Here is a 144,179-nt window from a genome sequence, read left to right as displayed (position 1 = left end):
CCAGCGGCTTCAGTTGGGCCTGTTGGTTGTCAGCCAGGAGCTGCAACTGAGCTTTACCGTCCTGCAAGTAAGCCCTGGAGGAGGACACAGGAGAACATGAGGACACCAGAAGAGATTTGCACATCGCTTTGCAGCATTTTTCTATGGGTTCAATCCACCTTCACTCGGCTTTACTTAAGTGGGCCATGGGAATACATGTTTAATATGGCAGACCGATTGATTTAAAAGAGTGTGTATTCAAGAATAGTGTAGGTATGTGAAAACCGGAGGCATCTGCTTTTTAGAACATGGTACAAGCAAGGCTGTAGCACATATTGGGAACAAGTCTTCCCAAGGTTCTCAAAATGGGACAAAATAATTTGGAAGTTCAATTCCATGATAACACCAATGAATACATTCATCTTAATAGACAGGTGTGCAATAAAAGATGTTTCACCCAATACTAGTGGACTGACTTTCTGTTGAATGTCAAGAAGCAGCTTTTTCCAGCTTAGCAATACATGAGCCAGAACTGTGTGATAGGTCGAGTGCACGGGCCAGGTTGGAGGACACTGTCTGAATTGTGAGTCATGTTGTGGGCTCCTTTTCATGGTGCTTCAGTGGAGGACCTGTGTAACACTGAAACATACTCCAGTTATCAAACTTTCACAAGGTTCTACCGCCTGAATCTTGCACACCGGCTGTGCTCTACGCTGGGCACTTAAGTACTGCAGGTGGCTTGCCCTCGGGCTCTGTGAGGCATGGATGGGAATGGGCTTAAATCAGGTGTCCGGACTTCGCAACAGCTCTGGTATAGCCTTCACATTCAGTTTGGAAAAAAGGATTCTGAAATCAGATTAGATCATATAATCCAGCCTTGCTTTTGATCTGGATCCAACCTTCAGTATGTTTTGTTCAAAACATTGATCCCAAAAAATCTGGATTATCCTGCTCCAAGCAGAAGGGTGGATTCAGGAACAAAATGTTAAAATTGGGCAAATTATATATTTGCATCATGTAGTATATATTCATTTGTTTATATTTTGCACTTGATTTAACGGTTACAGTGATGAAGTAGACATTAGGCTACCTATTAAGCCTTTCAGTACAGTATTAAAAAAAAAAATTGTCCCCATAAAATCCAAACCGCAGTTAATATCAAACACATTTGTCATTCACTGTATATTAATTACAATGACACAGAGATCAACCAGTCAAAAGTAGTTATTTGTTGTGGGTCAGATAAGGGGTTTAAAAGAAATTGAAAATGGAAGGGGATGTTTGGGTTGTGCAGTTTGTCTCCTCAAATAAAAGCACTTAAAAGTGACCACACACACTGGCTTTTCCACCTGTTCTTTACATAGCTAGTAGCCTACAGTGGGATATGTAGTCCCATTTAGGGCATTGGTAATGTTGAGTAGGGTGGATCTAGCTCAGTATAATCCAATCCAAAGTTGCTTTGAAAAACCAGCACAAAAGATGGAATACCTGATCCTGGATAGCAAAACATGATGTTTCCAAATCCAGATCATTCGGATCCAAGTGAAGCTTTTTGAACAACCGGACCCTGGCGATCAGATCATGCATTAACTCAGTCAGGCATAGGGCAACTTGGCCTGAATTGAAAATGAAGCCACCTAAGAATGGATCCTTTCGGAGACTGTGATGAAGAGTGTCCAATTCCAAAAGGTCAAAAATACATGGCTGCCAGAGCAAGATACAGGATTAATGCTACAGCTACCATACCATGCATACAGCTGAGGAACTAGGTTTGCATGGAGAGTGCTTTCCATGCCACAGAACCATAGGCAAGAAGTAAAGTCAAGGGAATTGGGGTCTTAGGATAAACCATTTCTAGACCAAAGACCATTGCTGTGCACTTGGCTTCATGGCATCAGCTAAGATGGAAGGAGTAGAGTACAATTGAAGGCAGAGGAGCATGAACAAAACAGATGGCCAGTCCATTTTCCTAGAGCTTTATTAACATGTGGAACACTGATCACAAAGCATCTGGAAGCCAGAGAAGCACATCTCCCAAAACCAGGTCAACTCAAAGTAGCATCAGCCTATACAAGCAGCCAACATTCACTCAAATGACAGGGCTTCAGAGAAGCTGCACCTCTGGACGTCACCATTTCTGCAGATAATCCACAGGGCTCCACGATCATACGACACATGGCTGCTTAGTCCAGCTACCCTTAGATGTTCCCACCCACTGCCAAAGGGGTTACAGGCACTGACACCAATCCTGAAAGGCAAGAGGGAGAAGTCAGGAGCCAGAGCATGGAGGCTTCTAGACATGGTCCAAACAAGCCCCTGGACAGGATCCTGCTCTTGTCCAGTCACTTCATACAGAGGCTGCAGTCAAGCATTTCACAACACATTCCACTTCCCAGTCCAGTTCGGCAAGCCATTCAAACCCATCCATTAGCAGCATAGCCGACTCACCTTTTGTATACCCAGCCATGTTTGTTCACTCCATGCACTTCACCATCCACACTCACTTCCACCATGGACAGGGAGCCTGGAATGCGGTACCACTTCTCAGGGCCATGACAGGAATTCCCACTGACACCCAGCTTGACGTGGATTTCATCTAGCTGGTTCACTCCCCAGCACCCAACAGGCCCACAGGAGTAGTACTTGAGCTTGCCTGGGACTGCCATCCAGGACACACTGCCAGTACCATCATAGCTCAGTGCAGGCCTGTGGTTCAGACAGAAGATACTGTGGGAGGCATTGCAGCCCACCACAAACTTGTCCCCACCAGCATCAATCTGGATCAGGTTGCCTGCTAGAGGAATGAAAGAGGGTCTACATCAAGAATGTGACCTGATGGACAGCTGGTGCAGGTCAAGATTTTTAGCAAGGGATTCAGAAGATCACATCCAGGTCTTACCTGGATTCACCTGGACCCAGCCGCTTCTAAACCACTTGAAGACCAGGCCATCAACACCCACCCTCCAGAGCCCAGCAGGCCCTACACTGACATGTTTACCAGATGCCTCTAGCTCAACCCAATGGCCATCACGGAACTCCACGACTTTGCCCTCTTTCAAGATGCCACACACTCTGCCAGCACCAGCATCAATCTGCTTCAGGACACCAGGGACAGCCTCACACTGCAGGGCTTCAGCTACCCACACTGAAGGGAGAAGGATGCATTAGAGAATTATGCATTCACCATATCCAAGGGCATCTCAAGTGCAATACATGTAATCCAGAACTAATAGAATTTATACTGAAAACACACTTGCCTATGCCAGACAACACCAACAAACCCACACAGACAATCCATCCTCTCATGATTACAGCTAGTCTCAGAGAATTTATATACTAGAACTGTTCACACACAGGCATTTAAATACCCAGGCCACCCCTAGACACACCTGTCTAATCGCTGGTTAATTGATTCATTGAGCTGCACAGCTTCAAAGAAATTAGGGACCTGATTAGTGATAATCTTCTCAATGAATTCAACCATTGGCCAGGGTAGATGACATGGCAAGTGGCACCACTGCTCTGACAATTAAATGATTAACATAATTAATGAGAAGCTGCTTGTGTTTTTCCACAGATGGCTATTACTTCAATCAAGACTTATTAGCTCTTATATTCCAGCTGAGTTCTAACTGTTTGATTGCTGCCCCTGTCGAATACGTCCAATAAGTCACTATCTATCCATATAGAAAAGTATGGGTATCATCAGTGAGAGCTTTTAGTTTTTCTTTGTTTTTACAACTATGAGCCATAACCTTAAAAACCTAATGGCGTTCTTGATCTTGAATTGAATTGTGCTTTTCTTTGTCCTATTTTTTTCCATTCAATAAGTCATGACTTTCTGTAATGTTTAAATTGAGTGATTCCATGATACATTTGCCACTCTTAACTGGAATTAACTGGCAATTTTGTTTCAGTGAAATGTTGTTCAATCTATTTCAATACAAAGAACCTGGCACATTAATTGGATGAATTACATACATTAAGAGAATATGACATATATATATATATATAAACAAAGGTAACAAGAAAGAAACTCATTCCTATCATGCCTATAATTCAAATATCTAAAGAGAAAATATAGATTTTGCTTTGAAAGGTGGGACAGATCTTGCAATAGCAATAAAACTGAATGTTTGAGGTTCTGTGTTCTGTTCTGTCAGCATTAAGTGAAACTAGCCTATAATTAACAATACTGAGAACTGTATATATACGTTTGGAAGTTAAGGAGAATTTACATTTTGCTAATCAGTCTGAGTGTGTATATAATATAATACAAATACAAAACTTACTAGGATATACTAAATGGCAATTATCTGTCTACAGGAATATATCAACACTGTACAATTATTCATAATGTGTATTTATATAAATGTATTAATACATTTGCTTAAGGAAAATATTATTCCAGGCTGTATTTTTCAAGTGATGCGTTATAATGAACTTATTTTCCAGTTCAGTGTTTACAAGCACATTTTTGTAATATTACCAATATATATTTCCTGTCAATATATGTGCACTTCCTGTCAAGACAACAGTGAAAATGTGAAAATGTCCAGTCTAGAGGCCAATACTCTCATTGCCAGTTAAAGTTTCAAATCAGACATCCCCAACCCCAGTGCTTTCAATCTTTCTTCTAGGAAACTCATACCCAGATGTACTGATCAACAAAAAAGATTAATCCTTGGACATGCTTTTATCAGTCCTGATTGCACTACAAATGCTTGAATCATCATATTGGTCTATAATGTAGATTTCTGCCTTTCAAACAAAAGCCCTCAGCTTGAGATTCAGGTTTGTTTCTCATAGCCCAGTCATAGGTGACACAGCACTGACTGGGACCCACTTACATCTTCTTTCAATCCTTGGATTACACTGGCTGTATTCACATGCAAGTTTCATTCTAGAGTTATTATGTTGTACATACAGTCAAAACAATGCAAAACAAAACAAGAAATAGTACTGTAGAAAACAATCAAATGTAACAATAATGGTTTAGATGCTCCCAGGTGGTGACAGGGCAATCAAGTGTGGTTTGTGCTACGAGAGAAACAAGGGTTTAACTAACATGAGGCAGGTCTGTGGTGAGTATGCTGATATCAATCCAGCATTAATATGATTCACAGCTGCTGGCATTAAGGGAACGCAATCCGTGCACAACCAACACTCACAGCTAAGCACCTAAGCAGCCTCTTGGCATCAAGCAGATATGACAACCCTTGTTGTTGTCCAGAAGAATTAAGTGGTATGGAACTGTGAAGACACTAATCATCAAAATCAAAACATCAGCTCTTAGAAGCTAAACGCCTAATTAATACAGGGATTCCAGGCATCGATGGCAATGCTGTTTATGTGTAGAAACAGTGGAGGACCAGTAGGGGGCGCTGCTCTATTAGGATTCCCCAGAGCATGGTGACTGAAACAGAGGTGACAACAGATCTCCTATGAGTTAGCACTCCATGTCCCATATGATCCTGTGATCCCATGTGATTGCTGCTTGGTATGATCTGAGAGGTAGTATGGGTTGTGATAAAATAAGTGCTAATAATGATATGCCCAAGGCCAAAACCAGATAAAACCAACAAATAATAAACAGCAGAAGCCATCTGATCAACAATTTGAGGAAACATATTTCTGTACCTTACCCAAACATCACAACAATCACTAGGTTAGTGCCTAGCTTATTTTAATTAAAGTTAAAGACACAGCATCATCCATAAAGTTGCTCATCTCATTGATCAGATGATTGCTTTACTTACTTAGGGCTCTTCCTATGTTTCAGACCATATACTGTATTAGCACATACTAGTCTTGAAGACAATTATGCACTCAATAATAACGCCTAATCTTCAGTTGCTGAAAGCCTTGCAAATATTGTAATTTTGAGTAGTTAAAACAGAAGACAAAGTAGACTTTGGGGACCAGTGTTTGCTAACCTGATCGAATACAAAAATCTGTAGCTTTCAACCCTATGCAAGGTTTTGGTTCCAACTGAGCTCTTCCTTGTATGAACACCAATGATTGTCTAATTGTACCCTTGCCAGTTGTTTGTCAGCTCTTTAACATTGCTTAGGTCAGTAGCTGACAACTGGGGCTGGAATACAAATGGAAGGCACCGGTTCTCCATGACCAGGGTTGGCAACCACTGAACTAGATAGCTGAAAAAAGTGAGATGTCCAGTTAGAAAGAAAATCAGGATTTCCTCCAGTATTCGAATGTGACACTTCCCTGCCATAGAGTGGTGGTGCCCAGCAATACCAGCTCTCAATATACTAATAATCATAATAATGATAAATAACCACATGGAGATCAGATGGCAGCTTTTAAGCATTTTTATTGGGCAGGTAAAGGGGAAGCAGGAGGTTTAAATTTAAAGCAAGCATACAGTCCCAGAATTCAAGCGCCATGGCTTTGATGAAGCTCTCCGGAGCATGTTGGCATTCTTTACTGGGGGGGAGCCAGAGCCTTGGCCTGGTCCAGGATCTTCTGCCAGAAGTCAACGAGCTGGGCCTGCAGGTTGTCTGTCACGGGCTTCACCTGGGCCTGCAGGTTGTCAGCCATGGGTTTGAGCTGCTCCTCCAGGTTGTCCACGAGGGGCTTTAGTTGGGCCTGGAGGTTGTCAGCCAGGGGCTGCAGCTGAGCTTTACCGTCTTGCAAGTAAGCCCTGGAGGAGGACACAGGAGAACATGAGGACACCAGAAGAGATTTGCACATCGCTTTGCAGCTTTTTTCTATGGGTTCAATCCACCTTCACTCAGCTTTACTAAAGTGGGCCATGGGAATACATGTTTAATATGGCAGACAGATTGATTCATAAGAGAGTGTATTCAAAAATAGTGAAGGAATGTTAAAACCGGAGGCATCTGCTTTTTAGACCAAGGTACAAGTGAAGCAAAACCATGTTAAAAAGTGTAAAGTTCCTATGGCTCATTTATCAGGGTAAAATTCCATAAAGGTGGGAACATTGAAGATTTGAGTGGTGTCGTAACTTTGTCCACTGAACAGGATTGACTGTCATAGTCAATAAGAGACATATGACACACAGACAATTAGTCGAGTTACCCTTCAGTACTATAGCTAATGTCACCATGTTACACACTTCCATTGTGATCAAACTAACCAATGAGATATTCTCAAAACAATGTGGAATGCACACGTCACCTCTACTTGTACATGGACTATTTAGTGCTTCTTCTTTCATATTATTTAGGGCCCTGCGCTTTCCAACTATTATATTTGGAAGGCTGTAACACATATTGGGAGCAAGTCTTCCCAAGGTTCTCGAAACTGGACAAGATAATGAATGCCTATTTGGAATGTCAATTCCATGATAACACCAATGAATACATTAATCTTAATAGACAGGTGTGCAATAAAAGATGTTTCACACAACCCTAGCAGACTGAGTATCTGTTGAATGTCAAGAAGCAGCTGTGTTATTGGTCAAGCACACGGGCCAGGTTTGGAGTACACTGTCTGAATTATGAGTCAATTGTAGGCTTTTACTAGTTAAGCCCCTCAAATTTGTTTGAAATAACCAATGTTTGAAATAACATCTGGACTTTGATAGATGGATGTCTTTTCTGGTTTGTTGCCAGGATAAGAATAACTTACTGAGCCTTGTCCGCCAGTTCCTGAGCCTTCACTTTGTCCACAATATCCTGGGTGGTGCTGGAAATCAGGGCAGACAGATCCTGGAAGTACTTGGTCAGAGTTTCCAGGTCTGTCTTGGCGGGCTCATCCCTCAGGTAGGAGGCATCACTGCCTAGAAGAGAGCAAACAACATCCGACTAAAACCAAAGTAGAGTCAAAGTGGGTCCATCCTGTGGGTCAGCCCAGGTCCTGGAGGGTATGGTACAAGGTATTCTGGTCTGTGTATCTGCTAAACCAGTTCAAGCAATGCTTCCATGATATAAGGTTGGAAGAGCCCTACAAAACCACAGGCGACCTGCAGATACAGGCTTTTTCAAATTGGTCTCTATGCTGAAAGAAAATTTATTTTGAGGCATTGTTACGACTGAAGAAACCCTTATCAAAGATAAATAAATTTGTGGAATTGTGATTTTTGATTCCATTTAGTCTATCATACTTTCCATAGACCCTTCCAAAATAAATTGTGTTTGCTTGTGTCTGGTTAGGGAAATAATAATATCAACAGTCTACATTTTCTCAAAGACCTGAAATAGCACTACACCCTGTGGAAAATATCAATATCATATGCTGTGAACTGGGAGGGGCTAAGGTTGTTTTACCATGTGTCAGAGCCAATACGACAACAAAGGCGGCGAACAGGGAGAACTTCATGGCTGAGGATTGGGTGGAGTACCTGTCCATGAAACAGAACAACTTTATTACAATGTGTCTGTGGCACGGGGAAGCTGTGAAAGCATTTGTTAAAAAGGGGACCCAATGTCCTGATGGGTCTTGGTTATTCGATTTTTATTCTAGACTGCCAATTAATTCACTGAATCTTAAAATGAAATAATTTGCCTATTCAGAAGTTTTAAATGATAAACAGTTTAAACAATCTGGAACAAACTCCACAGCGATGTGGTAGAAGCTGAAAGTTTGGGAACATTTAAAACTGGATAGGATCCTTGGATCACTTAGATATTAACGGACACCAAACGAGCACGATGGGTCGAATGGCCTCCTCTCGTTTGTAAACTTTCTTATGTTCTTATGTTCTTAAGATTTCAAGTTGAACATAAGAAGGTATAAAGCACTTGAATTATCCAGTTTTTATAAGCTATACCATTATAATATTTAAGCACAATTCAATTTCAAATTATTAATAAAATGTAGGTCTAAATGAAGTATGTGAGCAAAAAAATAAACAGAGAAGGACTGTGGGTCCTCAGGACTAGTGTTGAAAATCACTGATCTAGCTTGGCTATTAAACCAGTGATAGCCTTAGATATAAATTATTCCAGAATATAATATAAAAGGTTCATCCTGCTTTGTTATGCTAGCACAAGTGTCATACAAAAAGATACCATCGTTCAGTAAGTTAGATCACTATGATAAATAGTTTACATTTTGTATGTGGTAAACCACAAAAGACCACAGACTGAATGAAATGCACAACGGAATACAGTATTTTTTATATATATATATATATATATATGCATGTAAATGACAACATTTATTATTTAGAGCTTGAAAACATCTATATCTGAAAGTACTTATGACCAGCAATATACCTATAGAAAGTCAGATGGATTTTAATCATTAGTTGGCTTGTGATTAGCTTTTCTGTGGCTGTTCTCAATGCATTGGAAAGACATAGGAAAGACATAGGAAAGCCATCAATGGAAATATACAATAGTTTGCCAATTGTGACTGCATTTCCAGGAATATGATTTGAAATACAAAATACACAATACATCCAAACTACTTGAAGAATTCAGGTAGTATACTGGATTGGATGAGTCTCCATAATAACAATTATTTATTTCATTGCAACATATACACTTAATCTAGGCATCTATCTTCAAGTTAGCACTTTCTCCTAACAGTCCAACTCTCATGAATGGTTATAAAATGTGGCACCATTAATGTTGCATGTTGTATGTTGCATGCATTTCCTGTTATACCATTTTAAATTGGACAGTCCCTATTCAAACTAATGGCTTGAAAAGAGCTTTTGCCAATCAAAAGAACTGAAACAAGACCCACATACTGTTTAAATTGTATCTATAGATGCTTATATATTTATATACCCCCATCTATCAAAACTGATAGCTACACTAATTAATATGAAAACAGTGCAGCAAGTTTGAAGAAGTCCCTTACCTTTACTGCTTAAGTGTTCAGGCTTGGTGGTATCGTACCAACTCCTGTGGCCAAGGGTTTTTATAGCAATCTGGAGGAAAAGGGGCTGACACTGATAGGCTGCCCACAATGGGGCTTCCCAGCCTGTCAGGATTGGCTAGCGTGAGCAAAACATTGTTGGCTGGCCCTTGACCTCTTTCTGCCACAGCTATGATATTTTCAAAGTCCAAAGAGTTGTCGTGGGCAACTGCTGACAGAACAAATAATATTCATGTTTATTTGTGAGAGAGATTAAGAAGCTCCAGTATTTCAGTTCTGACTTTTAGATCCAGGCCAAGAAATCCACCTAAACCTATATATGGGGGGGATTCTCTTGTGTTTGTTAGAATACATCCAATATTTTCACAAAGGGTTGGAAACATATTGAAAAACATTTAGATAATACAATTACTATATTCTGATGAACAGTTAAATAAATGACTTACACAAGCATATGTGTATATATAAAATACTGCTTACATTCTGTGAAATCCAATTTTACATACATATGAAAACAGTCTAATATCATCAAATAGATATTCATATATTTAAAAAATTACAAAATCCCAAATGCACTTCAGATCAGGTATGTGGAATACCTGGGGGAAACAGCACAACATAGAGACAAAGGCCTAAAACTAAATACTACAATTCTTTTACATCTAGAATTGTGTTTTAACAGGCCTTTAAAGTCTTACTTAATAATACATATATAGAGAAGAAGTTGGCAAGGCTAACTCTGTGATAGTAAATGTGATTTATTTCACCAAAGCCCTGAATTTCTCTCACACAAGTGGACCCACACTGAAAAACCTAGAGTGACAGATTCACTGAGTGTTATTGTATGAGTAGATGTGTAAACGCAGTGATACTTCTCTTCTCTTGAAATTACAAAATGCACATTATTTTATTATTATTTATTTTAATTATTAGTATTACTACATTAATCAGTTATTCTAATTATTATTATCAGAAGAAATAGAGCCCTTTTCAAAGCACCTCCAAAGTCTTTTACACAACTGTAACTGTGGTTTGTATGTAGATATGCTCACTCTGGACTCAGAATTCAGTATTAAACAAGCTGGCACTCCACATCCCAGCTTCTTCTCAGAGAGGGTAAAAGGTTGTACACATCATTATTTTCCAAAATTGCCCTGGTGGTGATTGCAGACTGACCTTTCATCTACTGTATAAAGCTGTAGATATTCTCCAGTGACTAATCTTCTGGCATCCGTTGCTATCATCTCTCATTGCTTCACAGGACAAAGCAGCCAGATTGCAGCTAGACTGCAGACCCCCCCACACACACACACACATACACACATACAGAGACAAAAGATAACATTCAACTGTGTGAGCATATTAAGAAGCTAACTGGTTAGGTGTCATTATATTGAGCTTATGACCTTCGCTCACATGCTTACTGATGTCACTGCATTTGCAAAAGCAGTGATTAAACATTACTGCTCCTGCATACAATCAGAACACAGAATCTGCATCACAATAAAAAGGGCCATTCAAAAAATGATGTGAAACAAAACAAAGTATGAACAAATGAATTATGTTAACCTGTGAGTTAACAAAACAAACAAACATTGATTTACCACAAAGGTCGGAGCTTTCTTCTATGTATAAAGCACTTTTAACTATTGCTGTTTGTTGGCCTAACAAAGCACAACATATGTGTAAAGGATGGTTTCATTAAATAACTCAGAGTTCATTTAGAGAACAAATACACAAATTATTAAAAAAATAAAAATAGTACATTCCCTGGCTAGGAGTCACTTTTAGTCCCCTGTGTTGCAATGATTCAGCTTATACTTGGTGGCATTAATATTTCTTTTATTGATCTTGGCCTGTTTGTTCCTGTTTTCAAGGAATTGAATGTGAACGCGAGTAACAAGAAACAAACAAATAGAAAGGTACATCGTGTACCGAATCTGGCAGCCACTTAATAATCAAAACTAAACAAAAACAAACAATCAGAGATCAAATGGCAAAAACACTAACAGGACCAGTGATACATCTCTGTGCTGCTGGTGATTTGGATAGAACTGGTCATATTGAACAGACAATGACTGTGTCAAGCACAGTGTAGTACAATTTAAGCACTGTAAGAACCCATTATGTACACTAAAGTTTACTGATACTGTGCTTATTTTTCATGAGGGAACAAGTTATGTTATTGCCAGTGTGCTTTTCAAAGGGCAAAAGTAATTTTTAAAACCTCAATTCAGGTCACTAACAAAACAGTTAAATAATACATATCCATACATATGTATACATATCTTTTCAAAATCATCCATCAATCCACTCGTTTTCAACAACCACTTCAATCAATACAGGGTCACAGCTGTTCCCTGATAGCTTTATTTACAATGGTAGACTATGGTTTATTCATAGAAGTAAAGCACAGGAGACTATAGGAGACCCCTTTAAATGGTAGAATCATATTAAAAACCACCTTAAATGCATTGACCAAATACACTGGAATAAGGGAGCGCTTTTACCACTGTCTTTTGAGGGGGTTTGCTGGATCATGTAAGAATTGTTTTCAGTGACATCAGCTGATTTCTTGCATTATCAGCCCGGATGACCATCCTCCTCTGCTCTTATTATAAGACAATCATTATTGACGTGGAAAGCTAACCTTTCACCGGGCTGAGGTGTTAAAAAACAAGGGACTTTATTTAACCAACATTCTCCAGTTATCTCAGCCCTGATAAAGAGGCTTAGGCAACCCTAATCTCCCAGATAACGTCTTTCACTGCAAAACAGGTAAGCAGAATATAAAGTAATAAGAAACAACCCCCTTATGAAAAAGATGTGTGGTACAGAACTTTGTAAGTTTACTTACTTGGGGTGCTTGAAGGTGGATATGGCTGGTTTCAGTTTGAAATAGTATTGCGTTTCGTTTGCAAAGGACTGAAACTAAAAAATCAATTCGATACAACATGAAAGCCAAACCCAGGAATTGTTAAATGAATGCTATATGAACCAAAACAATTGAAATTGTCAATCAGCCACACAACCGAAGAATAAATCATGACACTCTCTCTACCATCATAACTTTTCACCAGCATGTGAATACATTTTAGATATAAGGCCTATAAGTAGATTTTAGCTAATGTACTTAGCTACACATAAAATAAAGTGTTCCTAACCATGCTTTCATAGAGAGGTCATTAGGACACTTAAAAGAAGGTCCCATTCTTGAGATGGGATTTTGTCATTCAAAGTCTTTCCGAGTGACATGAGTTTGTTTTAGTTGCATATCATTTTCCCAGAGTATATTACTGAAGCAGTGTTAGTATTCAGAAAAAGAGAACAGAGCCTTTTAAAGTTGTGCCTTATTCTAATATACACTCACCTAAAGGATTATTAGGAACACCATACTAATACTGTGTTTGACCCCCTTTTGCCTTCAGAACTGCCTTAATTCTACGTGGCATTGATTCAACAAGGTGCTGAAAGCATTCTTTAGAAATGTTGGCCCATATTGATAGGATAGCATTTTGCAGTTGATGGAGATTTGTGGGATGCACATCCAGGGCACGAAGCTCCCGTTCCACCACATCCCAAAGATGCTCTATTGGGTTGAGATCTGGTGACTGTGGGGGCCAGTTTAGTACAGTGAACTCATTGTCATGTTCAAGAAACCAATTTGAAATGATTCGACCTTTGTGACATGGTGCATTATCCTGCTGGAAGTAGTCATCAGAGGATGGGTACATGGTGGTCATAAAGGGATGGACATGGTCAGAAACAATGCTCAGGTAGGCCGTGGCATTTAAACGATGCTCAATTGGCACTAAGGGGCCTAAAGTGTGCCAAGAAAACATCCCCCACACCATTACACCACCACCACCAGCCTGCACAGTGGTAACAAGGCATGATGGATCCATGTTCTCATTCTGTTTAGGCCAAATTCTGACTCTACCATCTGAATATCTCAACAGAAATTGAGACTCATCAGACCAGGCAACATTTTTCCAGTCTTCAACTGTCCAATTTTGGTGAGCTTGTGCAAATTGTAGCCTCTTTTTCCTATTTGTAGTGGAGATGAGTGGTACCTGGTGGGGTCTTCTGCTGTTGTAGCCCATCCGCCTCAAGGTTGTACGTGTTGTGGCTTCACAAATGCTTTGCTGCATACCTCGGTTGTAACGAGTGGTTATTTCAGTCAAAGTTGCTCTTCTATCAGCTTGAATCAGTCGGCCCATTCTCCTCTGACCTCTAGCATCAACAAGGCATTTTCGCCCACAGGACTGCCGCATACTGGATGTTTTTCCCTCTTCACACCATTCTTTGTAAACCCTAGAAATGGTTGTGCGTGAAAATCCCAGTAACTGAGCAGATTGTGAAATACTCAGACCGGCCCATCTGGCACCAACAACCATGCCACGCTCAAAATTGCTTAAATCACCTTTCTTTCCCATTCAGACATTCAGTTTGGAGTTCAGGAGATTGTGTTGACCAGGACCACACCCCTAAATGCATTGAAGCAACTGCCATGTGATTGGTTGTTTAGATAATTGCATTAATGAGAAATTGAACAGGTGTTCCTAATAATCCTTTCGGTGAGTGTATATATATATATATACAATTCACACACAATACAATAATAGCAAGAAAGTGTGAAAATGTCATTATTATTAATAAGACAAATTCCACATACAATTAATTATCAATCCATTATTCCATTAAAATTAATTCGAAGATAATTGTAGTACAGCCCTTATTAGTAATTGGTTGCTCATTAAATCAGTTGGAAATTACATAAAACGTATTATTATACATACATTTTCATATAAAAAGACAAAAATTAAAGTTCCAATGGTTCTAATGTCTGTAATGTCCAATATCCAACATGACTCTCTCCTCAGTAGCAAATTGACCAGATTTCTTCCCATTTCAGGTATACTAATCTTCTCCATATATATATATATATATATATATTGCATTGTTCATTTAACTATTGCTACACTGATACTCGTATTACTATAAGGCAGCATATCAATATAATCCTGCCATCTAAACCCATAAAAGAGGGGCACATTAACCTAAATCACCGTAAACTGAAAGTAAAAAACTGAGATCCGTCCTTGCAGTTATTAAATGTAGGCCTGTATGTTTAGGTTTTCTGTGTTTTAAAACATCACCTGCTCTTCACACTTAAAACATGAAGACAATAAGGTCTAATAGGCTTCTGCAGGCTCATAAAGGTCTCATTAAAAGGCTTTAATGAGCGGTTATAATACAACAGGGATATCAACGTGATGTATATGCTCTATACTCAGGTCTCAGATGGACTTGCTCTCTCCTCTCACTGCCCCTCAGTGGTGGAATAAGCTCTGATTAGGCCAATTATTAGTTCAGGAATTAAGGAATTGAAATACCCTACACTATGCACTATACAGTCGAGCACATCTTATAGTTAACCAAACTTCTAGATATGTTGAAGAAATGTCTATGTCTAAGTAAATGAACTGAAGCCTATTTGTTGTTGGTAACTTGAAGAATATCATGACTCTAGGCCCAGTGTGATATCGGACTTTAAATATTATGTAAGCCACTTCATTTTTGGAAATCAATTAATTGATTTCTGTCTAAAGCACCAACTGTATCCCTCATTTCTTGGCAAACGCCCTTATCCAGGGCGCTGTCGGTATGAGTTCATCAGGTTCAGTTATCCGGCTTCACAAACGATTTACTCGCTTTAAACGATAAGGGTAGAGGAAGATTATATTCTCGACGTTGATCTTGAATGTTTAATTAAAAAGTGGAAAATGAAGCACGAAGAAAAGAGCTGTGAGGACTTCCAGATGAAGTGTGCTATAAAATGGCTTGCTATAAAATGACTTGCTATAAAATGAAATGATACAGGTGGTGGACTGGAGTCACTTTTAAAGACTTTATTCAAAGTATTGTTGACGACAGGTACACAACGCTTTTTTCTTTCACCGTGTCTCTCTCCTTTCACATTTACAAGTAGAATTACTTAACCAATCTATCCTCTACAGAAATGTAGAAGTACAACCGTACTGATATAAAACCGCAAATCTGTTTTATACAGACACCGTTTAAATTACTACTATATAATTATCATTGTTAAATGTATAATGCATATTATTACAACTAACATATATTTGTTTGTTTTCTTGGTAGATGAGTATGGTAATGAGCGACTTCCAGACAGTAGGCTACAGTTTTAGTCCGTGTACATTTCTTTGAAACGTGGGTAAAAATAAGTACATTCAAATACTGTTCTTAAACCTGATTAACGACAGATCACTGGAAATATAACTATGATAACTTTGTCTTTGCTGTTTTAACGGAAGTCCTATGACTATTTTTGTTTTGTTTTTAAATGGGTGTTTTACTGTTATAATACATGACAAATTGAAATATGTATATGAATACTCTGCATGAATTGCAGAGTTTGTAATTGTGCAAACTTAAATTGCATCCTTTTCTCCATGTTGTATTATTATTATTATTATTATTTGTGTATCTTTGACTCCTAAACAGGAAAGAGGTACGTGTTGTAGAAGTATGGATTATGTAATCAATGCAGCTGCTCCGCAAAAATCCATATGAAAGTTTACCATAGCATAGTGGAGCCCAACCCTGCTGGTTTTTGTTCCAGCCGAGCTCTCAATTACTTATTGTAAAATTCTGCTTAGATTTGACTTTTTAAATTGTTTACTAAAGGAGTTGGTTCTTTATTAAGTTATCTATACACGTCTATACGTGAATTAAAACCCCTACTGTTTAAAATCATTAAAAGGCTCTGATTTAGGAAATTACTTCAATTAAGGGTTAAATTAAGAAATTGAGAGCTCAGTTGGAAAAAAAAAAACAAAAAACAGAAGGGTAGGGGCTCCTCCAGGACCAGAGTTGGGGAACCACTGCCATAGTACATACTATGGTAAACCTATACAATATAGTATGGAACATACTCTGGTACATGTTTTGGTACCATACAGTACCATGATTCAGCCACAGCCTCTTCAGATATAATCAAATGAAAGATCAAAGAATGAGGTCATAGAAATGTCTTAATGTCCTGTAGGCTACAATGATGCCATACAATGTTACTGAAGTGGACATGTGTTGTGATATTATGGTACTCAAATGGTACCTTAAATGTGTCCAATTAATCCAGTAAAACCATAGCATACAGGAACTTGTGCCCATTGTTGTGTTCTCCTAACTAACGATAAACTGTGTGTGTCTTGTGGATTGATGGCGGTTTAGAACATAAAGTTTACAAATGAGAGGAGGCCATTCGTCCCATCTTGCTCGTTTGGTGTTCATTAATAAATGAGTGATCCAAGGAACCTGTCCAGTCTGACCACATTTTCAGCTCCAACCACATCGCTGGGGAGTTTGTTCAGATTGTGACAACTCTCTGTGTGAAGAAGTGTCTCCTGTTTTCTGTCTTGAATGCCTTGAAGCCCAATTTCCATTTGTGTCCCCAGGTGCATGCGTCCCTGCTGATCTGGAAAAGCTCCTCTGGTTTGATGTGGTCAATGTCTTTCATGATTTTGAAGACTTGAATCAAGTCCCCACGTAGTCTCCTCTGTTCCAGGGTGAAAAGGTTCAGTTCCCTCAGTCTCTCTTGGTTTAACACCCAACTCCTCGATAAAACTTGATAGTGAAAAGTTGCACATTGTAAATTATTATCTTAAAATTGTATTGTTGAAACTCATCTTTTGCTGCTGAACTGAAGTGCATCAGTCCAGTGGTAAAAGCCCCTTCCTCTTCCTCCTCCTCCTCCTCCTCCTGTGTCTCAGTCCCTGGCCACTCTTGGGGTTGCAGAGATTGCATGATCCAAATGCCGCTTCACCTCCAAGCTCAGAAACCACAAATGGGTGACTCCTATAGGCAGAGAAAAACTGAAAGCAGATTCTCCTGTTATTTTATTAAGCCACGGCAAACCAAAAAAACTGGCTTTTAGACAAGCTGTGAAATCCAGAAATAAAGCTGCCCAACATGCACAAGCGTGGCTAAACACTTTTCAGTCACCAATGACAAGTTACTGATGGTGATGGCAAAGGCAGATTCACTGTCAGGGACCAGGATAATTGGGGGTGGCTTCCCTGCTGGTGGTCCTTCCCCAGTGCGGGTCACTTGACTAAGTTCCTTATATAGAGTTGAACATGTATTAAACGCTTCATACATGCATCTATATGATATCTAATGGAATTATATTAACTTTTGAACCGATACGTAAAGGAATTCCTCAGGACTCGATACTTATTTTTCTCTATATGTTAATTGTTTTGGCTCAGATATAGATAATAATACTAGTATATATTTATATGCTGATACAATCTTATATGTGTCGGAAAAAAAATTATCATACAAATAACTTGTAGTGCTTTATACAGAATGTAGTAACATTATACAGAAGAAATTACTGCTCAAATAATCTAAATCAAATACAATGTTTACTTTGCATAACAGAAAGGTTGACAATATATGTTGGAACATTGTTACTTTACTGAGAGTCACTTCAGAGGGTTCAATATTATAAGTATTTAGGGATGTGGATTGATGAGCATCTCAATTTTAATCATCATATTGACTACTCAACTTTCATCTTTCCAATTTTAGATTACAGTGATGACATTTATCAAACTGCTGGTAAAACATCTTTGTATACATTAGATGTTCTGTACAATCCATGTAGTAGGTTTGTTTTATAGTGCCCTTTGACGCATCATTACCAACTGTATATCAAGCTGGGGTGCTTTTCTTTACCTCATCGTAGAATACAATACATTGGTATTGTTTTGTATTTAAGGTTATCAATGGATTGGTCCCTGCATATTTGTATGCTTTGGTGGTAAAGAATAGCAACAAGTATAGTTTATGCTCTAGTGATACTGATAGCCTGGTTGTCCCGAGGTTGCGTACATACAAGGGAGAACTGTCTTTTGCATATCAGCTATCAAGGTTGTATTTTCCAACACTCTGAATAGAGAATTTGATGGACTATCCTTTTTTGACAAAAAGTAAGAGAAACCATTGTCAGTGGTACAAAACTCCACGTTGTCACACTAGGGTCAGCAAAATATACCAAGATTATTAATAACAAAGCTGAAGTACAACATTGTAGAGACAAATATACAAGTTACAATTCTGACTATCTGGAGAGGCGGCAACCATTTCCCAAGATGTGTTTCTGCCCTGGGAGATTTTGTATGTTTGTTTCTCTTCTGCTTGCATACATGTTCACATGCTTTGTACTTAATGTATTCATTGTGTACATCATACGTTGTCTCTATATAGCCTAGTGCTCTGTGAAGGGTTCTAGCTTAAACTAACAGTTACGTTTTCATAAAAATTTACATATATACAGTGGGGGAAAAAAGTATTTGATCCCCTGCTGATTTTGTACGTTTGCCCACTGACAAAGAAATGATCAGTCTATAATTTTAATGGTATGTGTATTTTAACAGTGAGAGACAGAATAACAACAAAAAAATCCAGAAAAACCCATTTCAAAAAAGTTATCAATTGATTTGCATGTTAATGAGGGAAATAAGTGCTCCTAATCTCAGCTCATTACCTGTATAAAAGACACCTGGGAGCCAGAAATCTTGCTGATTGATAGGGGATCAAATACTTATTTCCCTCATTAACACGCAAATCAATTTATAACTTTTTGAAATGCGTTTTTCTGGATTTTTTTGTTGTTATTCTGTCTCTCACTGTTAAAATACACCTACCATTAAAATTATAGACTGATCATTTCTGCCCCAATAATGACCTCTCTTTCAAAGTCACTTAGATCCTTTCCTCTTGACATCTTGATCCAAAATCGAGGTCAACTGGGCATGCTCAGCATTTTTATACATGCCACAGAGCATGATAGGATGTTAATTGCTTAATTTTATCATGCAGTACATCTGGGTTCGTTATGTTCCTCCACTCATTTATTCAGGTTTTTCCGTTAATTTGTCACCCGTCTGTATATATATATACACTCACCTAAAGGATTATTAGGAACACCTGTTCAATTTCTCATTAATGCAATTATCTAACCAACCAATCACATGGCAGTTGCTTCAATGCATTTAGGGGTGTGGTCCTGGTCAAGACAATCTCCTGAACTCCAAACTGAATGTCTGAATGGGAAAGAAAGGTGATTTAAGCAATTTTGAGCGTGGCATGGTTGTTGGTGCCAGACGGGCCGGTCTGAGTATTTCACAATCTGCTCAGTTACTGGGATTTTCACGCACAACCATTTCTAGGGTTTACAAAGAATGGTGTGAAAAGGGAAAAACATCCAGTATGCAGCAGTCCTGTGGGCGAAAATGCCTTGTTGATGCTAGAGGTCAGAGGAGAATGGGCCGACTGATTCAAGCTGATAGAAGAGCAACTTTGACTGAAATAACCACTCGTTACAACCGAGGTATGCAGCAAAGCATTTGTGAAGCCACAACACGTACAACCTTGAGGCGGATGGGCTACAACAGCAGAAGACCCCACCGGGTACCACTCATCTCCACTACAAATAGGAAAAAGAGGCTACAATTTGCACAAGCTCACCAAAATTGGACAGTTGAAGACTGGAAAAATGTTGCCTGGTCTGATGAGTCTCGATTTCTGTTGAGACATTCAGATGGTAGAGTCAGAATTTGGCGTAAACAGAATGAGAACATGGATCCATCATGCCTTGTTACCACTGTGCAGGCTGGTGGTGGTGGTGTAATGGTGTGGGGGATGTTTTCTTGGCACACTTTAGGCCCCTTAGTGCCAATTGGGTATCGTTTAAATGCCACGGCCTACCTGAGCATTGTTTCTGACCATGTCCATCCCTTTATGACCACCATGTACCCATCCTCTGATGGCTACTTCCAGCAGGATAATGCACCATGTCACAAAGGTCGAATCATTTCAAATTGGTTTCTTGAACATGACAATGAGTTCACTGTACTAAACTGGCCCCCACAGTCACCAGATCTCAACCCAATAGAGCATCTTTGGGATGTGGTGGAACGGGAGCTTCGTGCCCTGGATGTGCATCCCACTAATCTCCATCAACTGCAAGATGCTATCCTATCAATATGGGCCAACATTTCTAAAGAATGCTTTCAGCACCTTGTTGAATCAATGCCACGTAGAATTAAGGCAGTTCTGAAGGCGAAAGGGGGTCAAACACAGTATTAGTATGGTGTTCCTAATAATCCTTTAGGTGAGTGTATATATATACACACACACACTATATAAGTCGGAGCAGGCTGCCCCCCCGTGGCGGCTCTGTGTCTCGGCACTGCTGCTGTTTTCACAGGGCTGCTGTCAGCGGGTAGGACTCTGCACCTGTGCACTGGGAGCTGGTATCTGCAGGTACCCGTGGAACAAGGAGAAGGTCAGCTCTTCGGGGTTCACACCTTCAGGCAGCTCCAATCAGCAGTCTGAATTCCTGCCGTGTCTTACAGTACAAGCCTTTCCCACTGTGCAGGGAGGTGGTTAGGGTGTGAAGCATCTACATTTCTCGTTAGGAAAACGCAGTGGTGCAACGTTAATGAACCCACTACGTTCATTGCTAATTATTCAACTTTGAAAAATAGGTTGGTTGGACGTGCCATGTTTCCCTGCGGTTTTTCCACTGAAAGGCACGTCGGACCGGGCTAAATACACTCGGACCTGGTAGAGAAAGTGCCTCTCGTCGTGAATCAGCAGAGACGTCAGTGCCTGCTGATCGTTTAAGCCAATACTTTAATTGCTAAATATTCAACATTGATAAATAAATAACCTGCGAATACACTGGGAGAATAAGAGGCCATTTCAGCCTCGTTGAGCTCAGTTGTAGTCTTAATTTCCAGGCCAGTGGCTACATTTCCTTTAAACCTAGTGCTGTTTCTTCTAAATGCACTCCATTCCATTTCCACTCCTCTTTTGATTGATGGCAGGAAACAAATAGGCCTACATGATTTTGACCTGTGGTCTTGTTTAGAGTTTAGTCATTGGAAAAACGTGTATGTATATGAAAAAAGGATGAGATGCAACTGACCGCATCCGTAGACCCAACCAGAGAGACGGGTCTTTGAGTTAAAACGGAGACAGCATCAAATTTGAATCTCGTCTCTGACCTCGCACTTCTCGATAATTTAGGGTTATTGACAAACACTTTTAGATTAGCACATGTAGAATAATCCATGAGATCTGCGGTGGGTAGGCTAAATTATGTTTTACGGATTTATCAATGGAGTATTGATCATGTGTAAACTGATTGGTTATATTCTTGTGTTTTGGTTAATGTATGCTGTCTAACTTTCATCATAATCTGTTTTTAATGTTGTTATGGGTAATTAACTAATTGTATTTTAAGCTTATGAACAATAGTAGGTCCTCCTTATGTGGCAGCGACGCTATTGACACAATCACAGTTCTATTTTCCTCTGCCACATGTATACATGTTATTACCCATAACAACATTAAAATAAACCACATTATGATGAAAGTTGACACTCACACGTCCCCGACCACTTTTTTTTTTGCAATACAATGTAAAGACAAACAACTGACTAGATCAACGACAAAAACAACAACCAACAGCTTACAAACACACCAACTGACCTATTTTGAGGCGGAAGCCACTACAGGCGCTAACCACTGTATCTGTCTGCAGCCTTTTGACTGCAACTATAATCTACAAACAAGGTGTTGGAAGTAAAACCGAAGTATTCATGTATATATACACATCAATATATCTTTTCAGGATATCTTCTCACTGCCACGTTTGATTGAAGTTCTCATCTGTAAATACAAACAAGGACATTATGACATTGTTTAAAACCAACATGCAGTCTACACTGATCATGAATACTTCGAATTTACTTCCAACACCTTGTTTGTAGATTAGGCTGCAGACAGATACAGTGGTTAGCGCCTGTAGTGGCTTCCGCCTCAAAATAGGTCAGTTGGTGTGTTTGTAAGCTGTTGGTTGTTGTTTTTGTCGTTGATCTAGTCAGTTGTTTGTCTTTACATTGTATTGCAAAAGCTTTTTTTCCCATTGAAACACAAAAATATAGAGGCGAAACGAATCAGCCAACATAAAATAAAATGTGTGTGCATTAAATTATAATTGTGTCATTTTAAAAAATGTGTTCTTTCGGGTGGATCTTTAAATTTAAAAGCGGCCCGTTAACTAAATCAGAAAGAGTTGCACATGAGCTGTGCCGAACGGAAAAATACAAACCAATCCATATTTCCATATGTTTTATATCATGTTTTAATCAGGGCGGCTTAAACACATTTCCAAACCATTTAAAAATGCTGTAAATACAATCCGTGCAAAGTACAATAAGCTTATATATTAGAAATTAACTAACAAGTGCAAATGTATGTGAGTGAAGCATTGCATGAGTGGGCAGGTGTATTGTTTTGGAACATGGTTGAGGTTTTTTAGTGTGAATAGCTGCGCTTATGGGACGGAGTTTTCCATCGTGTGGTCTGTAGATTAAACGTCTTTTTAATTATAAACTAAGCACTCTTAGTTTTCAAAAACTACCTGATAACACCCGCCTACGCGTTTTGTATGCTGCTGTCTGTCTTGATGTGGAATGTGTGTCTTCTGATAGTCTTAATTCATAGACTCCCTCCGTTATGAGTTTGTTTATCTGGGGACTGATTTTCAGTTTGATCAGTCAAGGTAAGTCTAATGTTCTGTTTTGCTCCAGGTCAGACTTTTGTGTGCCATACAAATCGAATTAAAAAAGTACCCCTATGTTTGAAGTGCTTATACTGTAATTCTTCTTTTAGTTTAAATTCAGAAGGGAATAAGATGGATAATGGCACTCCATATGTTATATTGTTTACTTCAGAGCTACGTTTCTTTGAAAATACACTGTAATAGATGTTTTAAGTATGTATTAGTTGAATACAAACAAGGATAGACGTAGTATTATTGTTGTTTTAATAATATACTTTTTATGTAAAGGCATAATGTTTTATATTTGTATATATTAATCTTTATATTTTACCTTGTGGATATCAAATTAAATAAGCATTATGAAAAGTTTTGATTCTGCCATTGTTTGACTATTTATTTATATAGTGATTTTCAAATTACCTGAACTCAGGATATAAATTTATTTGCCGGCATCTTATCTCTCCCCATTTGAACATCTTTATTGTGGTATATGTGTCAATGACGTGACGCATGCATTCTGGTGCCCCAAGCATATTACAAATATTAGATGTATTTATTTTTTATTAAAACTGCATAATATGGCTCAACACTCCTATTTTTACTCACTGATAGGAGTATTTTTCATGAGTATTTACCGTTTTAGGAGCCATTAATCTCCAATCATCCAAAATGTCATACCGGATAACTGTCCACACCTAAAATGAAAATTCAAAATTTTACAAAAAATCATAAAAAACAAACAAACAACAACAAAAAAAAAACCTAATATCTAAGTTGGGCATACTTGTATGAGTGTTTGCATTGATGTATGAAAATATTGCAAAGATTCTTAATTTCATTTTTACACGAAAAAAAACAAAAACTGTTTTATCAAATCAAATAGCCTATGCCTTGAGTGGAATTGTATTGCATCAAAGTGACTGCTCACTTATGATTATTTGCTGTTAATTTAAAAGTGATACATTTAGTGACTCACTCTCGGTTAAATACAGAATTAGTGTTTAAGTACATCTTTGTTGCGGAGACTATCTTTAGATATCATCTCATATGAAATCTCACAGTATGTCATTCCAAGTAACAATATCAGTCAGGTAGTACACAGATTATTCTTGTAATACATAAGTCAATGTCCTTGAGTTAAGGATACAACAATAATCATATAATTTTTACTAGACCGCATTTTCAGACATTTCCCCGCATTTTTCACTATTCAGCGTTATTATTATTATTATTATTATTATTATTATTATTATTATTATTATTATTATTATTATTTTATTTTTATTTCTTGGCAGACGCCCTTACCCATGGCGACTTACAACATAAGTTATGTTTTGAGTGACTAACTTGCGTCGGTGTCAATACAAAAGACGAAATGTTTGAGATATTATATATATATATATATATTTATTTTTTTTTTTTTTTTCCTGGCCTGAATATGTTTGTTGAGATCAAACTATCAATACTTACAACCAACTCTATGCTAACAAAAAACGAAAGTCAAATAATTAGCAAATCTATCATTGTTATCCGGTATGACATTGTTGATACTAGAAATCATATGATTTATAATAAAAAAAGTATAAATTATAAATTATTTTCAGAAATACATTTTTGACATAAATACATAACATTATAAAGAAGGTAGAGATTTACCATTTTAAAATCCTTATTCGTCACTGACCTATACACCATAATATCTAATTAATAAATACAATGGAACAACCAAATTCGTAATTAATAATTAGTATTTTAGATTCCCATCTATGAAATATGCTCAATACAATCTCATTTTAAAACTAGAGTTTTTCTCCAAGTATAGCATGTCTAACGTGTATAGTGGTTATATAATCGAGTGTATGGATCTTGACTTGATAGCAAATACATTATTAATATCATCATCATTAGTACCAGTAGTAGTAATAGTTTAAATTGATTTAATGTAATAGTATAAATTGATTTAAGATTTAAATAATTAAATATATTAAACACTTATTTTCTGTTGTAGCTGGAGGAGTATTGCCCTCTTTGAAAGCTGAGGTGTTCGGCATTATCAATCTAACTTGCCCTGTAGAATTCAGTTCTTACTCGGGTGTGACCTGGTTCAAAGTGGAGGCTCGCAGGACGGTCAGTCTCCTGCCGGTCTACTCTCCACGGTTATCGAGCACAGCCTGCACCCTGACCCTTAGGCATTTACTGCCCACAGACTCGGGGGTTTATTACTGTGCCCACGGCTCCAGACCGCTGCAGCTCAATGGCACCAGCCTGACGGTGAGGAGTAAGTGTGAACTGCAGGTATATTATTTTAAAAGATCTCTCTCAGGCTTTCAGCCTTATGAGCCTTATGTTCCAAGTACTTATCTGCCTATTTTTCAAAACATCACACATTTAATATGGCAACTATTAGAAATACAAATAATAATGGATTAGCAACTTTAAAGGATTAGCAAGCTTTAAAGACAGTAGTAATACATGTTGGAGAGTACAGAGCGTATTTTAAAATAGAGCCATTAAACATTACATTTCTTAGCAGACACCTTTATCCAGGGTGACTTACAATTGTTACAACATATCAGATTATGTTTACATACAATTCCCCATTCATACATCTGAGTTATTACGGAGTTTAAACTAGACTTATTTTTTTTGGATTAGGGTTCCGAAAATACACAATATTGTGTTTCAGCATGTTAACAAACAAAAATAAATCACATGTATTAAAGCACATTTAATAAAAACAATGTTTAGGCAGACTATTTAAGTAAAAATAATTATATTTTAGATATACATTTGTCCAATTCCTTTTGATAATGTGACTAATTCTTAAAAATATTTATTTTTTGTTAACATTATGAATTCAAAAGAAATTGAAAACCTACATATTAAAATGTTAAGTAGTGTAATTGAATTAGGAACTCTAAAATGTCAGAGAAAGAGCATTATAAAAATGTAAATTACCTGGGAATCAAATATATATGTAAAATAAAGAACAGAATTACATTTTGTGAATGATGTGCTAAAATCAAATATAATGCATCATGTATTTAACAAAACATTGATATTTAACCCTAATATTAAACTGGTTTACTGTAAATAACATTAAAGCATGTGCCATGTTTTAAAAATTCTATTTTGTTCTCTAAAGTATTATTCAATTTAATTGTTTTATGCATAATAATTAGACGTCTGGATCTCTTCCTAATAAATGCTTATGAAATATCACAGGCTTTTTAAACAAATTCTTGTGTTAATTTCATATAACCACAGGATTACTGATTTGAAGACTTAAATTGCAGCTGCACAGCTAGTGCTAACCAATTCTCTTATAAATTCATTTTTAAATTTTCAACAACATTTTGGGGAGGGGTTGGACCATAATCCCCCCACAGCTTATATTAATACATGGCTCGGACACATTTTTCCCAGCATGCACTGTTTCGCATCCCCCCACCCTGCCTAAACACCACCTTTGCAGAAAACTCTGTGGGGCTGTTATGATGCCTGGTCCTCATGGCCATCCCTCAGCCAAGTGACTTCAAGCCAAATACATTATTACACTCCATGCATCAAAATCATATTAGGGTTCGGACAAAGTTCCTGAATGTTGTAGTGCATAAATTTATAGTGCCAAAAAATTATTTGTAATATATATATATATTGTTTAGATATTCACACAGGACCAATGAAGGACACCATTCTCTATGGACTTGTGGCAGTGTTATTTGTGATGACAATGGCTCTGCTGTCAATTATTTTCCACTTGCAGAGAACAAAATCAGGTATGTCCCTTGGTGCTTAATAATTAATTTGTTAATTTGTAATACTTAACCAAACCCTGATGCTCCTCAGTGTATTAACAACAATGATTTCAAAATATATTTAAACTGAATGAAAAAGGATCTCCTACAAAAATATACACCTGTGCTTAAAATCTTAGGTAACCTACTGACTTTGAGCATTAACATTTGGTTTCCTTATAAATGGGACCAAGGCCATATGGAACAAACAGAAATGTGTGATCCTTGCTTGTTTTGTAAACAAAAATGTGCACCTTTTTATATTTAAAACATGGCATATATATTTTTCAGGGTTTCAGGAATGTTGATTGATTGAAGGGAGCTGAGAGAGGTGACTGATAAGGAAGGGTGATGGCAACATCTAGTGTGGGAAAGTGGAAGTGCTAGACTGGTGTAGAGTGCTGTGCTGTAGCTGTGACAGTATCCTTCGTTGTTGGAATATATATCAAGCATATTTTAGTCCATAGTCTGAAAAGATTTGGTGGTAATAAAATGTCATAAAAAATAAAATCTAAAGGGTCAATGGGATATTGTGTACCCAAGTGATCTCCAGGGAGACCATCGGTTGGGCCCAGGAAGCTACATCTAGGATGTAAGGCACAGAACAGAAACCGTGCCATACACAGGGCCGATGGCCACCAGGGGAGACTCAGACTCCACAATCAGGAACAGTCAGACAAGAGGCTACAGGCTACTGTAGCTCAGCTGAAATCAGCACTGGATTCCCAATCGAGGAAACCAGGCCCGCCACATCTAGTCTTTAGAATCAAACAAAAGTGTTTGGAGAAACCCAGCTCGCCACAGCAACATTTCAGTCAAAGAGGCCCCTTGAGACCAAACCATGCTTTGAGTAGAATGCATCACCAAGTGCTCAGGCACTACTTGGTCCTCAGGCTCATAGACCATAGAAATCACGTTCACAAACCAGTGGGACAGGCGTTGCCTAGACGAGGCCTGGCACAGCATCCTTACTCCATTGCCCACAAACAACTGATCTATGTGATGAACGCCTCATACAAGAAAAGGGAGGAAGATGGAAAGCCATCAACTCCACTGGCTGGTTAATATGGGAAGAGAAATAACCCTTTCAGTGTTTGGTCATAACAAGCCATCGCCAGTGAAGCAAATATAATATATAATAATATTAAAAGGGCCTGAAGGGGGGAAGTGACAAAATGTGCCAACCATCATGGATATCAATGAACTGGCACACCAAGCACAGCAATGCATCAAAAGGTGTTGCAGTGTATCGATGTTCACTAAGAGCACTGCTCACTGAGGCCCTCAGCCACAAGGAGCACCAGAGCACCAACTGAGTGTCCAAGTGCCCCGCAGGCACCGACAACACAGTGGTCGAGGTGCAGCAAGGTCTACCAGAATGCCCACGTGGAGCAGCACACTGGCACTGAGCCTGGAGATGTGTGGGAGTCAGATGATCAAGGCTAGCTCAAGCCATGCGTGGAGACAACAACATGGGCAAGGAAACAAATGTGAAGACCCCTTTGGAATGTTGAGGCCTACACTACCCCTGTGAGCAATATCTAGAGTTGCAGCCATAGCCATGGGCTAGAACTGGTGGAAGGCCAGGAGAGGAGCCCCCAGCCCAGCTTAGATATTACTTGAGACCAACAATTCATGAGGCCTGCAGAACGATTACTACAGTGGCTTCCTCAAGTCCTTTTTGCTGTAGAGAAAGCCCTGTAGATTAATTTATTAACATCATAATACAGATTGTATTGTATTGTATGTATCTAATAATAATATGAAGTCTCCAAATAAATATTCATGGACATGGAACCTCAAGCTGTGAACAAAGGGAAATATGCATAATAAAAACAATATTATTAATGCTTTCAGTTCAGTGAATAATTAGCTTATACTTACAGAATTACAACTGCTTCAGAAAATGTATTTTCTAAGCAGACTCTTTCTAAGGACTTTTGTATTTCACATGCTTGGTGAAGAGCAAAATATGCTTTTTATTAACTAAATCTGCTGGTGATGCAATAGTCCCCTTTGGGTGTTATTCTCACATTGAAAGATAACTGTCTTTATAAACTAACAACTAACAGCAAAATAGATCTGTTATCGTTCAAGTCGGAAGCACTGCCTAAGGGGAGGGGTTTCTGTGCACTGCCGTAGGAACCTGATCGAAACATCACTCTATCAAAGGTTCGTCTTCTTTTGCCACTTCGTCTGTGCATTAGACTTATTATTATTATTATTGATTTTATAATAATAATTATTATTATCCGGTTGGTTGGCTTCACGGCTGTGCTGTCACCACCATTCTGTGTCTATTTGTATTGTTTAGTTATTATTAGCTAACCCGAATCTGTTAGTCCGTCTGCGCTCCGGGGCTCCGGTGCGCTTTGGTTTCAGTTTCGGCCACAAATAGCCCACTGGCCGCCTGTCCTGAGCCTTGGTATGTCGTAAGAGATCTCGCACGCATGAGGTGCTCCTCTGCTGGCTTGCGCCCACACTACAGCCCGTGACTGCAGCTGTAGGAGATCTCGCTCTCTCGGTTCGCTGAGAACAAGCACTGCTAGCCCTCCCGGTCCGTGCGTGCAGGCCTCAGTTTTAGATCCCTACAGCTGGTGGTCTACTACCCTCGGCCCCTGCAGATCCCGGCCCCCGCGTCACCCGTTGTCCCCGGAAACCCCGGCACATACGGTGTGCTTAAGCCTACGGGCCTACGCGGCGCTTGTATCCAGCACCAGCTAACACAGCTGGTGGTATACACAATACGGCAACAGCAAGGTTGCACGTGGTTGGTGTCGCAGCGCCCTGTGTATATAAACATTGCCGGGTGGAGATGCACTTTCAGGGGCGGGCCCGCTAGGCGCTCCACTTGTTGCAGAGGCGTTTCAGTTGATGTGTGCCCCGGTGCAAACACTGATCGGCGCCTCTGCTGCACGTTTCACTGTACACGCACGTGTGTGCTCGGCTCAGCGATGAGCTCCTCTCGCCCCCACCACTGTGCCGCTTGCGGCCAGCACACCTAGCCCGCCTGGAGTGGGGAAGTCTTATGCTCCGTCTGTCTGGGCACCCACACGGGCCCTCCCACTGCTGCCTGACCTCCTCTCCAAATTATATCAGTTGGATACTCCCTACAATTTCAGGCACGTCCACCTCCCTTCCAGGGTGTAGTGTGGATGCGAGTGAGGGACCCGTTGCAGTGTGCGACGCTTTGCATCGAAATCGACGCTCTCCTTGTCAAGCGAGCAATCCACGAAGTGCCCCCACCGGGGCAGCACAAGGGATTTTATTCACTATACTTCCTTGTGCCCAAGAAAGATGACGGTTTCCGCCCTATCTTGGATCTGAGGCACTTGAACCCCCATCTCAAGGTGTTGCGATTCTAAATGCTCAACCTGCGCACCATGTCCCAGGCCATCAAGCCTGGCGACTGGTTCACCACGGTGGATCTGAAAGATGCGTACTTTCACAGGTTCAGGAACACACGAACCTGATTTGTGGCCGCCTCTCCGCATTGGGCCTTTGGGTCAATCAAGAGAAGAGCCGCCTAACACCAACTCAGCAGGCACAGTTCCTAGGACTGCGGCCACCGCTCTGATGTCCCCCGTGGTGTATATAGTTTGTTTGTACGTAATCTACTTGTCAGCACAATAGTTCTGTTCCACTCTGTACTATTCAGTTGAGTTGGATGCTCCTGTGCTGTGCGCAGGCGGCATGAACGTTCCTGCTGCCACGCAATATATATTGTTGTTCATTTGTACAACATTGTAGAGCTGGTGTGGCCTTGCTCCTAGCTGCACTAGTAGAGCAGCCGGCCTTGCTATTGTAAGCAGAGGACATAAGAGTTGACCTCTGTAGCCCCACTTTGTATATGCTGATTGCAGACAGTCCCCAGTAGAGCGTGACTACGGTCCTCGCCCCTGGACAGCCCAGTTTGGCCCTAAGGGGCCTCTGTGGCTCCTGTCTGGAGTTGTGTTTGCCGAGGGCCCTTGCGATGGTTTTGTTATACAGTAACCCCTCCCCCTTGGGCAGTGCTTCCGACTTGAAAGATAACGATAGGTTGCGTATGCAACCCCAGTTATCTGAAAAAGGAAGCACTGCCCAAGGGTTGCAAGGTCACACAGGAGTCCTGGCTCTCAGCAAAAGAGGACGAACCTGCGCTGACATCTATAGAACAGAAAGTGGGAAGGGACCTGTTCTGAGTGACGAGCGCAGGGGCCAATGGCAGCTTTGATAGAGTGACGTTTCGATCAGGTTCCTACAGCAGTGCGCAGAAACCCCTCCCCCTTGGGCATTGCTTATTTTTTCAGATAACCAGGGTTGCATACGCAATCTATCGTTCGTTAACATAGGCACAGACTTGATTCCTTTAATGTTTTTTTTCTGTTATCCCCACCGTCTTCAAAACTGTAATTAGCATTTTTTTTTACCTATAATTGTTTCTTAATTAAATTAGAGATTTGATGACCAATTAATCATTTATTAATCATTTCTGTGGAATCCCTTTAAATTGCAGTCAGGTGATATAGATTAACACATCCATGAGAGTCATTAAGCAGGCAGTCAGTGCACCATCACACAATTCTTTGAGTGAAAAGAAAAAATTGTTAAAAGCAAATCTTAGTAGTTAATATGTGATTCATTGTTGTTTTGTTTGTTTGTTTTCCACCCATATTTCTTAGCGAAAAAATCTAATTCTGACCTAAACTGTCCAAACAAGTACACTCCAGCTACTCAGGTAAAATATTATTTATTTATTTATTTATTTATTTAATTATTATACATTTTTTTTAATTGTTGTTGTTATTGTTGTTGCTGTTGTCTACCTTGTTGACATTGGTGATTACACAGTACCTGTTGTATTAAGAGAATGTTTTGTTGACAATTAAATTCTTTAATTTCAATGTGGGTTTCTTCTATATTAGGGACGTGTTACAGAGGATGTCGTGTACTCAAGTTTGAATTTCAGTTAACAGAGATAACTGGAGCACTTAGAGTGAATGGACTCCTGATAACTGCCTCTGGAAATTGCAACCTTATTCTGTATTTACATGGAATGTTCCTTCAGATTTTTCACTTTAACATGATGAACATTTTCTGTGTTGATCAGTGGCAAAAACTCCTGACTAAATCCATTCTGATTTCATGTTGTAACATAATGAAATGTGGAAAGTCCAAGTCGGGTGAATACTTTTGAGAGCCACTGTATGAATTATTATTAAGCACTATACACTGGGTCATGTTGACTAGTGTTTTAGCTGGGGAGAAGTTAGGTACATCCTCACCTAATGAAAGAGCCAGTGTGTTTGTATCAAGGCGGTGTACATATTATATTTTATGTTTTTAAGGTCTGCAGCAGTTTTGATTTATTTTATTTTGTTTAGAGAAGCAGCACTTATTGTTTTTTAATATTGCAGCTCTTTTTTGGCCACTCATTTATTTTTATATTAATTAAATACGTCATAACTGACGTACTCTTGACATACTCAAGACACATCTTTTCAGACAGTACTTGTAATATTAGTCGTTTTAATCCCCATTAGATAGCACATCATAGCATTTTATCATGCTTCTTGCCTTACTGATTGATTTCCTCCTTGCTCCTTTTCCCGTAACCCTTGACTGTGACCCTACATCTTGACGGCACTTAGCTTTACTTTCCAGGATGTATGTCCGCACTTACTGTACTTAACTGTATAAATTGGAAGTCGTAAAATGTATTATATCTTAAATGGCTTTGTTTAATGTAAATTTGAATTTGTAATGTTTGATGCCTTGTACTTAACTGTATTTTTTGCACTTTGTATTGCACATATGTTGTAAGTCGCCCTGGATAAGGGTGTCTGCCAAGAAATAAATAAATAAATAAATAAATAAATAAAATAATAATAATAATAATAATAATAATAATAATAATAATAATAATAATAATAATAATAATAACTGTTAGCTACCATTAATACACATCTTATAAATACCTTGTACATGACTTTTATTAGATAACTTGAATCAATCAGAATTAGGAAATTGCTTGCAATATAATACATTTACATTATTATTATTGAGTTGCTCTTCTGTTTGTCCTTACAGATCGCAGTAATCACGGTCAATGAATGTGTGCTTTCAACCACAATTTCCAACCCTATTTACTGATGTCTTTCCCATAGACCTAAATGCAGATGTAACTTTAGTCACTGTTCCTACAGTGCTTTTTAAAAGTATTCACAGCGCTTTTATTTCCACATTTTGTTATGTTACAGCCTTATTCCAAAATGGATTAAATTCATTATTTTTCTCAAAATTCTACAAACAATACACCATAATGACGACGTGAAAGAAGTTTGTTTGAAATCTTTGCAAATTTATTGAAAACTAAAAAACTAAAAAAGCACATGTACATAAATATTCACAGCCTTTGCCATGACACTCAAAATTGAGCTCAGGTGCATCCTGTTTCCACTGATCATCCTAGAGATGTTTCTACAATTTGATTGGAGTCCACCTGTGGTAAATTCAGTTGATTGGACATGATTTGGAAAGGCACACACCTGTCTATATAAGGTCCCACAGTTAACAGTGCATGTCAGAGCACAAACTAATCCATGAAGTCCAAGGAATTGTCTGTAGACCTCCGAGACAAGATTGTATCGAGGCACAGCTCTGGGGAAGGGTACAGAAAATTTCTGTAGCATTGAAGGTCCCAATGAGCACAGTGGCGTCCATCATCCGTAAATGGAAGAAGTTTGGAACCACCAGGACTCTTCCTAGAGCTGGCCTCCCAGCCAAACTGAGCGATCGGGGGAGAAGGGCTTTAGTCAGAGAGGTGACCAAGAACCCGATGGTCACTCTGACAGAGCTCCAGCGTGTCTCTGTGGAGAGAGGAGAACCTTCCAGAAGAACAACCATCTCTGCAGCACTCCACCGATCAGACCTGTATGGTAGAGTGGCCAGACGGAAGCTACTCCTCAGTGAAAGGCAAATGACAGCCTGCCTGGAGTTTGCCAAAAGGCACCTGAAGGACTCTCAGACCATAAGAAACAAAATTCTCTGGTCTGATGAAACAAAGATTGAACTCTTTGGCTTGAATGGCAAGCGTCATGTTTCGAGGAAACCAGGCACCACTCATCACCTGGCCAATACCATCCCTACAGTGAAGCATGGTGGTGGCAGCATCATGCTGTGGGGATGTTTTTCAGCGGCAGGAACTGGGAGACTAGTCAGGATCGAGGGAAAGATGAATGCAACAATGTACAGAGACATCCTTGATGAAAACCTGCTCCAGAGCGCTCTGGACCTCAGACTGGGGCGAAGGTTTATCTTCCAACAGGACACACAGCCAAGATAACAAAGGAGTGGCTACAGGACAACTCTGTGAATGTCCTTGAGTGGCCCAGCCAGACTTGAACCCGATTGAACATCTCTGGAGAGATCTGAAAATGGCTGTGCACCGACGCTCCCCATCCAACTTGATGGAGCTTGAGAGGTCCTGCAAAGAAGAATGGGAGAAACTGCCCAAAAATAGTTGTGCCAAGCTTGTAGCATCATACTCAAAAAGACTTGAGGCTGTAATTGGTGCCAAACGTGCTTCAACAAAGTATTGAGCAAAGACTGAAATTTGCAAAGATTTCAAACAAACTTCTTTCACGTTGTCATTATGGGGTATTGTTTGTAGAATTTTGAGGAAAATAATTAATTTAATCCATTTTGGAATAAGGCTGTAACATAACAAAATGTGGAAGAAAAGTGAAGCGCTGTGAATACTTTCCGAATGCACTGTATTGAAACACTAGCCAGTTGAGCAGTCTTTATGACTGAAGCTCCAGCCATTCGTGCCCCAATAATGACCCCTCTTTGAAAGTCACTTAGATCATTTCCTCTTGCCATCTTGATCCAAAATCGAGGTCAACTGGGCCTGCTCCGCATTTTTATACATGCCACAGTTTGTAACAGAATATGTATGGGTTAAGCAATGTTGGGTGCCAGGTGAGCATATTAATCCCACCAAATGAAATAAAAGACCATACAAAACCAGTTACGTAGGACCCCTGTAGCAAAACTATGTTTCTACCTACAGAACCTCCATGGAAAACTTTACACCCACCTTATTTGTTATTCACTAGCTGAGATAGGACAATACATATAATTCTGTTATATCCACAATGCACTCTCCATACACTGAGAACTATAAGAAATCACAGTCAACCACGCTCATGCAGTTATGTAGTATATTAGAGAATTATGTGTATGACGAATCATATACACCGATCAGCCATAACATTATGACCACTGACAGGTGAAGTGAATAACACTGATAATCTCATTATCATGGCACCTGTCAGTGGGTGGGATATATTAGGCAGCAAGTGAACATTTTGTCCTCAAAGTTGATGTGTTAGAAGCAGGAAAAATGGGCAAGCGTAAGGATCTGAGCGACTTTGACAAGGGCCAAATTGTGATGGCTAGACTCGAATCCTGGAGGAAATACTGATTTTCTTTCTTTCTCACTTTTTTTCAGCTTGGAGAACCGGTGCCTGTTTTTATTCCAGCCCCAGGTGACAGCTACTGACGTGAGCAATCTACAGGTGTAAAAGAGCTGATAAACAACTGGCAAAGGTACAAACCATCTCCAAAACTGCAGCTCTTGTGGGGTGTTCCTGGTCTGCAGTGGTCAGTACCTATCAAAAGTGGCCCAAGGAACCGGCGACAGGGTCATGGGTGGCCAAGGCTCATTGATGCACGTGAGGAGCGAAGGCTGGCCCGTGTGGTCCGATCCAACAGACGAGCTACTGTAGCTCAAATTGCCGATCCATGGAGGCCCTACCTCGCACTTACAGGACTGAAAGGATCTGCTGCTAACGTCTTGGTGCCAGATACCACAGCACACCTTCAGAGGTCTAGTGGAGTCCATGCCTTGATGGGTCAGGGCTGTTTTGGCGGCAAAAGGGGGACCTACACAATATTAGGCAGGTGGTCATAATGTTATGGCTGATCGGTGTATATTCGTATTTACAAACACAACCGCACAATACGTTGTCAAAGAAGCCAGTGTTCATGTACCTGCATGCGGTTACGATTTGGCCACAGCAAAGTAATTCACTAATTATTTTCATATTTTCTTCTGTACAAAATGTTTGAACTATACGACCAAGTTTTGTAAAGTATCACAAGACAACATTATTGATATACTTGTACACATAACAAAACCTCATGCAGCTTGCACTTTTTTTCTGTACAGAATGTTTCTAGAGAAATTCTTTGGCTTTTTACAATATGTTTTATTTGTTCCTAGTCATTATTGCCTGCACATATCTTGAAAATACTAAAATCAGTATGTTTTGTGAAATCATTAGTCTGTTGTAAAGAATTAAATCAGTGATGGCTGCAATATATGATAAACAAAACCAACTTCTTTGCAATCCATGCAAAACACATATTTCACTGGATATTTCCAGGTCTAAAATACATTATTCATTGTGTCTACACTTTCATTCACAGTAGGACTGATTGATCTTATCATATCAATAAGTTGACGGCAATGTCTTGGCTGATGCATACAAATAAATAAACACTATGCTCTAAAATTGAAATACTGTTGTTTTCTATGTAGTCAATGTGATGGCTTCTGGCAGTTCGAGGTCAGTTGGATTATAAATCTTTTATTTTTGCAATCTTGCCTTTCAAACACTGTCAGAGTATTTTATAACACGTTTAAAATGTATATTGCCTTTGTGGATACACTAATCACCAAACTACTGTGCATCTTGTGTCCAAAGAGAGAAGAGAGAGACAGACAGAGGGAGTTGCAGCAGGGAGCCCGAAAATGGACAAAGACACTGTTCACATCTTCGTTGAAACAAACATTGGGCCACTTATGGAAATTAATTTGCTCAAGTGTTAATTTGAAAACATGAAGTGTGGGAGCTGAAACATAAGATAAAGGATAAACAGGGATTTATCCAGGTAAGGAGCAGGGCTGCCTGTCTCTGCTGTGATGTGCTTGGGGGACAGTGGGGGGGCAAGGCTGTGCACAGGGGTCTCCGCTCATCTCTCTTGTGTTTCCATTTTGCAGGTAGTATTCGTCATTTTTTCTGTGGTGAAGAGTTAATGAATGAAAGCACATTATGTTCCTGTGGAATTGTAAATAACAGTACATTAAATATTGTGCTGAGCTTGTGTGGAGGAGGAGGAGTACAACAAGAGGAAGAGGATGAGGATGAGGATGAAGATGAAGGCCCAAAGAGAACTGTTTCAATGGAGTGGTTAGATTCACTTTAGAAAGGAAAGGAAAGAAATCATTATTTTCTGGGACATCCTCCCCTCCATGTCCTCCCCCCTCCTGGACACTGCGATCCTCTCTGAGTCTAATATGTACTGACACACTCCCCTCTAACACACTGTCTGAAGCACACTGACAACTCCCCTCTGACTATAGTACCGTCTAATGCACACTGAAGAGAGAAAAAAATATTTTCTTTAATTCAAACTGGACTCTGTATTAAATATTGGCTCTCACAGCATTTGGTTTGCCTGCTAAAAACATGTCATCAGGAGTTGGATAGCTCGTAGAAATTTGGTCTGGCTACAAAAAAAAATATTCAGGAGGCAGATGGCTCCTAGACGTTGTGGCCAATCATATTGGTTGTGATAGATTAGGCCCTCCCAAGTCCCACCAGGTACACTGTGTGCCCTCCCTCCCAACCAATACACCCATTAAAACTACATGTATATATGTGTATGTATTATTCCCATTTCTTTAAGAGTGGCTTCATCGCTGTAGGAGTGATGGTGTGCTCGTCTCTTGCATGCTTTGTATAAAATATCCGGAGCTGAGAATCAACCAGAGTCCTAAGTCTCTGTGGATAACGGAGAATAACCACCTTCCATAGTTAGAGGCTAGAATGTGAAGAGACTGAGATTTAATTAAATGCCATGTGTGTATTAGGATCAAAAGAACTGCAACAATGGTTTTTGAGACCAGGGTAAAGGTATTGTCAGGTACTGGACATTTTGGGACATGTGTGTATGGGACTGTCTAGTTTGGGTATTGACTGATCATGACATTTTGACATAGTTTTGAATGCGTGGTTCTGGGTGTGGGAAAGATTTCACGGTGTAATACAAATATACCTAAGTTTGAAACGGAGGTAGAATTTGTTTTATATTCAGACATTCAACAGACATTCATCAATAGCCATTTAAATCCGTACAAATCAATAACTAATTCAGTGATTCACAGAAACATCAGACTAGATTTGATTTATTCTAAAAGGGTCTGGCATACTTTTACAACCTTTGTTTTGAATCAAAATTCTACTTTTGATTGAATATAAATACATAGTCAATAATATTCAATTTAAGGCTGTCAGAATCGAATTCATGGAATGTCAAAGAAACATCAAACTAGATATGATTTATTGAATCGGAATTTTAGTTGTGATTTGATAGAGGGCGTGTAGTCGTCCCAGAGGGAGTATAGTCGAAGTTCTAAGGGATCTGCTGTATTCCATTCAGAAGGGGTCTGCATCTTCAGTCATATTGAATTATTTACAGGAAAAAGCCTATGGGCCGAAGGTGTCAGGCCTGATGAAGGACAAATGGCAGGGGGATGGATCAAGAGGACCAAGACAACCAAGAGGATCACCATGGATCCTGTGTAAAGTAGCAGGCATTGGAAGTAAGAGTGCTTTGAAAAATGATGATATTGATTGGGATCTGTTGGAGAAAGAAGTGGCCAGATATAGGCAGGTTTGGGATGATTGGGATTATGATACAAGGCAAGATAGTGATATCTGTGAAGGTAACAATGCAGATGCTGCCATAGAGAGCGGCAGAGCCAGAGAGGCTGGCAGAGGAGGGAGTAGCGGGGGTGCCAGGACCAGCTCCCACCAAAACCTTGGACCGACAACTCAATCACAGAAGACTAGAGAAACAGTCAAAGTGAATCAAGGCATGATAATACAAAAGGAAAAATAGTATGGAGCTAAAATGTTTAAAATGTAGTTCCACAATCCCACACGTTTAACACCGAGGTAATCAGCTTTGATATCAATAAACGGAGTCTGCATATTCTAAGCAAATGCTTCAACTGTTAAACTCTTCTGTCCTCATGTATCATTGGGATAAGGCATCCGCATTAGCATTGGTCTTCCCAGCTCTGTACTGTATTTCAAAACCAAAAGATTGTGGTGAAAGTCTCCAGCGACTAACCCTAGCATTCCTATCCTTCATTTGATCTAGCCATCCCAATGATTTATGGTCAGTTTGAATCATAAACTTACAGCCTAATAAATAGTACTGCAAACTCTCAACAGCCCATTTAATTGATAAACACTCTTTCACAGTGGATAAATAATTCCTTTCTCTAGGTAACAAATGATGGCTAATATAAGCAATCGGATGTTCAGGCCCTTCTTGTTCTTGGCTCAGGGCCGCACCAATGCCAATGTCTGATGCATCTGTTTGGACAGTAAAGGGAGAGAAAAATCTGGACTGGCTGAAATTAGCTCGGAACAACACAGATTTAAACACGAGGTGCGTGTGGAGATTTTCTTCACTTCAGTTTCTGGCTTCATTGCTTATAAACTCACATGTAATGCATTTGCAACTTTGTATCTGTGACTTTACTTTTGTACTAGAAAAGCTATTCTACTAGAAAACATGTCCCTGAGCACCTTCCGGCGATTACTCAGGACACATCGGTTCAAACTGTACCTCTAAGACAGCAGTTTATTCTCCTGAGCGGGTCAGCACTGCTGTCATTAAGCACTTCATATAACTGTTTCTTCAAATGGCCTGCTTTTACATTGCTAGGATTCGTGTTTATTGTGATGTCCCCTAAGCTCCCTTCCTGAGCTCTTATCTATGACTTCAGCTCATCTTGTCTGCACTTGCTAGCTATTAGAACTAGGATTTATTTTATATTAACTGTATGTTGCATCAATGCACTTCTGTCATTTTGAAACTGTAATTGTATTATGGATGTTGGGGAATTTTGTACTGTATTATTGCACTTTTGTATTGCTCTTGCTTCCTGCAAGTCACCCTGGATGAGGGCGTCTGCCAATTCATAAGTAATAATAATAATGTTTTAATTGTAATTGTCATATTTACTTTACTCCCTGAAATTGCTCTCCTTTTTAAAATGAGGAATGTATTTTATTATCTTGCCCACTAGATGGAGCTAAACATTCATAATACTGTCATTCTGTATATGGAAGTGCAGTGGGGAAAATAATCATTAAATTCAGAATATACCCAGAGTGGTACCTGCTGTTACAGTGTCATTAAGGTGAAAGGTAGCACATGTTTGTAATTGATGAAAGCTAAGCTTCTTAAAATTATTACCACAAATTGGGCTACATGTGCACTATAATACATCACCTTTATGATTATAAATGTTTAGTTAGTGTGAAAGTACATATTTTTTCTTGACACCTAACAGAAACCACTATCCTAGCCTTGTGCCAGGGGGCATTATCCTGCTGAAGAAACCAACTAACAGATGGATACACTGCTGCCATTATACACAGCAAAACTGTTGTGTGGGAAACCCAGCAGCGTTGCAGCTCTTGACACACTCAAACTGGCACACCTGGTACCAATTACCATACCCTGTTCAGAGGCTCTTAAATCTGTTGTCTTCCCTATTTACCCTCTGCATGGCACACACACAATCCATGTCTCAGTTGTATCAAGGCTTAAAATCCTTTAACCAGTGTCCTCCCCTAATCTACCCTGACTGAAGTGGAATTAACAGGCTACATCAATAAGGGATCATACCTTTCACCTGGATTCACCCCAGTCTGTTTCATGGAAAGATCAGGTGTTCCTAATGTTTTATACACACAGTATGCATGCATTTTTTAATTTTGCTGTGGGGCATTACAGTACAACATTCAATAATTCATAGATATTCTAGATAAGGAGAATCCGCAAAATGATTAAAGGGTCCATATATATCGGGGCTCATTGTGTACATGAGCTCGTTAGGATGAAATAACCTCTCTGTGAAATCAGTAGAGTATATAAACCCAGGTCAGGAGACTGCTGTTTTGGCTTTAACCTCCACTGGGTGACGCTGTGTCATGTGGAGCACTCAGAGAAGGTTCACTACACAATCAATGCAGCTCACGGCACACCATTCAGATCTGCTGTCTTTCAGCTGATCTGGTGGAGTCTTACTGTCCATTTCTGTATATTGCAGAGTGGTGCACAGATTTGCCATGGGCTTCTAAGAGTCATTTCGAAACTCTGTGGCTATACCGCGTAGGTTTCTGACTATAAACCGGTGTTTGGGTTCAGAAACGCCAAGTTCTCAGTTTAGCAATTCTACTGGAGCCGGTAAATCTTAATAATCATTGTGAAGTGTCTCCCATTGCTACAGTTATTGGTCAATGAATCAAATACAGGCCCTTTTATTGTTATTATCTTTAATAACAGAATTTTAAAATGTTCACATTGGTTTACAATAAATCTGTAAATCCCGTCTCACAGGCCATTGCTCTTACATTCAGGGCAAGGCTTACAGTCCAGTCCCTCTATATCCTGGAAGCCGGCATCTACTATCCTCCTCGTGCAGGGGCCGCAGTAATAGTGACCGCAGCTCAGACTTCTCCGTCTTCTATTCAGCAGGCCACAGAGCATGCAGCCCTCGTCCTGGGGGGTGGGGTGGTGTCTGGGCACCGCCGGCTCTGCTGTCTGCTGCATGGGATAGGCTTTCCGGTCCACACTGCACTGGTTCTCTGTGACACTGAAAGGGGTCAAATGGTCAAAACCCTCAGCATAAAAGTGGAAACTCAATTTAAACATGAGGTGCGTGTGGAGATTTTCACATTTCTAGTCTGTACTTCAGTTTCTGGCTTCATGGCTAACACTCACCTAAAGGATTATTAGGAACACCATACTAATACTGTGTTTGACCCCCTTTCGCCTTCAGAACTGCCTTAATTCTACGTGGCATTGATTCAACAAGGTGCTGAAAGCATTCTTTAGAAATGTTGGCCCATATTGATAGGATAGCTTTGTGACATGGTGCATTATCCTGCTGGAAGTAGCCATCAGAGGATGGGTACATGGTGGTCATAAAGGGATGGACATGGTCAGAAACAATGCTCAGGTAGGCCGTGGCATTTAAACGATGCCCAATTGGCACTAAGGGGCCTAAAGTGTGCCAAGAAAACATCCCCCACACCATTACACCACCACCACCAGCCTGCACAGTGGTAACGAGGCATGATGGATCCATGTTCTCATTCTGTTTATGCCAAATTCTGACTCTACCATCTGAATGTCTGAACAGAAATCGAGACTCATCAGACCAGGCAACATTTTTCCAGTCTTCAACTGTCCAATTTTGGTGAGCTTGTGCAAATTGTAGCCTCTTTTTCCTATTTGTAGTGGAGATGAGTGGTACCCGGTGGGGTCTTCTGCTGTTGTAGCCCATCCGCCTCAAGGTTGTACGTGTTGTGGCTTCACAAATGCTTTGCTGCATACCTCGGTTGTAACGAGTGGTTATTTCAGTCAAAGTTGCATTAATGAGAAACTGAACAGGTGTTCCTAATAATCCTTTAGGTGAGTGTATAAGGTCATGTGTAGTGCATTTGCGACATCAAAAGTATTTATTTCACATGGTTAATCTTATGTGACTTCCAATTTAAAGCGAGTTTACTTGAAACTAGAAAACATGTCCCTGAGCACCTTCCGGTGATTACTTGGGACACATCTGTTCAGACTGCACCTGTAAGACAGCAGTTTATTCCCCCTGACAGCACTGCTGTCAATAAGCACTTCATATAACACTTCATGTCGCCTCTGCTCCCTTCCCCTGAGCTCTTATCTATGACTTGTCTGCACTTGCTAGCTATTAGAACTAGGATTTATTTTATATGAACTGTATGTTGCATCAGTGCACTTCTGTCATTTTTAAACTAATTGTATTATGGTTGTTGGGGAATTTTGTACTGTATTATTGCACTTTTGTATTGCTCTTGCTTCCTGTAAGTCACCCTGGATGAGGGCGTCTGCCAATACATGAATAATAATAATAAAGTTGTAATTGTTATTGTCATATTTACTTTACTGCCTGAAATTGCTTTCCTTTTTAATACGAGGAATGTATTTCATTGTCTTTCCCACTAGATGGAGCTACACATTCGTAATACTGTCATTCTGTATATGGAGGCGCAGAGCGGAAGATAAACAGTGCCTGCTGTTACAGTGTCGTTAAGGTGAAAGGCAGTACATGTTTGTATCTGATGAAAGCTAAGCTTCTAAAAATCCCCAGGAATGGGGATACATGTGTGCTAAAATCTGTTACCTTTAGTGTGTATACAAATAAGATCTTTAGTTAGTGTGAGGTTCTTTCTTTACATCTAAAACAGAAACAACAAAAGTATTACAATTTAATTATTCTGTAATAAACTAAGACTAAGTGTATTGTTCAGTGGCGTATGTTTGGTTTCAGAATTGGAGGGGATGTGTCCCCTACGCCTTTGGAGCCGGACATACATTATTGGGGGGACAATGTAACATTCTCTCAACTTTGCGTCCCCCCATCCACCCCTAAACCTACGCCTATGGTATCGCTAGTGATCTGACCTCTCTGTTGACACTGGCAGGTTGTACTCTGGGTGGGAACAGCAACTCAGACAGCACAGCCGCCTCCAGCACTGCAGCAGCCAGGCCTTTATTCTCATCCTCACTGAGCTGGGTACCACAAATTAAAGAAGCTGGGGAAACTCAAATGAAAAAAATGTATTGTATGTGTTAGTCTCACCAATACGTTTCATTATAAGTATAGGTTATATGACCTGGGAGATGACAAATATGACATTTTGTTACATGTGACCAATAGACTTGCGATGCTCATTCTAAGCAAAGTGCATCTCCGAAAGTGTTGACACTTTTTCTTTATTTCTCTCATCCTTTCATCGAGTATTTATTACCTGCACATCCAGTTATATATTAGTCACACAGAGCAGGAACCTTGCTCGTTCTATAAAATAAATGCGCGCTGTGCTAAAAACGGCCAACTACAGTCGTCACTTCCGCCACGCTGCGCGCAAAGGATCCCGGTATGCAGACTTCACGCGAGATCTTACTGGTCCTTAGCGCAAAGTGCGAAATGACGTCACTCATGGCAATGACTAGGAGCCTGTATGTCCGTTAGACAAACTGCCATTATGAATTAAATTAAAGAAAAACATGGACCTCCCCAGTCAAGAGCTAAAGACACCTTCTAAACTTATTTTTTTGGGTACATCTCCTTCGTCGACAGCAATTAATGCAGCTCCGAGTCCGACACAGTCTGCGGTCCCACACTCGAGACCGTCTATAGCGGCTGCATGTGGCGGTGAAGCGAGTCCCCGTAACTAGGCCGCCTTCTCCGACTCAGGGAGCACCGCTGGATTGTGCGATTCCGGGAAGGGCATTTAAAAAATCCTTATATCGCAGCTTTTCGTGTCTCCGGCGGATGAAGACCTACCAACGATCTTCCCGGTCTGGACGCGTCTGCTCGAGCATCTGGACAGTGTCTGCGTAACGTGTGCGTCATCAGTGACAGACATTCCGTGTTTTAATAACACCTGAAAAGGTAAGAACACGATTTCATTTTTTTAAATGCTTCAGTGTGTTGCTTACATATACTATATAAATCATATTGCGGCTCTGCTAGTGACAGTGTTGTTGCCTCAGTAAACGGACTAGGTGGCACTGTGGCCTGCTGCTACTGGTCGCGTCCGTCTGCGCAGATCTGCGCGGTTCCTCCAATAAGATCGATGGATTCTGCAGCTCTGCGCAGAAGTGCGTTACACGAACGCGAGCACTAATCTTGCTGCACTACCGATCTTTCTATTTCTATTTGTCGTATTATTATACTTTTTTTCTGATTCATTTTTTGCTAGACGATTTACAATGTTGTGTTTTAGATTTTGTGCATATACTCATTTTAGGGGCATCTTTTCTCGGCTGTGTGAAAAGTAATCGGGAATGCATTTGGGACGCTTGATTTCGGACATGATTTTGGTTTACAAGTGAAATAAAGCAAATTAAGTGCAGAAATACTATTGCATTTACGGCAGTATATTTTTTGTCGACAAATGGTGCCCGTATAATGTGCACAAATCTCACATACCCTGCGTTTGCATGGCCGCTAATAATCGCAATACTGCATATTCCCAATATATAGTTTATTCTTCCATATTAACGGCACATTTGGGATATCAAATATTGCAGCTCACGTTTGCAATGATACGTGTGCAGGATTCACATGCTTCTTTATTAGCATGAAAGGAATATTGATTTTCCATGTAAATACGAACATGAAGAATCCCAATCCAAGCAAACAGAGCATAAGGAATTCAAACCTTTTATATGCCAGATACTTAAAGATTTTAATTGTTTGGTTGCAGATTTGTGCACAGACCTAATTTAAAAATGTCCTTACTTTCTGCTATGTTCACTCAGTTTTGATTGAAAAGCACAAGATACAGTGCCACGGGCCTGGCTGAGGAGAAGTGATGTATTGTGATGAATCGCCACCTGGGGGGGATAGTTTTCCTCCCACACTGCTACTCACAATGCCACTAATCCCATCTGTCTGCACACTTTGAGAGATATTTGACTATGAGCTGAATGGTAGACTTTTTAAGGGGATGGTGATATAATCCCTCTTTTTGTTCTCCAGTGTAATTTCCAATCTCCTTTTCTGCTACAACACAGGAGTCATACTCAGCTCCTGCAGGGCCCGTCTTGACTTTTGGTTTTCATTCCAACCAATTTCATTGTTACATTATAATTATTTCATTACAAATCAGCATGCTTGCTTTATTGAAATATGTATTTATATTGAAGTGCAGTCGACTGATCATAATGTGATATTGACTCAAAATTTGATACCCACAGACAATGTTTGGAGCCTGGAGAGTAGGCCTATTATTACATGAATCCATTACATCATGTAATTAAAGCAATTGAGGAGCAGAGAGCTGCCATCATAACTTTCTAAAAGCTCATATTAAGGGAGACTTTCTTTTATTATACTATGTATTTGGGGGAAAAAAAATTGCTCACAATGATATTGCCTGTTTTTGAAAACTAGAGAAAAGACATCACACTTCTGGAAAAGCAATATGTTACAAGAAGGAAACTGATCCCTGCATTGAGAGAGAATTGGGGTTGCTGCAGATGCACACGTCACACAGCCTTGAGGCAGACCGTGAATTGTTGTCAGTTCTGACACCTACAACAACAAAATCACTAGTCTTCCACTAGGCCTTGGACCGATTGCCATCACCACCCACACACAGAAACAGCAGCACAATAATCTGCACTGACAAGGGGCTCCGTAGCAGCTGTAAGAGCTTTCATCTGGATTACACACTGCTGGGGGAAGATGGGTGGTTCTCCGGACATGAGCATGTCCCATAGCTTCTCCTTTTCCTGCAGCTTGGCATGGTAGATGGACTGTGGCAAATGTGGCCTTGCAGTGAAAAAACTGGGGGGATGGCACTGACTGTTGGGTCTGTTGTTTGTCTCGTCCCACCTGAAGCAGCAGAGACATTGTAGTGGTGGGGTGAGTTCAGTACTTGCAGATACCAAAGGGGTAAAGAATCGGAGATCCTAAAGAATAATAATAATAACGATAAGACCGCATGGTAGTGGAATGGTTTGCGCTGCAGCCTCACAGTTCCTGGAACTCTGGTTGGATTCCGGTCTTGGGTGTCTGCCATCTGTGTGGAGTTTGCATGTCTACCCCATGTCCGCTTTGGGTTTCCCCAGGAGCTCTGGTTTCCTACCACGTCCCACAGACACGCTGCTGAGGCTGCTCTCAGTGTGAGTGTGGTGAGCGTGCTTCCATGTCCGGGGTGTGCACTGCGTCGTGCCCTGTGTCTGCTGGGTCGGGGTCTTTCTCTCCGACCCAGTTCTGGATGAAGTGCTTATTGAAAATGGATGGATGGATAATACAACGTACACAAATACACACTGCTATAGACTGCAGCTACATCATGTCCTGATTAGCATTCCCATTCCTAAAGAAGGGAAAGTTAAGACAAGCTAATACATAACATAACCAAACTATGAAAATAACCTTTTTTTCCCCTCTTAATGCAACTGGAGTGTGCAGTGCCTATGTAGTTCATGTGGAAAATACAACTAGTAATCGCATTTGAGGTGAATAACATACAAATAACAAACAATGCAAGTGACAAGCACAATCCTATAAACAGAGATAAGTGATTAATCACTGAAAATAAACAACAGTTTCAAGTGCCATTGAAGACCAGAGTTGTCCGTGGATTTCATAGTTGTTGACAATAAGATTTTACTTTTACAATCTGGTTGATCGGAAGCAATCCATGTATTATAAGCAGAAAGCATCTTGTGACCATCAATTTTATAACTGCTGTCACTAAGCCTGTTTCTTTTCCTCAGTCCTGCCTTTATTTATTGATACATTTATTTTCAAATTAGCACAGACAGAGCCACACTCTCATAATGGGATTCAATTGTATTCCTTTTCTGATCAAATCACATTTCGTCTCTTCTTTACTTACAAAAAGCAATATGATTTAATCTTCCATATAAGCATACGCATTTAGCTATGTGAAATGCATACTTAATGAATGAAAATGGTCCCAATATGCTTTCTAAGCATTGATTTATACCAACAACAACAACAAAATACCTGCAGATTAATTGAAATAAAAGAGAAGCCAATTTCCTGTGTGTGACTTATTGCTTTTTAACCCACCTGTCACGGTCTCAGGGGTGGACTGCAGGGCAAGGGAGTAAGGACCCAGGTGCAGTATTTGTAGAGGCGGCGGCCAAGACACAAGGACTAATCAAGGACGTGGTCGAGGTCACAGTCTATGGTCAAGATCAAGGAGGTCGAGAGAGAGACAGGACTAGGACAGGGAGCAAGAGAGAGAGAGAAACTGGGAGCGAACAATAGAGAGGACTGGGAGCAAACAAGAGAGAGAGACAGAGACACAGGACAGAAAGAGCTCAGGCGAACACGAGGAACCAGGCGAACACGAGGAACCAGGCGAACACGAGGAACCAGGCGAACACGAGGAACCAGGCGAACACGAGGAACCAGGCGAACACGAGGAACCAGGCGAACACGAGGAACCAGGCGAACACGAGGAACCAGGCTTGGTGACGCAGATAGAACTGAAGACACTTCACCCTGAATGAGGGCAGTGAGGGGTTTATAAAGGGAAGCAGAAACTAGAAATGCAGGAGCAGGACCAATGAGAGCAGAGGAAAGGAACAGAAGTGCACAAGGGTGTGGAGGAATGTTAATTGAAAGATTGACAAAGGAAAGCAGTGAAGGGAGAAGGAAAAGGCAAGGGAACACTGGTGGCCTCTAGTGGGGATAGAAGGTAATGGCAAGGGAACCATGACACCACCATATTTTTTAGAAATCAAACAATATGTTAAAACATATATTTTGTAATTGAATGTAATCAGGGACATTTGTTTCTTGTATTGATGACTGTAGTTTGGCACGGGTCATAATTGTTTTGCTTGTTTGGAAATTATGAAAAAGAAAGAGCATTAACATATTCAGATTTGGGAAAAGGGATTTGGGAAAACTCATTTGTATTTTACTTGGCTCAATTTGGCTTCTTGTGTAAGTAAATTAAGATGATTGAAGACCAGCTCAGATTTAATTGGATCCGTGCCTTTACTTTGAGGTGGCTTACACTAGAGAAATGTTATCAATAACTAGATTTCTGTATTTTTTCCTGCTCTGTATATTTGTATGGGAGTGCGGTGGGGCAGCAAATTAGCTTGTTCGGCTTGGGGCTTTGCAAACCCTGATGATAGTGGATTGACAACGGGTCAAATACTGGGTTACTGCTTATGATTGACAGATGGGTTGAAAGTTTTAAGTCTGTAAGTTTATCCTATTTACATACCACAGCCAAAAACAAAAGAAACAGCCAAAAATCCTGCTCTTTTATAGGAGTTTCTAACAGAGCTCGAATGTAATTCTGCTTGTCAGTGACCTGAATAAAATGACTTCCACAAAACATAATCACACTATCCTGATTTTCTTTGGTTTCCTTACTCTTCAAATTTCAGGTTCTTCAAAACGGTTCACGATATGAACTGCAGACCCCACAAAAGATTTATGAGGAAGTGAACTAATGAAAAAGCTAACGAGAAGGAGACAAATATTGTATCAAAGCTAGTTTTTGGATAAATGCTGTATTGTGTTACTGTAGTCTAAAAATTATATCAATAGACGACACACATTTTGCTTACCGTTCTGTTCTTATACTGTTTCTTTCTGATAACTACAGCCAAAAACAGAACTAAAACTACAGTTTCTGCAAAAACCTTATAGTAAGCTATATCAATTTTGTGTAATTTTTTCCTCAACAGATTGATTTTTTTGTTGTTTTAAAAGAATCTCATCCAAGGTCATATCAATAATTTTGTACAGCTTCAAATTATACTATCTGATCCTAATGCAGCTCTTTGAGGGTTTCATTATGAATGTTTACCACAGTAAATTTGCTTAGTCATTAGACAATTTTCTCTTGGTTTTTCAAAGCATATACTTTGCTTTGCCCTGGCATCCCATGGTTTGTATCATGCTTTACTCTACTATAGCTTCCCATGATTTACCACAATTTTATTTTGCTTTCCTAGACTTTACTGAATATTATTTATGGTTCATTTTTACTAAGGATTCTTAGAAATGTTTTCAAGGCTAATAAATAAGTTGGGCGCAAAAAAAACACAAAGAAAAAAACCTTCAAATAAATTATCAGAGAAATATTGGAATAAGCACGAGCAGGGCCGGAATGTTCTGTATGCCAAGAATGCGTAGCTGAGCCCCAGCTGCTCGGCCCACCTCCGTCCTTTTGGCCTTCTGCGTTGCTACGCGACTGGCTGCATTCAAGATGGCCTCCCTGTGTTTTTGCTCTTTTTTCTCTCTTCAGTGGCAGCACACGGGGCTCATTATGGAGTCCCCCCCCCACACACCTTAAGTCTCAAGGCCTCTGTAATTTGACAGAGGAAGGATAAGGTCGGGGTGACCCTGTACCTCCAGGGTTTCGGTGAAAATGCGAAGAGGGCCTGAATTAACTACCTCATCCCCCTGCATCCCACAAATAATCATAATTATTGTTTTACTATTACAGTATTCAATTTTCTACAGCAGTTTTTCTCCTTGTTTTAGAATTCGGTTCAGGGCAGTTATTAAAGCTAGAAATACCGAATTTTAGGACATATGATATACAATTTAGATTTTCTTTTGTTGTTGTCTTTGTTGGTAAACCACAAGATGCTCTTACTATTGTAATATTTATATGTAGAGCATTGTAGGTTAGTGTTTGTGAAACTATATACGTGTACTTGAAAGTTTCTAAATACCTTATTTATTTATTTGTTATACATGTTTATAAGATAAACAGGAAATGGAAAAACAAAGACGAGAACCCAAAAACAATAAAATAATCATCAACAGTCTGAAAACCAACTAGAGTTTATAAATGAATCCACTACTAAAGTAGGTAGAAGTCTATAGCTTTTTATTTGTTTGTTTTATGGTTTTTATTTTCTAAACAGACTATAAACTGGTCCCTTCATGAATGTGAAAGAGTAAGCTATGAATTACGAGGAACAGCAAAAATCTTGATAATACAAAATACAGGTTCTTTAAAATTGTATGACGGAATTGTCTATTTCAAACATAATAGTAGCCCATGTCTTTTTACTTCAACCTATGATTCATATGCTCTGCTTTTTGTGTGGTTCAAGTGTGGTTCAAGGACAACTGTGCAACTTGGTAACATCACAGTTTTTAGTATAAAAAAAGCCATCAGTAGCCAATTAAGAAAAGGAGGTTACTGTAAACAAAAATCAAGGCAGAAATCTTGTTTTGACGCAAAGATGGACCAACAGTAACACAATCAATAAATGGGATAGAGTGAATGTAATATAAATCCACAGAAAAAATAAACAAAGACAATTTATTATGTATAGTAAAAGATGGAGAATGCTGTGACCACTATAAGCATTTAAGGGGAACTGAAAATGTAAAATTAATTAAAACAAGGTGATAGTTAACATAAGACACCAATTTGGTACAGCTGTATTTTAAATAGCCTGATTACATGCACAGTAAGGATGGGCAGTATACCAGTCTTACGGTTTACTGGGCTTTAGATACACTACGGTATAGATACTATTCCTGTTGCACTGCACAACGATTATCGTAATTGTGGTATACATGGTATATGCCCTTTCTGTGACATGAGCCCTAGTGGTCTTTCATTGCTTTTGAAATATTATTATTATTATTTTTATTTCTTGGCAGACGCCGTTATCCAGGTCGACTTACAACGTAAATATAACTATACTGAACAAGAATATAAAAGCAACATATAAAGTGTTGGTTCTGTGTTTCATGAGCTGAAATGAAAGATCCCAGAAATGTTCCATATGCACAAAAAGCTTATTTCTTTACATCCCTGTTAGTATGCATTGCTGCTTTGCCAAGATAATCCATCCCCATGACAGGTGTGTCACATCAAGAAGCTGATTAAACAGTATGATCATTGCACAGGTGCACCTTAAGCTGGAGATAATAAAAGGCTGCTTCAAAATGTGCTGTTTTGCCACAGATGACTCAAAGTGTGCAATTGGCTGCTGACTGCAGGAATGTCCACCAGAGCTGCTGCCAGAGAATTTAATGTTCATTTCTCTACCATAAGTAGCCTCCAATGTCGTATTAGAGAATTTGGCAGTACGTCCAGTCGGCCTCACAACAGCGTAACCAAGACCAGCCGCCTGGACAGCTGATGAAATTTGGGTTTGCACAACACAAGAATTTCTTCACAGACTGTCAGAAAGTGTCTCAGGGAAGCTCATCTGCAGCTCATCGTCCTCGCCAGGGTCCTGACACGACTGCAGTCAACAGCCAATCGCACGCTCCCTCAAAACTTCAGACTTCAAATCCATAGATTAGGGCCTAATTCATTTATTTAATTGACTCAATTTCCTTAGGCCTATATGTAACTCAGTAAAACCTTTAAAATACTGAGTTTATATTTTTGTTCAGTGTTGTTTGTATAAAGTAGTACAAGAGTGTGGGGACAATGTACATTTGTAGTTATTGACCCATGAACACCAAAATTTCAATTTTTAATGATAGCAGCCATGAAATAGGTGTATATTGCATATGACACAATATTAAATATTATTTTTTAAAACACAAATTTGAGGTGGGGACTGCTATTTGTCCCATTCCCATAGAATGACCCTTATACAGTACAGATATACCCTGCTTTACTTGTTCTGCTATGCACCAATTCATTCTAGCACAAATTTATTCAATTAATTTTTAAATTACATTTAGAAAATCATTACAATATCAAACATTAGCAAAACTTAAACCCACGCCTTGCCTAGACAGATGACATAGCCGTTAAAACAAATGTCCAGGTATGTTACATCATTTAAAAACATTATTCAAATCCACAAAGTCTGTCAAAAATCAAACAAAACACATGTTCCTTAACTGCAATCAGAGTGACCGCCACTCCCCTGGAATAAAGTGTTGCCAACGGTATCCATTTAGCTGCATTATTTTATCTCTAAAGAAAGAGAGAAATATTAAAAAGGACCAAAACAGAAAAGTATAACCGAATGGCAGGGAAAGGTCTGAGGGGGAATCTGAAATTAAGCTAAAGAGTATCAGTTAGGAGCCAGGAAACCAGAAAATTAAAAGTAACATTCCAGTGAAATTGCTGAGTTTATAATTATCATTAGTGTTATTGTTAATCGTTTATGAAACCTGTCAACATTTATTCAATGTATTTATGATCCCGTTCAGCACAAGCTGTTCTAGAACCTCTGTCCTGAAAAGCGAGGTATAAAGGGATTGTCTTTTGTGCTTTTAAATAATCAATATTAGTTAGTGTTTTAAGCGATTATTTCCTAATTCTCTTTACCAGCAAAATTCTGCACTTTAATTATTTATTAATACATTTTAGTTTGTACATTGGATTAATCTGATGTTTAAAACATGTTAAATAAATGTTAATAATGTAATGAGGGCTGCCTATTTTCCAGTTTTATTTGTGCTGTCACACCTTTCATTTAAAGCTGTAAAATACAATTATATACTATACTAATATACTATTAAGCAAGTTGAGCATATTATTTTATTATTAAAAATATAGGAAATAATTAGTTTGCATGATTATACCATGATATTTGTAATATGTTCAGTTATGCAAAGAATACACTGGTTGTAGCTTATAAAATGGCAGCTACAGTAGAATGTACATTTACTATGGTGTAACTGACCAACAGGGCACGTTACAGTAAAATAAAAATAAATCTATTCTTTCTAAAAAACAGAATGAAAAAAATCAAGGAATTACAAGAGTAATCTTCCATAGGTATTTTCCTGGGAAATTATAAGGGTTGTTGTTTTGTTGCTTTTGTTTTCATTTTATTTTTCAAATTATTCCAGATAGATACACTACACACACACACACACACACACTAACCCAGTCTGTCGGTCCCCAAGGGTTGTATCCAGTATCTATCTGTCAGCCCTATTTTTTCCCATTATTATTGGTATTTTTTTTATACAGGCAATGTCTCCTCCACAGCACAAGAAATTAAAACTCAAATGAAGACATTTTATCCTTCTCTAGGGCTAATTATCAGGCTGGAAATGTTATATAATATAGGTAATATATATGAGTGTGTGTGTCTGTATTTTTTAATTTCTGTTTTCTATTAAAGCAACAGTAAATTTTTGAGCTATTTTTGAGATATTATAGTAGGTTTATTTATTTATTTATTTATTTTGGTAGTATAGTAGTTTTGATGATTTTATGATATATATATATATATATATATATATATATATATATATATATATATATATATATATATATATGTGATATAATATATATGCTATAATATTTATATATAAGGTTATTTTAGTGACTTTCCAATTTGCAAACTGCACCAACCCGTATCGTATCACTACAAATCACAAGCGAATCATAAGAAGAGTTTAATCATTTTAAAGCATTTAAAAAAAAAAAAAAAGATTATTATTATTATCGATTATTTATTTTGAAGACTGACCAGTTGGCTCTTAACTACCAGATAAATTACACATTTCCAAACACTTTTACTTCACCTTTTAAAGACAATCAATACCATTGTTAACTCTTGGTAGATACCACTAATAAGCACCTAATGCACTGTTTACTACGTTTTGAAGTATAAATACATCTGCTTCCGAACAATATTAGGGAATTTATGGGGATAAAATGTACGCGTGTCATGTATTCAAAAAAAGACCTGTCCCATACAAACGGGCAAAACTGCTGCTTTTTGAAAACTTAAAAATTGCTGTAGAGCGAGAGTGTAGATCTGAGAGAGAGGTGAGACCACAAAAACGAATTGAGCTGAATTAATACGGTGCACGGTGCAGTGTCTGAACAATTGATTGAGTTCTTGATCATGTGGCTCATGTCATGTGGTGCAGCTGTGCATGTGATGCAGCTGTGCACATTAAAATAAAAACTGTTTGAAGATAGCATAATCTACCTTCAAGAAGACTTCTGTATCTAATCAGAATGATAAAATGAAGGGCTCTGCAGAAGGACATACACAGATTTGTGTTTTAACATATTGTCTGGATTGCAGAAATCTGAATCTACTACCTAAGCATGGCTGAGAGGCTTTAATACTACAGAAAGCTCTGAATGTGTTCATCAAAATGTGCACACACCCCTGTCTCAACAGGGTTCAGTCAATCTTCATAATTTGAAAAAAAAAAAAAAGCTACTGTGTAATACTTTTGCTGAAACAAATATGGCTGCCTCATTATGATGTGTGACTCTGATTGGCTGTTTCACATTTTCTGCCACTGATCATCTGTTGGCTCAGTCTTATTGGAGAACTGACAAATCAACAGTTTATACCAGAACGTAAATGGTGACCTTGACATATGAGACATTCATTAAAACAATTATAAAATAAATATGCATGGATACTTTTCCCTTGATGATTGCTATTTATGTATGTATTTAGACTATGTGTTTATTATTAAACTCAATTTTTCTTTTGTCAGTTTCTTTTCTGATCCCATCCAAAACACAGATGAGATTACTCCAGTCTATAGAAATATAATTGCAGTATTTAGTCAATGCACATCTTTACACAAAGAGTTGTGGGTGTCTGGAATGAGGTACACTGCTGAACCAGATTCCCCCAAGAAACAGCTGGAACACACCCTGGGATCAATAAGCTACTAACCACCAAATGATCGAGAGAGTTTGAATTGATCTTCTCTTGTTTATAACCTTTCCAATGTTCTGTTCATCTGTGTTTGATAATCCTACTGACACCCTTTGACCTTTTCATTGATTAAACATACCGATTTACTACCTAAAAGTGTCTAGTGGCAGGATTTATTCATCATACCGCAATTTGAACATTGAACAAAAAAGGCAATAGCATTTTATTATTTTTTAGCAATAGATTAAGTTTAGTGTAACACAATAGGAAAACTCTTGCTTAATTTATCAGAACTTAACCTAGTATACATTAACAATGTTAAAAACAGAAAACAAATGTTTGAATTTGAAACTAAGCACAAATTGTGTTCTATGCAGACATCCGTTATTGGTTTTTTTTTTTAAGTCACATTTCTTCCAGACAGCGAATGTGTGGATATTCAACTGAATTGGGTCACGGAACAAGTATTAATCATTATTATTATTTATTTTAACTACATTATTTTCAATTAAACAATAGTTGATAGGAACACAGTACACATTGTATTTCATACTCTATGGAGATTTTTCTGAAAAAGAAGTATTATTTACCCTAGATCTCTCGCTAAGCATGAAAACACTTTCTTCAAGATTTATGGAACATTTAAAAATGCTTAAGATAGCTTAAAGTGGAAACCAAATGAACTGTAAATACAACGTTTAACACTCACGATATATTGTACAAAAATCTGTGTATATTTAATATAAAAAATATGAGAATCACTTCCTTTATGTCATTATCAGACATAATGCGACTTGTGCTTAATACATGACATTGTTTATTATGACAGTATGCAGGAAATAATTTGCTGTATGGTTGTTGTAACCCGTTACTTAGTGTTATTTTTTATAATTGTTCTGTTCTTTATTATTTTCTCTTCGCACAGCTTCCAATTTGAAATTCCACATCTCATCTCACCACATTACATTAAATAGTAAAATAAAACATTTAGAATACATCATGTCATGTCTCAAACCCTCTCCAATGGGCATTTAACCACACCGAATGGTCAAGAGGGAAGAGGAGCTGTAGATTTTCCAATAATAAACTGAATTTAGAAGGGAAAGATTGCCAATATTTTAAAACAAGACAATGCCAAGATTTGGATTGTTTCGCAGTGCAGAAATAGGAGATTTAAAAGAGTGAGCTGATTATCCCATTTCTCAATGTAATGTGATGCCATCAGTAATGTTGATTTCAACATGATGATGACCTCAAACACACAGCCAACTAAACCCACATATCTAATATTAAAGGAGTATTTTGCACTGATTTCTCTTTGCCCACTATGGAAGCACGTTTTGCTGTATTGGTTGTATCTTGCATTCTGTTTTACTTAACAATTAATTGTATTGCTTTTTCTGAGAAACCATTAGGTGTACACAACATTGTGGGCTGTTTTACCTTTAGACCATTTTAAAATGCCATTCTTTTTTATTTTTTTTCAATAGCTGTTAAAAAGTCATCAATATATATACGAATCAGCTAACAAAGAATAATAATTGTGAAATTGGTTAAGTGAAATGCCTTTTTCTTAATTTCGATGACATTTTGTAGCACAAATCTTTATGTATTGTGACTTTCCTATGCATAATTAAATGTATCTCACTGTTCAAACTGGCTATGCTGCCTCCCTACCATAAACAAGAATAACTGCAAATAACAGAGTAAGAATAATATCTGAACTTGGTGCCTAGACTGAGAGTGAGAAGCTCAAAGGGGAGGCAGAGGATTGATCTGTTAGGTGATTTATAAGTCTCTGTAATGTAACTAAATATTTGTGTGTGTATGTGTTCCATTAGTTCTCTCTTCTCACAGGCCAGATCATTGTGTTGCAGTGCAGCGGATCTTGCAAGGGACTTCACAAAAAATGATTTTGGTACCCAAAAACTAACTGTTCCTTCATTTCATTACTATTTATTACTCATCTATTACCTTTTAAAATATGCCTACTGCTTTAGTGTGTACAGAAAATTTAAGGATAATAATGACTGTGCTAATTGTCCAAAAAAAGCATTTAAATGGGCAACCAGATTGGCATTGAGCTCAAAAGACAATGTGACTTCTTTGGGGTACTCTATCCATTTTACGCTATATAATAATTGCATTGTTATCTGTGGTGATCTAGCAATCCCTTATACAAATCCCTTATACCCTTATACAAAAAAACGAAAAATAACTGCACAGTTATTATATGTAAAAGAAGATGGTTTACTCTACTTCACAACCACAAAATAATACAATAAACCTCAGAAGCTAGAATATTTCTATCACTATACATTTCAGTATTATCTACCGCATTTATTTGACTACAGATAGAATCCACAAAATACGTGTATATATATATAAAATAAAATATTGTATTAAAAAGGTATAAAATAAAAAGCACTTACCGCATACAAATCTCTCACAAGGTTTTGCTCAGTTGAATTTTCTTAATGTAAACAAACAAAATAAAAAGGGTCTATATTGACAGACCAGCGCTAGCCCCAAACACCTCTTTGTCAGACTGCTCTCAATTATATAAAAAAATAAAAATAAAATAAATTGAAAACAAAAAACAGAAAACAAAATGCCATCGACGCAGACCCCTGAACGCAGTGGTAGGGGGAGAGAGAGTCTGGGAGAGGATGGGGTTTGGAGGGGGAGGAGGGGGCTTTGACAACCTGTTCTCCCATTTTTGGTTTTGTTTTAGTCTTTTCATCCCCAAGTCAAGGTACCTCCAGCCCTGGCTTGCAAGATTGGCGGAGCCCCAGGCTTTTGCGGCCTTCTTGTGCTATCTCGGAGCCCTTGGTTGTCTCAGTGGGCAGTAGTGGTGACGGATTGCTAGGTTTGGCAAGCATAGGTTGTGGTTTTAGTAGGAGCTGGCATACACACACACACACACACACACTCGCTCACACTCTCGCACTCACACAGGTGCTGTCCAAGACACTTGTGTACCAATGATGTAATTGGGAAAAAAAATTGAAAACCCTTTCAACATAAAAGTCCTCCCTCTAACCCCCCCACCCCCGTCTTTCTTATGCGCACACACACACACACACACACACACACACACACATCTCTTTCATTGTCTTCTTTTCTTATTTAGTATTCTATTTCAGTCAGTCAAATTCATTTGAAAACTAAGAAACTACTGACAGGCTAGAACAAGCAATCCCTGTTCAATAGCTATAATACATTAATTTGGTAAAAACACACATTGAAAGCACAAGCTGAGAATATAGGAATAGATTTGTCTAATAATATTGAGGTCATGGATAACACAAAGCTACAGGTTTAGAGAGCCTGCCTTTGTATATAGCTGACTATCGAATATATTTATCTCGGTGGTCAATAAATTGAAATGGCACAGTTTGGAAGTGAGTCTCAAAGTTGACTGAAAGTTAGGGAATATAAAAATGTATAACAATGTTCTGTTCAAGGTAGCCCTGATGCTTGTATTATTTGGTAGGCCGAACTTTTGGTAAATGCAAATGAGGGATAGAAGAAACCCCCTTTATGCTTCTGCAATATTCCTCACCCCCCAGCCCCCAATTATAACCCCTTTACACAACTACAGTACAGACTAGGAAGACTGAAGCGCACAAACTCGAATGCAGGTGTTTCACCCTGGCAACAATGGAGCTCTGGCCTTGGCGATGGTTGCTAGGTGACAGAGGAGAAAACAGTGGCCTCCTTCGAAACTGAAGGCCCTTAAGTGGGTTTGAAAAGAAAAAAAAATCTGTTTCTCGCTGTTTTTTTTTTTCTTTGCAGGCATCTTTTTAGCTATGTAAAAGCACCGGAGTCTTGAAGGACTGTTTTAACTGAAAAAAATATATAAATTGCCCCCTCTATCTTAAACTTGGGCCAATTTTCATGATAAACATCGAAGGGAATGGGGGAGGAGGAGGTGGGGCTCTCATAATGGAAACTAAGTGACCGTGAAAGAACTCCATTAAGGCTTATTTTTGCCCTAATGTCAAGGAGAATGAAATGTCAAAACTAAAAGATAAAACATAAAACAAGATTAGTCAACTCCCACGATAGCCTGTTTCACAAAGATGGTCAACCTTTTGTCTACTTGTTAAAACAGCTTCAAGTTTGCATCGTCTCTATGTTTTGATGTACACAAAAACCCTTACATTGACTGAACCAGTAAAAGTGTCACCGATCGCTGTGAACCCCCTGCTGCACGCTGGGTGGGCTCGAGTTGGCCAGGGTTTCCTTGGCTTATCATACAACAGTGACTCCTGTAGCTTACGGGTGTGTGTGTGATAATTAATCAAGAGCAGGAGGGTATAGGGTAGTGCTGAGATGTCCTGGAGATAGAGTCCCTGCCCTTTGGAGGGGAAATTGAAGACTGCTGGCACTGCTGATGACACTTTCTAGTAGCAATGTTAACCAGTTGTCATTTGCATTGGAAGTTGAGTAAGGACAACTTGATAACCTAAATAGTCTATTGACAGTGTTACAATCATTTAACATAGACTTTGGCATTGGTCTCACATTCAAGGGTTTTCAGATTTCAGTTCCCCTTCCTTAATCTTCTGATACATATTTCCATCTGAGAATAAATCAGCCACTGACAAACAGGTAACACATAAGCCAGTTATTTGGAACTGTTGTGATGGATATCTTGTGATTATGCCGTTGTTATTCATAGTGCAAAAGATGAAAGAGAGACAGTTCTTTTAATACAACAGGATGTTTGCTGCCTTGTGATTATTCTCATGAGAACTGGACTTTACTAAAACTTAAATGGCAGACAGCTCTGTTGTCAGTAAATCTATGAGTCAACCAATCTATCAATCAGTCAGTACACTTTCATTTGACGGAAGATGCTTTTCCATGGGGACTGATACTTCAAATGGCTGAGGAATCCTATAACAGGAAACAGTCAATATATATTTGCAAGGTAATCTATTAAGACCACCGTTAGGTTATCACATCAGAACGCTATACAAACCTAATATTAGGGTGCTTATGAAGTCAGTTGACCCATGACAGAACTGTGCTCCATGGAGCAGTGGAATTGTGTCTACATGCTAATGGGAGTAAAGTTGACACATAATACAAAATAATATTTCCCTATTGAATACAGAACTGCTTTTACATCATTTACAGTATCTCTGTGTCATGCTTTTGCGTGCATACAGGCAGTCGCAACCATGGGGGGCATGCTAAAATTTGAAGAAATGTTGTTGCCTGGTGATTTGAAGCTATCCCATAGTCAACTACAACTGGCTGAATTGCTTGTTCCAGACTTCTGCCACTATCTGTGTATTCAGTGCCTCATCCTTTTTCAGTACTGAACGCACTCAAAACTTGTTCCTCTTTGGTTCTTGTGTCACTGGCAATGGCTCATTGCTGACTTTGAATTTGTCCTTGGTAATTAATTTTAACCTATCTAATATCTTAATCACTTATCACTTATGTTCAAGACCAAAGAGATTCAGTTCCTAAAATATTTGTGGAGGACAACATCAGTTCCTTGTTTGTGTCCCAAGACTAGAGATTTTATTAATGTAATAGGAAGGGTTCTTGTGAAATTCAATACAGCATTTAGCCTAACTCAAATAAAGCGCAGGACAATAGTATGGTTGTACTGCAAGTGCATATAATTAAACAATGTAAAAACTCAGAGGATGGCATTGTGAATATAGTGAGAAACAAGGGACTGATGACAGGCAGGGATGGATGTCATATGACAGCATCTTCTGTTCGTTATCTTGCCATAATTTCATGATGTGCGCTACAATAAACATAAGACTATCTATCATGTTTTTATGGTTTACATGGTTAAACGGTTTACTGGATACACTTGGAACAGTGGAAGTGAACACAGGCATATGCAGAGTTAATAGCTGAGCACATACAAAATGGAATGAACGTTGCTGGGAGGCAGAAGGATTTTTTTTTTCCCCATGCAGATAAGTGTTTCAGTGGGGGGTTGAAATGGTAGCCCTAAGTCTTACAGCTTCACCACTTACTACAAGTTTGTGAAAATTGCAGGATGCTTTTGTGAAACATAAAATTACGATGGCTTTGAAAATGTAGGCCTGCTGAAGAAATAAAATACAGAAAAAGGTTTGCTCAAATGTATGCACAACCTTAAAATTACATTATTAACCTATTCAACTACAATACAGGGCAGCTAGTAACCATTCAAATGGTTTGGTTAATTTGTGCTGTTTTTGTATGGCATGTGAGTGTTTACCACACAGACAAAATAAATAAAATGCCCCAAAAACAAGACAACAAAACTGCTCCCTTTCACTTTCAGAGGAGGGTTGTTCAGGTTAGGTAAGGTGTGTGCATGGATAACTGTCAAAGCCCCCTATTCACCTTAAAAAAATATTGGTTTGAAATAACTACACATACAGACTATATACACTATACACTACACTATACAGACCCAAGAAAACAGGGAGGCTCATAAACATTCTATAGTGAACTTATAGAATGATGATGATGAGCCTCTGTGTCTTATCTTAATCTTTCTTAGATTTATTTCATTTCATTTTAACCAGATATTGACAAACGGCCCTTAATCTGCAACAGAAACGCCTAATCTTGCTTTAACAGCACAAGGGACTTGAGTTCTCTTGTCCTGTGTGTCACTGTTGATCATACAAAAGTCAGCAGTGCTGACTTTCTCAGTTCCTTTCGTACTCTTGTGACTTCTATTAAGCTCCCTTGTAATCATCTGCATTCTAGTTTCTTTGTCTGTAAAACCACCCTTTAAGACTAGGGCTGGGATTAAATAAAAATGTTGACCCACCCGCTAATAGAAAACTACGCAACTAACTTCATTTTTAGTTAGATGCCAATTTCTCCTAATTAAAAATGTAACCGCTATGATCTACAGGTTTTTAGTTTGCTATTAGCAGGTGGGTCAAAATTTTGATTTAATCCGTCCCTAGGAGTGATTTAGATCGGTCTACTTTGAACCAATTCCAGAGAAGCAATGCTTTTATTTGAAAAGCAGCAACCAAACCAAACTTAAATCATTGTTTACTCCCATGCTGTATCTGTAGAATTCACTACAGTTAGTAATGGACACTAAACGAGCATGATGGGTCAGATGACCTCCTCTCATTTGTAAACTTTCTTATGTTCTTATGTTCTGACTGATCATAGGGATAAGAGTTAACTTTGAATCTGTCGGCAAGTGCGGTTGCATAAATAAACGTTGGAATGCTGTTTTTCTAAGAAAAATAATTAAGACATGGCTTTCAAAGGAACAAAAGTGTCTGGCTGTCTCTCTGAAACTGTAATCAAAGACCATATAATCAGTCTGAATGGTTTTTTTTTGCTTATTATTCATAGGATCCAATTTACATCCTGCTCAGTAGCTTTATGTTAACAATCTCATATCACCTAAACTGGCATTGTGCAATAATCTACCAATAGACTAAAGAAAATTAAGTAACAAGGGAGTTAAAGGAACAAGGGTTGGGGCTTCACAGGTCTTTGCTTTGGAAATATTACAAGACTCCATTAAAACAGTAAAACAGTTTAAGATTTCATAACCAACTTATGAGATATGGAACATGATTACTTATGATATTTATATATATATATATATATATATATATATATATATATATATATTGCGAAGCCCGGACTCTCCCGTTACTGTTACCTCTACGTTTGTCCGAAGGGAGGCAGAAAAAAAAAAACAGGCTGTACTCCACGGGTTCAGGGATTAGTTGGGAAAAGTTTATTTACTTGTTTTCTTCTTCACAGTACTATTTTCTTCTCAGGTCTCCTGTGACCTGACAGAACCCAACCTTTACTGCACCCACTCTTCAGGGCGGGTCCCAACAATCCCAGCTCCTAATATCTTACACTTCACAATTTACAGATCTAATAACCAAAGAAAATGTGGCACGTGGGCCAGCCAAAGTTTTATACTAAATAACTACAACACAAGACACCGGCTGGTCCACTGACTACACAGTTAAACCAAACCAAACCAAACCAAACCAAACCAAACCATCAGCTCAAAACAACTTCCTTGCTACCGGCCCAACACTCTCCCTTTGTCCTCTGCCCCACCCCTATTTATATATGTCAGGTTGCTGGGGTTGATTGACCTTAATTGCTCAATCACCCCAACCACCTGCAGTCCATAAGCAGACAGGGAATGACAATTAACCCCCTCCCTGTCACACTCCTCCTTCCCCAGTTTTCCACATCCCAGGTATTTTATTTATTTATTTATATATATATTATAGAAGACTCATTGCATTATTATTATTTGCAAGTTCAATTATTTTCTCCTATTATATACATAGATCTAGGGCATGGATCTAAATAGTATGTATTTATTTATGTCATGTGTACAATGGGTACATTCTGTTTTAAAAACTATATTTACTGCATACAGTCACTTCCAAAATTATGGGCACCCTAGATAAAGATGAGCAAAAGAGGCTGTAGAAAATAAACCACACAGGTAAAGAGCTATATTGTAATTTTATGAATATGAATATGAATATGTTGTACTTTATTAATAATTTGAGGGAATCAACCACAATTATTTACATTTATTTCCCCAATACAGATGTGTTACAATTATTGGCACCCTTGTTTTCAGGACTTGTTTTCCTCCCCTTGCACAGATAACGGCAGTGAGCTCATATTATTCAACATTGGAAAACACATTGAAAAGGATCTTAGACAAATTCCTCTCTACAGAATCTCTTCAGATCCTCGATATCCTGCGCTGATGGACTGCCCTCTTCAATTCAAACCACATGTTTTCGATGTGATAGAAGTCCAGAGACTGAGATGGCAATTGCACAATGTTGATTTTGTGGTCAATTAACCATTTATTTGTGGATTGTGATATGTGCTTTGGGTCATTGTCCTGCTGGAAGATCCACTTGTTGCCAAGTTTCAGCCTCCTGGCAGAGACAGCTAGGTTTGCGGTTAAATGTTCTGGTACTGGTAGAGTTCATGATGCTGTTGACCTTAACAAGTGACCCAGGACCAGTAGAGGCAAAACACCCAAAGATCAAACATCAAAGATCCACCACCAATTTGTTCAGAAGGTATTATTTACTTTTCTACATACTCATCCTTCTTTAGATGTCAAACCCTGCTGGGGTGGCGTCTAATGTTTTCTCTGAGCAATCGTAGTTTCATAAAAGAATATTGTTTTCCCATATTTTTGAGCATAAACTATAGCTCATTACTTGTGTTATTTATCTTATACAGCTTTATGAAGGGTGCCAATCATTTTGGAGGTGACTATATCTGAAACACATTTTAGTATATTGAGGAATACAGAAAAAAAAGATTTTAAGGGCGAGGCATTTTTTGAACACTACTGTAGATCCACTTGTGCGGATGCTGAAGTTGTGTAATGAAGTGGTCAGAAGTGCGCCCGCACTCGAGTCATCTGAAAGGAGCCTCCACTCTCCGTAAGCCTGTAATTGAATGAGAGCCAGGAAGGGGGTCGGCTCTTGTGGCTCTTGTCTCCATGGTAGCAAAGAGCGCCCTGCACAAGCTGGTGGTCTCACTCAACTGGCCCTCAAAGGAAAGCAAAATAGAAAACAACAACTTGAGGACTGCACCGTCTCAAGCGGGAAAACAACATTTTTTGTTCTCTTTTTATGCACTTATTATTTTGTTCTCATATACTCCCTGCTGTTTACAGAAGAAAGAGGGAGCACAGTGAGGAAGAAAATTTAATTTAAAAATGTGGGCCATGGAACATTAGGAGGCAGGTGTATTTGAATGGCTCAGTGTTATAGTCCTGGGCTGAGGTGTATTCAGTAGCTCAATGTCTCAGTGCTGTGCTGAGGTGTGTTCAGTCAGTGTCACAGTGGCTGGGCTGAGGTTTGTTCAGTAGCTCAGTGTTACAGTGCTGGGCTGCAGTGCATTCAGTAGCCTAGTGTCACAGTGCTGGGCTGTAGTGTGTTCAGTAGCTCAGTGTTACAGTGTTGGGCTGCAGTGTGTTCAGTAGTTTACTGTAAAGGTTTTGGAATGCAGTGTGTTCAGTAGCTTGGTGTTACAATTGTAGTCTTGTGGTGTGTTCAGTAGCTCAGTGATATGGTTATGAGTCGCTGTGTCTTCAGTAGGTCAGTGTTTGTGCCTGGAGTAACTCAGTGTCTAGGTTATTTGTCAATGTTCTTAATTCTGTCATTTTCCTGGTCTATGGACTCAGGATCCCTCCTGGGCCTCAGGGTACATTCACACAGTCAATGCCTCATCCCTCACAGTGAAGGGAACGCCACATGTTCTCCATGATCTGAGCATCTGCTGGGCCCTTGTTCATATCAATCGGATTAAATAAAGGACATTTCTATAGATCAGATTCAGTATTGCTGTGGCATAAGTATGGTGCTCTGTTTTGTGTCAACTCACCTGGTGTTCATTGATCAATGCAGAGGCTTCAGTGATGGGGGAGATATATACAAGGGAAGGGCTTTGAATAATAGCACTGTTTCACAATGTAAATAACTGCATTTGTGAAATATCAGCTTTGCAATGAGGATCCAAGGGAACACACTGAATTGACAGCGGCATGATGTAGTGCATGTTTCTCTCTGAGCACTTTCTCACAGCACTGATCACAACTGGTTAAGGGAGACATTTTCCAGTTCCAATCAGTGGGATGTAAGGCTACTGACTTCAACTAACCACAAGAGGGCGACAAATGGCTTCAAGAGTGGTTTCAAGGTGCCTGTTGGATGCTGGTAACAGGTGCGTAATGGGTGACAGGATCTGGTTTCAGCAACCTGATGCTGAACGTGCTCAGAACCGCTGAAGGAAAATTATTGTTTTTTCCGTGCTTGGCTAAGTGTCTCCCGGTAGCGAGAGAGAACACTTAAGTGCTGATTCATAGCAGTCACTCCTTCATCAATCTTTCTACAAGTTCATCTTGAGATTTGCCAACAGCGAGGCTGTTTAAAAGAAATGTGCATCCCCAAAATTCCATATTATATTTTTGCTGGCTTTAGGTCAATTGAACCCTTAATTGAACTAATTATTTCCTAAATCAGAGCCTTATAATTATTTTTAACAGTAGGAGTTTTACGTTAAGTATAAAATTGTATAAGGAAATTATTATCTTATTAAGGAACCAACTTTTTATCAGTTACACAATTTAAAGATTCAAATGTAATCACATTACTTCAATTAAGGGTTCAATTAAGTCATTGAGAATGTGATTGAAGCAAGGACAGGTTTGAGAACTACTAGATTAGTGAATAATGCTTTAGCTCTGCCTCATTGATTGCTTGAGGTTTCGAGCAGGTTGTGGTGATTCACCAATGTATGTTTGAAGACAGTTATAGTATACAACAGGGCTGTGCAATCTGGTCCTAGAGAGCCCCAATCCAGCACGTCGTATTGGTCACCCATCAAGTCATCAATTTCCAAAGCTTTGGAAACATTCCACTCTGATCAATGAAGCAGGCAGTCATTTGGGCTTGGTCGTTTAGACATCATTGGGGCTTAAGAAAATGGTTGTGTAGAGGTAGTCCCAGCAACTAACCAGAACAGGAGCTGAAGACCACTCACCACTATACAAATAAAAGTAATGCACCCGCCTGCCTCCCCCACTGTAAAATGTGTCTCCTTCCCAGATTGACTTCATCTGAACCTCCTATAGATTTGCCCACACGCACTCCACAAAAGACAACACAATCCCCAGTCCACTTGGAGAGCCCGGCCCCTGGATTGTTCCACTCTATTAGAGCTCTTAATGTAAATTCCATTTCTCCAGCCATTAGCTCCTATGTTCAACGAGACCTGTCTATCGGTAATATGTGCTGATCTCCCTGGGGGCCCCTCCAGAGAACTGCTTATTCAGCAATTGCCGCCATAAAGATGTGTAATGACATTTTACATTGGGGGGGGGGTGGATTGAGATGGGGGGGGGGGGGGTCGTCAGTGTGGTTTTTAATTCATATTTAATGATCATCAGGGTAAATTGCACTCGTTTCTAAATGGGTGCAGCCACTCCCTCAGCTCTCTTCCACTTAAGTCTGATACTCTGTCTCGGCCTAATGTTTTCTGTTTGGGTTCCCTCTCTGTCCCCCCTTCGTGTGTGTGTGTGTGTGTGTGTGTGTGTGTGTGTGTGTGTGTGTGTGTGTGTGTGTGTGTGTGTGTGTGTATGTATGTGTGTGTATGTGTGTGTGTGTATGTGTGTGTGTCTGTGTCTCCGTGTCTCCTTTACCCTTACGAACCTGTTCACCATTTTACCATCCCTCTTTTTCCTTTTTTATCCCTATGTCCTCACTGTAGCCTACTTTGTTTGTAAGATGTTTTTTATTTATTTTTTGCTTTTCCTTTCTTTGCCTTTTCAACCCAATGCACGGTATCAACTACTGTGCTTTCAATATAAATATCCTATTTTCTTTCCTTAGAGAAAGACAGATACACTCAGTGCTTAAAATGAAGAAATCAAAGTATTGTTGATGGGGTGTGGGTACCGGTGGGAACTTTCAAGCACTGAATATACAGTTGCTATAGATGCATAGATGGATGGATAGATAGAAAGACTGGCTTTGCAGAACACCTGAACATTAGACATATCTGTAAGGCATTACTCTATTAGTATTATATCTAGATGGATAGAAACATCGAACCACAAGTAGACACACAAATAGATAGACATGACTTAAGGTAGGCAGTGGAGGCCAGTAAGGTGGTAACATTAGAGATACTGGGAGTTGAGGAGCTCCTTCACAGACACATAGCAGTACTAACTGGTCACACTGAGATTCCAGCAAGAAAGACAGGAAGGAAATAGATCTACAGACAGAAAATCTAATGGAACCAAGAAAATAAAAACAGTGTAAATAATATTTTCAAATATTTATGCCCCCCTCCCTGATCCACACACAGACTCAAATGTAAATAAATCTTGATGGCTAAGGGGCTCTCATATCCCGTTACACTCCTTACAATCAAGAGCTCTTTCATGTGGCCCCAGAGAGTCATTCCTGTAATGTTGCTACATGAGAGATAGCCACAAATCATCTCTCTCTCACTCCTTCTCTGCCCCACACACGCAGACACTCACAGAAATGGACACTGCTCTCTCAGTGTTTATGGATTCTTCTGTTTGCCTACAGAACAAAAATGCATTAGGAAGAACCCCCCCACCCCCCTTTATTTAGGTTTTATAAACATTTATTTATATGCTCAATAATAATGCCATTTGTCAAAGTCTTGTGTTTTTTTAATATAATTATTTGTATCATTAATGTATGTATTTATTACGTTACTATAATTAATACTACTACTAAAAATAGTAGTAGTATTTCACATGTGCCTGTACTCACTATTGTGGATTGTATGTGCTGTCCTTTATTGCATTTCCTGGTTTTGTTTCTGCCAATTAATAAAATACATAAAGATGGCTGTAGATATCTAGACACGGATATAGTCTTGCCTGGGATAGACTCTAAATGGTGATGCAGTACAATGAATGGTGAAAAACAAGCACACCAATGAAACGGAAAACAATAGTCAAAAAGTATTGACAGTGTATTTATTTAAAACCAAACTCCCTCCCCTTAATTACTTACAATTAACCATTTATGCAGCCAAGTTTAAACTGGAGCAATCCAGGTGAAGTCCCTTGCTTAAGGGTACAACAGCAATGTCCCCCACCTGGGATTGAAAACACACCCTCCTGTTTAAGAGTCCAGAGCCCCAACCACTGCTCAACCCTGCTGCCCAATTATTGTCTCTGCTGGCCAAGATTGATATGACCATTAGTCTCTGACTGAAGCCCTAGAGGATATGATGGACTTTGGGCTCTACAGAACCAGTGTTGGAGCGCTCAGACTTCATCCAACAAGCTGTGCTAAAACTGAGAATGCATCTCTTAGCAAGACAGGCCAATAGTAGTCAAGTCATTTGCGTGTGCATGTGCGTGTGTGTGTGTATGGTCAACAAAATCCACTACAGCGCAGGATCGGTTCCCTGATGTTGGGGGTTGATCACTCTACCAAGCTTAGAGAGGGATGATGTCACCATAAAGAGCTCCTACACTGTGAGCCCGGATACATATGTATTTTGCCATCTGATGACATCTTTGCCAGGGCCAGACTTAACATAACTAAGCTACAGTGAGATACTCACAATATGAGGGGTACAATTCTAATTATTATTAGGCGGGAAATAAGAAAAGTAATGAAATGGACACTTTCTTTCTAAAACACTCTGGGTATTAAACATGATCAGAAAGCTCGGCATAGCTCAAGGCCTCAGCATGTCATAATCCAGACGTCATCTCTGCATTGTACCTCTGTGATGGGTTACCAAGGGAACCAAAGTGGAATTCTTGAATTAAATGTTCTAAAATCCCCTGAGATAATTCCATAAAGAGATTATTATTGTTGTCATTGTTTTGATGTTGTTTCAGGACTGTTTCATGTTCGTTACATTCTGTCTATACCATCCACATGTAAAGTCCACCTGTTTTCTGTTAGTTACTCGTGTCTCTTTAGGAATGTCCTATTTATTTATGTAGACCGTAAAAACTGAACATTTAATTCAATATCAATTATGCAATTATTTCAAGGTAGAAAAGTGGGTCAGAATAGTCTAGGCACCAAAAGACTGTCTGGCATGATGCAGTGCTGATACTTTAACCTCATCCAAAATGTTTTTTTTTTTTATCTAAGTAGGTTGAGTCAAAAGTATTCAGTAAGTTTCAGCTGCAACCAGAAAACAGTCGACACAGATACACCTTAGATATACTTGTTTGAATAACCCCTCGTCCAACACAAACACACACACTCTTCTCAAGTTCTCAACCCTTTTACCCTGCTCTCTCTCTCTCTCTCTCTATCTCAAGCAATAAACAGATCTTTCTAAATCTCATCTCAGCAGATCGATTTCCCCCTTCAGTGCCTAATTAGGCCGAGCGCTGACATTTGATCGCAGACTCGCGGAGGTAGGCCCCTCCGGTCCCGAGTGCCGCTTTGATTCGATTAATAATGCAGGAAATCGTGCAAAATACAGAGATGTAGAAAAAAATACTTGATTGTACGATGGCACTGACCACTGTTGCACACTGAAAATCTTTCTCCTGCCCGACTTTCTAGTACAGTGTCTGTGTGCTGCTCCAAACTTGTAATTGATTGTTTCCGTTCTAGGCGTATTGTCAAATAATACAAAACATCGGCAAAAACAAATAAACAAACAGATCATGCAGTAAACTATGCAGCAAACTGGGCAAGTCTTCAGTGAGAATTCTGACATTTTTATTATCAATTATTAAAAGTAGAGCCTTAGTAATAAAAAGCTGTTGATTCCTTTTCTCTCACTGCATTTGTGGGAGAAAATACTTCTACAATTGTTACGTCATGTTAATACTATTTCAGGAGTTAGGACTCAAAGTGATGAATGGTGGGAAAATGCATCTGTCCAAATGACCTAATTTCTACAGAAAACAATCCGTTCATCAAAACACAGCCTTTAAAGGATTGCATTTCAGAGGTAAAATTTGCTGTATCTCTTTAGCATTTAGTACCATTCAACAAAATAATACGATTATACAGGTATAATTGTTTTTCAAGGTCATTATTACAAATGCACCCTCTTTTCATGGTTGGTAAAAACAGCTACAGAGACCACAAGTTTAATATCACTAAGTAAATCCTTAAATTACACTGATGTTATACGATAATTGTTTTTATTAAGCATAACAAAGGGTTAAAATGCAAGGGCAAGCTCTGTTTCGAGTAATCAGTCTACCTGTCAAGCACTGTATAGGTTTTGGAACTGTCTAGGATGTAATAATAAAACTGTACAGTACACTACTGTGAAAAGTGATCAGTTTTTGCATTGAATTAAACAATAAGATTGGTATGAATCCCATGGGCTGATTACTTAAAAATAATTTCCCAGGAAAGTGTGGGTTTCATTATCTTTTATGAACTCTAGATTGATGCTCACAATTATAACTGATTTTGTGCAGTAGTGAGCCATTAACCAGTTTCTGCTGCACTGTATTTTCTATTTAAAGGGGTCATGAACTGAGAAATCAATTCCCTTGATCTTTTGACATATAAGAGGTCATTATACTATAAAAACATCCTGTAAGTTTCAGAACTCAAACTTTCTCGTTAGTCTATTGAAGCCAATCTGCAAAAACGACAGGATGTGGAATGTGCCACTTTATTACGTAATAGTGTGGCTAAACCCCGCCTCCGCAGAAGAAGATAAACGCCTGCTTCTACATTACTGCCTGTTAAGCCCCGCCCACCGATTAACGCATATAGTAGGTAAATATCGAGAGAGGCAAACGCCGGTCTAGTCAGGAACCAAACAATAAACATGGCTCTGAAGACAACAATTGACAATTATTTTACTTTAATGAAAATGATGGACAATGAATATAAGAACGAAACTTCGTTTACATGAAGCAGCGCGAATTATCCTTTGTCAGATACAACTGTATTAATGCCTAGTATCTAAACTTTATATGCAACAACCAATGAAATATAAAATGTGTAATATGCATAAATGTTAAAAACGACACAAACCGCTTTCTGTAGCATCTTCGGCTAAACTCTAATATAATGTAATAGGCTAACTACCTCACACATAAAGTATAAATATAAATAAAGATGATTATTTACCATGCTGTCGCAGGCTGTAGTATCCTTGCCATTTGAGGTGCAGGTTCGTTGTCTTCTGATTCGGGATCAGACTCTGGCTCAAACATGTTTGGCTGAATTTCACCGGCTGCCATTTCTCAACATCGGAAATTTTCGAAACAATTCCACACGTGTACTGACGGGAGTTGAAAATGTTTAAATATGCAAAACTGTTAGCCAATCATACCAGTGGGCGTTTACTTCCGAGTCTACAATCCGCCACGACTATTTAAATGGTGTGTTCCGATGATTTTTTTTGATGTAAAAATCTTGATAACATTATAAGTGGACCTCGGAGAACAGTAGAAAATAATTTTAAAAAGGCAGTTCATGACCCCTTTAAATTACATCAACTTTCTCTGCATGTTAATGTTAAGTGGGAAAGATGAACAAACGATAGAACTGAAAAAAATCAGAATGTTTATGAAACCTAATTATTTATCACCAGAATGTGTGTGTGTGTATATATATATATATATATATATATATATATATATATATATATATATATATATGAGCACAGTGTCCCTGGCATAGACTCTCTGTGTTTCAGATGACCCGGGCACAAATAGCAATCAATCTGCGCTCATCAATGACAAGTTTCCGGCCTCCCCCTCTCCTAAGCAGATGGTCTCAAGCTCATTCATTTGGGTCAATTGGCAGTTAAACAGCCCCCGCTTGGGTGATCACAAGTTCTTCTAAGAAGTGGAGAAGTGGAGAAAGGAGGGTTGTTGGTTTGAAGAAAATTGACAGGGGTTTAAGCCTTATGTTTCTTCAATACTGTGCTGACATTTCCGATTTCCAGTTGGACTGTTCAGTGTCTAGTGTCAATGCTTTATTTGTAGGTATATATATATATATATATATATATATATATATATATATAAAATGCTGTTTCGCTATAACACTCCTGAATAATTAAATCCCATGCCTTTTATAGCACCCGCATACATAGTTATATTGCTATAGTCTGGCACTTAATCAGACTGGTTTGCAACACATACACTCTGAGCAGTGTAAAGTTGGCCCCCTCTCACACCAATACAGTGCATCCCCAGGTAGGGCATGATTTTAAGTGTAAACCACTCAACTCGCAATATTCGTCCATGGCAAAGGTGTTCAAACTCTGGATGGGGATCTTTGGTAGACAGCAATCTTCAAGTCCTTCAGATCTGATTCAACTCTGGGTTTTGACTGGGCCACTCTAGGACATGAATTTCAGTCCCTGTTTTGCCTAAGCTGAATAGGTCAGGGAGCATATATTGTGCAATTTTGGGAAGGGTCATTGTTTGTGTAATGTTTGGGTTTGGATACAGTGAAGAAGTCACTCTTTTATTAATTATTCAGTTGGATGCTGACAGATTACTGTTACACAAATTCACACTTTGTTCTCTGTTTACTTCCTCAATACACAGTTCATTACAACTCTGAATGTCGGGGATGTTCACCATCAGAAAGAATAACCTTGGCTTTCACTAAAGCCTGTGTATCAAACAATACAGTCAAGTGTGCTAGACATTGCTACATTGCCTAACAGTTTGGTACAGTGCATTTTTTGTCTCACTTCCAGATTTTCAAACCAACAGATCATACTAAAACAAAGTACAGATTCACAAAAATCATTATAAAACATAATCATAATATTTTTATCAGCATTGTAAGACCTCTGCTTTCTCAGACAGAACAATCGTTGTTGGCCTTTACACAATGCCTCAGCATGTATATCAAAACCACTTACTGTCGATAACAGTCCCAAGAGCCTGACTGATACAGGGTTCGATACCAATAATTGGGAAGTAAAATTTCCCGATTACCAATAAATTTGCCAATATTTACTTTTTTTTTTGCATGCAAAACAGACAATTTCTAGCATGGATCCCTCAAATCTCTCCCTGTCAGAGAGAAATTGTGTCAAATATGCACAGAAGGCAGAATTTGTACATTTTATATAATAAACTTAACATACATTTTCATCATAAATAATAACCACAAATCAAACATTGTAAAAATGAATTACATAAATTAGAATGTGGGAGAATAAAGACCAAGGTAAATGAGCAATTTCACACACAAATAGAAAAATGTGCATGTTCTATACATTAGAGCAAATAATAAGATAGTGTTAAGTGCTGGTCTAGCTTATTAGCATTTTACACGAGTTAGGTTCCTTCAGTCCTGCACAGTGCTCAACACTGTCGCTCACACAGGGGCAGGTTATAGTGCAGGCAGCACAGCACAGCTGCATTTGTTTTAAAAAAGGTATTTAAAAATGCCCTCGAAAATGTAATAGATGTAGGATTTTAAATAGTTTTATTAATATAATGTACAGTTTCAGTTTTATCCAACATTGTCTGAGATGCGTTTTTCACTAATTTTCTTAAGATGTTTTACTGTGATCTGAGCTTGCTTGTCATTTGGAGACATTTGGAGTTTTAATTTGCTGATATCAGCAAGTCAACATCTTCAGCGAACATTTACTGTTTTCTTTATATTACTTGCTATTCTGAATTTTGAAAAGCGATTTAATTAACTTTTTAGTAAAAATGCACCTCTATGCCATAGTATGGTAATCTTCAGTCATGACGAAAATAAACAATAATCAAAACCATGGATTCTCAAATGCAGCACAGCTTTCAACGCTTTGTTTCAACACGGCGTTGCCCATGAGAACCACTGTGGAGTCAGGAGCTTCCAGCGAAGACTAAAGCACCATAACTATGTTAAAATATAATGGTAAATAATTATAATAAGGACTGTAAAACCAAATAAACATTTATTTATTGTCTGAAGTATTTTTTTAATTGACAAAGGATTTTATGGTAATGTGAAAAAAAGATTTAGCCAATAGTATGAGAAAATGTATCGGTGCATTATTGGTGGAATATGTTACGATACAGATACTTCTGTAAAAGGTGAGTATCGGCCGATAATATCGGTGCTCCGATATATCTGTCAGGCCCTACTTATAACTATCTACAACCTCCACCACCTGGCCTAGGATTAAGGTCTGCTGAGAAGCCTGGGATCTACCTTTAAATTCCATGGTCATATCTTTAGTTTTGCTCACATTTAGTTGTAAGAACGCAGCATCACACCAATTCACAAGTCCTCAACAACAGGGCCATGGCAGGTTTCATTCTCGTCTAGCAAACTAATGATTACAGAGTCATCAGCAAACTTAAGTATATGCCTATTTTTGTACTGACTACAGCAATCGTTTATATATATATATATATATATACACACACAACAAGGGAGACATTAATATGTTAAATAAATTATACCATTATGTACAGACACATAAATGAAACTGTAAAGTGTAAAACCATTACTAAACTCTATATATTTACATTGATAGGATGTAGGATTGATATGGTTACTTGGAATGGTGGATTGGGGAAGGTGGGGGGCACACATCTGTTTGTCACATAGTTAGGAGTGAAACTAAGTATTTCAAGGAGAGTAGCTCTGGAAACATGTTACAGCTCTGTCTTGGGGGTCCTCCCATCAAATCCCAAAGTCAGAACACCTGTGGGAGGAACTTAGCAAGCTTAATCAGGAAAGAGAACTTGCATTACTGACCTGAAAAAATAAAAGAGAGGAGACTATAGTATTCCTCTGGCCAAAGGATTGTGAAGGCTATTAAAAAAAAAAAAAACATTTTTTATCTTAATACTTTTGCTGATATAGTGTTTAGGGTTCCCAAGTCATAACAAAGTATTCTTTCAAACCTGGGCGTCTGTTTACTTCATCCATTTCTCAATGTTGCAGCCCTGGCCCCAGGAAGCCACAATCCAGCATTTTCTTTTAAGGTTACCCCTTCGAGTAATCAGTTCAAAAAGACAATTAAATATAAGCATTTGATCAAATTGCACATGTTATTTGTTCAGTTCAGTCATTTCCTGTTTTTATTATCAAAAGCTCAGGAATATTACATCACTGAAAGGGCCTGTTCATTAATAAGGGTTCAAAACAACAGCGTTCGCCGTCTTTAATAATCATTGATTTAAGAGATGACCTATCCAGACCTGCTTGGATTGTAGCTTTCTCCAGGACTCCCGTTCCATACAGATAGGACTGTGACAGTTTAGTACACATGGTAACTAGAGGTAAAGCAGAGAGGGACAATGAGACTAATGCCCTTGATTTCTACATGAGAATATTGCTTTTGCTTCTAAAATTCAAAGGCATTCTGCTATGATTCCCAGCAAACCACCTCTACCACCTCCCTCCGTTTTTTCTAAAAATACCTGGGACCAGTATACACCCCCCAACACCCCCGCTGTTAGTGCAATGACTTATCCCACATTCTAGTCACACGGCTCACGATGAGAGTGGATGCAGACACCTTTTAGTTTGAGTTTAAAAGGAGCAGTTCAGGATGTTCCAATTGCTTTGGCCTCTTATGTTGCTGAGTGTGAGGAATCAAATTGCTTTTGAGTTTGTGACCATACTTTGTGATGGGGACAGGAGAAAAAACGAAATATGTAACTGGTTTCACTGCGAGCAGAGCATCATTACATTTGTGTATCAAGATCGTTTAACCTTATTATGTATAATGATATATAATTTTGAAGAAAAAGTAGAAGAGATTATTCACACCCTTCATTTGAAACAGTTATTCAGTTTATATCTAGGCTTTATATACAAAAGAAGATGAAGGGTAAGAAAATGGGTAGTAAGCACCTCCCTCTGTTGTCCCGTGGCTGTTCTGTAATTTGCAGAGACGAGACGTGTTTATTTGCCACCCTGGTGCTCCCTATGAAAAGGCTGTAAGTAGATGTTGAAAAGTGTTGGCAGACTCCCTGAGTGTCTGATATGATTAGAAGCAATGGGATTGCTACTTCTCTCTCCGTTTCCAAACCCAGGGCACTAATCTACAGCTCAGAGTACATTAACTGTGGTGTTTCAGTGCTGAAATCAATAGATAGCACCAAGGAATTTCTCTCTCTTCATATGAATGTGTATATACTTTCCAGATGCTCATTTAACCCCAGTTCCTTATGGAGAGGGTTACACTTGCTTTATTTTTCCATATTCCCAATATGGGTTGTTAAAAGTCAATGCCGTTAAGTCATTAGATTACACTGCAGTTATACAATCGCAGGTCAATAAATACATCACCTAGCTTTATATCCAGACACCTTTCTGCTACCTCACTATAAGCATAACATACTAAAACATACAAACTCAGCAATCCAACAAACGATCCGAAGTGAAATGTTTAATCTTAGTCTAAATCTGTAAGCAAGAGATTGTGACTGATATATCTGTCCCAAATGTTTCAGTTTCCTTTATCTGTACCAGAAGCCAGTCACTACAGTGATGAGTGTCAGGTGTTATCGATCCCAGTGTTATCATCCCCTCTTTGCATGGTGTCACAATAGGACCAATGGCCCCTGTGTTAATGACATACACTGACTCATTTCTAGAGGACAGCTTTTCAGGTCACCGACCAGAAGGATGGGGACCTTTTCTGTATGAGTGTGAATTATCTGATATGGTTTGCTGTGACTTATTCATTAGTAGAGGCCAGTTACTTTCAGGCCACTCCAATCATAAGGCCATTCAACCCATCATTTGGTATCCAAGGATCCTATCCAGTCTATTTTTGAATGTTCCCAAATTGTCGCTTCAACCACATCGCTGGGGAGTTTGTTCCACATTGTGACAAATCTCTGTGTGAAGAAGTGTCTCCTGTTTGTGCAGATTGCACAGTTAGGGTCATGACATGCAGCGTGATGAATGGAGAGTTAATTGAAAAACAGACCCATATCTGACAGACAAATACAGGTTTTCTCTCTCTCTCTCTCTCTCTCCCCCTCTCTCCCCCTCCCCCCCCCCCCAGATCATTACATCTTGTTGCTGGATTTCATTAGTCAGGGAGATAACTGTTACTTACACACTGCCAAAGCTGCTCGAGTTTCAGCTCATCTGCATGTAGACAGTAGACACACTGCGCCCCCCTCACCCAGGCCCTTCCCCAACCAGTGAGAAAATGATTCTAATGAAGGATACAATATTCAGTTACATTACAGAAGCTTTGAAATGCACTGGTGGATCAATCTGTTGTGTCCCCCTGTGGCTCTCATTAACACAGTCTTGGTATTAGGTCTAGATCTCTGTATTTGGGTGCGTTTTTGTGCTTTCTCTGTGTGCTTGTGTGTATCTGTTTGGCATTTTAAGTACTATATACAAAACAGCATCAGGTGACCTCACATGCCCGCTGTCCGTTTCATTTAGGGACATCGATAAATCACAGTTTAGTCTATGACTCGACAAATTCTGCAGAGCCTGGACAACTCGTTTCCTTAAATTAAATAAATAAATGCATAAACGTTTGTATCAGGTCCAAATCTGCTTTTATTAAGTTTCCACTTAGGTCCTGTTGGGAAGATTCACTTCCACAAAGATGAGCTTCTCTTAACTCCACTTACGATGCAGACGACCTTTGCCCTGGCTAAGCGCTTATCTCAGAGATGGGATATAAAAATGAGTAAACAAATAAATAAAGTATATGACTATTACACCAAGGCTACCTGTTTTCTCAAGAGCTGAAGGACCATAAAGCTTAACTTACGGATCAAAAAATGTAAACTTTTATTTTTGCGCCAAGGAAGACACCTGTTATAACTGTATTAACAGCAGGGATGGACTAGGACTGAAAAACGGACTTTAACCCAGAGTGGCCCACCCACGTTCACACACCAGCCCCTACTACCAGCACTGAGCTGCATCACAGCTATTGTCGTACACTAAAGCTGAGGGCACCCCAGTCTACATTTTATGTAATATGGGACACCGGATACTGTGTAGAATGTAGATTTATGGGTTTATGGGTTGCCAATTATATGAAAATTTAATGTGTATCAGTATTTTTCATAATTAATTCTTAGGCTATAGTATAATTAATATTATTGAGCAAATAAACGTGTTCATGAACCTAATTGTAAATAGGAAGAAGTTAAAATGTGTCTATTCCATGTTTTCTACAGTACCACCATTAAACAAAGCACCATGTTGCGCACCATGTATTCTCCTAGGACAGTGGTTCCTGGAGGAGCCCCTACTCTCCTTGTCTCAGTTCCAACCGATCTCTCAATTACTTAATTGAACCCTTAATTTAACTAATAATGTCCTAAATCAGGACATAATTATTTAAAATAGTAGTGGGTTTTAAGTTAATTATAGAATTGTGTAAAGAACATATTCATCTCTTTTAATACACAATTTATAAAGTCAAATCTAAACAGATTGTTACTTCAATTAAGGTTCAATTAAGTAATTGAGAGCTGGGTTGGAACAAAATCCAGCAGGGTAGGGGGTCCTCCAGAGCCAGGGTTGGGAACTCCTATCCTAGGATATTCAACAACTTAAAAAAAGAATAATAATAAATATATGTGTTTTATAGTATGAGTAAAGTAGTTTACTTGTGCTGTTGCTCTTTAACATGATTGGTGGTAAAATGACACACTTAATACTTATTGTATAAAAAAAGAAACATTTTCCAACACTGTCAGTTCCCAAAATATCCCAAATTCATGATTAGAGACAATTTTGGATTGGGTTAAACTAATTCCGCAACAATTCAACAATTCAAAATCATGAGAGCTTTCAATACTTAATGAATGGCCTCTACTACAAATACATAATACAAATACATATCACATTACAAAACAATAGAAAGCCGGGAATGGGGTACGTTTCTATAAAGATCTTAAACAATAAACAATAATTCACAGTTTTAATAGCTTTCTTATTATTTGAGTATAAAATAGTTTTTTTATCTGTTGTTTAATTTGTTGTCCAGATACGCTGACCAGTCTAAATTGCATGGTTACAGCAATAGGTTGCATACTTTTAGTGCAGATCTGCACAATTTCACATGGAAATCTGCACTCCATAGTTACAAAGGAGAGGTCAAGCAGCATAAAGAGTGGAGCTGGAGGGCTGGCTGCCCACAACAAGTTGCGGTTTCCAAGCCAAAAGGCAGGGGAGGCCGCTGGAGGAGGGAGTTTGCAGTGCTGGGCTGCGCTGATGAATAGCTCTCTGACACGCTCTGCCCGGAGGAAGACGGATGGTGTTGCCCAGGGCTGCCGGAGAGGCACTGTGCGGCGCTGGACCATTTCCCTGCCCTCTGAGTGCAGCGATGAACGGTGCTCACTCACAATCACCTCTCCACTGCCCACAATCGCGAATCCGCTTCATTTCTTTTCATAGCCTCTGAGGTGAGCAATATCAGGGAACTGGCCACAGTTGTTTCATTTACCCAGGTGAGTTGGGCATTAACTCCGGCTTCCGGCAGCACAACAAAAGCAAGCAAGCAAGCAAACAAACAACATTGTGTGATTACTGCCAAATAATAATCATAATAATACTGTACAAACAATACACATTTGACAGACACGTTTTACAAAATAATAAAAAGGACATTACATAATATAAGTTTTAATTGAAATAAACTAAATTCTAGTATACAATACAGTGCAGTTCAAGTGTGAGAAGATAATGTGATAAAAGATGCATCAATGCAGTGAGTACAAGGCAGACCTGATTACTGATGCTTACTGAAAGGGAAGTAATTATAATTAGTCTTGATCTCTGGCTGATACTTAGAATAATACCAATCTTTTCCTCTGGCAATGATGTACCCCCTGCAAAGCTGCCATAACAATTTTTATGCATTTGATTTAAGAACATACATCTTCCATATAACTACATACTGAAGTCTCTCTGAGAACACTTCACACATGCCCCAATAAGCTACAGTCACAGTTGATCATGAAACCCTGACATACACCCTTCAACCCTTGTTCCCTGCATTATTTCTCAACATCCTTTTTCACACAGCCCAGGTTAGAACCAGTGCTGTCTGGGTTATAGGACTTGTCTTGTCCTCTAGAAAGGAGGCTGTAACTTGTTGAGCCACTCGAGAGCTCCTCACCCCCCAGAGATTATTTAAGTGTTACATTGTACTGTATATTCACATAACTACTATATTTGATAACGTAGACCTACACTCACCTAAAGGATTATTATGAACACCTGTTCAATTTCTCATTAATGCAATTATCTAACCAACCAATCACATGGCAGTTGCTTCAATGCATTTAGGGGTGTGGTCCTGGTCAAGACAATCTCCTGAACTCCAAACTGAATGTCTGAATGGGAAAGAAAGGTGATTTAAGCAATTTTGAGCGTGGCATGGTTGTTGGTGCCAGACGGACCGGTCTGAGTATTTCACAATCTGCTCAGTTACTGGGATTTTCACGCACAACCATTTCTAGGGTTTACAAAGAATGGTGTGAAAAGGGAAAAACATCCAGTATGCGGCAGTCCTGTGGGCGAAAATGCCTTGTTGATGCTAGAGGTCAGAGGAGAATGGGCCGACTGATTCAAGCTGATAGAAGAGCAACTTTGACTGAAATAACCACTCGTTACAACCGAGGTATGCAGCAAAGCATTTGTGAAGCCACAACACGTACAACCTTGAGGCGGATGGGCTACAACAGCAGAACACCCCACCGGGTACCACTCATCTCCACTACAAATAGGAAAAAGAGGCTACAATTTGCACAAGCTCACCAAAATTGGACAGTTGAAGACTGGAAAAATGTTGCCTGGTCTGATGAGTCTCGATTTCTGTTCAGACATTCAGATGGTAGAGTCAGAATTTGGCGTAAACAGAATGAGAACATGGATCCATCATGCCTTGTTACCACTGTGCAGGCTGGTGGTAATGGTGTGGGGGGTGTTTTCTTGGCACACTTTAGGCCCCTTAGTGCCAATTGGGCATCGTTTAAATGCCACGGCCTACCTGAGCATTGTTTCTGACCATGTCCATCCCTTTATGACCACCATGTACCCATCCTCTGATGGCTACTTCCAGCAGGATAATGCACCATGTCACAAAGGTCGAATCATTTCAAATTGGTTTCTTGAACATGACAATGAGTTCACTGTACTAAACTGGCACCCCCCCAGTCACCAGATCTCAACCCAATAGAGCATCTTTGGGATGTGGTGGAACGGGAGCTTCGTGCCCTGGATGTGCATCCCACAAATCTCCATCAACTGCAAGATGCAATCCTATCAATATGGGCCAACATTTCTAAAGAATGCTTTCAGCACCTTGTTGAATCAATGCCACATAGAATTAAGGCAGCTCTGAAGGCGAAAGGGGGTCAAACACAGTATTAGTATGGTGTTCCTAATAATCCTTTAGGTGAGTGTATATATATATACCGATCAGCCATAGCATTAAGACCACTGACAGGTGAAGTGAATAACACTGATAATAAGAACATAAGAACATAAGAAAGTTTACAAACGAGAGGAGGCCATTCGAGCCATCGTGCTCGTTTGGTGTCCATTCATATCTAAGTGATCCAAGGATCCTATCCAGTCTATTTTTAAATGTTCCCAAACTTTCAGCTTCTACCACATCGCTGGGTAGTTTATTCCAGATTGTGACTACTCTCTGTGTAAAGAAGTGTCTCCTGTTTTCCGTTTTGAATGCCTTGAAGCCCAATTTCCATTTGTGTCCCCGGGTGAGTGTGTCCCTGCTGATCTGGAAAAGCTCCTCTGGTTTGATGTGGTCGATGCCTTCCATGATTTTGAAGACTTGGATCAAGTCCCCACGCAATCCCCACATAATCTCATTATCATGGCACTTGTCAGCGGGTGGGATATATTAGGCAGCAAGTGAACATTTTGTCCTCAAAGTTGATGTGTTAGAAGCAGGAAAAATGGGCAAGCGTAAGGATCTGAGCGACTTTGACAAGGGCCAAATTGTGATGGCTAGACGACTGGGTCACAGCATCTCCAAAACTGCAGCTCTTGTGGGTGTTCCCGGTCTGCAGTGGTCAGTACCTATCAAAAGTGGTCCAAGGAAGGAAAAGCGGTGAACCAGCGACAGGGTCATGGGTGGTCAAGGCTCATTGATGCACATGGGGAGCGAAGGCTGGCTCGTGTGGTCCGATCCAACAGATGAGCTACTGTAGCTCAAATTGCTGAAAACGTGAATGCTGGTTCTGATAGAAAGGTGTCAAAACACACAGTGCATCACAGTTTGTTGCGTATGGGGCTGTGTAGCTGCAGACCAGTCAGGATGCCCATGCTGACCCCTGTCCACTGCCGAAAGCGCCTACAATGGGAATGTGAGCATCAGAACTGGAACACGGAGCAATGGAAGAAGGTGGCCTGGTCTGATGAATCACGAGTTCAAGGTGTTGACTTGGCCTCCAAATTCCCCAGATCTCAATTCAATCGAGCATCTGTGGGATGTGCTGGCCAAACAAGTCTGATCCATGGAGGCCCCACCTCGCAACTTACAGGACTTAAAAGGATCTGCTGCTAACGTCTTGGTGCCAGATACCACAGCACACCTTCAGAGGTCTAGTGGAGTCCATGCCTTGACGGGTCATGGCTGTTTTGGCAGCAAAAGGGGGACCTACACAATATTAGGCAGGTGGTCATAATGTTATGGCTGATCGGTGTATATATGTCAACATATATGTATATATGTAAATCTTCTTCAGTATCTATTCTTTATCCAATCGTGAACTGAAAGAGGTTGACCACTAGTAAAGGATACTAATAAAATACTCACGTGCTTTGAAGCTGGTGAGAATACATTTTTTAATAGAAATGGGCACAGAGCATCTAGAGAACCAAACTGGAAGAAATGTCTCTGGGATTGAAAGATTTTTTTTTATCTCAAATTGATAGAATTTAACAAAACATCTGCAGACGAAACAACGAAAGATATTCCCAGTCTTTTTAAGTAAGTGGTTTAAGAGGTGTCTGATGTCTGATGTGATCCATACAGTGCCCAAGATCCCCGGACAAATAACTCCCTCTCAAAACCGAGGACAGCGACAAGGCCATGAAAACACAAGAATAAATAAAGGAGAAATAATTAATTCTGTTATCACAGCCTCCTACTTTCTCTATTTCTGTTGGGATTAAAGGAATGAGAGGAGAGGGAGATGGTGGGGGGAGTATATCAGAGACAAAGCTTTAGCGCCAAACTTTGAGCTGTGAGTGGAGTGGATGCCACCCCTGGGATAAATATAGTATTCCACCAGCAACCATTAGGAATAGCCGTGCACAGAATACAGAGTAACCACAATCTCTGAAGAGGGCTACATTACCATTCTGTTGCTCCAATCAGGACTCCATTTGCATGTCCTCCTCTCTTCCCCTGGTCACCACTATGTCTCTCCACTGCTCGTTCAGTGCTGCCTAATGAGGAAGCCAGTGTAAGTGACTTGTTTGTTTGAAAGCAGAAAAGGGCACAGAAAGGATTTTCCACTATACTGTGTTATTGGGGAATATAACCAACACTAGTAACAGCTAGAGATGCTGGTGAATCTCCCAAGCATTTACCACGGGTCTCATAGCCAGTCAGTATTTGGAGTATGCTTTTAGTCTCATAAGAAATACTTTAGTATCTTACAGTAATATATATGCTGAAAGTATAATTTTACAGCTGAACATTGTTACATTGTTTATAAGATGCATCAGACTCAATGTTAACACATCCACAAACATTTCAAATATTACTATAGCTCTGTCTGTACAAACAGGTAATGTTCTTATATGCACTATTATTTGTTTAGTTGTTCTCCTGTTTGATTGCATGTAATCTGTTGACAGACAAACTAATGAAGACTATGATGTCTATACACTCACCTAAAGGATTATTAGGAACACCATACTAATACTGTGTTTGACCCCCTTTCGCCTTCAGAGCTGCCTTAATTCTATGTGGCATTGATTCAACAAGGTGCTGAAAGCATTCTTTAGAAATGTTGGCCCATATTGATAGGATTGCATCTTGCAGTTGATGGAGATTTGTGGGATGCACATCCAGGGCACGAAGCTCCCGTTCCACCACATCCCAAAGATGCTCTATTGGGTTGAGATCTGGTGACTGGGGGGGTGCCAGTTTAGTACAGTGAACTCATTGTCATGTTCAAGAAACCAATTTGAAATGATTCGACCTTTGTGACATGGTGCATTATCCTGCTGGAAGTAGCCATCAGAGGATGGGTACATGGTGGTCATAAAGGGATGGACATGGTCAGAAACAATGCTCAGGTAGGCCGTGGCATTTAAACGATGCCCAATTGGCACTAAGGGGCCTAAAGTGTGCCAAGAAAACACCCCCCACACCATTACCACCAGCCTGCACAGTGGTAACAAGGCATGATGGATCCATGTTCTCATTCTGTTTACGCCAAATTCTGACTCTACCATCTGAATGTCTGAACAGAAATCGAGACTCATCAGACCAGGCAACATTTTTCCAGTCTTCAACTGTCCAATTTTGGTGAGCTTGTGCAAATTGTAGCCTCTTTTTCCTATTTGTAGTGGAGATGAGTGGTACCCAGTGGGGTGTTCTGCTGTTGTAGCCCATCCGCCTCAAGGTTGTACGTGTTGTGGCTTCACAAATGCCTTGCTGCATACCTCGGTTGTAACGAGTGGTTATTTCAGTCAAAGTTGCTCTTCTATCAGCTTGAATCAGTCGGCCCATTCTCCTCTGACCTCTAGCATCAACAAGGCATTTTCGCCCACAGGACTGCCGCATACTGGATGTTTTTCCCTTTTCACACCATTCTTTGTAAACCCTAGAAATGGTTGTGCATGAAAATCCCAGTAACTGAGCAGATTGTGAAATACTCAGACCGGCCCGTCTGGCACCAACAACCATGCCACGCTCAAAATTGCTTAAATCACCTTTCTTTCCCATTCAGACATTCAGTTTGGAATTCAGGAGATTGTCTTGACCAGGACCACACCCCTAAATGCATTGAAGCATCTGCCATGTGATTGGTTGGTTAGATAATTGCATTAATGAGAAATTGAACAGGTATTCCTAATAATCCTTTAGGTGAGTGTATATATGGCATATATGTATAAGTTACTTGATTATGCCATGACCAATATTTGTTTACAGTCTTAATAAATGACTGAGGGAGCTCCCCAGGATCAGGGTTGAAGACCACTGACTGCTTGACTTGTTACACCATGTTATCAGTCTTCGTCACAAAGCCTCCCCTAACACACACTACCATTCATATACCCATGATCCCCTTCAAATGTCAGGTCCAACAGACACACGGTTACAGAGATCTTGCTCCCAGAGATGACTACACGTGTAGAGCTAAGCATCAACAATGAAGAATTGGAGGGTGAAAATGGCATTTGAGTTGGTTTATTACATACAGAGCACTGTGGATCCAGCAAAACAGACTGATTTCATAGAGTACAATTACTTCTGATATACTTTACGGGCATTATGGTTCTCCCCAATGATTTGCCCAAGTCATCTGTCCTCCTTGTGCCCCACCCACGAGTCAGCATTTGAGATTACTGTCCTAGAAAAGAAACCCACTTTGCATATAAGCTCCCATTGTCAGCAGAGGTAAATGTCCAATATCTCTTTATGGAGTCCATGTTCAGCAGAAGAGATTGTCCAATGTTGATTTGTGTTTTATTTGTGAAGCTCTTTTCCATATGCTTACACGAATAGAGTGGATAGTGCGGGTATGTGTTTATTTTATTTTATGACTCGTGGTGTGGCTTGCTCATTAATGTCTGAGTATATTCTGAAATGCAATCACTCCCCCTGTCACACCCATGTCAGATATTTAATGAGGAAGCTGTATCACACTTGCTCCAAGGACTGAAATAGATGCTCTGTACATATCTATAACCTGATATAACCAGTGAAACCTGGTCACTAAATGCAATAATGTTCCAGAAACTGCAGAAGAGACAAAGAAGCATGCAAAGATGTCTTGCTTGGAATCACAAAAGGAAATACAAAAATAAATGAATGGATCTGACAACAAACAAATGTGTGACATCATCGAAGGAGTGGAAATGTTAATTGCAAGCATATAACAGATCAAAGATGAACAAAGGACGCTATCAAATGGATCCCAGGAGGTGAAAAAAGACCCAGAAGACGATCACATAAACGATGGGAAGATGAAATCATAAACTTTGCAGGCGCGACGTGGGAAAGAGAAGCTATAGATCGAAGCCAGTGAAAAGATCTTGGGGAGGCCTCCATCAAACATTGGATGAATATAGGATGATGATTTTTGATATGATTCTTGATATGCCATGGCACTGTATATATCAATACAGTATATATATATATATATATATATATATATATATATATATATATATATATATATATATATATAATGTTGTAAGTCGCCCTGGATAAGGGCATCTGCCAAGAATTAAAAATAATAATAATATATATTTATAAATATTTTCTCTATGGGACAATTTTGTGCAATATGGGTATTCAAAATGTAGAATGATCTACCAGTAGGAGAGCTACCAGCCCTGCCAGCTACCTCATTTTGATACAGTTTGCACAGGCATATGTGTGAGGTTGTAAAACTAAATCCGATGCTTTAGGCTTCTTCAGTCTTCTGTTAGCCTGGGGAATGAAAAAAGGACAAAAAATACTGATAAAAGTTGTTTCCATTTTGGCTACTGTCTGTGCCAACAAAAAAAGAACAGAACAAAAAAAAAACAGTCAGTCCATCTGGAGTGTCAGTCTCTCTGTCCTTTCTATTGCCCTGTGTCCATAGTATTCCCCCTGCCTCTCCCACTGCCACAGCATGGTGCATGCCCCTCCCTCTGTCTCTGACTGGACTGGAGAGAGAGAGAGAGAGAGAGAGGGAGAGGCTAGATTCTGTGTCCCAGGGGCCTACAGCTTAACCTGGGTTCTCAATATCCAAAGTGCTCAGAACACACCAGAGCATGGGAATAACCCTACACTGACAGACTGCTGCTGTAAATGACTGTCCAGCAAAGGAACAAACACCAAAAGACCCATCAGACTTGCCTGCTTGTGTAAGGGAGAGTAAAAGGGAAGGGGTTTCTGTTATTTGAAGGAAACAAATCATAGCAGAAGAACCGTGGCAATTGACATGGGTTTAGGAGGGGGGGCCAGGGGAGTCCTAGCCTTGGCACTCCTCAGCCTGGCAGTGCCAGCGGTAGAGAGATGCCCCAGTGCCTGCCGCTGCTCTTTCTCCAACCTGCAGTGTTCTGAGTCGGACACCATCGTGGGCATGCCAGTGCTGCCCTTCCATGAGAGCGAGAATGTGACGGAGATGTGAGTACAGTCCCAGTTTCCTTTTGCTGCCTTTTCTTAGTGTTGATTGTAGAAAGTTTATTTTTTCCTTTCGTCAGGGGTTTGCTTTGTTTGTCTGGTTGTGTGAATTTGAGGAGAATGTGCCACCAAAATGTGTATCCAAAATGCTACTTGTTTTTCTTTTTTCTCTTTTTCTTTCCCTGTTCTTGAAATGCTATTGTGAGAAGTGCCATATAAGACATAAACAAACAAACTTTCAGCTCCTATGAAACCGAGTCTCTGTTTCTTTGCTTTTTTTGGCCTGTGCTACTGTAGACTGACTGCCTGCAAACATGTTATTAGTTTTTTAGAAAACCAAAATGATAATTTGTACATTACAAGTATGTCACAAAGCCATGTCATAATCTGTTGCTTTGTACTTCATGGCGCTCATAAAGCTGTGCATATACTGATAATACTTACCAAAACAAATTCAATAAAGATAATGCACTAGTGTCAAATATTGTGGTTCTTCTGATGTATATTTAATGTTCACTGACTGCTTTCATACTGTTTTGTTTGGTCTTTTTTTTGGCATAAAGTAGAAAAAAATCTGGGTCAATGTATTGAAATTAAGAACTAAGGCAAAACAGAACACTAAATGATATAATAATATAACTGTAATAAGTCTTGTATTTGTCCACCTTTGGAATGTCTCATCGATTATACTCTTTTGATTGTACTAACAGGGGCTCATTGGATTATTTCTTGTGGCCAGGGAGTGATTGAGTTATTTCTCCTGGCATATTGTACCAGAGAACTTGAGGATTCGGTCTGCACTTGTCAGAGTCCTTTTGTTCTTTTCACCTCTATTTATACATTGTTGGGGCAACTAAACAGTTAGGTTTAATAACATTCTGCAGACTCATTAAATACATTCTGATGAGCAGAGACTATTTCCCACTAATGTTTTGAGGTCAACAAGTATATATATATATATGTAGAGAGAGAGAGAGAATGTATTTTTTTTGACAGTAAGAGAAAATTGAGTTATTTTATTTATTTGTCATGGATTGGTTTCGATTTTACCTTATTCTACTGCTGCTGCTATTTCCACTACCAATATTACTTCAGTGACAGAAGAGATTAAATGTGTACTGCATATGAGTGTTTTGTTATCATTTTCAGATATTCCTTAATTACAAGGGATTGAGCTGACTGTGCCATCACACTAATCTACTACATTTAGGAAGAAAACTTTTACACTTACTGCTACTATGAAAATAGATTTATTGCAGATTCATTAAGATTATTAAGATTGTTTGTCTTCTAATCAGCGGCATGTAGCTATTTAAGGAATCGGCTATAATAATAATAATAATAATAATAATAATAATAATAATATTTATAATGCATGTCATATGGTAGTTTTATTTTATTTTTTAATTCATTGCTCTCCAAAGGTCTTGCTTAAAACATGACCAGATTATTGAAACCTATGGGATGCATTTCTAAAATAGATCTTAGTAACTGAAGAATGTGCCACGGCATTGTATATTTCTCCATCTTTGAGTGTAAGACAGCAAAATCATTAGTAATAATATTTTTCTAAACAGATAGTCAAAACAGATGTCTGCAGTTCTAGATCAATATATATATATATTAGTTATTATATATATATGTATAATACATTGAACTGTGTACAACACAGCTTTTTATATAATACAAAAATGGGTATACAGAAGAATTAAAAAACAAAGAATATACACACGCATACACACATACATACATACATACATACATATGTTCATGCACGATTCCATATGCATCATGTATGTATTTGTGCAAATGCTCATACATATGCAAGCACATGAAAATACAATTGTAAAAAAGCTTTCAAGTAGCACACACATTATAGTAGTCAACCCCAATGATTTAGCCCTGATGTTTAGCACACTGCCTTTTATAGTGAACATCACTTAACAAGCACGATAATATAGGAAGCCTCAAACGCACATTCATTATGTTTCAACCACAATAAACCCGAATCAGGCTGACAAAACAGCAGACACAGGACTCCGTCCAGGGGCTTTAACATTTAAATCATTCCTACTAAGCTTTCTCATTAAAGACGAACTGGCATGACCCACATTTCTTGCCAGCAGAAAAAGCATTGCTGTTCACAAAGAGGAGACTTTCTTTGTTAGAGTTTGTGAAACTGTTTAAGTTGCCTTCAATAAAGGCATGAATAATTAGTTTGGTAATAGTAATGTTAACAATACAATATTTGTTATGCATCAGGACAGAGAGAGCAGTCTAAGTCTTCTGCTTAGATATGAATCTAGAGAAAACACACACCTCCCATAGTCACTGACAGAAGGCTTAGGAGTAAGGGTGGTATTGACTCAAATTGACTAAAATATATCTTTCTGGTGTTTACTGCCCATTGCAATTCAAGGGGCCTGCTAAAATGGAATATCTGCCCTGAAACCATTAACTTTCCGCTCCCAGACTCCTAACATAATCAGATTTAAATGTGATTTCTGTGAATTAGCGGTGAATGCTCGCTTGACGACAATTGATGAGAAATTAGGCTTTTGGATAAACTGAATATATTCCCAAAGTGTGTCTTATCTGGGACTTATGTTACAGCTGTGTGGCTCCGTTATGATATAAAAAATACAAGTCATTATAATTTTTTGGAGAATACAATCAAAAGCATTTTAGTTTAATTCTTAGTTCTGAAAGCCCACTATTGCAGAGTCCTGTTCTGCATCAGGTACGGTACTGTACTGTGTCTGTGCACCTGTTACCTAATTGTGTTGTATACTTTTTACTTTGTATAGCATGCTAATACATGTCATCGGCAATATTGGCACAATATGATTGCTTGTATAGTTAGCTGAATACAAGTCTCCTTCTGATATTTGTCTACCACTAATTTATTAATGATGAAATTTACTGTACCAAATTTGCTCAACATATTTCCCCCCCAATCCAAATTACATGCTTACATTAATATATTATATATGTTGTGCTTATATTTACTGGTGTAGAATATGTGTTTATTGTGTTGCTACTTACAGTATGGTTACATGTGCTAAGCCATGAATAACAGATCCTAATGTGACCAAGCAAACATGCTTACTGTAATATTTTTATACTACATCCAAACCAGAGAGACATTTGCTCTGTTACAGCAACAAATCAGTCGTCAGATCTGCACAATATGAATTTCTTCTGAGTTGTATGTGGGAGAACTATTTGGTTTTTGCAGCTTAGATTACAGGTTATGGTATTCAGTGTGGTGGTTAGCATTTGTTCATTTGTTTCTTTCAATTAAAAAAAAAATTGTAATTCTGGGGTTATAGTTCTAAGATGTAAATATGTGCATTTGTTTGAGAAATGTTATGCTACTCATCACAGTAAAATAGTGGAATGTATGCACTTTGCTCTTATTCATAAAGAATATTATGATACTTCCGAACAGCTGTAATGAGCTGTAAAGTTCTGAAGACACGTGTGAAACTGACAGGACAGGCTAATTATATAGACAGATGAAATAGATAGGACATAACACAGCTGAAACATTATAGTGAAACAACGGCACTACTACTAATAATACATAAATTATTAATATATAAAATAAACGTTTCTGTTTGTGGTCGAATCCTTACTCTGCCTTCTTTCTGTAAAGACACATACAAAAAACACTTAAACTTTTAATCTCTTCCAAAACTACTTTTACAGTAATCAGTAGTGAATTGGGTTCCAAGAAAAGTATTTTTGTTATTTGAGTGCCAGGCAGCTGTTCTGAAGTTCTGAGGCCCAGTAGAGATGAGGTGAAATGAAATGAGGTGCAGGATATCAGATGTATTTGAGCAGGAAGATAAAGCAAATACGATTTATCTTCAATAATATATGAATCGCTAATGTCACACCCCACCTTCTGATTGTGAACTGAAAAATATACAAGATAAATTAATAATAATCCATCTATCCATTTTCATAACTGTTTATCCATGTGGGTTGTGGGGGATGCCAGAGCCGATCCCGTCAAGCATAGGGTGCAAGGCAGGAATACACCCAGGATGGGATGCCAGTACATCACTGGGCACACACACAGGACAGTGTGTCCAATTAACCTAACCAGCATGTCTTTAGATGGTGTGAGGACACTGGGGTACCCAGAGGAAACCCATGCAGACACAGGGAGAACATGCAAACTCCACACACACAGACACCCTGAGCCAAGACTTGAACCCAGGACCCCTGGAGCAGCATCGCTAACCACGGTGCCACCCCATAATTACTAATAATTTTAATGGAAAATCTTTTGATTGCAGCATTTTCACATTATAAACCATCACTTACTGTACCTCATTTCAGATCTGCCTAATAGAACGTTAACACAGCACAATAGTAGGCTACATAACAATTGTTGCACACTACAGTGTATATTCATTCTGTTTTTTTGTGTAAACCATATTCAAATGGTATGGCTGTTCATTGATTGAAAGTAAATTAGTAAATAATGTCTACTGTTGAAACGCATCTTTATCTTAAAGACGAATATAGTTGATGTGGCATCGTTATTTTCAACATATTGAACAAAAATATAAATGCAACATGAAGTGTTCGTCCCATATTTTATGAGGTGAAATTAAAGATCCCAGAAATGTTCCATATGCAAATACACCTTAATTCTCAAATATGCAAATAAATAAATAAATAAATAACAATAATATGTTGTACACAAATTTCTTTACATCCCAGTTAGTGGGCATTTCTCCTTTGCCAAGATAATCCATCTACCTGACACGTGTGGCATATGAAGAAGCAGATTAAACAGCATGAGTAATGCACAGCTGCACCTTGAGTTTTGAGGGAGAGTGTGATTGGCATCCTGCTGCAAGAATGTCCACCAGAGCTGCTGCCAGAGAACTGAATGTTAATTTCTCTGCCATAAGACGCCTCCAACATCGATTAATAGAATTTCTTGCAGCTTCAGTTGTATATTTTAATGATAAAGGGTCAATAGAAATGCAGGAATGATCCTACTTACTCGAAAATCTGTTTACAGATCTCCAGCATGTAAAACTCAACGTTCCTTGCCTAAATAAATGGCTAGCATTGTTTTCAAGATTAAATCGATTACTGGTGTCTGAATCCCCTTTGCCGTGTAGATTAGGTTACATATGTGCATTGGAAGGGAATAACATACAGTGAGGGAAAAAAGTATTTGATCCCCTGCTGATTTTGTATGTTTGCCCACTGACAAAGAAATGATCAGTCTATAATTTTAATGGTAGGTGTATTTTAACAGTGAGAGACAGAATAACAACAAAAAAATCCAGAAAAACGCATTTCAAAATAGTTATACACTCACCTAAAGGATTATTAGGAACACCTGTTCAATTTCTCATTAATGCAATTATCTTAGCAACCAATCACATGGCAGTTGCTTCAATGCATTTAGGGGTGTGGTCCTGGTCAAGACAATCTCCTGAACTCCAAACTGAATGTCTGAATGGGAAAGAAAGGTGATTTAAGCAATTTTGAGCGTGGCATGGTTGTTGGTGCCAGACGGGCCGGTCTGAGTATTTCACAATCTGCTCAGTTACTGGGATTTTCACGCACAACCATTTCTAGGGTTTACAAAGAATGGTGTGAAAAGGGAAAAACATCCAGTATGCGGCAGTCCTGTGGGCGAAAATGCCTTGTTGATGCTAGAGGTCAGAGGAGAATGGGCCGACTGATTCAAGCTGATAGAAGAGCAACTTTGACTGAAATAACCACTCGTTACAACCGAGGTATGCAGCAAAGCATTTGTGAAGCCACAACACGTACAACCTTGAGGCGGATGGGCTACAACAGCAGAACACCCCACCGGGTACCACTCATCTCCACTACAAATAGGAAAAAGAGGCTACAATTTGCACAAGCTCACCAAAATTGGACAGTTGAAGACTGGAAAAATGTTGCCTGGTCTGATGAGTCTCGATTTCTGTTGAGACATTCAGATGGTAGAGTCAGAATTTGGCGTAAACAGAATGAGAACATGGATCCATCATGCCTTGTTACCACTGTGCAGGCTGGTGGTGGTGGTGTAATGGTGTGGGGGATGTTTTCTTGGCCCCTTAGTGCCAATTGGGCATCGTTTAAATGCCACGGCCTACCTGAACATTGTTTCTGACCATGTCCATCCCTTTATGACCACCATGTACCCATCCTCTGATGGCTACTTCCAGCAGGATAATGCACCATGTCACAAAGGTCGAATCATTTCAAATTGGTTTCTTGAACATGACAATGAGTTCACTGTACTAAACTGGCCCCCACAGTCACCAGATCTCAACCCAATAGAGCATCTTTGGGATGTGGTGGAACGGGAGCTTCGTGCCCTGGATGTGCATCCCACAAATCTCCATCAACTGCAAGATGCTATCCTATCAATATGGGCCAACATTTCTAAAGAATGCTTTCAGCACCTTGTTGAATCAATGCCACGTAGAATTAAGGCAGTTCTGAAGGTGAAAGGGGGTCAAACACAGTATTAGTATGGTGTTCCTAATAATCCTTTAGGTGAGTGTAAATTGATTTGCATGTTAATGAGGGAAATAAGTATTTGACACCTTCGACTTAGTACTTGGTGGCAAAACCCTTGTTGGCAATCACAGAGGTCAGACGTTTCTTGTAGTTGTCCACCAGGCTTGCACACATCTCAGGAGGGATTTTGTCCCACTCCTCTTTGCAGATCCTCTCCAAGTCATTAAGGTTTCGAGGCTGACGTTTGGCAACTCGAACCTTCAGCTCCCTCCACAGATTTTTTATGGGATTAAGGTCTGGAGACTGGCTAGGCCACTCTAGGACCGTAATGTGCTTCTTCTTGAGCCACTCCTTTGTTGCCTTGGCTGTGTGTTTTGGGTCATTGTCATGCTGGAATACCCATCCACGACCCATTTTCAATGCCCTGGCTGAGGGAAGGAGGTTCTCACCCAAGATTTGATGGTACATGGCCCCGTCCATCGTCTCTTTGATGCAGTGCAGTTGTCCTGTCCCCTTAGCAGAAAAACACCCCCAAAGCATAATGTTTCCACCTCCATGTTTGATGGTGGGGATGGTGTTCTTGGGGTCATAGGCAGCATTCCTCCTCCTCCAAACACGGCGAGTTAAGTTGATGCCAAAGAGCTCGATTTTGGTCTCATCTGACCACAACACTTTCACCCAGTTCTCCTCTGAATCATTCAGATGTTCATTGGCAAGCTTCAGACGGGCCTGTACATGTGCTTTCTTGAGCAGGGGGACCTTGTGGGCGCTGCAGGATTTCAGTCCTTCACGGCGTAGTGTGTTACCAATTGTTTTCTTGGTGACTATGGTCCCAGCTGCCTTGAGATCATTAACAAAATCCTCCCGTGTAGTTCTGGGCTGATTCCTCACCGTTCTCATGATCATTGAAACTCCACGAGGTGAGATCTTGCATGGAGCCCCAGACCGAGGAAGACTGACAGTTATTTTGTGTTTCTTCCATTTGCGAATAATCACACCAACTATTGCCACCTTCTCACCAAGCTGCTTGGCGATGGTCTTGTAGCCCATTCCAGCCTTGTGTAGGTCTACAATCTTGTCCCTGACATCCTTGGACAGCTCTTTGGTCTTTGCCGTGGTGGAGAGTTTGGAATCTGACTGATTGATTGCTTCTGTGAACAGGTGTCTTTTATACAGGTAATGAGCTGAGATTAGGAGCACTCCCTTTAAGAGAGTGCTCCTAACCTCAGCTCGTTACCTGTATAAAAGAATTTCTGGGAGCCAGAAATTTTGCTGATTGATAGGGGATCAAATACTTATTTCCCTCATTAACATGCAAATCAATGTATAACTTTTTTGAAATGCGTTTTTCTGGATTTTTTAGTTGTTATTCTGTCTCTCACTGTTAAAATACACCTACCATTAAATTATAGACTGATCATTTCTTTGTTAGTGGGCAAACATACAAAATCAGCAGGGGATCAAATACTTTTTTCCCTCACTGTATGGTTAAACAAGATGACTGTGATTTGAATGTTGTAAATAAGGAAAATATATAACGGAAACTGAATCTTGCACGGAAGGTATACCCTCCAGAGCTATTATTTCCTCAGGAATCCAGCTATTTTTTTCAGAAGTACAGATTCAAATGTTTCTTGCAGAGCGTCCAATTTCTTACTGTTTACTTTTCTGAAAATTATTTTGGAAATATTCAAATTTCTCCTTTAAATGTTTCTTAGGACACCATTCACTGATCTAAAAACTCTGCCTGTTTTTGTAGTACACAGCTTGGGTGAATAACGGTCCGAATCAGGAGCCTGCGAGCAATCAACTAACTCACTGACAGGGGAACACTATTTCTCTATAAAACATCCCACCTTATGGTAAATACTGAGTTATCGATTGGCTAATAGCCAGGAAGGGCTGGTATTAGGTTCCACACAATAATAAATACTGGGTGCAACAAACCCATGTACAAATATTTAATATTGCTATGAGGCAAATCTCTAGACATAACATGAACTAGGCCTACATTAAATGAACCCCTTTGGTTTTGTACATAAGTACATTGTGGTAAAATAGTTCTGTTGATACAGTTTTTATACCCAATTAATAAATAGATAAGTGAATTAAATATACTAATACTAATACATTTTAGGAGTGGTTTGGAATTCCCATCTTGATTGAGGCTGTCAGCCCTGAGTTCTGTAACCCAAACTAGCATGAACAGTTAACTCAAATATTTACCTAAACAAAACAAAAGCTAATTACATTGAGCTGTTGCAAAACCATAAAGAAACGTATATCTGAAGTTTTGAGAAAGTAATAATAATCATATCATTGTCCTGAAACATGAAGGCACAATACAAATTTAATTGTGATTATCAGAAGAGTGGAAGAATTCTACAAAAGCCTATAGAGTAGTGATGACAGCAGAAAGGAGGAGAGTGTGTCATGGGTACAGGTTCTGTACCTTAAAATAAAGTGAATCAGTAACAAACATCATGCTTCAAAAATCAAATGGCAATTGAAGGAGTTCCAGGAAGGATTTTATTGTAATATTGACACAAATGTTTAGTCATTGTGGAATTCATGCAGTAAACAATCTTCTAGACCCAAACTAGCATTAACAGTTAACTCAAATATTTACCTACCTGTCCATTTTACAACAGAGCTGCAATACAGTAAACAAGAAATGACACAGCCTAGGTGAATGGTACCTTTTCAGCTGAAAAGTCCTTTCCTTTTTGAAAAGTATGTTGGAGGATAGTTAATGTAATCTTTGGTTAGGGACAAATAATAATGATAATGATAACAAAGAGTGGGTGAAGTTGTTTGTCTGTGTAAGTGGTGATCATTTCAAGTAAATAAATAAGAAATAGCAATCGCAAAGATCATAAAAAAGTTGTTGTAAACCATACTTTGATCAATTGTATTGATTGTTTCAGTATGGCATGCTGTTCAGCTCTAGGGATATTATCATGCCAACCCATTATATTATACTCAGGAGAACTTTATGATTATCTGCTTGCGATTGCCAGAAATTCAAAATTTGGAAAGCGAAAATTCAAACAATGAAAATCTGCACAGAGGGCATCTGATTGTATTCTTGTCAAAGAGATAATACCTCTATACAAGCTATCCAGGTTTTTTTGTCAATTCTTAATTATATAGCTTGTCTTGTGTTTTGACTCCCAAATCTTTTCAATATTTTCAACATTATCAAAAGCATACCTGATGTTTTTATTTGTAAGTTTCTTACAAAGTCATAGCCACACTTAAGTCATTGTATTCCTTACCTTGTAAAATACATTACTGAAACACTTGATTTTGTGGGTCAGAAATAAGTGTTTGGTAGAACTTAGTTAACTCTAATTATACTATACTACTAAATTATACTAATGGTTGACAATTTAATAATTTGCATTAGATAATAGCTGAGCACTTTCCATTGAATGGCACAGAATGCTAGTTGATGTAGTACTAACAATATTTGTTATAATGTACATTAATGCACTCATAATTGTGTTACTAAAGCTGTATAGAACTCCTACCTGAACTGTTAATGAGTTAATTACTTTAAGTAAATTGAAAGGAGTTCTCTACCAGAACAATTGGTTTCAAAAGTCCTCTAATTGTGGTGTTCTGTCTCATGGTCCAAACATCTGGATGTTAAAGGTCAAGTGAGTCCCGTTTCATCTGTATGCATCAAACTGTTGTGCAGACGTAGATTAACACAATATTAGACAAATTGAGGATGTGCTGAACTGAGCTGCTTTGTGTAATATTCTCTTCTCAGATTTTTATTGATTTTCTTGGTCTCTTATTAAACAGCTACATTGAAAACCAAAGGGACTTGGTCAATATTACAGAAATGGACCTTGCTTACTACAGGGAGCTGAAAAACCTGTGAGTTAATTGTTCATGTTGATTTTCCCCATTCCCTAACGATTCTTTGTAATAATTTATAAAGTATCATTATTAGCCATTTTCTATGGACAAAACAATCACCTGTGACTTCTGGATCTGTTTGATTTGCTTTTCTTATCTTTCCAGCACTGTTACCAACTGTGGATTGACGCACATCTCCGTAAGGGCTTTTCAGTACAACCCCAAGCTCCAGTATGTGTAAGTGAAATAGTGCTCCGAGCCCAGTGTCCTGTGGAACTGAAAACTTCTTATAACAAAATTCATTAGGGGAAGAAACAGAGCTAGAAATAGAGATCTATGGATGACATACACTGAGATCTCCACCCTGCCTTACAATGGAAATATTGATCAGGTGCAAACAGCTCAAATCAATAATATAGTACATGCAGCTATTGTAGGTGATACTGTCAACACATGTGTAACCTTCTCAGTAGTCAGACAGCAAGGTTCATTTGGATTGGAGCAAGTATAATACAGTGTTTGATAATATAATCCACACTGCCTCCTCTCTCTCTCTCCTAGTCTCCCAGTCCTAACCACTAGCCCAGACTGCCTACCTCTTTCCCTCTCTCCCCTTCTTTCTAAGCACTAGTCCATACTGTCTCTCTGTGGCCATTCACACCTAGGGTTTGATGTACTTTGAAGTGTGGTTCGGTTCATTTTGAGCGATATGTGAAACCTCTGACGGTGATAAGTAATCGCACCAGGATGTGGATCAAATCAGACGGACGTTTGAAAGCCTGGTTTCAAACCAGAGTCTGTTTCACTTTGCAAACGAACCGCTTCCAAACAGCAAACCAGACTGCTACAGTGCTGTATGTGCAAGTGAACTAGGTGTGAAAGTGCCTCTCTCTCTTTCTCTCTTTTTCTTCTTCTCCGCTGCCCTGTTGAGAAAACAGGTTGTTGACTTGAATAAGACGGTTGGTAGAAGGACAGAGGAGCAGGGGGATATGAGTTTGAAAATTTGGAGGAAGGAGAAGGAGGAGCGGGGGGGTTAGCAGAGTAATTGTAGAGGACATCAAGCCGTCACCTTTTACTCTCTCGCTCTGGGCGAAATTATCGACAATTGATGCATAATAAATACACTCCAGTAAGGGTCCATTATGGCTTAATCGATAGGAGTACAGAGAGCCGGTACTACAGCAGATGCGCCCCTCGAACTGAGGAAAGACTATACTTCACACACACGGAGAGAGAGAGAGAAGAGAGAGAGAGAGAGAAGAAGAGAGGGGGATAGAAGAGGGGACTGGAGGGGCAAATAAAAAATGAGTAAACAGGCCCCCCCCCCCCCCCCCCACACACACACACCAGCTCCTCTGTCTGATTCCTTTACCTCCTGTGTGGCTGTGTGAGAAATCTGCACTGACCAGGAGCACGGCCACCGGGAACAGCTGCTTCTAGTGTCTCCTCTCCCTGTGGGTTTACACCGAATCGACTGGGTAATTGATAGGCCCTTATGTGTGCCCTGTGACGTGAACTCTTTTATAGGGCAGGAAAAACAAATCAGTTAACCCTCAACCCCCTTCCACACACACACACACACATGCACACACAGGCGTGCAAAGACACACAAAGACAGGATTATCTTTGTCCTAATAGATTAGGATCCACTATTTTGTGATTTTGTGTTACAGCCCTGTATCAATATGGCATCCCTTATGGGAAGTGCACGTAGGTAAACTATACTTACCCCACGGGTATAGTTATGTATAATGATATACTTATATAGTGTAGCTCTTCATGTTTGATGTTTGGTGTGAAGACAAACTGAATTGGAAAAAGAATAATGATTTCAACTTTGCTGACCTGTCCAATTCTGGTCTATAACTGAACTTTTAGCATAAGGGATAATGCTGTTCGTAATGGTTCTCTAACAGGAATCTGTGTCTGGTCTTGCTTTGCTGGTGTGTATCCCAGTCCAGCCTATAAGCAATATATCGATGGATGCTTGTAATAATGAGACGAGTAGCATCTGTTCTTGCGAAATGGTCGGAACAGCCCGGCACCCATTTATAACCATTATGGTGTCCTTCTGTTCCTTCTGTCAAATTGTCTTCAGCTCTCCCACAATGGCACCCATTGTCTTCTGAAACCCCTCACCCAGTCAATAGGTGGATACACTTGTCAGGGAATTCACCGAAGCCTTTCTTCCGCACTGTAACTATAGTTTCTAACTATTTGCAATTCATTTAATTGGATTTCAAATGTGCAGCAAAGCATGGTACATGGACATCTCTTAGAGCATGTGCTTTTTCAAAGGCGTACAAGTTAGACAATTGTATTTAAAACTGGGTACATTTATAACTTGTGATAGATAGATAGATGGATATAGATTATTTAAACTGTACATTTTTAATCCATACTCAGTTCCACAATCAATGTATGTTAAATATATGTAAAGCTGGTTTGTATTCTTTATATACATATCCTTATTTCCTAGGAATCTGGCATCCAATGACCTACAACAGATAGACTGGAGATTGTTTCACTACCTACCCCTGCTTGGACTGTGAGTATGCTACATTCACATGTTTCGGTCTAGCAGTTAATACTGGGCCTTGTATTTACAGGCGTTTTGTTTTTTACTTTGCCTCTAAATGGAAAGCAGTAAATCTGGAAGGTCTAATCAGTGCTAAACTGCATTTACTATAGCTCACTATATGGATGCTCCCTTTCCCTTGGCTCTGAGCTATGACTTAGCATCTAGTCTGCACTTATCAGCTTTTACAATCTAGGATGTAAGACCTTATATATTGTTTACTGTATATCTCGTATACAAATTTGAATTTGTAAATTGCGTTAAGCCTTGAGCTGCAATGTATTATTGCACTTTGTTTTTCTCTTATATTTTGTATGTCACTCTGGACAAGGGTGTCTGCTAATAAATAAATAATAATAATATGCCATATACTGAGCAACGGTATCAGTTTAGAAAGTGTTAATTTCTTTCACTTCAAGGACCATTTTAAAGACCTATCCTGTACAGCAGTGTTCCTGAATTATGGGTCCCGAAAAATGTAATTCAGCCAAGTCACTTTCCCCTCATTTCTTCCCACACAGTGCTGATTCATCAGTGCAAAACACCTGCTCGTCAGTGTGAAGTGCTAATCAGTCAGTGTCATCCTATAAAACATCATCTGAACTTGAGATTGAGCCTTTTCCTGCGTTGAGGCAATAGTCTGAATTTAAACCACTTTCTGCAGAATTACTCAAAGAGTGGAGCAAGTCTGATATTTGCACCATAAACTAAATGGAGATCCTTGTGTTAGTTGTAGTATGTTATTATGATCTTATAAGTAGGGGTGACCATTTGACTCCATAGTCACCGGAGCACTATGTCGATGTTTTTTTTGTTGGGGAGTTACTCTCTTGCTGCTCTCCTTGTCTTTTCCCCTATGCAGTTTCCAGAACAAATACCCTGAGCATGCCTCTCCCTTTTTACACTGTGTCAGCTGGCCCTTTGTCATTTGATTGTAAGGTCAGCTGACCGAGCAGAACTACGACACCTGCTAAGGCTTATGGGACTTGTAGTTCTTGTCCCAGACCACTAGAAAATATAGCATTCAATCCAGGAAATAATGTTGAATTATGACTCTAACTCTCACTGTGTTACATTATATAGAACATTGTATAATAGTATCTTGCCTTGGATGAAGGTGTATGCTAATTAAATAATAAATAATAATAATCATAATCATAATCATAATCATAATATCAGGAATTAATCTGTAATATTGATCAACTTGCTCTGTCTGACCGGTGGCAGGAATAATGGACAGCTAATCAAGGCTACCTATGTACTACTCAAAAAACACATGGTTTCTGATGGATTTCTGCTAAGACACACCCCCTTCATTGTCCTCATGACTAGTCATTGTCTTCAATCCCCTCTCACAGGGTTCTGAAGGACAACCCCCTGCTCTGCTCCTGCGACATCCATTGGCTGCAGCAGTGGCAGATTACAGGACGGGCAGATCTTTCGAACCAATCACTGAGCTGCCACTCTGAGGGTCGCGACCACCCAGTAGCAGGGGCGGTGATGGAGAACTGCAGTAGGTGGAATTAATTATTTAATTTAATTATTTGTCTACTGGGGCTGACAATAGCCCTGTATTGGTCACAATTAATAATATGACAAAACTGTATATCTAATGGCATATGATAACCATGCATACTGTTTTAAATTGAGAAAGGTTTTTATTTTTTAAATATACTTTTATATCAGTTTTAACATAATGCTCCTCGTATACGAACTCCAGTCATGTCTCCCATCTCCGGTCTGCAGGTGTGCCCGAAGTGACGATCACTTATCCCCAGTTGAGAGTGAAGGAGGGAGGCAATCTGACCTTCACCTGCCACGTGTCTGGCACCCCCATGCCTACCGTAAGCTGGCTCACAGAGGGCCTGCAGTCCCAGTTCACTCTCCAGGTACCCAAACACAGCCGGGTTTATTAACCAGTGGCTCCCCTTGAGCAAAGGATGAGCTCTATATCCCAGGCACCCTGGGTCAAAAGATCCCAAGGGCAGGCTTCATGTGTCAAAATTAGATGTTTCTTATGCCTGACTTGTCGATTTAAGGTGAACTCCTGGCTTTGGGCCTCCTGCTCTCCTGGACTGTAAAGCTCTCCCTTCTTGCTCTATGTCTTTAGGAGTGGAGGAGTGGTTACACTCAAGAGCTGGTTTTGCAATTGGTCAACGTCTCCTACAGGGATAATCTCTACAACCTGACCTGCCAGGCTGAGAACAGGGCTGGACCTGGGGAGGATGTCGTGCAACTTGATATCTTATGTGAGTGCCAAAAGTAAGACAAGACTTTACCCATCTGTGGGAGAGATGGGCTTTAAACATCAGCTGAATAGCATTTCATACAGATATTATGATGCAGATTTGATTCCTAATTATTCTACTTCCATAGCATATTGTTTTTATGGGTGACATTTCTGTTTGGTTTATACAGATGTGTTCTGTTTGTCACTAGTTAATATTGCATTATTGCATTGCTAGCGAAATACAGAACCTGTACTGTAGATTCTGTCTGAGAAGAAGACAAATAGTTATATCTAATAAGATATCTATATCATATTAATAATTGTTTGGTGAATAACAGCATTTAATAGTGTTGCTAATGTAGTTACAAACCTTTATCAAAGTATTGTCTTCCAGGAAAAGGAAAAGTGAGAGCTGTTACATCAGAAACAAGATGCTAGACTCAATGGACAGCAAAGCTGAGGTTTCCTAGAGCATATATGCTGTATTAACACTAAGATTGCATGAGGAGCAGTTATTAAATTAATGAATTATACTTTTATAGATTGTTGGTATTAATCAATACATATTATATGATTGCTTATTACCTTTATAGATGTAGTGTATATAAACCATGTCACAATAAATATTGTTACATCGTATTCATCGATAAGCTCATATATATTCAATGTAATGCAATAATATGACTCTCTTCAATCAAATACATATAGATAATCTCATCTAATAAATAAACAGCTTTACCCACAATTAACATAGAATTAATTACAGTATAAACCAACCACTCCCAACCTTCCTTCTAGCACAATAAACCAAGCATTAAACCTCTAAATGGAATTGCAAATTTGATACGTCATAGCAAAATGTATGTGGACCTAATCTAATTCCACATAATTCCACTAATTCTGATGCTGTCCTGGTTTTAATGGAGCTCAAGATGGTGTGAGACCGTAGCTAGGATGGTGAGGACACTCCCATAAACAGGGCCCTTGTCTGCCCAGTATTAAGCACCCCCTAACTCATTACACATAGACACACTTAATGATGCTTTTCTCTTCTCCCTTTCTTATATCATCCCGAACAAATCATTGACTCAGCATTTACAAATCTGCAATAGACACAGCTGAACAAGCTGTCTCAGAAGTGGACAGGAGTGTCAGTCTGGAGTTTCCTCATTTAAAATGGGGAAGGCAGACACCTGGGGAGGATAATACATCAACTTATTGTTGGTGCATTTGTGACATAACTTACAGTATAGGTATATAGGCTTTCCTAGACTATTATGTGGCTTTTACATAGTAAATGGTAGGGAATGCACTGCCTACGACCAGCAAAACTCTGTAGCATGTTTTAGCATTGGCCCAAGTCTCAACACTACTTAAAAATCATTAAACAAAAAGCAATGCCAGGGGAAAGCAGCTTTCCACAGCAGGAATGTAACTAAAAGCACAGCACAGTCTAAACTGCAGGCTCTAGGGCTTTCGATAGGGAGGAAGACATCTCGCCCAGGAACGAAAGTGGGCCAAAAAAAACAAACAACAAAACAAAATGCTCATAATGTTCCCGTTGCTGATGAGTCACTTCTGACCCCGTTGATTAGAAATGGGGAGCTAATGGACCTCGCCCCCTTCTAGTTTGCTTTTGCGGCCAGTTTAATTGGAGAGACAGAACTCTCTAAGTGCCTGGCAATCTCCATCTATCACCATTAGCGCCCAGCTTCCCATCCCACACCACAGCTCGTTAACCCTCTCCTCTTAATTACATCTCAGATAGACTGGAGAGGCCTGCTTTGATCACACACCTCTCCTCCTCAGCCGGAGAGTCTGAAGCTAAAAAGGTAGAAATGAGTCTAAGGGATTTTGTTGGTTATCAGAAGCACTGTGTTGCTTTTTCCTGGAAAGGGGGTTTGTTGGGGGTGGATGCAAACGCAAAATATACTGTTGGAACTCATTTTAGGATCGAGGATGTGAGATTTTGCTATTGACGTGTTCATGACAAAATGCACAATTTGTCAGTAATTGTAAGTGTATCTGTGGCTTTGTATTCACTTGGGTTTCAGTATACTGTACATTAAGTTGTAATACAGTTGACTGTGGAGTTTACTGTAGTTTTCACTGTAGTTGTAAAATGAATTATATTGGCTCTGGGTTGTCTCAATAAATATGATAGTATTTATACTTTACTAGATACTTTGAATTGAATACACATTTGCCTTTGCATTATATGTCTACCTTCCGGAGAATGTTCCAGAGAATGTATCATTGCTTATTATTCTTAAAAAATGAATCAATAGTTAACTTAATAAATATTTATTAACAATGTTAGCACTTCTTAACTCCTTTTTTTCCACTTCGCTTTTCAATGTGTAAATTGGTATTATTCTGACTAAATGTGTTTTTTTTTTTTTTTTTTTCCTTTATTGTTGTTGTTATTATTATTATTATTATTATTATTATTATTATTATTATTCTAACATACTGTTCTTTTAATGTCTGATCTTATGTTTTAGAATGTTAAAATCCTTCTCGGGAAGTATACCAGGGTTTCTACTTCTTTTTTAACACCTTTATCACAGATTTGTCAATTATCTCAGTATCAGACACACCCACTTTAAACACAGATGTAGGATTATATTGAAGCTTCTCAGTAAGCAAAGCCTTGAAGTGAAAATCTGAACAGATCTTTTCTCTCCTCATCTGTGTGTGTCAGTGTTAAGATATTGGGCCATAGTCAAGGTCCTTTCAGTGTTGTACAGCACGTGTTGATGCACATTTTCTCGGCAGGCCTAATTTCATTATAATGGGCTGCATTTTCCATTGAATGGATGCTCGGATCCTGTTTCACTCTAATAATATGACTTTTCTGGGATCAGCTATTAAATTGGATAAGGTCTCGAGGTTACTGTAGAAAGGAGGGGATTTTGGGTTCCAGCCCATTGTGCAGTTTGTTAAACCCTTAACTGCATTAAGAAGGATATTAATAGCCCTTATGGAAAAAGCATTTGCAGACCTGTGGATTTTGAGTGTCGTAAATAATTGCTTTAATAGGTATTCAATGAACTCATAAATGGAGGTTCCATATCACGTAAGTTAAAAGTCAATAGATGTGCAATGAGCTATAAATCATATCTAAAGGTCTCTGACTGTTGATGGATAACTAGCTGCGCTGAAAGATGTCTTGCCTCCTAATGACTGCATTGATTCAATTGCTCATCTGGTCTACATTACCATTGTTTCCAGGTTGTTGTTGTAATTATTATTCCAAGAAACATTAGATGTGATCACTATATAACTCTATGGAGCCAAGCATTGATCAATTGGGGTGCTTCAAACCGGTGTGAGGCATGAGTCATATTGTGATTTAGGCTGTGTGATAGAACGATATATATCATAAAACGAAAGAAAAATGTCTATCGTGTATTTTTTTGCTATGTCATTAATCAACTGCTTTACGGCAACATTTACGTCACTTTACGTTATTCGCACGTCGGAATGAAAATGCACAAACATGGAGGAGGATGACACCGAACGTTCGTCCCGAGATTCTTCCCAGCATTCAGTTAAGCAAAAGGACTATGCCCAACCAAGACAAGATGAGCTCGTAAAAAAGAGTGGTGCTACGTATGTTGTTTGTAATTGGTTTGGGTATGAAAATCTGACATAGAGCAGAAAACCGTACTTTGCAAAGTATGCTGCAGACCGGTAACAAGTATAGACTCAAACACAACAAGCCTATTCTATCACGAAAAGAATAATGAGATGCAGTACTGATAGAGCCAAAAAATGAAAACTATCAAAGTCGAGTGTTAAAAGCAAACATAAGACGCAAACTTTGAAAGAAGCTTTTGCCCGAAGCACTCCATATGACAAGACATCAGCAAGATGGAAGGAGATAACGTGTGCCATTACGATACACATATGCAAAGACATGGTCCCGATTTACACGGTTGAGAAGACGGGGTTTAAATCATTAGTCAAAACCCTTGACCCGAGGTATTTCATGCCAAGCCGCAAGTACTTTAGTGAGATCGAGTTGCCGCGTTTATGTGCGGAATGTAGGGCTAAAGTTATAGCGGAGTTTAGCGGGGTAAGGTACTATGCAATAACAACAGACTGAACGACAGAGCCCCATATGAGCTTGACAATCAGTTTCATCAAAGACTGGACACTGTTCAGTCGATGCCTACAGACTAGCTATTTCCCCAATGACCATAAGGGAGAGCTTATAGCCAAGGGTCTTAAGGAAGCTCTAGAGTCATGGGGATTGTTGGAAGATCAGCTAGTCTGTGTCACCAACGCCACTAAAAACATCAGTGCAATGGAGCGGAATGACTGGACAAGATTAGTGTTTTGGCCATCAACTTCATCTAGCCATTGTTGAGTGTCTAATGAAAAAAATCATGAATGCTTATGCTTTAATAATAATGGTTATTTGGAGGACCGAGAAGGTTCTCTGTTATTATTTTAGTGAAAGAAGTTAGAAGTTTTTTAACTTTAAGGAAACGCATAGCCTATTAAAACACATTCAATATTATTACAACACAAATGGTCAGAAATATTACATTATCTGTTTTGTACTAAACAAAACAGTTCAGCTGGGGTTTTGGGCGGTTACTTTGCACTACATATTCTAAATAAAAGGAGAAAATGGTCGGTTTGCCAGGTATTTCATTTACAGGAGGATCCAAAAAATAGGCTTTACCATGTGGTTATTTTATATAAACTAATAATAGATTTTCAAGAAAACGTGATATATTGTGATATATATCATTACCATGAAATAAAATTACTTATATCGTGATAGGTAACTGTGGCTATATTGCCCACCCCTATTGTGATTGTTGACTTTTAGTAATTCACCATTGTTTTCAGTTGGGACGCGTTCTTCACTTCCCTGGGCTGTCTCCGAGTGATTATTGCTATACTGTAAGATTGCATTTAGTAGGGTCTTGAAATGTAAGAGAAAGTAAGAAATCTTGAAAGCACTACTCACGGTGCACAATGCAAGTTGTTTCCCTCATGGAGAATTTCTATTTCTGATGTTTTTTGTTCTTTTATTTATTTCCCTGTATCTTCTTTTTCTTAGTCTTCCTTTTTGTTTTTCACTCTTCATTTTCTTCCTCTTTGTCTCTCTCCCTCTGTGTTGGCTTTTTCTGTGTGATAATTCAACTGGAAACTGAGCATCATAACAGGACAGATACAAACAATATACATTCTCAATGTGTCCTTGTAGCACTCCATACGCATTAACCTTAGGGCAGTAGTGTGTAGATAAGTGTAAAATATGGCCAGTGATGAGAGGAAAGCACTATGATCAGCTTTTTGTGAGAGGTTAGGCTTCATCCCCTGTGCTTCCATGTTCTCCAAAGATGCAAATTCATTATTCATAGTAGGTCAACAGGTTTAGTGTAGTAAGAGAAAGTATTGATCAGAGGAAAACACAAAACACTGTCACTAGCAAATGCAGGAAGCATGACCTTTCTTTTCCAAAAGCTATAGGCTGCCTTTAGAAAATGATCCCATGACCTACTTTTGGGAATCAGAGTTCCTTATTTGGGGTGGGGGGGTGCAATTATTCTGTTGCCTGCATATTTGAACTGGACTTTGCTGTTCTGGTTTGACCCAGTGACCCTTTACTAGATTAAGTGAAAGTGATTTTGTGAACAGAAACACATGATTTTGTAGCTAATGTCTCACAAGCAACATCTCCTTTCAGGCTCTGGGCAACGTAGTTGATCTGGGTGAGGCTGAGAGCTTTTCATTATAAAGCACCTGTTTTTTTATATACTCATTATCTCGATGTTAACCTTATTAAGACGAAGGACAAAGATAGCATGCTATATAGGTTACACACAAAATTAGTTTAAATATAGCTTTAACTCAGATTATTCAAAAGAACAATGTGTAACATGATTGTTCGGCATCATGCCTTCAGGGCTGTTTGATTGCAGGCTTGCCCAGCCGTACAAATCTGACAATCTGGTCCCAGACGGTTCCCTCAGTGGTTTCCTCAGCTTGTCACGCAAAAACCTGGAGGGCACACTGTACCTTTCAAAGGATGTGTTAGAGTGTGTGTGTGTTAGTTTCCTATATCTTTCCCACATTAAGCACAGGTGTCATAGCAGAACTGAGAAATACACTGTTTCTGACATCTTCCACTTACTGCTCTTTTTGCTAAATGGTTGTAGCGCTATTGCTGTAATTCCCATCAACTCCCCCTACAACTGGAGAATTATGGGTTCAAATTCCGAGTGCTGTTGTTGTACCCTTGAGCCAGTTACTCTACCCAGATTATGACAGTTATATAACCCAGCTGCATAAATAGGTACCCATGTAGGTCGCTATGGCTTGAAGCATCTGCCAACTAATTGATCATTAGAAACCGAATGAATCCCCTTTTATTTTGAAAATGTTTGGTTGCCTGTTAAGAATCAGTGTGTGTCCTCCCCACAGTCCCTGTCAAGATCCTGTTCCTGAAAGATGCTGAGTCCCAGCATCACTGGTGTTTCCCCTTCGCTGTGGATGGGAACCCGGCCCCGAGTATCCGTTGGCTTTACAATGGCTTCAGTCTGGCCGAAACTCGCTTCACCTTCACCCAGCTGATCGCCGATGCAGAAGATGGGTCAGTCCTCCACGGCTGCCTGTCCCTCAACAAGCCCACCCACCTCAACAACGGCAACTACACGCTGATCGTGGATAACGGGCTGGGCTCAGATTCCGCCACGGCAACCGGCATGTTCATGGACAACCCGTTTGATGATCTGGAGGGTCTCATACCAGGTAATGGAGGGCAGAGCAGTCTTACAGTGAAGAGGGAGAGCTTACAGTGTGTGCACAGTTCACACTCTTCATCTGAAACAGTGTTTTTTTGGTAATTAATTTAGTGTTATGAATATTGATCATTAAACTACGCTTGTGTTAGTTCACAATGATAGCTTTCCAGAGCTGGCTTAAATCTCTGTTGTGGAGGTGGCATATTTTCTGAGTTTCCAACCTTCCACCCTCCCAGCAACTCAATCCAATCAACTGGAATACTTCCTGGAGTCAATCAGTATTCAAGAAACTCTGAAAGGATAACACATAATTATGCCTCAGTGAACCAAAATCACATAATTACTGAAAATCACTGTTTCAGTGTGTAGCTGTAGTGTAGACTGTGATTTCCAGCTTGGTTCAAAATGTTCATCAATCAGAAATATATTTTGCTATTTATGCGTGCAATACTCTAAAATACGATAAATGAAATTGCTCTGTTGCCGTTGCTTTACAGATTGTGAAACTGTTTGTAGGCTGTGCCCACCTTAACAGCCAGGTCAAACGGTATTTTAAGGTACAATCACGGGTTTCTAAACACATCCATGCATGGGATTCAATTGGTTATTGTATATGTCTGTCAAAACTGCCTGGTCCAGTTAGAATCCAGAAAAAAATTGACATATCTTCTGTAAACTTTCCACTGTTTTTGAGCTGGAAACACCACCATTCTATAACACAGTGTTTATTTTTCTACTGTTAAGCCTTTTAAAATATTTTTCAGTGGTTAATTGTCAGCATCCTATTGCTGATAACATCTATTAATGCTTTAGAAGTGCTTCCTGATACCCTCTGTTTTCTGTCCTTTACTTTTACTTAAACTTATATTGTCTTTCTCTTTCACTTCTTGGTGGCCTCTACCTCTAGTAATGCTCAATGATAGTAAGTATGATTGCAAAAAGAAAAGCATGTTTTAGGTTTTTTTGGAAGAAGCACTGGACACCCCTCCCATAGTCATCCCAGATAGTCAGATGTAAAGATCTAGGATCAGAGTGCACTGCTGAGAGTGTGGAGCGCTCCTTTTTATATGCAACTGTCTGATTGAAAAGTGAAAGAAATATTCCATCCAAATGAGGTACAATAATAAAGCATCTAATCTGAGAGTAGTTGTATTACTGTATGTTTCTTTCATGACTGGGAGTAAAACTGATTCCCGTGCTGTCTGTATATTTATTTAGTTATGCATGTATGTATTTTTAAACATTTGTGTTGTGACTGTACCTATGTTAGGGTCTGTTTTTGCAACTGTATGTAAGGAGTAAGGACAATATGTATGTGTATTAGAGTTACTGAAACATACAGTTTATCTTCTCACTGTGAATGGTTGCAAGAAGCCCCCATCAAAGTATCTTAATTTGAAAAACTACAAAACGTAATAAACTGAATTCAAACAGATTGACATATGAATAAGTCATTTACCTACTTTGGAAAATCAGACCTTTATTGTGTTTATTGTCCCACCAAAAATACATCCCACCCTCTCCCTTGTAAAAATAGATGTTCCAACTATGAACAAGAACACAAAAGGAATGCAATCCAAGACATCCTGCAGCTTTCCATTGTTCAAGTTGTGGGATCTGCATTTTTGTTGTTGCTGTGTGGTTTGTCAATATAAACAATTTTGAATTCTCCCCTTAACAAGATTTCTTCGTCCCCTTCCCTTTCAGCCCCCACCAGCAAGTCTCCAGAGGGCGTCACTGAAAATGTAGAGAACAGGACGTTTGGGGTGAGTTGGGACAGTGGGAGCTGGTCTCTGTTTTTCAGCTACATTGCTTCCAAATTATGGCATAATTTTCCTAGCCGTGTAAGGGAGATTCAGTTGCTCTTTTTTAATCTTGATTACTAACACCTTTTATAGCCAAAGATTTGTCCTATGGTTTTAACCAGACTTGGGCCAAACATTTTTGTATTTGGTATTTGTAAATACCAATTCTTCCAAATAGTTGAAGTATTTAAATATGTATTTCACAAAAACAAATTTAATTTGGCAATGCTACCAGTCTGATTACTAACCAGTCACAGTATCCTTATGGTTTGTTTTGTGATATTACTATAGTATTAGAAAACAGTACCACAATTCATTAATATTTGAGTAATGCAAATATAATGTAACAAGCACTTACCATCTGATGGACATGACGGTATGAAGTTGTTTTAGAGACCTTTTCAGAAGCATGTTGGAGCTGCAGCAATTGTTCAAGATAGGGGGGATTTATATTTTTAACAAACTCATTGTGGATGAATGTAGTTTCTACCAAGGAAAATGCTAAACATGTTCTATTAAATTCCTTCACACAGGTCATAAAACCAGTTAACAGAGTTCAACAGTGAGGAGTTCTAACACTACCTTCTGAAAACAGCTTGATAATACATTTAAGATTTTTACAATATTTTACTACTAATTGAACAAATGAAATCCAATTGAAATAGAGCTGTCTTCGTAAGGTAATTGAGTGGTATAAAGGTTTCTTCGTAACAGAGTGGGACAAATTAGTTTGCATTCATCCTTGTTTGTTATAATCACATATTAATCGACTAATAGTGAATTTGTCCCAGTTGACTTCCTCATAAACAGTTCTCCAGTATGCCAGTCTGTTTCAACTACTTTATACACCGATCAGCCATAACATTACGGTGAAGTGAATAACACTGATAATCTCGTTATCATGGCACCTGGGTGGGATATATTAGGCAGCAACTGAACATTTTGTCCTCAAAGTTGATGTGTTAGAAGTAGGAAAAATGGGCAAGCGTTAGGATCTGAGTGACTTTGACAAGGGCCAAATTGTGATGGCTAGAGGACTGGGTCAGAGCATCTCCAAAACTACAGCTCTTGTGGGGTGTTCCCTGTCTGCAGTGGTCAGTACCTATCAAAAGTGGTCCAAGGAAGGAAAAGCGGTGAACCAGCGACAGGGTCATGGGCGGCTAAGGCTCATTGATGCACGTGGGGAGTGAAGGCTGGCCCATGTGGTCCGATCCAACAGACGAGCTACTGTAGCTCAAATTGCTGAAAAAGTGAATGCTGGTTCTGATAGAAAGGTGTCAGAACACACAGTGCATCGCAGTTTGTTGCGTATGGGGCTGCGTAGCCGCAGACCAGTCAGGGTGCCCATGCTGACCCCTGTCCACTGCCGAAAGCGCCTACAATGGGCATGTGAGCATCAGAACTGGACCACGGAGCAATGGAAGAAAGTGGCCTGGTCTGATGAATCACGAGTTCAAGGTGTTGACTTGGCCTCCAAATTCCCCAGATCTCAATCCAATCGAGCATCTGTGGGATGTGCTGGCCAAACAAGTCTGATCCATGGAGGCCCCACCTCGCAACTTACAGGACTTAAAGGATCTGCTGCTAATGTCTTGGTGCCAGATACCAAATCACACCTTCAGAGGTCTAGTGGAGTCCATGCCTCGACAGGTCAGGGCTGTTTTGGCGGCAAAAGGGGGACCTACACAATATTAGGCAGGTGGTCATAATGTTATGGCTGATTGGTGTATAATAGTTACTTTCTTGGATCTGTATACACATATTTTCAATTACTTACACATGGTATTGAATTATTTAAAATAATAGCTGCTTTCTGCTGTGTATTTAATGAAACCTCTGTCTGTCTGTGTTCAGGTGTCCGTGGCCGTGGGGCTAGCTGTGTTCGCCTGCACTTTCATTCTCATCCTGCTGGTCGTCCTGAACAAATGTGGCCGCCAGTCCAAATTTGGGATCCATCGTGAGTGTACATGTTCTGAGCTGGATACCATTGTCGTGTCTTCAAATCTTCCAGCACAAATGTCTGCTGTTTCTGCTGCTGTAAAAGACAAACAAACAACAAATAAACAAAAGGTTACTACATACTACATACAGTTTGAAGCTAGCAGTTTAGCGTAACACACTGAGGGCTCAGCTTATACATTCCTCCGGTCGGCTTCCACACACCCTGTCCCCTGGCGGTGCTCCGATGACATTTTCACCTCCCAGGAATAGTCATAAGGATGCAGGCACTCAAGGTGGAGGTTTGTACTGCGTTCGGCACTGTGGAGGCCCTGTTGAAATATTCTGTGCTGTAATGAAATGGGAATCAGCAGAGAGCTAGCAGAGGATGCAGCATTTTGCCCCCGGAGGAACGATTCCATTTCCACTTCTGCTGTAAGTAAGTCTGTGGCAGCCAACACAGAGAGAGAGGGGCTGCTGAGAATAACAGGGAGGTTTATTTTTAATTAATATTCTAAAAGCAAATGTTAGAATATCACCCTGTAGTTGAGTAAAGAAGACTGATGAGGAGACTAACTCCTTCTTGGTCTTTTTCAAGTGCTCTTAAGTGGGCCTCCACTGATGTTTCACTCCCTCAATGCATCTCTCTCTCCTGTGTTATCTTAGGCAGCCTCTCTACCTGGTACATGTGGTTGAAAGCGCATCAGGGAGTTCAATATTAGGATTTTTTTAGATTTTTTTGAGCAGAGAGTTGCATTGTTTTTGGATATTTCTGTTTCCTATTGAAATTTGCAATAATCTCATTTATTATTATTTTTCATAATTATAATGCAGCAAATATGTCTATCTGACACTTAATTTACTTCTTTGTGATTGAGCTTGCATCATGTTGCAAATGTGAATTACAGTTGTTCACAATCATTTACACAATTAAACTAGTTCTGTGAACACAGTATCCCAAACCATTAGCTTATACACCAAAAGAAAGACTATTTCAACAAAAATATAATTATTATTCACCTGTTTTCGCACACATTTCAGATACCTTAAACTGGTTATGCTAACCCTACACACAGGTCTCTTCATAAAGCACAACCTTCACCTAGTGACACCTTGTGTGTCCATGTAGAAAGCCCTGCCATTCAATATACCAGACTCCAATCATTGCTCACACTCTGTCTTCAAGGTGCCAACACTATTAAACTTAATTTTCAACGAGCAATCAGAACTGTGGCACAAATTAAAGGAACACAGGTGAGCTCACTTCGGCTTTACAACATCACTGTGCAGCAATCGGCCACCATGGTGTCCTGACCTCCACCACCAGACTTTCTTGACTGCTGGCAAATTCAGTCGAAATTCTGAATATCCAAGTTTGGAAATTCTGGTATTTTTGTATTGTTTGTACACTTGAGCATAATCTCTAACCAAATGTACACAGCTTTCATAAGCATGCTGTTTAGATTGATAATACTGCAAAGCATATTTTATAATAGTGTTTTTCACTGATCTCTCCACCATTTGTGTGTCATTTTAAAGTCAGAGTTCATGCAGATGGAAGATAACATAGAGGTTTGGCCAGTACGGTGTGGGGTTTTTGTTTTGTGTTTGTAGTTTTGAGAAAATTCAGTTTAATTTCAGTCTTTGTTAAATGTATCAAGTACTAACTGAAAATTGCCTGCACAGTGTGCAATTAGGTCAGACCCTTGTTGCTTCTTCACCTCGAGATGAGAATTTGTCATGGAGCTATTGAATTTGCAATACGACTGGCAGTTTTCATAGTGGAAACAATTAATCCATTGAGTTGCAATCTTGGGGAGTCTGTGTGGTGTCTGTAACTTACTTAAAAAAAAAATCCCTCATGCAGCAGTATAGGGTGCCTTGTTTTATTCGCCACTGCAGATTTCTTCTTCTATACCGATGATTGGATTAAAATCACAGTTTGAAGAATAAATATAGCGACAAGTTCGAAGAAGATACTCTTTTGCGGCAGCAGCCAAGGCTTTATTGGATGTGATATGAAAGGGACATTCATGAAGGGGAACACAGATCCCATATAACCCCTAGCATAAGCTGCACCTATGAAAAATACAAAATAAAACACACTAAATACATTCCATTCTTTGACTCCATGCTTTATTTCAATTCCCCATCAAAACTACTCCATTCTTTGGCAGGTAACTATATTTTACCTGCCTTATTTTAAAATATATTGTTGAGTTTTAATTACTTTATAAAATAAAATATAATTCACTGTGCTTTGTGTGTCAAACCTCTGCTTTTTTCATTTTGTCATAGATTTATAAGTGAATTGTAAAAGCTAAATCGGTACAATAAAAGTGTCTTCCTAATTCCTAATCCAAAATAAAAATGAAACATTAATCATCTCTTCAGCTCAAAATCAAGAAAACAAACCCAGCTTCTGGCAGTAAAATGATCTCTTTACTTTACCACACATTCTTATCTAATTGTTCTGTTTAGCTTTGTAATTCGCATCTAGATCTGTGACAACATGAAAAAGCTCTGAAAAGCGTGAAAAGCTATGGAAACAGCCTCCCAAGAACCCTGTGGGGTATTTATTGGTTTTAATCTGTGATCAAAGTGAGCAGCAAACCATTCAAGTTGACAAACCATCGAGGCTTGGACTTCCACAGATTATATTCTTCTCTTATGTAGTCTTTCTCTTCTCCGTGGCTGTTGGTTAGTCTCTTGTGGTGGTAGTGAATGTATTGTAATTGCCTTTGTTTTAAATCTGTGAAAGTTCTCAGTGACAACTAATTGCAAAGGGCACTATACCACATACATGTTGACAGATGATTGATTGTTAAAGACTGACAGAATTATCAAATACACCTTTAATTACTGCCAACATTAAATGTGTCCGTTTGAAACCGCCCCATGCCAAGGAATCTCTAATCCTGAGTCATTTCATCACTCAAAACCATGCCTGAATTGCAGTGATGTGCTGGTCTCCACTCTTAGAGGTCCTTAACTCTCGTAAATGAATGTAATTAAGCTCAGTATGCTGTCTGGGAATTCTCGCTCTTTGTTACTATACATATTCAGTGAGTTTGACAGTGTCGTCAAGGGATTCGAATTCATACAAAAGCTTGATAGTTTAAAATTTACAAATTAAAATGGGAAACTATCATTCTGTTCTGCCTTATGCACTTCTTTAAAGGCCTCTTCTCTCCCCCTACAGGGGCAGCAGTGCTGGGGACAGATGATGACCTGGCGGTCTCCCTCCACTTCTTGAATTTCGGAGCCAGCCCCCCCTCCTCAGCCGAAGACTCCGGCCTCTCCAGCTTCATCGAGAACCCCCAGTATTTCTGTGGCATCGTCAAAGACAAGGACATGTGTAAGTGTTCAATCTTACAAGTGAAGTCCCCTGCCCACGTTTTTTTTTTCTATTGCTTCTCTGTTGAACTACATTTCCTACTAGAAAAAACAATAATCAAACTGTCTCAGTCTTAACTCTCCATCGGTCTTGTATGCAGATCTTTAAATCAATGTTCTGACATGTTCTGTGTAATTCAATCTCTATCTAGATATGTCTTTTTGTCTGTATATTTGCTCTGGCACTCTGTACACATACAGTGCGTCTTTAAAATTATCTGTCTGGTCTACAGTAACAATGTTTGACAAAGGCTACTCATATTGCACCGTTTATCGCTCTGTCTTTCTATTTCTTCACTCCGTTTTTTCATTTTGTTCATGGCTATCCAGACATCCATGTGTTACACTAGTCTGAGCACTTGGTCTGCTGTCTGTTGGTGTTTAAATAATGAGGTGAAGCTGCAAAGGGATTCTTTGTGTTGTTTGTGCAGGTGTGCAGTACATTAAGCGGAGGGATATTGTGCTGAAATGGGAGCTGGGAGAGGGGGCTTTCGGGAAGGTATACTTGGCTGAATGCTCCAACCTCAGCCCCCACGATGACAAGATGCTGGTGGCCATCAAGGTAAGAGCAAGGCTCCCCAGGCTGATCTCCCCCTAAACCACCTGTCATTATTGGGACGCCATAGGCACTGGTCTACAGAGATGCGGGAAGTGACATGGTCAGATGAGTCATCCTTCACCATATACTGGTGCATGTGTGGCGACACCAAGAGAACGGTACAGGCCTGACTGCTGGACCCCAACAGTGAGGGGATCCAGAGGCTCTGTTATGCTGTGGGGGGCATTTTCCTGGCATGGTTTGGGTCCACTTGTCCCCTTAGAGGGAAGGGTCACTGCAAATCATGACAAAGTTATCCTTTATCCTATGGTGACACATTTTTATCCTGATGGGAGTGGCCTCTTGCGGGATGACAATGCCCCCATCCACAAGGCACGAGGGCTCACTGAATGGTGTGATATGTATGAAAATGATGTGAATCATATGCTGTGGCCTTCGCAGTCACCAGATCTCAACCCAATTGAACACCTATGGGAGATTTTGGACCGACTCTCCACCACCATCATCAAAACCCCAAATGAGGGAATATCTTTTGGAAGAATAGTGTTTCATCCCTCCAGTAGAGTTCAGAGACTCGTAGAATCTGTGCCAAGAGCATTGAAGCTATTCTGGCGCCTCCTGGTGCCCAACACCTTACCGAGACAGTATATGTTGGCTTTTCCTTTAATTTGTCACCTGTCTGTATATATATATCTTTAATTTTAGTTTTTGAAGGAACACATTTTACTTTTTACAACTGGGAGGGGGATGTGTATTTCAAGCTATGTATATCATGGGCTTCAATGTTTGGCCTCTCTCTCTCTCTCTCTCTCTCTCTGCATCAGACATTAAAAGACGCCAACACATCCACCAGGCAGGACTTCCAGCGAGAAGCGGAGCTGCTGACAGTCCTGCAGCATGAACACATTGTGCGTTTCTATGGTGTGTGCACCGACGGAGAGCCGCTGGCCATGGTTTTTGAGTACATGAAACACGGAGACCTGAATCGCTTCCTCAGGTACGCTGGTCTTGACTTTCTCTATTTGCGGGGACTATTGACCCTCGCTGTACTAACTCCAGTCATACAAAAAGTGGATAATAATCCCCCTAAAAATTGCATTGTTTGTTTGTTTCATTGTGCTGGGCAGCAGGGTGGTTAGATGCTTCACACTTCCTTGGTCTGGCTATTAAAAACCTAAACCTCTGAATGGAGTCAGTCCCTATGAATCAGGTCAATTACATCATCTTTATTTCCAGGCCAAATTTATATCTCTAGATAATAAGAGGTCATTTTGAAACTGATACATTGCTCTTAACTATGACAAACAGATTAATGCTTCTGAAAATAGGAAAGAGTGATAGTGGTGGAATTTCTGTAGATACCAAATGAAATTAATAATGAGGCAACAAAACACCAACCTTTTGTTTGTTAATTTACAGGAATTACCAATAAGGAAAACAGAATGACATTTCTGATTGTTTCCTGTCTAGGATTTACATCTACCATCTGTTTCAACATTTACTATTGTTGTTTATTTTGAATGTCAGTCTATATGGAAGCTTTTTACATGTGTGTTGTAGGTGTGTTTAATGGTTTTGTAGAGCCACTCCACTGGAATGGCTTCAATGACTAAGTGAAGTTTTAAGACCATAAACCCAGTCATAAGGTCAGCCAAAATCAACAAAATCAACAGTGCTGAACGCAAGCAGCTTTTGAAGTCACGTACAATAGGACAAGTGTTTTCGGCTCTGGGTCCTGATCCCATATGGGGGCTAATGACATAGATTAGTCTTTAGGCATGGATCTATGACAATGAGTAACACAACCGAAACAGAAGCGGATTCTGCATAATTTAAGTGAAGAAGTCGCTTTAAAACAAAGCACACAGAGCTCCAGTGCTGAGCATCCCCCCATTGAGACCAAAGACTCTGTGTGTTAATCAAAGTCAAATCAAATACTTATTCATTGTGAAAGTTTATTCAGCTGTGAAATTAGATTAAAGATGTTTCATCATAGAATAACACATTAGTCATCTTGTCAATAATAATAATAATAATAATAACACTATGTAAATTTTTTGTTCCTGGGTAGTAAGTGTTATTTCCTAATTGCTTATGCCTCAAAAGTATAGAAAATGGGTATTATTCCCCACAAACTTTGCTTTTGTGACGAGGACAGTGATATTTTGAAATTTAACTATTTCCAATGAGAAAACGGGCGAATTTGTGTCTTTTCATTCACATGAAGTCAGAAAAAAACAACATTAACAAATTAACATGTATTTATTCTAAAGTAATACAAAAATAACTACAAAAGATTTAGAAGTGAGTAGTTTTTCGAGATTTACAATTATACTGTAAATTCTAGATTCCTTTTTGATTAATAAGCCAATTTGGGTTAAAGGGATTTTAAATAATGGGTTCTTATTGTTTTTTATTGGACCTCTAAAACTAGACTGATATCTAGAATTGACTTGGGTAATATTAAGATATTTCTTCTTATTGAGAGATCACAAGAATCAGCGCAGTCTAGACGTGATGAAGATATTTTTATTACAAAATCAAAAATACAAACAAACAGAAAACATTATACATCTATCCAGTGCAATAGGTGTTGGGGTCAATTTATTCAGGGCAATGTAACCTTCCAGATTGTCCAGAGGAAGCAGTCAGTGTTGATACGATGAAGGAATGATTGAGTCTTATTGAAAAGAGATAGAGATGAAGAGATAGGATTTCAATACTCGAGGGACTGTCAATGAGATCCAGACAACACACACACACACGCACACACCAATGATGAGTCAAAGCCCAAATGCCAACCATTAACTCTGTGCCATATGTCAATAGTCCAGGCTGGGGCGGTCTTGCAAAATAATTTCACAAACTGCATATTTATCGACTCATGGAACAATTTCTACCAGACAGATTGAAAATGGCGCCGTCCATTCCAGCTGTCCGACCCCCCCCCCCCCCAACCTCCAACAGCAGTGCCACCTGCCCTCCCCAGCAAAATCATTATGAAATTCTCTTTGAACTTAAGAATCACGTATATGACTGGTCTTTAGAAAAGCAGAGATATGACAAATTAGAGATTCAGCTTATTATGTGAAATGTTTAACAATAATTATAACAATAGCAAATATGAAATAGAAATGATTACTAGGCTATAGTTCAGGGGAAAATAGATACAGTCCCTTTCTATATCAATTACATCTAATTCAGAATTTCAGTGCAAAAAACGATCAATTCCAATATGTACGTACCTTGATCATGCCTCTTGCCTACGCTGGTGCGTATGATTTGGTTAATGCACAGTGATGTATGTTATAGTGTGTGTTCACCAGGTAAATAGTAACTTTCTTATTCTAGTACAGTCTGCACAAAATAGTTTGTTTAAAATTAACGCTTTCCAAATACTGTAGTGACTCTGCCACCCCACAAAATGTATTTGACCATAATGATCATAATTATATTGCTTGTAGATATTATTGCATATCATGCTTTGTCCAAACTGAACTGAAAACATGAATCTGTAGGTACCTAAACAGAACAAACACTATCTACCTTTTCACTGCATTTATTTGGGGTTGTTCTTGTTTTTATAAGGGCTCATGGACCAGATGCCAAGATTTTGGATGAGGGTAAAGTGCCCCCTCTTGGGCAACTGACCCTGCCCCAGATGCTACAGATCGCAGCCCAGATCGCGTCAGGAATGGTGTACCTGGCCTCCCTTCACTTTGTGCACAGAGACCTGGCCACCAGGAACTGTCTGGTGGGAGAGGGGCTGGTGGTAAAGATTGGGGATTTTGGCATGTCCCGAGACATCTACAGCACGGACTACTACAGGGTAAGTGTGAGCTGGATTATATTTTCTTTCAGTTACAAACTACTTGGTCAGACTGGAGAGACTCAGTCTAGCAAGTGTTATAGGTAAGCCTACAATAATAAATTTCTTAAGACTTAGAACCACTTCTTCCTGATTAATAAAGCTGAGGGTTTTGGTTAATTTAGGCCTTTAGACATTTTTATTTTGGCCAAACACCTGACAACCCTTTTGTTCCCTTAATTTAAGTCAAGACTTGATTTCTTCATCAGTGATTAATATGTGTTCCCATATGTAGAAAGAGGAGCTGTCTGGACTTCAGCTGTCCAAGGCCAGGCTTTGACTGTTTTGGGGTTTGAGATTGGGGAATACATAAAAGGAAAACATCACATAAAATAATCCCATAAATTGATCATCAATACTGTCCAAGCTATCAATCTTCTTTCTGACAATATACACTTGAACCTTGCAAAAGCTGAATGATTTGGAACAGTAGTTTTTCCCCTTTAAAAAAATTATACAAATGTAACAAGCCAGAAAAAAATATATTTTGCAAAAGGAAAAACTGTTCAAAATATTATTTAGTTTTATGAATGCTGCCTTTTAGCTACAGAAACATCCCAGGTAGATCCCTATCCAGACAGAGCCTGATCTTAGAATCTGATTTGGGTCTTTTTAACAAATGCTGAGAGGAAGGGAGAGCCTGAGGTCTGTTGGTTTGACTACAGGAAAAGGTAGAGGGACCTATAGTTTGAGGGAAAGGTATGAATAGTCATCGAAAAGGGACATCAATCATGGTTGAGCATTATGAGGGGCTGGTTCAGGGTAAAGAGAGCCAAGGAGATGTGGTCGAGGGAGATGGAGGTGGTGTATTAGTCCAGTGTAAATAAACACGCCACACTTTCGTAGCACCTCAGAACCCATACTGTTGATTTGGAGATCAGGCTTTTAATTTTCACATTCCTCAAGGGGTTAGCACCAATTTATTTACAAGAATTCGTCATGGCTCCCGACTATCCCCATTGCGTGATTTTGTTTATTCACAAAGCAATATTCTTATAGAACTTTATGGATGGCTGGTGTCAAACAGTACTTCACCCAGACCATTATAATTGCAACAGCAGTCCATCTAAAGTCATGTTCACACAATGGTCAAGACAACATATTAGTACATTTATCAGAAAGTATTTTTGCTTAATGCGCACAAGCAAATTGACCCTACTTTCTATTCAATCTATTTACTTATTTATATATATAAAAAATACTTTGCTATATAAACAGTGGGACTCTATCACAACTTTACCTCAATTTTCATGCAAATACCTTTTAAGAAAAAACTATTTTCCAATTTACTGTCTAGACTGTTTTTACTGGACCTGCTCTTGATATGAAGACTAAGAAAATCCATGGCTGAATCATGACACTAGTATACTTATCCAGTCACTTTGACACAGAAGAGGGGGTTTGAATGATGGGTAAATTAAGAGATGCAGCTTTGCGGAATTAAGTCATGTTGCCTAATTAGCCTAATATCCTAACACTCATGTAAATGCATTCGATGATGGTCTATGTCTGTGCCCTGTTGTCTGGCAGGTGGGTGGCCGCACTATGCTCCCTATTCGCTGGATGCCCCCTGAGAGCATCATGTACAGGAAGTTCACCACAGAGAGTGACATCTGGAGCTTTGGAGTTGTATTGTGGGAGATCTTCACCTATGGGAAGCAACCCTGGTACCAGCTCTCAAACAGCGAGGTACAGTACAGGCCTGCGCTGGGCCATTCCAGTCCCCCTGGGCTAAAGGGGTTTCTGCTTTTCATTCCACCTCAGGTCTTTAATTACTGAACTGAAGTCTGTTTTGGGGACTATTTCAAATTAGCTGTTTTCCCACAGGTCTAAATCAGTTGCTACTTGAAAATTTCCTATACAACCAGCAGGAATCTGGCCCCTCGAGGACTGGCAATGCTGTGTATATTTCCCTGTGGGACTGGTGGGGTGAAAAAGAAGATGGTTTGATTGTTTGGTATTGCACTTTTCTGCGTCCAACCCCGGGTGTCTGTCTACGACCCTCCTGTTTGAAGCAAATAATTCCTAGCAGTGAATTGCCTCCACTCTGAAGAGTGCTGAGTAGATTCAAGGAGCCCAAAAAAGGACAGAGAAAAAAGCACGACAGCCCCAAGCTTAAGACCGGCAGAATGCCAACATTACAGAAGGAGTACCTCTTTCTGCTTTTCCGAGGGGGGGTGGACGGACAGATCACCTTTCGCAAAGCCCGTTCGACACTAATCTTGTTAGCTTTCATCAGCTCCTGCTCTTAACTTCATTTGCCCCGGGTAACCCGATTGTCTCCTTTTGTCGGCCCTTGAATTGACGCGGACCATAATTAAGGAGGAGCAGAGAGATATTTAAAGACCCCCCCCGCCCCCCACACTCAGGGGAGTTTGGATTCCGAATTCAGACACATGACGTCAAGCAACAACACAACAAAACTCCAACAAAGACTTTCACAAGAGGCCGAACAGGCAGTCGAAAGCATTGTTGTGTCAGGATGGGAACACAAGTCTCTTCCCTTCAGAGGTATCAAGTGAGTGCATAGTCACCTGGACACATGGAGACAGGATGTGATTATGAGATCGCCCTCAAACTGGAAAACATGAATGTTTAAGTGAAGCATCACACAGTGTTGAGAGGATAATGGATGACTAATTACTTTGTGAAGCAAATGGCTAACACCCATCAGCTGTTCACTATTCCTCCCACCGATCAGACAGAGGAAACAATCAGTGTAACTGGTCTGATAGGGAAAGTATTCGCACATTAGCTTGTGGTTCCTTAATTAACCAATGATAAACAGTGATTTAAACACACTTATATTGACAAACAACAATATATATAAATAATATAAATGACTACTAATAGAAGTGTTATAATGTTACAATTTAAACATTGACGTCTTTCCATTTATAGGTGATGGTAAAATGATATCCTGTCTCAAAGTGTCTCATGTCAGTGGAGGCTGATGTTAACCCTGTTTAGACTTTGATAAACTCCCTGGCTGTGAAAACATGTATATTCCATTTTGGTAATGCAGTGCAGATTTGCTAAGAGACTCCTGATGCCGCTTTAGATCCATGCCAAATTGCATTGATGCTCAGCTTTGGCTTGGATGCTTCTAACAGGAAAACCTTATTTTCCTGTTCAAAATATCTGTTTATGTGTTTCCCACGGGAAGGAGGGAATCTTGGGGTTTCTGAGAAACACATCCACCTTGATTTGTCTTAAAGGAAAGATCAATTCTCAGCCAGGGGTAAGGAATCAGTGGGTTGTCAACAAGATCCAATATAGTTCTGTGTCTTTCTGTGTAGTATGAGAGTGGGTGTGGGAGTGTGTTCAGGTTGTGACAAAGTGTCATCTACACATTCCAGGCACCGGTCAGAGCAAGTGTTTAACTTGTATCCTCGTTCTAATTCTGTGTATGCTACTCTCTCCCTATCTCTCCACTCTCAGGCTATAGAGTGCATCACCCAGGGGAGAGAGCTGGAAAGGCCAAGAACCTGCCCCAAAGAAGTGCATCTGATCATGCAGGGTTGCTGGCAGAGGGAGCCCCAACAGAGACTCAACATCAAAGACATCTACAACCGTCTCACTACCTTGGTGAAGAGCCCCCCAGTCTACCTAGACATCCTGGAGTAGCCCCCTACCCCCCTCAAATCCTCAAAAGAGGAGGAGCCCTGACTGGGGTGTCGGCGTAGGGGGTGGGTGGCTGGGTGATTGTAGAGATCTAGCTTAGCACCTCCCATCCCCTCTACATCCCCCACTTCACCCTTCTAACCCCCATCCCCAGTTAAGAACCAAGAAAAGGAGACCCAAATTCTGCCAGATGTCGCTTGTTTGGTTGCCAGATGTGAGGATCTCATCCAGCTGTTTCTTAGCTAAGGATCGTAGGGAATCTGCTCCACCAACATGTCTGTGTCACTTCGTCCAGACACCCACCCACGATCTGTGTAAAGTCATCTCCATCTTCTCAATTTCCAACTGGGTCTTTCTTTCCTTTTTCAGGGTAATGCAGTCCTCCTCTTCCATTCATACCTTTCTGTACCTGCAGTCACATGCCTGTAAGGAACAGCTGGGTTTGTCCCAGTGAATGTCAATCTTCTGGTCTTAAAGTAAAGAGATACTGATGACTATGGAGCTGAAACCTCACATTCCTGGTCTTCAATCAGTCTGGAGGGGGTCAAGTGCAAGACCTCTGTATTTTTCTTTTGAAAAGAAAATATAATTTACTGAGATTTCTGGAAAATGTGGAAGTGATGGGGCCTCTTATTCTCAGAGCAGAGGGACCAGGAAATATACAAAGGGGAACGGCAATCCAGGCTTCATGCTGAGGAACTAGCAAGGGGGGGAAGAAAAGAGAGAGGGATGGGGGAGATTTATTTTAATTGGAGTGACATTATATATTTTACAGACAAACAAAAGGTCTCTTAAATGTTCCGTCTTTCCCTGACTCCCGCCAGCACTAAGAGATCTGTTGTTTCCCTTGGCACTTGATGTGCTGTTGTATTATCATGTGGAGTGCAGCACAAGAACAAACCAGTTTATCTTTAATTGATCAGTGCATAGGAAAAGTCACACCAAGGCTGGCACTAATCCCTTGTAGAATCTCACTCTTTCATTGGAGGGTCCCAGAAAGCCAGCTTCAGCTACATGTGTGTGTAGCTTCTTCCAGACCGCCGCGGCTCTTTGCATAACAAAGTGCTTGTTTTCTGTCTGATACGCACCTATTCTTGATATCCTACCTTGTGACCTTTGTTCCTTGCCTCGCTGGAGTAATGCTCGGGGGTCGACGGTATTTATGAATCCTTGAATCAAATGCCATCTGTCTAAACAGACTGAAGAGGTTTCATTCTTTAAAACCTTTGGTTACTCTTGTCCGACCTCTCCCCGGCGGCAGGAATGTTCTTGTGGTGTGGCGACCAAAACTGCAAAAAAAATTTTTTTAAATGGCTTGTTTGTATCTCTCCCTGTTAGAGTTAAATCAGTGATATAGAGTGGCCGTTGTAAAAGACTGGCGAGAATGCAAATGGTCTCCCAATGGCTAAAGAGGTCTGAATCTTGAGTAGCAGGTTGTAGGATTATAATTAGTCTCGTTTGTGAATGAGGCTTTGGGAACTGTTCCTATTCCTTGCCTACCATTAATTTTAATTGTGTGCAGTGTGCTCAGTCCTTCAGATGGCTGCCATTGAATCCATTTAACCTCCCTCTAACACCCTACGTGCCTAGGTGTTATAATTGTGTCTTAGTATTGCATCAGGATATCATACTGTGCAACAGCATAGCATGCAATTACAGTATAGTGTAGTGTCACTGTGCAGACTTTCTTTTTCTCTGTTACCTGGAAATCGGCTGTCTTATATTCCTTTTTGATAGGGTGATAGCTGGAAAACTGATATGCAGTGTGAAATCTCCCACAGATTAGTACCTCATCTCCTCCCAGACTTAATCCGAAAACCCCAATAATATTTCATAAGAAGTTATTTTGCTCTCTGGCTTTCGGGGCCATTCCTGTGCCTTCAGTATGTCAGACACTGGTTCTACAACACAGGCATGTGTTTGACTACTCATTATTTAATTATTCTATATACATATACAACAGCTGCCAGATATGTTTTTTTCTTTCTGAAATGTGGATTAATTTATTTCAGTGCACTCTGTGTGCTATTTTAATATATTGAATGAATGTGTTCCCAACGTGTTCCAAAATCAAACTGATGTCATGGCGCCTTCTTTTGTTTAGTTTCGGACTCGTTGGTGGCCTGATTTTTTTGTGAAGATCTACTCTCACAACACTGACAGAGTTGAAGGCTGGGGCGGGGGGTTTAATGGCATGGCACATGGATCTGAAGGCGATTGCTTAAGTTGTAAAAGGCAGTGCAACACGCATTGTCTTCCCCCAGCCACTTCCTCTGACTGAGAGAATCCTGCTTGGAAGCTGTTTATGCTGGAATTCCAGAATCAAAAGAAAAAAAATAGAAAAGATTAATCAAAGATCAGGAAAATTGCAGTCTGGAACTAATTAAACGTAACGCTAATCACGTGATGTCACGGTTCCCCAGTACTCACCCTCTCTCTCCACTAGAGGCTGCTATTACCTTGTCTTTCCCTGTCCCTTCTCCCAGCTCCTGTCAATCAGTCTATTAACATTCCGGTCTTGTTCACTCTCCCTATGTTCCTATTCATCCTGCACCTTCCCACCTGGTTTCCTGTGCCCTATATAATCCCCTCACTTCCCTCACTCGGGGCGAAGTTTTGACAGTAGTCACTGCAATCCTGAGCCTTGTTCCCGTGTCCTCTCCTAGAGCCCTGTATCTCCGTGCCTGGTATCTGTGTTTCCTTGAACCCTCGCCTGACTTTCCGACCACGACTCTGTCTCTCCCTTGCTGCCTTGTTTTCCCAATCCCACGACCCACGCCTGTGACCTCAACCACGTCTCTGTCTAGCCTCCATTGCCCTGATCCGCTTGCTCCCGACCCGCGCCTGTCCGACCACGCACTGCACTTGGGTCCCCTGTTCCCGAGGTGCAACCGTGACACGTGATAAGTGAGAAGGAACTGAAGAACTGCAGCTCCGCAGGACAGTGAATAAAATACTAGAAGCCTTGATTTTGTACTATATTGTAATATAGGTGTGAATCTCAGCCTGTGACCAAATTAATTCGACCAACCACTTAGGAGTCTCTTATAAATAAAGTGCTTTAAAACTGGTTCAATTACACCGTCTCGATCTGTTGATTTCATAGCATGTCAAGGAAGACAACTATACAAACATGTAGGTTACAATATGTCCTTTCTTAGACATTGCCTGTCAACACGACTAATGTAGGGATTGAAAAATTGGGGTAGAAATGTATGTTTTGTTTACACTATATTGCTTCTGATCTCAGTATCACCCAGCTCCCCACGTCTGTCCCCCACACACACGGACACTTTCTCCTTTTTCGGGCTCAGGGGAGCAGTAATGGATTCTCTGACTAATGCAATCACTAGCTCATTACTCTTCTCTGCAATCGCCATGGCTAAAGCTCTCTGGAGCCCATTGTCCTGTCACACTCTTTAATTTCAACACCCCCCAACACACACACACACACACACACCCTGCTCTGATCTAATTAGAAACAGACGCAAGTTCATTTTTGGGGGTTTTGTTCTGTCTCGTCACCATCTCTTTCCTCCTGAACTCAAAGTGAGATTAGTTTTGAGAGCATTTACATTAAGCGAAGATCACTCTTATTCAAAGAACGTTGAGAGATCCTAAACCCTAGAAACCACACCCCTCTTCTACTTCTTTTCACTCTTTTATTGTCCTTTTGCGTCCCAAGAATGACTGGTGGTGGCACACGATATAGTCATCTAGAGTGGTTAAAAGCCAGCGCTGGTCATAGCCCACTTTGAGCAGAATCCCCTACTAGGGGGCGGTCAGTAATTGTCGTACTGGCCGGAGTTGGGTGGGCTCATGTCCGCTAGGGTTTCTTTGGCTTGTCGGGCAACAGCGATTCCTGTAGCTTTCCAGGGCTTCAGCTAACCATCTCTCAGTGCATCGGTCCCTCCCATGATGCGCTGCTGAGGGACTTGCAGCGGGGGAAGGAAGCAGATGGCTTTGCAGTGCAGTTTCACATAGCAGCAACTTCATTAACGTCTGGGAGGAGGAAAAATGTAAATTCCAAATTTAATGACTCCATATATAGGTCATATTTAACAGGTTTCACAAAACGTCCCAATTTACCAGGTCTCTGTAACTGACATACGTCACGCTGGGTTTCTAAGAATTACAGAAACGAACAGAATACATTGGTTGTGTTGATCAGTTAAACTGAGACAATACAATTAAATGAAAAAATATTTTTAACAAATTAGTATACACGCACTCCTGTGGCAAAGGATGAACGAATTAGTTCAGTGCCATGTGCCATAATACACAGGTTCAATTAATCCAGCTAATTGTTTAATTAGAACAATTAAGGAGCCAAGAGCTGGGCTGGAACTAAACCCAGCAGATACTGCAGGAGTGGAGTCTGACTCCCCTGTTGTAAAAGGGTTGTGTACTGAAGACCCAAAACTATCTGCATTAAAGGTGGAGAATAGCAGGTAACAAAGCCAAATATTGCAGACACAGAAATTGCAGACAAGTGATTATTATGAACATGGTTTTAAGAAAGACAGAGGAAGAAACTTTAATGCTTGTCCAGCTGTGTGCGTCCAAGGATGCCCTATTCACGGGGAATAGAAATGCCGCTGAGCTGGGCTGGGAGAAAGTGTTGAAGTGTCCTATTGAACACTTTCCACTCCTCACTCACTCCCTCACTCTGTGAAGCCAGTAACACATCCTGCGAAGTGCACACATCCTCAAGGGAATTGGCAACGAGGGAGAGCTTTGGGATGCTGGATTTAGAGTCCTGTACAACACTTAGAAGCTTCCTCTCGCAGGACAGTCACAGGACATTTCACTCTCATCACAGTTAAAGCCATCGAAGAGCAGCAGAATCAAACAGACCACAAATGAGAGCCCAAATTCAAATTTCCATTTCATATTTGATCGTCAATTTCCACTGATGCTTTTAATACCCCTCTGCTCTCTCTGGGTCTCTGTATCACAGCAGGACGGGTTCATCTCTAATGACCGTACGTTGTTTTCCATAGGTCAGCGGCAGTACTCGGAAAGCCTGCGGTTTTGTCTAATGCACTCAGAATTAGGAGAGAAGGGAGAGAGAGACATCAGATCCAATTATGGCGGTCCTCAACGCTAAATGGAACACTCATTGTGCAAAATCCAGAACTCAATAAGAATAAGACTGCTGGACATTTGTGTTTTGTATATTATGTCTTTTTAATAATAGTCACCTTGGAGAACCAGTTCGCTCTAATACTTAGGAAAAAACAGAACACAGCCTGATGACACTGGATATGCAGCTCATCCCACCAGAGAGGGGATGTTCTCTCCCGTGTGCGAGGCACGGCGATGAATGACATTGATGGAACACTAGAGCAGTACATTTCAACTGAGTTTAGAGAGTGCTAATACTAATATCATTAGAGGTGTCAGATTAAGCAGCCCTATCTTGTTCATTTGGTGTTCAGAGGCTCATCGATCCTAGAATCTTGGCTTTTCTTCAAGGAACTCCAGAGTCCACTTCCATTGCTTGGCTGGCGGGTTGTTCAACACCCCCGCCACTTAGTGTAGAGATGTATTTATATACAAAGGGCAGCTGCCTAGAACATCGTAAGAATTAACAAACTTCATACGTTAAATACACTCAATTCACACCTAGTGAGGAAAACGAAGTGGGGGATTAATTCCATTTATTTCTCATCAATTTAATTGTATACTGCAGATATTCGGTAAAAAAAATATATATATTTATTTCTACAATAACCTTAACCAAATATAAATCATCACATATCAGTGGTTTTCAAACTGGTCCTGTAGTACCCCCTGCCCTGCTGGTTTTTGTTCGAACCGAGGTCTTAATTGCTTAAGTGAACTGTATATTGCTTTGTTAGTTCAATTAAGTTTTCAATTAAGCAATTAAGACCTCGGTTGGAACAAAAAACAGCAGGGCAGGGGGTACTACAGGACGGGTTTGAAAACCACTGTTATAGATAATAATACTGAAGACCAGCTGAGGAAATGCAACTATATAGACTTAACAAGTTATGCAGTGCCCTCATGTGGACAAACTCCATAGCTACAGAATAAATTGCTCTTCACGATTTTGTATTTGAACTATTTTAATTCAAAGCAAAACCAGCGGATTCAGCTGCTCATACAGTAACAGCAACAACAATTTTACATTGGCGGGGAGATCACTGTAATAATCAATACATTATCTTTAATATACGTAGTTGTCAAATGTGAGACAAATTGAAGAAGAAACTAAAACGTTATTGCCATCTTCCATTATTTGTAATATAATTATAGTGTTATTGCTGCCATCTACTGACAAGAATATGCAACCACAGTTTAGGTTATCTTTCAATTTGAAAAATAGTTTTGAATTATAGGAATGGGAAATAGCATTACACATTAGAAACGTTAACAACTCATAAGAAAGCAGCTGCTTGGCCTTTGTGCACTTTGTGTGTGTGTGTGGTATTTTGTGAGATTTTCCATGACTTGATTGTAAAATCTAATTTTGTATTGTATTGTGATGTGGATTCACTGGAGGGGTGTTGTGCAATATTGTATTGAATCTTTCTGTCTTGCAGTGTTTGCACTTTAGTGTATTAAATAGTAAAACATTCAAAATCACTCTTAAAATACTGATACTGCAGTTGGCAAGTGTTGTGCCGCATTATTCAGGTATCAGTCTGCTTTTGAAGAAGGACTCGCCTTTCAATTTTAATATTAGACCACAAGTTAGTTTCAACCTAAACATAGACAATCAAGTTATTATTATTATTATTATTATTATTATTATTATTATTATTATTATTATTATTATTATTAATTGAACTTTGTCCTTTCAATAGTAACATAAAGAAAACATGTTTGCGGGTCAATATTATTTCATCAGCAGCTCACTGTTAAACTACCAACTTGCTTTACTCACAGGGGCGTCGAAAGGGGGTGGGCATCCCAGGCAATTGGCTCGGGGGTCCATGGAAAACTCCCTACCTTCCCCCCCCGCTCTGAGCGGCAAAATCAACGTCGGCCCAACCCCCAACCCCGGTCTCTCGCTAGAAACCTCCGTCCGCCCCCCCATCCGGTCTCACAGGAGAAAATACCGTCAGGAATTATTTGGCCTGGGGCCCCCACATACTCTACAATCGCCACTGTACTCACATACAAGTGACACTCACCTGTACTTCTCCAATATTAATAGCACATTCTTCTTAAACTATGTTCTCACTATTTAAACATGAAACAGCAGCCAAACTCTGTTAGCTTTCTGTCAATTGTATTACACCTTTTAAAACAACTGTAATAGCTGCTTGTCTACGGGATGAACTCCTCTTTATCTCTGCTCTCAATCTGTGCAGAAGAAAGCTTTGGTTTCACTTCTTCAGTGGTGTATTTCTCAGTGTTATTTACTTATGATTGATTTACATTACAGATTAAAAACCAGTTTAGGAATAAATGACCCCGGTAAAATGAAAAAATGACCGATGAATGAGAAAGGCTGACGTTGAGAGACAGGAATTGTGAATGAAAGCTCTTAATCGGTGCGGACCACGAGCTGAACCGAATGAAATGTAGGTTTATTTATGTAGGTTTAACATTTCAAACGACCTGTGCTAAATGTATGGAGGATAAGCGATGGTTAACATACATACAAGCCAATACATGAGAACTTCCATGCAGATCCTGAGCGGCGTCCCAGTCTCCCATTCCCAAGGGCCTGACAGTCCAGTGTGGTCAGAGGCTCGGGCACAGATACCTGTGGGGAGAAAATATAGCAGCAGGACGAGGAAGAGATGGACATCTTGTGCTGGAGTAATTGATATGAATGGGGATTGAAATAAAAGCAGAAAGGTCTACAGCTGAACTTCGGACACAAGCTCTTTCTCTCCCGGAGGTTCGGCTTTGCAAAGGACCATGTAGTAAAGGAGAGCTGCTACTCTATTCAGTTTTTCAGTTCTTCTCTTTTGTTCATAGTTAAGCTATAAGGGATTTTGTTTCACCCAGGTTATATGAAAGGCACTTTTAGCAGTTTATATGTCTTCAATAACGCACACTTTACATTAACAGTGAGTGCACCTTCTAAACAACACTGCAGGAACACATTAATTCACAAAACACTATGTTGAAGGTTCATATTGGGTTGCATTTGGACACATATATGTCTTTGTACAATACAAGGAATCTGCATTCAATTAACAGTCTCTGTCTACATTCACTTCAACTATAATGTTTCTTAGAGAAAAAACAAAAGCTCAATTTGCATGATGCAAAACATAAACAGATTTTTTCCATGCAATTATTGGAGCTGTTACTGAAATGGGTGATTGCCTTGGCAGCCCAAGGAGTTGGAAGTGACTCCTGTGAGCAGTGTCTGATAAAGGAGAGCAACACATCCCCAGAAGGCATCTCCGTTTTATTTTGAAAGTGATATAAATAATGGTGACTTCAGACAATAGGCAGAGAGATGCAAGCTCAGAGTAAACACAGAAGAAGACCACCAGGACTGCAAAGGCCACTCGAAAGAAGGGGATTGGGGCATTGCTGTCAGGTCTCTGCCGGGGGGGGGGAAGGAGAGAGACGCTCCAGTTGGAGAAATCGCATTCTTCGAAGTGAGTTTCAACTCGGAGACAATAATTGCTTGAGCTCAACAAAGCGTCTCCCTTAAATGACAGATATGCTACATAGGATGTCTTGAGAGGGCAATACAACCACATAATTCTGTTCCTCTGAAGGGTGTTCAATTCATGACCTAGACTTAGGCAGGTTATTCTAATCGTTCAAACCTGAAATTCACAAAAAGCTACATTTTTCTCTTTGGTCCAGATGCCAATGCCATCATTAAAAAGTGTTGTGTTTTGAGGAATTCTTGGATAATTTTTAATGTTTAATCTTTACTCCTCCTGTGGAAGGCAGCAATTGTCATGAGGTCATTGATTTTAAGGAGGATCTCGCAGAAGTTCCATCTCACCTCCAACCCTTTGCATCAAGAACATGGTTTCCACCATGCTGCCGGCCCATGCATTGTCTCAATTTAATCCTTTAAGGAAACTCATTATTAAAGGCTGTCTTAGTCAGATATTTCCAGGTGCTTTTCAGTTTGGGAAACGTAGAAACTTGGGTCTCCTTGTTGAATTTGACATCCCTCTTCAACAAGTTTCCATAGAACTTGATGGACCTGTCCATTGGTGGAGACAGTCATCACAATGCAGACCTCATGCTCAATTTGAGAGGCCAGTCTTATTCCTTTGTTGACTGTCACAGGCCATTTTCTGAGCATGTCATCGAGGTCCATGCTGAAACTGAATAACTTCTTTGTGGTTCTGATTTCATGGCCAAGTACATCCCCAATGTCAAAGACTTTGGATATATTTCCAAATTGTCTGCAAAATTAATTAACTACACTGATCTGAACAGTCTAACCAAACTACATTGCCTAAATCTTGTGAACGTGAACCTGTTTGACCAGCCCAATCTCCCACTGATTTTCAGCAACTTAGGTCAACTTGAAACTCTCGTTATGGCCAACTGCAAGATTCCCTCCTTGGAGACCAGCCTAACCAAGGATCTCACATCCCTGAAATCCTTTGCTCTGGAAATTGTTAGCCCTTTCAGTTGGGGAATGGTCTCTTTGACCCTGTGCCTGACTTTGAGTATTTGTATTTGCCAGATCTCAATGTCTACTGCCATTGCGAGAATGCTTGGTTTGTCATCTGGGCAAAGGCACAGACAGAGTCGAAGGCCTTGCTGTGGAATCCGGACCTGCAACATGCGACATGCCAAGCGGTTAAAGGCAAAGCAGATTTCCTCAAGTTTGTGCAGGGAAGATGTGTTTTCGAAGTGGTGTTAGTTCTGTTTGTGTCGACAGCCTGCGGCCTGCTCTTATTCATGTCTGCTGTCCTGTTATATAACCAGGCTGGTTATATGTCCTGATGCTGCTGTTCCTGGAGGAGATCCCCCCGGTCCTGCTGTTGGCCCACCACAGGCTAGCCCGGCTGGTGAAGACCAGGACCTACCTGGACTGACCACAGGACGAGACAGCGCCTGGGCCTTCTGGGACCCACTGCAGACCAAGCTAGCCAGTGGGTGGCCGAATGGCTAGCGGAGAATCACAGGCAAGAACATTCGACCGACCTGTGCCACAGTCATGTTTCAATTGTTTTTATGATTTAAAGAGAACTGCCTTTATTGGCATTGTACTGTACATTTACTGAAGTTTATTCTATTCTATTGTGATATTTTGTATTGACTTTTGTTTTGTAGTGCATTGTTGCTTATTGAATGACTCTGACATTACTGGTACTACAGTTGTCGAGTGCAATTCTACATTTCTCAGGAATCACAGCACGTTTAGTGAGTGTAGCGTTAAGGGGGGGGGGTGTATTTTGATAGAGCATTCTAGCTCTGAGCTGAAGCTCTGATCTAAAGAAGATTTCTTCCCCAAAGTTACCAGAATTCCTGAGCTCATCGGCCCATGAACTGTTCTACATCAAAGTGGCAGTCTTGGGAGGATGGCACCTAGAATGGGCCGAAATCCCGAAACACAGCTACGAACCCAGGCCAACCGGCATTTCCAAAAGATGACATGGATTGACATCAGTCATAAATCGAGCCCCCTCCATAGGACACTGGGGGGCTGAAACCAAAATCCAATCTCGCAAACTCAAGAACCAATCGTCTATTGATCTGGCAACGCACAGCAACTTTTTCTCTCTCTCTCACCTGAACCAGTAACTCGCTGCCACAGCTCAACTTGTAGCTCTGTTGCCAGAACTGAAACCGGAAACCAACTAAGTCTTTGCTGGCAACAGAAGAGTTAAACTGGGAGAAGGAGATTGAGCCGTACAAAGAATTATTTAAAGAACTTTATTAAGTAAAGTACTTTAGAGACTGTGCATGCCTGTCTGTACCCACCTGATCAGTGGGACCTGGACAATTGACTAAGTCAACTGCAATACGAAAGTCATTTAAATAGCTATTGAGTCTTAAGAAACTTGACCCTTGGAAATGAACAGGGCCCTGCTTTCCTCAAAGACTTTGTCTTCAAGTAACTACGGTGGAACACCCTGCTTCCAAAGAACAACCTTGGAGCCTTCAAACCAGTGGAAAATCTGTTTGGAAAAGACTCTACTTTCGTGAAACCCCAACTTCCAGGTGCATCAACTGAAGTGGAAGTTATTGGACAAAGCCGAACCGGACTGCCATTGTTCCAAACCACACGGACCTCGTGCCATGTGTATTTATTTGAGCTTGAAGATAGAGAGGCCTCTCTGCAAGAAGTTCAGATAAGTTTAACAGTTTGGAGTTTATCATTCATGACATTTTGAGAAATCAATTAGAAATGTTATTCTGTGAGTCATAAACTCTAGAATGTGTAATATCATTTAGTATTTTCTTAAATATAAATGAGTGCTGTATTAAACTGTTTCGTTTGACAATTTTAGAAATAAAATCTGTCAACGCCGATAAATATCTTCTCATTCCTGTTTAACTGTTTAGTCTGAAATTGACACACGTTTATAGACACTAGATTATAGGTGGCCCTGCCTATCCTTAATCATTGAACAGTAATCAATCAGGGAGAATCGTGTTAACAAGAAATGATAGAATCTTTCTCGGCACCCAAACCTAAGAGACTGATATATATATCAGAAGTTATTTGACATAAATACTGACCTGCATTAGATATTTAATGTCCGACTAGCAATACTAATGAGAGACTCACCTTCATCTTACTAACCGGTATTGTAGTCAATGTGTTTGTAATTTTGTGTAACGTTTTGTGTGTTATCATATGCGATTCCATGGTCTTTGATTTGGTCACGGAAGTGATTTGTCTTTGAATTGTTGATCTTGAGTGAATTTTAATTAGTTTTTCCCTTTTTGTATAACTAGTGTAGTGCTACAGTTTATCTTTGTTTTTAATAAATTTGAGAATTTATATCTTTGGAATTGGTGTCTGCGTCCAATTATTGTAGAAATTGAGTTCTACAAGATTCTAGGATTCTTGATAAGGTGATACTTAAATTAACTTCTTTAACTGAAATGTATACAGTGAGGGAAAAAAGTATTTGATCCCCTGCTGATTTTGTACGTTTGCCCACTGACAAATCAGTCTATAATTTTAATGGTAGGTGTATTTTAACAGACAGAATAACAACAAAAAAAATCCAGAAAAACGCATTTCAAAAAAGTTATACATTGATTTGCATGTTAATGAGGGAAGTAAGTATTTGACCCCTTCGACTTAGTACTTCGTATCACAGAGGTCAGACGTTTCTTGTAGTTGGCCACCAGGTTCACACATCTCAGGAAGGATTTTGTCCCACTCCTCTTTGGAGATCCTCTCCAAGTCATTAAGGTTTCGAGGCTGACGTTTGGCAACTCGAACCTTCAGCTCCCTCCACAGATTTTCTATGGGATTAAGGTCTGGAGACTGGCTAGGCCACTCCAGGACCGTAATGTGCTTCTTCTTGAGCCACTCCTTTGTTGCCTTGGCTGTGTGTTTTGGGTCATTGTCATGCTGGAATACCCATCCACGACCCATTTTCAATGCCCTGGCTGAGGGAAGGAGGTTCTCACCCAAGATTTGATGGTACATGGCCCCGTCCATCGTCTCTTTGATGCAGTGCAGTTGTCCTGTCCCCTTAGCAGAAAAACACCCCCAAAGCATAATGTTTCCACCTCCATGTTTGATGGTGGGGATGGTGTTCTTGGGGTCATAGGCAGCATTCCTCCTCCTCCAAACACGGCGAGTTAAGTTGATGCCAAAGAGCTCGATTTTGGTCTCATCTGACCACAACACTTTCACCCAGTTCTCCTCTGAATCATTCAGATGTTCATTGGCAAGCTTCAGACGGGCCTGTACATGTGCTTTCTTGAGCAGGGGGACCTTGTGGGCGCTGCAGGATTTCAGTCCTTCACGGCGTAGTGTGTTACCAATTGCTTTCTTGGTGACTATGGTCCCAGCTGCCTTGAGATCATTAACAAAATCCTCCCGTGTAGATCTGGGCTGATTCCTCACCGTTCTCATGATCATTGAAACTCCACGAGGTGAGATCTTGCATGGAGCCCCAGACCGAGGAAGACTGACAGTTATTTTGTGTTTCTTCCATTTGCGAATAATCACACCAACTATTGTCACCTTCTCACCAAGCTGCTTGGCGATGGTCTTGTAGCCCATTCCAGCCTTGTGTAGGTCTACAATCTTGTCCCTGACATCCTTGGACAGCTCTTTGGTCTTTGCCGTGGTGGAGAGTTTGGAATCTGACTGATTGATTGCTTCTGTGAACAGGTGTCTTTTATACAGGTAATGAGCTGAGATTAGGAGCACTCCCTTTAAGAGAGTGCTCCTAACCTCAGCTCGTTACCTGTATAAAAGACACCTGGGAGCCAGAAATCTTGCTGATTGATCGGGGATCAATTACTTATTTCCCTCATTAACATGCAAATCAATGTATAACTTTTTTGAAATGTGTTTTTCTGGATTTTTTTGTTGGTATTCTGTCTCTCACTGTTAAAATACACCTACCATTAAAATTATAGACTGATCATTTCTTTGTCAGTGGGCAAACGTACAAAATCAGCAGGGGATCAAATACTTTTTTCCCTCACTGTAAGTGTACCTTATGCTACATGACAAACTAATATTAGGCAGCCGCATTAATCATGTAAAGAAAATGCTTTGGATCCTTTCAGTTCCTGTGCTGTATTGTCCTCACATTTTAAACAAAGAATGTCTGCAGAATACAGTTTATAAACTTCTCCGTTAGCTTTTTATGAATATTGTCATACATGGTAAAACAACTGAAATAACTTTCAGCCAAAGCCTGTTGGATTGGGGCCATTGAGGATTGGGTTTGGGTTTCCCTCCAATTATCGCTGCTATAGTGGCGAACCTATAATAGCACAGAATGCTACAGTACTTTTTTCTTTCTTCTTCAGCACATAACAAGTGTGAATATGAATATTAAATATGCAGAAATACTGCAATATATGTTGTAGCAATACAGATGGTGCCCATACAATATGCACCAATCTCATGATAACCTGCGTTTATATGGCCAATCATATTCCCAATATATTGTAGTGTTTTCAGCTATTCTGGAGTTTGCCACTAATGCCACGAATAACTGGAGGGACTGCAGAGTTTAATACAACACAGCTTTACTGAGCGCAAGAGATGCACCAGACTGGAGCAACACTCTCTACAGCAGGCTTCCCAACCTTTTCCATCCCAGTATGGCAAGCCAAATTATCATTTAGATATATCTCTAAATGCATTTAAAAGATATCTTCAAATATTTAAAGATATCTCTAAATCATTTAAAGATATCTATAAATGATTTAGAGATATCTGCAAACGATTTAGAGAAATCTTCAAATGACATCCTGTTCATTTAGAGATATCTGCAGATCATTTCAAGATATCTTCAAAAGACTTCCTTTATTTTGGCTGAGATTATCACTTCCTGTTTCCTTATTCAGTTACATAGAAATGAATGAACAAGTTAACAGGAAGTGATAATCTTGGACTACATACAGGAAGATATTTGAAGATATTTCTAAATGATTTGCAGATATCTCTAAATGACCAGGAAGTAATTTGAAGATATTTCTAAATGATTTGCAGATATCTCTAAATGACCAGGAAGTCATTTGAAGATATCTCTAAATGATTTACAGATATCTCTAAATGACCAGGAAGTCATTTGAAGATATCTCTAAATGATTTGCAGATATCTCTAAATGATTTAGAGATATCGGCAAATAATTTAGAGATATCTTCAAATCATTTAGAGATATCTCTAAATGCACTTTTAAATGAGATATCTTTAAATGATTTGCAGATATCTCTAATTGATTTGCAGATATCTTGAAATGATTTAGAGATATCTTTAAATATTTGATAATGATAATTTGGCTTGCCATATCCCAGGGCCCACTTGATCAACATCATAAACATTTGTGGCCCACTACCCACATAATCCATTCCAAAACACATTTCTTAACAAATTTAAATAAATTATATAAATGTGCATATTTTGTCGATGATGTCACATTAGCTAGTAAGGGTATAGAATTGAACGAAAATCCTTTTTTCTTTTACAGCTAATCCATATAAACAAAATAACTTATTTTAAACTACAAGGGGATCTCGAACAGTAATAATGTTTTAATTTATTTTTAGAAGCACAGGGTTTATATATAGGTAGGCTATTGATCTAACTTGCATGAAACACATCAACCTTCCAGTAAAAGCACCTTACTCACAATATACTGTATGCGCGGTGACATATGCATGCTAACTTTAATTTGTATTTTATTCAATACAGAACATAGTGTCGGAAATAGCAAATCGGCGTAAAACACTTCATGAATATACCCCGGTGCTCAGTAACATTAAAAAAGACAACTATACTAAGAAATAATGCATACTAATTGAACTTACATTGATTAAATTATCCCCGAAGTTGGTTGTCCTCCGTGATATACCACTTTTCAGTTGCACAGCTTACACTTTATGGGGGTGTTCCGTGCATTTAGGTAAAAAAAAAAAAAAAAACAGCAGATGTTTTTCGAGACATTTGTTTTTTATATTGCTCAACACTGTGCGCGATGGCGGATGAAGAAACAATAACGCAGAGGACCAGAGAGTGGTCCACATGCATGCTGTTAAATGGGGGATAATACTCTTTCAGAAAAAAAATAGTTAAATGATCAGTGTAATCGTCAAAATACACTGTTTAAATTTAATCTGGTCCAATACCTGCTGACACGACGGTTTTGAACTTTGTTATAGCCCACACCTTGTATTTAAGTAATGGGCATTATAAAAATCAAAAAGTTTTAATTTAGATGACAGTCTTTAGTGACATCTGAAGTCAATGGCTGTATTCAAAACTGCATTGTACCAATACTATAGTACTGTGATGAGCCAGTCAGCTCATTTAATTGGCTGACTGATTTAATTGGCTCTTATTAACCCTAATTGGACTGAGCATTGCGGCCAATCACGGGATGTCATATCAGGAGCAGATGGGGATATAAACAGCGCTGGATTCTGTTAGCTATATTATTCCAATGGATTGATCTAAAACGGTAATTAACATTTCTGGTTTGTTGTGAATTTTGGTTTTATATTGAAGAGTGGGTGGCTGGCTTTTTTTTTAATATTCTTGAAATTGTTGTGTTGGAATTGTGGTTACTTATTGGTGTCTTTGTATGGTTTATCTGACCTTTTATATTGTAGTTAATTTTCACTTACATGGGGGTTTATTGTATGGTTTCGCATTTTTATAAAGGTTAATTGCTGTTGGATTATAATTGGTTTAATGTATGAGGACTGATTTCAGGGAGAAATTAACTGAAGTATTTAATTGCTATTGACTTTTTATTGATTGTTTAGTGATCCTGTGATTTGTTATTCAATTTGCCTAAATTGGTTGTGTACCCAGCTTATTTAACTATATTAAATGTACTTATTTCCTCTTGGCATTTCACTCTCCTTCACGTAACTACCTCCAGCTTCCAGGGTTATTTCACCGGACTGTAAAACAAGTAAAACAACGGTGGTGGCAGCTACACGCTACTCTGTGAAATCCAGTTCGAACGCAACCTTCCTAGGACAGGTTTCGTTACAGTACTACATACCAACATTTCAGTAATGTTGAAATTGTGGTATGTAATATGTGTGAAATTTGTTGTATTTAAAACTGCATACTAATCAACGAGAACAAATTAGAGTTGAAAACAAATTTGATTGTCGCGTGACAAACCAAGGCTTGCTAAAGTTCTGGAAAAACGCATGGCTAAAGTGGTTGATGATCAGACCGCTTTCTTAAGACCAGTGTTGTATCTGACTGCATGGCTCAGCTTCTATATATTATACATGAAGCAGGAGATGTTGACGCTCATGTGCAGCCGAAAAAGCCTGTGATCATTTAAAATGGGGATATCTGTGGTCAGTTTTAGATGCTATGGGCCTGGGTTCAGATTTATATTATGCTTAAAGTGTTAGATGCCAATCCCTCTGCAATGGTTCTCGCAGGTAGCAAATGCTTTTCTCGGTTTCCTATGATGAGAGGCACCCATCAGGGTTGCCCCCTGTCTCCATTATTGTTTGCCCTGTCACTTGAGCCACTTGTTCGGACTGTGTGTCAGTTATGCCTATTCGTGTTAAAAACATTTTAATCGGCAACCAAAGAACTCCTTCAGCCAATGTCTCCTCCTGTCAAGGATAACAATCTCATCCAGGAACCTGGGAAAGTAAAAGCACATTCTAATCTAATTCTGCAGCAAAATGTCTGTATCAGGTCCTTCGATCAAATGGGAAATTAATAGCCCCCCTTGTCTGTAGCATTTCTTTCATTATTGAAGGGCCCCATGCGTCAAGGAGACTCCTGTCAAGTCAATATGCAAGAGGCTGTATCTGCTAATGATACTGTATCTGTTATGGTCCATAGGGTGTCATACATTGCCATACTTAGTTCCCAAGTCTCAGTAAGTCCTGCACCATTGTTTGAAATGGAGTAGCACATAATGATCCTACTTCTCCAATTTAAGGATGAGCAAGAAATGCTTGACTGTCATTGTGAAACTTTTTTTTTTTTTTTTAATGAAAATCCTCTCAATGGGCAAGATGACCCTGCTTTAGGGCCAGTTCCATAACTGATGATAATATGGTATGCGTTGGTAGTCATATGGGCTGGTCTGACAGTGAGATGAGTTACTGATTAAACACTGACTAATCACAACTGCAGAAGCCCCCCAACCCCACCATTCTGTTTTGTAATAACTGAGACGAAATCAATATGAGCATGCAAGCAAATATTTATTTCCAATATAACAGCAGGATTATGAATAAGGGAAAGGATAAGGAGTGATCCACAAAGTTATGATTTGTGTGCCATGCGCTCTTGCTGCCATATTCCTGTCATCTGCCCTGAGGAATAACAAACATATTCAAATTAAGATACTTACTTGATGTACAGAACAAGACTGGATCTTTATACTTTATATATACAGAGTTAATTGCAGCAACAATTTCTAACGGAACCAACAATGAGGTTAATGAACACTTCTCTGGTGGTGCCTTCTAATACAGCCTCTATGTAAGGTTTTGGGATCTATTCAATGGCTCTCGCATATAGAATACAATACTGTTGAAATAAAGTCTGTCGGAATTGATTGATTTGAATAAACATCCTTAACATTGTACTTTAACAGTGCTTTTAAAATGCATATTATCCATTCAATGGTATTCTCTCTGCCATGATTGGCACATGCTACCCCACTGCTCCGCTCCCTCCACTGGCTCCCGATACCGGCACGCATTGAGTTCAAGACACTGACCCTCACCTACTGCTGTCTCGACCACACTGCACCAAGCTACCTTCAGACACTCATCTCTCCATATATCCCCTCCAGACCACTGCGTTCCTCCAGTGCCAGGAGAATAACTCTACCTCCTCTCCACTCTCCTTCCTCCAGAGCCCGCTCCTTCTCATCCCTGGCCCCTAAATGGGGAACGACCTGCCCACTGAAGTCAAAACGGCAGAGTCCTTGACCTCATTCCGGCACTTACTTGAGACTCATCTTTTCCAACAGTACTTGTAAAATTAGTCCTTTTATCTCTGCTAGATAGCACTGCACAGTTTTATTATGCCCCTTGTGCTTTTGATTTGTTTTCCTCCTTGCTCCCTTTCCCTTTGCCCTTGACTGTGA

At 39.5% G+C, this 144,179-nt stretch overlaps 4 protein-coding genes across 6 annotated transcripts in view; 1 reads left to right on the top strand and 3 right to left on the bottom strand.

Moving 5' to 3' along the window:
- LOC136767373 (type-4 ice-structuring protein LS-12-like) overlaps window positions 1–571 on the bottom strand; it is a 13,039-nt gene extending 12,468 nt beyond the window's left edge. Inside the window, exons 1-2 of the mRNA XM_066721140.1 lie at window positions 501–571; window positions 1–74 (exon numbers count right to left, since the gene is read on the bottom strand). The exon at window positions 1–74 is cut by the window's left edge and continues 80 nt beyond it. Of these exons, the coding sequence (XP_066577237.1) occupies window positions 1–74; window positions 501–571 (145 nt within the window). The remainder of the gene's footprint in view (window positions 75–500) is intronic.
- Window positions 572–1,939: 1,368 nt separating this feature from the next.
- On the bottom strand, window positions 1,940–3,311 carry LOC136767641 (fish-egg lectin-like). Of its 2 annotated transcripts, none has more exons than XM_066721581.1 (4): window positions 3,237–3,311; window positions 2,879–3,124; window positions 2,428–2,773; window positions 1,940–2,227 (listed from the first exon to the last, which is right to left on the bottom strand). In XM_066721581.1, the coding sequence occupies exons 1-4, from the start codon at window positions 3,283–3,285 to the stop codon at window positions 2,065–2,067; spliced, it is 804 nt and encodes a 267-aa protein (XP_066577678.1). In that variant the 5' UTR covers window positions 3,286–3,311; the 3' UTR covers window positions 1,940–2,064. The 2 variants fall into 2 exon arrangements, with proteins under 2 accessions (XP_066577678.1, XP_066577679.1); XM_066721582.1 differs by having other exon boundaries at window positions 2,428–2,770.
- A 2,984-nt stretch (window positions 3,312–6,295) lies between these two features.
- Window positions 6,296–9,918, bottom strand: LOC136767640 (type-4 ice-structuring protein LS-12). Its single transcript, XM_066721580.1, has 4 exons — window positions 9,775–9,918; window positions 8,232–8,305; window positions 7,594–7,744; window positions 6,296–6,643 (listed from the first exon to the last, which is right to left on the bottom strand). The coding sequence occupies exons 2-4, from the start codon at window positions 8,281–8,283 to the stop codon at window positions 6,424–6,426; spliced, it is 423 nt and encodes a 140-aa protein (XP_066577677.1). The 5' UTR covers window positions 8,284–8,305; window positions 9,775–9,918; the 3' UTR covers window positions 6,296–6,423.
- Window positions 9,919–87,971: 78,053 nt separating this feature from the next.
- Window positions 87,972–128,550, top strand: ntrk1 (neurotrophic tyrosine kinase, receptor, type 1). Of its 2 annotated transcripts, XM_066721578.1 has the most exons (17): window positions 87,972–88,329; window positions 98,650–98,724; window positions 98,872–98,943; window positions 101,186–101,254; window positions 102,643–102,797; window positions 103,031–103,173; window positions 103,395–103,533; window positions 109,962–110,288; window positions 111,189–111,203; window positions 111,989–112,047; window positions 113,941–114,043; window positions 117,227–117,382; window positions 117,852–117,982; window positions 118,804–118,976; window positions 121,568–121,808; window positions 123,378–123,536; window positions 125,289–128,550. In XM_066721578.1, the coding sequence occupies exons 1-17, from the start codon at window positions 88,145–88,147 to the stop codon at window positions 125,472–125,474; spliced, it is 2,388 nt and encodes a 795-aa protein (XP_066577675.1). In that variant the 5' UTR covers window positions 87,972–88,144; the 3' UTR covers window positions 125,475–128,550. The 2 variants fall into 2 exon arrangements, with proteins under 2 accessions (XP_066577675.1, XP_066577676.1); XM_066721579.1 differs by lacking the exon at window positions 111,189–111,203.
- Window positions 128,551–144,179: the final 15,629 nt, after the last annotated feature.

This window comes from Amia ocellicauda, chromosome 14 (genome assembly GCF_036373705.1).
Source record: "Amia ocellicauda isolate fAmiCal2 chromosome 14, fAmiCal2.hap1, whole genome shotgun sequence".
Classification (NCBI taxonomy): domain Eukaryota; kingdom Metazoa; phylum Chordata; class Actinopteri; order Amiiformes; family Amiidae; genus Amia; species Amia ocellicauda.
This window is presented reverse-complemented; position numbering and strand designations above follow the sequence as displayed.

Bases quoted from the DNA above. Each gene is read 5' to 3' on its own strand.
- LOC136767641 (XM_066721581.1), bottom strand. From the start codon at position 3,285: ATGAGAGGATGGATTGTCTGTGTGGGTTTGTTGGTGTTGTCTGGCATA. The intron at 3,125-3,236 runs GCAAGTGTGTTT...TTCTCCCTTCAG, and splicing joins GTTGGTGTTGTCTGGCATAG to TGTGGGTAGCTGAAGCCCTG. The intron at 2,228-2,427 runs GTGAGTCGGCTA...CTTGCCTTTCAG, and splicing joins CATGGCTGGGTATACAAAAG to GATTGGTGTCAGTGCCTGTA.
- LOC136767640 (XM_066721580.1), bottom strand. From the start codon at position 8,283: ATGAAGTTCTCCCTGTTCGCCGCCTTTGTTGTCGTATTGGCTCTGACA. The intron at 7,745-8,231 runs GTAAAACAACCT...GCTCTCTTCTAG, and splicing joins CGTATTGGCTCTGACACATG to GCAGTGATGCCTCCTACCTG. The intron at 6,644-7,593 runs GTAAGTTATTCT...GTCCTCCTCCAG, and splicing joins GAACTGGCGGACAAGGCTCA to GGCTTACTTGCAAGACGGTA.
- ntrk1 (XM_066721578.1), top strand. From the start codon at position 88,145: ATGGGTTTAGGAGGGGGGGCCAGGGGAGTCCTAGCCTTGGCACTCCTC. The intron at 112,048-113,940 runs GTGAGTTGGGAC...GTCTGTGTTCAG, and splicing joins TAGAGAACAGGACGTTTGGG to GTGTCCGTGGCCGTGGGGCT. The intron at 118,977-121,567 runs GTACGCTGGTCT...TGTTTTTATAAG, and splicing joins GACCTGAATCGCTTCCTCAG to GGCTCATGGACCAGATGCCA.